This window comes from Dromaius novaehollandiae, chromosome 2 (assembly GCF_036370855.1).
Source record: "Dromaius novaehollandiae isolate bDroNov1 chromosome 2, bDroNov1.hap1, whole genome shotgun sequence".
NCBI lineage: Eukaryota > Metazoa > Chordata > Aves > Casuariiformes > Dromaiidae > Dromaius > Dromaius novaehollandiae.
In genome coordinates this window covers 140,321,464-140,450,955 of record NC_088099.1, presented here as the reverse complement: position 1 = coordinate 140,450,955, position 129,492 = coordinate 140,321,464, and the positions used below count along the sequence as shown (strand labels likewise).

Genomic DNA, 129,492 nt, shown 5'->3' with positions numbered 1-129,492 from the left:
TCTTCAAAACCATCAGCTGCCTTCTTTTTGTTTGTTTTTTTCCTTATGTCTTTCACAAAATGCCTGAAAAATCTTTGCCCCTTTAATTCGTTTTCAAGTCAAAGTCCATTACTTACAACATGTACGCTGGGACAGGTGTCACAAACACCGAAAACAGGTTTCCATTTCAGTTTTCATCTGCTCATAAATTCTTAAATTCCTTCTATTTGAAATGAAACAGCCCATGCTTGATCTCTGCCTTTGACGTTACCTATTGTGAAAACAAAACGGTGTCAAAGAAGTTTAACCTGAATATCGGGAACTTAAAAGAACAAAATCAAACCTTGCTGTTTCCCAAGTTTGCAGTGCTGACTCATACAACGCATACATATTACTGCTCTTTCAATGCAGTATTCATGGGGGGGGGGGGAGAAAGATTATGTACAATTCATCATATTTAGATCTTATCTCTTTAAAAAAAGATGGGACATTCTGATTAGCATTTTAATGATAGCTGTTTTGTTTAAAGGTCACTAATATGTAACTAGAAGCAGCCATCTTGTTCTGCCGGGGTTCTGTGTATGCGCAGTCGCCTGCAATTTTTTAGCACCATCTGGATCCATGTAGCCTATGCTACAAAAAACAGATCAAATCTTGTCAGCAGCGTGTCTTGCGCTTCATCTGTGATGATTGATTTTTCTCCTACTTATTGTCATGTTGTGAGCACTTAGGCTTTGGAGGCAGACTTCACTCATGTGCATGGTGTTTGCTCATTCAGAACAGAGCACTGTAAGTTACATAAAATAACACTGGGACTTCATTTTATTAAGTTTTATTGTTATTAATTTTAACAAACTTTAGCTTATTAACTGTAGTAGGAGTCTCTGCTGCCACTTAGAAGGGCCAGGTTTCATTCTGGTTGCTACTTTCATGTCTTCTTCCCCAGCAAAGATTTATCAGGGTAAGTTGGAGGTAAGAAGAGGAATGGGAAATGAGCGTGTCTCAGCTGGTTATGGAACCATTGCTGCAGGACAGCTATGGGTTTGCCTTGGTCAAGAGAAGAGTGACCATGCTTAAGCTTGAGGGATGAAGTGAAAAAAGAAAAGTCTTTGGGGTAAAAAAATACGATTTTCCTTAAGCGCAAAAGAGCCTTAAAAAAAATTGAAATAAAGATAGCAAATGCCCACTGTAGCTCACTGCACAGCAGGCTAGAGGCCATTTCTCCCGAGCAGCTGCTCCTTTGCAAACATGAACCGCAAGCAATTCCTGCTGCTCAGGAGTCCACCTGTTCGCTCTGCTGTTCATAAACTCTAGGCTCACAGTGAGATTGAGCCCCTCTACTTTTCGCCATTTTAACCCCATCTGCAAGAATGTACCATAGTGCATGTCGCTGATGCACTGGGAGCATCACTCTTCCACCAGCCTTGGGCAATGCAAGCTGCCACCACTTGCACGCCTGCTCCCTCCGACCACAGGCCTCCTCGGAGCCCTCTCCCTTGGGAAGCCTGGGAAACTGGCAGCCGGGACAACAACGCCTGCACTGGCACGAGCACCACTCAAAACATAATGTGTCACTGCAAGCTCAAAGACTGAAGAAAAACCTGGAGCCATGACCCCTTCCCAGGTCCCAGCAGTGGTGGTACCAGCTCCCGCTGCAATGCTGGCTCTACCACCATCCCTAAGATGATCCCCATTTCTGCTTCGGCTGCCACCAAGGACAACAAATAAGATTCTCACTTGCCTTGGCAGATTTGCTGTAGGAACTGGTGGAGCCCAGCAAGCCATTGCAGACCAGATACGAATATTTGTCCTCTCTTGTAGCCTACGGGAGGAAAGTCCTGAGCCCGCAGCCGCTCATCCTTGCCATGAACGGATGAGGCTGTCACAGAAGCTGCCTTCCTGTGTGCCCCAGGGGCCAAGCGGGCAGGTACCCATGCCCAGGCTGGGCTGGCCCCCATGGTGATGCATCACCTGCCCCGGGAGCACCTGCGCAGGTGTTCAGCTGGCAGCAGAGCTTGAGCATGGGTACACCACTGCCTGCAAAAGCCAGCCAGAGCGCTGGGGTATAACCACCTCCCCCCAAGAATGAATGCTGAGCCCTGGAAGAAATTTGAGTTTCTGGGACATATAGCCACAGACACATGCATTTTGAATCCCAGCAACCTCAAAAAGTACGGCTCAACTGAGGTGTGGGGAAGGGAAGGATAGGGATTTACTTACACTTTTTTCCCCCAAGGTCTAGGAGTGACTGGGAAGAGCACAAAAGTGGCACTGAGGAGGCGAATAAGCTGGGATCCAAATGAGTAAGCCACTAGTGCCTTTGCCCACAGGATGTCACATACATGCTTTCATCTGAGTCTTAAGCGTGTCTCAATGCCTAGATTAGGAGGTGCCACTTGTTTTCTTACAAGAAAGCTGTCTTGGCTTCTACTTGCCTTGGTTTATACCTGTGTTGCACAAATCATGTCATAGAAGTGTCACATCATTCCCAGATTGTCTGTGGCTGGATCTCTATATTTGCTTTCTGCCTTGTTTCCCATAGCATCTCAATTACCTGGTGGGACAGGGCTGAGCTAAAATGATTTTTTTCCATTCCAGAAATATCATTGAGGTTTAAAATACTTTCACATTCCTTATTAGGGTAGCACCAAGACCATTTCAAGACTGGCTGACAAAAAACAGCCACACTGTCACAGAGCAGCCAATGCTGTAGTGGTCAGCGCTGGCCTCGTGAAATGGAAGGTGGAGGCCAAAGTCGCAGGAGGAAGCTCTAAGCGCTGGGCTGTCCCAGGTGTCTTGCCTTTCTCCTGCGGAGCAGAAATGCCACCTCAGGCCATGCAAACCTGTCCCTGTGGCAGCTGCATCCAAACTCTTCCCTGGAGAGAGTTTCCATTGGGAAGGATTAGTGTTTCCCATCCAAAACCCAGTTCACTGAGAAACTCTGAGTACCTCCAACCAGAGCCCGGGACCAAAGCAACACTCTCAGCAGATAGCAGATGTCCCGAGGAGGTGCTGGACTGCAGGACTGCAGCTCCCTAAGGAAACACGGCTGGTTTTAAAGACAGGCATTGCCTGCGATGATGCTGGGAGGAGGGCAAGGGCTCCTTCAGTTTTGCGGTCCAAGCTGAGGTCGCCAGGCCCCCAGCTCCCACATGCACACGGCGTACGGGAGCCAGTGGCCCAAGGAGCTGGTGGCAAACTGCCTCGCTGGAGAGTTCAATTAATAAAGCTGCAGCCTAATTAAAGCGCAACGCTTTGGTCTTTCTCACTTGTTGTCTGCATCAGTGAATCACAGGCTGTTTAGAAGATGCTGAATTTGCATTAAAGCCTATTAATAGCACAGGTTGAACGGGAGGGCATTGCCTGCAGCACTCAGCCAGCACAGCGGCGCGCAGGGGCTTGGATACGCGAGCGCTTCCCGCACCCAGGCAAGTCGCGGGGCCGAGCTGAGTGCGGCTGCGGCGCTGTGCAGCAGATGCGTGCGCCAGTGTGCAGCGTGCGGGCGGCATAGCAGAGCCCGTGGCACAACAGGAGGGTTTTAGAGCTCAGGAGACGCAAAGTTGGCTCTCTTTGGAAACGCAAGGCTGAGCACCAGTTTCTTAATCCGCAGTTACAGCTGCTGTCAAATGTGTTGCAGGCGATCCCCTACTGATAGCGGAAACAGTTTAGGGAATATTTTGCAATACAATGATCATTTCTTAAAGGGGAGAGCAGAGCACTTTGCCATGTTTCAGCTGTAGGGTCAAAACCTTTTTCAGACTGGTCTTAGAGCAGTGGAAAAAAAAAATCCAAGTAAACAGTACAGAAATCCTGTCTGTATTTTTACTGTCATGGTATTCAGCACACAGCAGCAGGAAGAAGGCCCAGATCTCTGAGCTGGAAGTTAGGAATAGTCATTAAATATTTGCTGATGATATCAGGGGCTAATTGCTCCAAAAACCTCAAATCTTGGTTTCAAGCTCTGAAAGGAATGAACTTGAATCAGATAAATATTCTCACACTTACAAAGCATTTTTACAATTAATCACCCAAATGCTCCTGGGAAATCATTTTCCTCAATTTATTGGAAAGACAGTAAAATCAGAGCTATTAGGAGGCCAGAATAAAAGCACAGAATAAATCACTGTCAAATCGGATCAAGAATAGACAATTCGCTGGTGCTCTTCATTTGTCTGACTCTTTGCAGCCCTAGTGGTGCCATTTATTCCAGCAGACACTGTGCAAGCATGGACACGGCGCTTCTCAGGAGCAAACCCGGTGCCTCCGGCAGTGCCACAGCAGCCACCAGCGGCCCCAAGGTGCTCCTTCGCCTGACACCCCAAAGCGTGAGAGCCAGCAGGTTCAGCACTGCTAGCAGAGACACCAATTTCACTGCAATTTCTACAGAGAGATCAAAGGACATTTCCAACATAAGCAATTTGCAGTTTGCATTTTCCCATTGTTCACCAGAAGGAGAACTAAGAATCTTAAAACCCTTTGGTTTCACCCTGCTGTTCATAATTGCAGAGGTATTTGGGTCTGTGGCCTTAAAAGATGCAGTTTGCCAGGCAGCTGAAGGGCAGTTACAGCCAGTGTTTATAAGTTACCTAGCTGTGAGCTATAACTTTCATATAAATATCATGAGGTGTCATTTTCAAATGCAATTTAACTCTAGAGCAGGAGAAAAGTGTGAGCAAATTAAACCAACACTTTTCATTATTCCACGTATAGGCGCCATCCATGCTTGATCAGGTATTCAAAAGCACAAGGTAAGGCTACTGAAAGAAGATGAAGCATTACAAAGAGATGTGTTTGAGCCTTAAAGTTCCCTAAGTTCAAGGGCTCTGGTAAGAAACCATCTGCATTTTAGAATTTTAAATTCTTATTCCAGCATTTCCTTCCCAGAATGCTCCTGATTCCTAGCAAATTCGAAAATCTTGCACCAGTCATTAGGAATTAACTTGCCTCCATGGTAGGGTTACACCAAGAGTTTGGGTGTGTAAAAAGTGTTGCCTCAAACTAAAAACAAGAAACAGAGAAGCTGGTGTTTTTGAAGTCGGTAGAGTAAAAAAATATATATATGTGTGTGTGTATATATGTGTACACACATATATATGTACGTATGCATGTACATATCTATAAAAGAACTACAAATGTTTTCTTAAGAAAAAGCTACATCACTACAGTGTTTTACACATCTGACAGCCCCCAGGTGTTATTGCAAGATAGGTATGTTCCAAGAGATTCTCAGAAATCCTGTTTCAATAAATCAGATAGAAATTCTCAAACTATACTTTCCTTATTAGAGTTCCTGCTTCAGAATCCAGAATAATTCTTTTTTTCTCATTTTCTTTAAAATCTCATTCCAAATTTCAAAGAACCATGTCTATGTCCAGCCTAGCTTTCCATTTTATTAAGGGACCAGCTTTTAATTTTATCGAAGGATGAACTTAATAGATAGCCCTTTGGTCCAAAACCCAGCAGATCCCTTAGGAAGTTGCTGAAGTGCCATTATGCAACTGCTTTGAATTTTCATGGCTCCACACACACTATATTTTGCTTTGCAGCAAGGTATTTGCAGCTGCTGTGCAAGCCCTTTCAACATGAAGTCCAGTAACAAATCATGACAACTCCCATCAGTAACGACTTGGTTAAAATGCGAATAGTGCAGTATAGGTGAAGCATTGCTTCAATACTGCCAAAAAGTAAGTTTGCAAGCTGTCCACTTCAAGACAAAATGGACATATTAAAAACAGAAAGACTTGAAAAGTCTTGGGTTGAGAAGAAATGGGTTTCAGGTTAGCTCATTTTTGAAACAAGTTATCAAATATGTGGTTGGATCTCTATAGCGTAGAGCTGAAATGAAGTGTAGAAATGAAGAGCTTAATTTATGCGAGGAAGCTGATACCTCTGCCAAGAGCTTTTCTGTATCAGGTTAGCATTATCAGGTTGATGTAACTTAATTATGAGCACTGAAAACAAAGCATTTAGAAATGAAGTCACAACTGAGCAGCCACTGTGCCTACAAGTGACAGAAGTGGAATAGTTCCATCAACCCGAGAGATATGCTAAAGCCCATTCGTGAAATCAGTGGGTGTTTCGCCTGAATAAGCAATGTAGGATTAGAGACTATTGCACATCATGACTGCACTAGCTAGAAACATAGAACAGATGTCAAGTAAATAGGGAAGTGTGGGACGAAACAGAAATAATTGTAAAAATGTGCCCAAGGATAAAATAAATTGATCCTAAGACACTAACAAACATTCTTGTATAAGACAAAATGAGTCTTTGTACTGGTTTGGCTTTTATTTTCTTGCTAATATTGCATAACAGAATTACACTGGCATGATGAGGAGGGGGGGTTATAAAATAGCTTATCAATGCACTATTAACTCTACATGCTCTTACCTAATAATAAGATATTGATGTCTCCTTTAATGCGTGTCCCATTGTTGAGAACTTTCTCATTACCTCCAAGAAGCATACACAAAATGGCTTTTTTAATATACTCATGGCCCTGAACACTTGGTACTAAAGGCTTGCTTAAATGGTCAAAGATATCCTATTTAAGAAACAGGAAACACTTACATTGCACATTACCAACATTAGAACGGAATCTCATTATCCATTAGCCAGTATTAGTGCAATTTATAACTTACTTTAGTTTGAGCTTTGCAGAATTTCTTGATCTTTGCCACATCATCAGCTGAAAATGTGGGTGCTATTTCTTTGCTCATCAGTTTGATATTATTAGCCAACATTATTGTCCTGGGTATTTTCCTCCAGATGCAGAGAAATGTCACAAGATTAACTATTAAACAGATTAACTATTAAATACATGCTGGACTATTGTCTTCATAACACAAAAAGCTGCTTAGGAAAGAGAAAGTACAAGCAGAATCAAATTCAAAGAAATTATTAGATTTGTCTATTTTATTATGGCTTAGTCAGTGAAACCTGCTCTGAAAGAGGATTTAACGAAGTTTCAACATCAGAATCCAAAAGAGCTAGAAATACATAGCACAGCTTTGGGATTTCATCTCTTCTCTGCCCCCCTATATACTAGTGGACTTGATATCTGTATTCTGTGAAGCAAGAGATACATATTTGGGAGAGAATGTATTTTGGAGTTGGGGCATTTCTAACTTTGGAGGAAAGATAGGCAGGACAACTCATTTTTTGCTTTGTCTTCAAAGGGCTCATCAGACACTTGGGCTTTGTCAGATGCTCGTCTAAACACTCATCAGACAACTGTTGTAAAGCACACACAGCCAGAAGAAGTAATCATCTCAGAAACCAAATTTTTGAAACAGAAAGCAGGGAAACAACACTTTGGCTTCTAGTTTCTAAAACTATTGATCATTCATTAACTTACAGCACCCAGAATTTCAAAGGGAAGTGCTTGTAAGAAAGGTGACTACTGAAAAATGCCATAAGGAAATGCTTTCAGGAGGAGCAAGTACAATCAATATAAATTATCTAGAGAAAAAAATGAATATAATTCAAAGTCTCCACATGAGCAATACTGCCCCCCACCCCCCCCCAAGGCATAGTCCTTTTTCCCAGGTAAGAGAACTTAAAAAGAAAACCAATCAATGCTTCACCACACTGTGCTGAAAGGAAAAGCACAGGAGTCAAGCTTGGAAGGAGCTGGGTCTCTGCGACCAGGCTGAGCTCTCACAGGCAGACCAAGCACATCTTCCATTTCATAAATTAACCAAATTCCAGCTTAAGCCGGCAGAGTTTTGCCTCAAATACTCCTAATGGACCTTCATGTTTTGATGACGTCTGCCTCAGATATAACAACTTCTACACATAAGGCAAACCTCTGCTTTGGGAAGCTCTTCTTGATGCTAAATTTGGCCATGACAGTGTCAGCACTAAGCCATGAATCTGCACCAACCATGCACGAAGAGCCTTTCTGTAGGGGCTAGTTTCATGGAAGCGCAGCAAGACTACTCAATGAAAATTCGGCTTCCATTAGGGAGGATCCAGAGCCAAATAACAAGAGAAAACTTGGCAAAAGAACATGGAAATATTGGGACATTAGGGTGGAAACGGTTAGTCTCAGCTCCACAAAAAGCCCAGCAGACATCCCTGCTGGGCACTGAGAGCGGCAGACATCAGCAACCACAGGTGAGCACTGTTTCTGGCTCCAAAAAAATAGGATCTTCTGGAGTGGATCCTTAAGGAAAAACTGTCCAGACCTCACTGCTCTGATGGTTTGAAATTTCTCCTTACTCCTAGTTAAAGTTCCTCATCGCACCCTTGGGTGCTAAATCTGAAGCTTCCCTGGTGTGAGGGGGCAGCAGGATCTTCCTGAAGCATGCCCTGTGCCACCTCCGGATGTGGTCTCCTCCCAGGAGCCCAGATCTGCGCTCAGCGCCATGGCGCGAGGACACTGCCCAGCTGCTGCTTCGCCAGGCACCTCCGGGATGCTTAAGCCCGGCCACCCCAGCTGCACTGTCAGGCTCCCGTTTGCCTCATCCTGAGCAAGCCAGGTACATTAAAGCAGGTTGCGCCAGGTAAAGGTATCAAACAGCACCCTAATGGCATTCACTAGCAATGCTCTTTAAACCTTGTTGGATATGCAGCACAATTTTTGCACGACCCTTTGAGGGATACAGCTGGAGGAAGTTGTTTCAGAGCATGATAATGAACTTTTGCTTTCATACAATATGGAGGTAACCCTTCATGGATGTTTTTTGTATCAATTACAGAAGAAAATTATAACAGAATTAGTAACACTTGAAACAATATTGACAAGAATTTTTTAACCCATTCACTAACAAACAAACCCTCCTATTTTATATCAAGTTCATTCCAAGCCAGTCCTGACAAAAGTTAAGAAAACTATGTCTGCTGATGTGCCCGTTTGAAATTTCGATTCACACACGGAGGACAGATGGCAGCTCCTACAGTCACCGTCACGGAGTGGGACGACGAGGAAGGGAACAGTGGTGTGCTACAGCATTCATGGAAGTTGCCTATATTATTATTTCAGTGCCTGTGTTACTCTAAGTTCCCATTAATCCACTGATGTGTATGAAGACACCCACTTGTGAACAGCCGTCCTGCCAGAGATCCCCGCTCTCCGTCTAACCTCGGCGGCTGGCACAGCAAGGACGACTCCTGACCGCAGCCACACGCTGGGGATTAGTCGTTCTCCTCAGACAGCTGGGACCCAACATGACAAGCGGCACTGGCAGAGCAGAGGGAAAATGTTATATTAATACTTACCGTTGCAAATTAAAAAATGACAAATAACGCATATTGCTTTTCATACAGCTGAGAGACAAAACATAGTCAGAGTTACAATAAAGCTTAAACCCAAAATAATTACGTTCTGTCACAATTCCTTCCACACAGCCCAAGCTACCAAGGAAACGAGCTGATAGCAGACGAGGAGAGACATGATTTGCTCCAAAGCTTCCTTCAAACCCAACACTAAAATTTCCAAATGTTTGAAATCAGGAGCAACTAAATCTTTTAATGCTCTCTGAAAAGCAATCAGCTCACCAAATGCATCAGTCAACAGCCTCCAATATAAAATAATTAAACTGTGAAAAGCTGCTACCATAATCTTACTTTAAAATCCTAAATTCCTTTACATTTTGAGGATCTGATGGCATTGACTACAGTCAGACACACTCAGACAGGGCAGAAACTGCATGAGCTTTTTGCAGCTCAGCTAAACACACCTCTTCCACTCTTTGAACACAAACAGCTTAACTTTATGAAGATTTGTTGTTGCAGCAAAACTATCCAAGAGATACAGCCAAATCCAAATTCATTTCATTTCTAGCCAAATTATATTTTGATGCAGGTCACTAGAAGCTAATCTTTCATCTCTCTTCTCCATACATGAAAATGAATAAAGAAATTGAGATTAAACAGCATTTATCATACTAAATACAAATTAAATCAAATGGAAATTTGTATAAAGAAACTCAATTAAAACAGTCCAATTAAAAAAACCCTCTACCCGTGTGACTATAGCCTTTGATTTTCTTCGAAGAGATGAAAACCTTATAATTAAGCAAACCTAAAAAGAAGAGTGGATTATCCTTTTTCCATTTCCTTGCACTTGAACTGTCAGTCTGTCTTCATGAACAGGAAATCCTTTCCTGTCTATCAGATAAGTTCACTTCCTTGCTCTCACATGCTCAGAAAACTTATGTTTTCAGTATTGCAGAAGTACTGAAGTTGTCCAGTAAGTAGCAGACGAGTAGCATTTTTTATTCTAGGGAGCACCCCTTTGCTCTCATCTGAAATACCTTACAGTGAGTATGAAAAATGAAATAAAAGGAAAGCCTTCTAGAATATGCCTATTTAAAATGAACTCACAAGTATTTCAGTGTAACTGAAAGAATTATAAACCATTTTTTTGAAAAATTCCAATTCTTCCATTACATCAATTAGAAATGCATTGGTGAACTTGGCTAATGGCAAAATTGAGAGCGATAAACAGAGAATGGCTCTCCAGAAAGAATTTTTCTGATGTATAACCCAGACCTAAGAGGCTCGATAATGACTTCGGTCAAATTCTGCTGATGAATATCATCTTCATTTCTTGGCTGGATTCCCCATCAGCTTCAAGAATTCCTGTTTCATTTCAGAGCAAGTTTTGACAGAGAAATAAATGCAGAAACGCACGTGGTGAGGTTAGTCGCACCAGGAACCAGAGAGACGCCGAGTTTCAGCAGTGCAAGACATGTACTTGGTTTGGTTCCTTGGGATTTGGGCACATTTCCACAGCCAGAGGAAGCAAACTGCATCCTTTGAGAATTGGGGTGTTTCTTACCCAGTCAGAAACAAGCATCCCCTAATTCTAGGTGCTCTACAGATTACTGTAAGAATTTAAAGCTCTATCAGTACCAAGAGAAAGCCGTAACACTCCTGAAAAGCATGAAGGAACAAAAATACTAGAGATAGAGTTACATGTGGTTTTTACAAACACAATATGCTGACATCATTTTAGTGATGATGGCAGGGTCTTCAAATGCATCTGTTATTGGAAGCCTGACTAGCATTTCCCAATAAAATCCCACATAAGCTGCAGGTAAAAACTTACATTTTAGCATGAAACTCATTAGACAAGATTCGTGGAAGAAAACGCAACAACTTTGGGAGCCCCAGAAATGTAAATCATTGGAGACAAGGAGAACAGTCGGAAGAAATATGATGGTGCATCCTATTCCTATTCCCTTTCTGAGGTATCTGCTCTGGGATGCAGCCTTGGGCTCACCCAGTATGGTTCTTCTCACACAGTCTCTTCTCCTGAGTGTCATGTCCTTTGCATTTTGAGATGAAACACATAGTGTGGTGGAGAGGCCTCTCCTCTCTCCTTTAGAAACTGCCTCTTCATCTCTGGTTTTCCATGGTCCGAGTGTAAGACATCCCAAAAGAGCTGCATAGCTGCAGCTTGTACGTGCAAATTTATGGCTCTATGCAGTTTCATGGTCAGCCTTGATATTTCAAGCTTAAGAATAAGAACCTGTGTCCTAAATGCAATTCTCATCACCCATTTTTTGCTCTTCTCTAATTTTTTGCCTAAAACCGTTGATAGGGATAAGATTATGTCAATTTTCATGGATCAACTATTTAGCTTTACTTCAGGTAGATATTTTGATTTTCCTGTAAATACACCTGTTTAAGGAAATAAGAACACAAGCTATCCAGCTAAGCTATAAAAACCAAATTCTAGCTGTTAGCTATCAAATATAAATGAAGTTATAAATGCTTGGGAAGCTGAACTTTAATGGATTCCTTCAGGGGTTTTGGGGTAGGGTAGAGGTGGAAGTAGAGGATGCTGGTCTGTAACTAGAGCTCAGGGGTTGAAGCTCTCAGAACAACAGGAGACAGACAGCAGAAGAGTGGCAGGAAAGAATGGGTTGTTTTGCCTGGAAAGCACCCATGAGCAGGACCCAAACCACATCTGTCCAGACAGCTGGATGCTGGCAGGTCCAATTTCCTCTCAGCACCTGCACAGCAGCACATGCAGGTTGGCCAGGACCTCAGTGCTCTCCTGCCCTCTCGCTCCCTCTGTGTGCCACGGTCTGGGACAGACCCTGCAAGCCCTACCACTGGCAGTGTGCAGCTTCAGGCAGGTAATGACACACCCTCAACACCTCATTGTGAAGGACTAAGATGCTGTGAGGAACAGTGAGGGATCAGTACCTTTGCAGCTCCAAAACATTCCACCAACTGTTTGGACCAAAATTATTTAACAGAGACCAAGACTGAACCTACCGGCTATGGCCAAGCACATCCTGCATGTCGGTGGAAAAAGACTTTGGCTGTTGTCAAGACTTTGTGGATGTTTTGGCTGAGGTAGATATTTTCAAAGAACTTCTGGGATGGTCGTGTTGCAATGAGCCTTTTCAAAGGGCCTGAAGAGGAGAAGAAATTACTAGTGCTTCCCCAAAAAAGTACAGGCATACCTCGTTTTATTGCACTTTGCAGATATTGCAGTCTTTACAGATTGAAGGTCTGTGGCAACCCTGCGTCGAGCAAGTCTATCGGCGCCATTTTTCCAACAGCATGTGCTCACTTTGTGTCTCTGTGTCACATTTTGGTAATTCTCACAATATTTCAAACTTTTTCATTATTATTATATCTGTTATGGTGATCTGTGATCAGTGATCTTTGATGTTACCATTGTAATTGTTTTGGGGGGCCATGAACTGTGCCCATATAAGACAGTGAATTTAATCGATAAATGTCATGTGTGTTCTGACTGCTCCACCAGCCGGCCATTCCCCTGTCTCTCTCCCTCTCCTCAGGCCTCCCTATTCCCTGAGACACAACAATATTGAAATTAGGCCAGTTAATAACCCTACAATGGCCTCTGAGTGTTCAAGTGAAAGCAAGAGCCGCACATCTCTCACTTTAAGGCACAGCGAAAGCCGAGATAGGCCGAAAGCTAGGGCTCTTGCGCCAAACAGCCAAGTCGTGAATACAAAGGAAAGTTCCTGAAGGAAATTAAAAGTGCTATTCCAGTGAGCACTCCACACGAATGATAAGAAGGTGAAACTGCCTTATTGCTGATATGGAGAAAGTTTTCATGGTCCGGATAGAAGATCAAACCAGCCACAACACTTCCTTAAGCCAAAGTTTAATCCAGGGCAAGGCCCTGACTCTCTTCAATTCTATGAAGGCTGAGAGAGGTGAGGAAGCTGCAGAAGAAAAGTTTGAAGCTAGCAGAGGTTGGTTCATGAGGTTTAAGGAAAGAAGCCATCTCCATAACATAAAAGTGCACGGTGAAGCAGCAAGTGCTGATGTAGAAGCTGCAGCAAGTTATCCAGAAGATCTAGCTAACATAATTGATGAAGGTGGCTACACTAAACAGCAGATTTTCAATGCAGATGAAACAAAACCACCTTACATTGGAAGATGATGCCATCTAGGACTTTCATAGCTAGAGAGGAGAAGTCAATGCCTGGCTTCAAAGCTTCACAGGACAGGCTGACTCTCTTGTTGAGGGCTAATGCAGCTGGTGACTTTAAGCTGAAGCCAATGCTCATTTACCATTCGGAAAATCCTAGGGCCCTTAAGAATTATGCTAAATCTACTCTGCCTGTGCTCTATAAATGGAACAGCAAAGCCTGGCTGACAGCACATGTGTTTACAGCGTGGTCTACTGCATATTTTAAGCCCACTGTTGAGACCTATTGCTCTGAAAAAAAGATTCCTTTCAAAATATTACTGCTCATTGACAATGCACCTGGTCACCCAAGAGCTCTGATGGACACGTACAATGAGATTAATGTTGCTTTCATGCCTGCTAACACAACATCCATTCTGCAGCCCATGGATCAAGGAGTAATTTGGACTTTCAAGTCTTATTATTTAAAAAATACATTTCATAAGGCTACAGCTGCCATAGAAAGTGATTCCTCTGATGGATCTGGGCAGAGTAAATTGAAAACCTTCTGGAAAGGATTCACCATTCTAGATGCTGTTAAGAACATTTGTGATTCATGGGAGGAGGTCAAAATATCGACATTAACAGGAGTCTGGAATAAGTTGATTCCAATCCTCACGGATGACTTTAAGGGATTCAAGACTTCAGTGGAGGAAGCAACTGCAGATGGGGTGGAAACAGCAAGAGAACTAGAATTACAAGTGGAGCCTGAAGATGTGACTGAATTGCTGCAATCTCATGATAAAACTTCTTTAATGGATGAGGAGTTACTTCTTACAGATGAGCAAAGAAAGCGGTTTCTTGAGATGGAATCTACTGGTGAAGACGCTGTGAACGTTGTTGAAATGACGAAAAGGATTTAGAATTTTACATAAACCTAGTTGATAAAGCAGCAGCAGGGTTTGAGAGGATTGACTCCAATTCTGAAAGAAGTTCTATTGTGGGTAAAATGCTAACAAATAGCATCGCATGCTACAGAGAAATCCTTTGTGAAAGGAAGAGTCAATCAATGCAGCAAACTTCGTTGGTGTCTTATTTTAAGAAATTGCCACAGCCACCCCAACCTTCAGCAATCACCACCCTGATCAGTCAGAAGCCATCAACAGCAAGGCAAGATTCGCCAGCAGCAAAAAGATTAGGACTTGCTGAAGGCTCAGATGATGGTTAGCATTTTTTAGCAATAACGTATTTTTTAATCAAGGTATGTACATTTTTTTTAGACATAATGCTGTTGCACACTTAATAGACTACAGTATAGTGTAAACATAACTTTCATGTGCACTGGGAAACCAAAAAAATTGTATGACTTGCTTTATTGCGATATTCACTTTATGGTGATGGTCTGGATCTGAACCCGCAATATCTCCAAGGTATGCCTGTATTTGGACATACCAGTAGGTTTCTGTGTAGGACCATAGAAAACCACCCACTATCTGCAACTGCCCCATTGCTACCAAGCGAGGAACAAGCCAACAGCAAAAACTTCATGGTCAGTCTCTGGAGAACAAAGGGTAACAGTGGAAGGCAATAAAATCAAAGGATAGGCTGAGCCAGCCATTTGTGCTTCCTGGGTTAGAAGGGTATCAGCAATCAGTGGAGTACAGCCCAGAGCAGAGCAATATGAAGACTAGGAGGCCTCTTCCTGGAGATTTTCAGAGGAAGAGCAAGCTGAGAACTCTTAAAATAAAAATCACACAAATTAAGGACAAAAAGGAGCCTGATTTTCTAGTTAACATTTGCCATGCATTGCTTAACATTCAGTAATGTGCTAGTTAGCAGACAGCTCTCCACCAAAAGCAACCCTGCTCCAAAACAGATGATAGTGTTGCAACTTAATCATGAAGGGCTCCTGCCTTGCTGAAGAGCATGTGGGCTCCCAGAGCAGCAGCTTGGCCACAGCGAGTCACAGGCACCAAGAGGGGACCAAAATGACAGGATGCTACAGGGGCAAGGCAAGAGTGTCCAATGCTATGAGCAACATTTGCATATGGAGAAAAATATTTTATCAAGCTGGGAAACTATTTCCTCTCTTACTGCTCTTTCAGTTAGCTGACTTTTTATTCTGAGACCATTGCACTCTTGCCGGAGGTTCAGTTTCCAGGTTATAGTTTTTACCACTTTACAAGAAGCTCAGATTGCATCCTGTGAAGCAAGAAATGAACACTGGAGACCCTGTGGACTCACATTTTACTCTTTCAAAATACCAGTTGTAGCAAAGAAGAACCAAGTTCCTCATCCCAGACAGAGGTACCTTTGAGAGAGAAGGAACAATGTGGGTCCTAAGATTTATATATATTTTTTTTAAGGAAGCAAGGGATATTGTAACACTATTGGATGGGTATGAGAAAATTGCTTGACTGCTTGGCCTTTCGTTATGGGAAGTAGAAGAGAAGGAACATTAAAGAAATCAGTAGCAAGGCAAGACCAATCAAGGCGTATGTGGGATAGACATAGCTAGAGGGCCACACTCATCTCTAGGGCAGTTCCATTGCTTTGTTAACAAAGGCAGAAATAATAATCCACTATGATTAATTCAGTCTTTTTGAGGGATAAAAATATTCCTCCTTTTCCAGATGAACTGAGTTCTGGAGGGCTGATTACCAGGATGGCTACTGATTCATTCGCCAGGAGCAGAGGCTATCTAGCCTCTGTGCATTTATGAGTTTCTAGCTGCAACATATTTCCCCTACTTGCAGAACTGTAGCTAAACAGATAAGATTAGCCAAGATATATGCAATTCTTCAGGGGTCTGCCAGACCTTCTGCCAGATCTTACAGTGTCAACCCATTTGTTTCCTTCTGCTTTCTGTTCACACTAATCCCCTGGAAACCCAGCACTAGAGACCTGCCTCACTGACCCCATATTAAGAATAATTGTAGATACCACATAATGGAATAGCAGCAGCACAATTAAAACAGATCCTTACTGGGACAGAGCATTGATGGGATTGGCAAAGGCAGCTGGGTGGTGTCTGGAGCCCTGACGAGATCCCTGGCCCCATCCATCAGCCTCGGCAGTCCCTACCACAGGTTTTCTCTCTCCACAGCAGCGTGCAAGTCTGACACTGTGTGGCACGCACAAGTACTACACAGCCAGCCACCACTTGAAGCAAGGGCACACTTCTCTCTACTTCACCACTCCAGTTCCAGCTCCTTAGACTTGGCACCTTAAATGCATTTTCTCCTTCCTCCCTATTTTTTTTTTTATTCTTCTTCCCCCTGACCCAGACTCCCGCAGGGGAATGGGGAATGGTTTGCCTTTCATCCAAGCATGTTTGGCACCAGATTCCTTTTGTCCCTCCCAGGGGTCAAGAACACTTAGAGTTCTCGTTGAGCAACAAATAAGGATTTGGGTTGTATTTGTATGTTCATGTTGTGGAGTCCCAGCTGCCCAACTTGAACTTTCCACCTAAGGGCTTCATGGCAAGGAAGCGGGGAGGATGCCCCTTTGTCAAAACCTTTCTTCACATCAGCTGTTCATTGTGACAAGTGAGAATGGATAGTAATACTTTATCCTGGGAAAGCACAAACACTGGTTGGAGGCAACTGAATAAAATTATAAATACTGTCAACTTTCAACAAACTGATCTTGACTGGGCATGACAATCACAAACAAGAGAGGAGAAAAAGGAAAAAAACCTACCTACAGAATAAAATTGCATTTCTGAGCAACCACCAGAGTTCCCACTGGAAATCCTGCCATACGGGCAGACAAGGTGATTACTGAGAGATCCCAAGGGAGCAGCCCAGATTTTATGTTCTTTTTGCAATGTCAAATGCCATCATCTGCTCATGGCATGGAAGAAGTGGGGAGAAGGAGAGCTTTGCCCAGGTTTGCAGCTTTTGGTCTCCATGTGCATGGAAGAAACTAGTTGCATATGATGTGATTCTGGTGATATAAAGCATGTTTCTACCTGGGCAGCAGAGCATGGTGTAGAGTGCCCCAGGCTAATGATGACCTGAGCTAGTACAGTCAGCTGCAACTAAGCACTTAACTGATTAGTCACCAGAGTCATAAGACAGGATGTCAGGCTCTTTCAATACCCTGAATACCACAGCAACCCAACTCAAGGACAGGAGCAAGAGGAGAGGGAGAACAGGGTAAATACACATCTAAAAGATCTACAGGAGGTTTAATTAGCAAATGTATCATGCGAAGAGCAATGGCACATGCATGAGCAGTAAGTTCGCTCACCACAAAAAGATGAGAGCTGCATTTTCAGGACCCTCCCCCGCTTGGACTCCTCATTTGTATTTATAGGCAGTCACGGCGACCAGAATCAGAGATTTATGTCAAGCTTGATGATTACTATAATACATGTAAATAGAAATGCCTCTTTTGCAACAGCATTTTCCTGAGAGGGAGATGGTCACCTTTTGTTTTGGGCTATAGCCTTTCCCTTCCCCTTCGTGCCTCAAACGTGTCTGTCAAACCCTTTTGCACAGCCTGGAGCAAGCCAGTTGAAGCATTAAAAAAACTGACTTTTTCCTTTCCCCTCTTTGGAAAGCAGAGTGGGGAGGCGTCCCAGACAGCTCTGCTCTTGGTGAATGAGATTTTTCTCAACTTCCGAAAGCAACTGTGCTTTTCTCTGGGCCCACACATCCTTCCTCCACACATGCTTCGCCCCCATCCCAGATGCTAGGGTTGGAGACAAGTAAACGTCATCTGTCTAAAATCCAACGGCAACTACTGTGGCAGAGTCTGCCCTGCTTTATTTCTCATAAACATATATTAATGTGTCCCTCTGTAAAAACCTCCACAACTACTGTTACAATGCTGCTGGAGAAAACTTTCTTTTGGCCTAGAATCAGCAAATGAAGTTTATGCCGAAGGGGAATTTGGAACAACAGCAACTTATCTGCATGACATGTGAATGGTAGTAGAACTGACATTTTCCCCTACTGCTAATATTGGAAGAAATGTGAACAAGCAACCTAGAACAGAACATTGTTTTGTCTCTAATTTTCTCCCCACCCAGTACATGCTTCAGAGACTTTCTGCAAAACAGAAATATTTGTGCATGGTTTGGCACTTAAAAGCGTTTCCAATTTATAACTGAGTACGTTTCTCTAAAAACAAGATAATAGGCTAAGGGCTCAGGAAAATAATGTCTTAGGTGAATGTCTGCGGGAAACAGGAACGCTGTCTGGGAACAAATTCTTTGGGGAATACCTGGCTCAATACTCCTGCTGAAGGGGATCAAGTGAAATTACAAAACGAGAAAAACTAGGAACATTTCTTGAAAGGTTAAATGTGTAAGCGTGATTGTTCTTCTCAATTATGCTAATCTTACTTTGTGAATTCAGTATCTGAGAAGTGCTTATTTCTGAATTAAATTGAGATAAGCAAGAAGATCGGTCAACAAAACCACTGATTCAAAAATAACCATTGTATATAATACATGCAACCCACCAGACTCTGTTCAAACAAATTCTGTACACATTTGAAGTATCATGAAAATAGTGTCTTTAATATACAGTTTATATACTTACAATACACGGTTTAAAATTGTTCATATACATTACAGGGATATTTATTTGCACCTGGTTTAAATAACCTGCCTTCAGCCTTTTACACAAAAGTCCGAAACAGCACAGAATTCCACAAAACCATGCTTCGTTTTATAACGGAAATGTACTAAGCCAAAGTTTTGGGGCTTTCTCTTTTTCTCCCCCCAAAGTTACTTTTTTGACCTACCCAAAGTGAATCTAAAGCACTAAGAACTAACAAATATTCTTATTTTTAATACAATTCAGAAGATTGTCCAAGTCAAGAGAATCATTCTGCAGATTTTTACTCTGAAAATTTGGTTATTAAGCACACAAATGGTAAAATCTGTACAGCTCCTGGATTACTAGGAATTTAAGACAGAACAAACTAAGAGTCATTTATTGCTAGGCCTCAACAAGGGGTCTGAATTTGCTTACTGCCCTGACGTCCCTAATAGCACAAATAATATGGACAATCCCTCACTCCGATTAAGATTTCATTCGTACCTTACAGTTCGTACATGGGAACACTGCAACTTTCGGAGCATCAAAAAGATGAGCCAGGAGAGCTGGCCTAAGCCCTTGTCCTTTCCCATAGCCGGTGTTTGGCTTTCACACGTTCGCCCAGGTCACTACCAGCATGCAAATAACTGGTGCCGCCACACTTTATAAAGCAGGGTGACAATCAAGGAGTTGATTCAAGAAGAAAACACAGGAGAAAACACTTCAAGTATTTATAGACAGATTTGAAATATGGTGTTTTTGAAACAGTATTGCTACGTACACTGTGTCTCTTGAAGCTGCTGTTGTGGAATAAAGTCAATTAAAGTGGCAAGTAAAACCGTTGTATTGGAAAAAAACTCGTGTAATGTATTTACTTCAATCCCTTGCTTCTAGCTGCAAGGAACGCTTCAAAATACATTTTCCTTCTAATTTTGGATGGACCAAATGTTTTCTGTCTCTAAATTTCTAGCCCTAAGCTATTTTTATAATACAGCAAGAATACGAATGCAAATATGCACTTTGAGTTGATTTCAATACAACTTTGGTTAGCCGGAGAGGCAGCAATACAGAAGAATCTTAATCCTAGGCACAATGAGTGTTTAAAGGAAACCAGCATTACCCCTCAAGTTGTCTCCTCATCCCTCCCCTTGCCAATGCTATTACCACCTCCACAAAAGCCTTTGTGCTAGAATCCCATTTTCAAGCTGGAGGGAACATCAGCATTCGTGCCCTGTGAATGTTGCATAGAAAGTATGTATTTCCTGGTGCAAGATAAAAAGACAACTCCATACATAATAACATTCCAGATGTTCTGCTACCGAAACCCTCAGACAAACAAAAACCCCAACAACACACAACTTCAAACACTGATAACTAAACATCAGAGGCCTTACATTTATTTAACACGAAAAAAAAATCCAAGGTTAGAACTAACCTATTTTAGCAGAGTGTCTCTGAAAAGATTTTAGGCCCACTCTTGCATGATGCACATTCTCTGAACTCGATGGCTACATCTCTATGAGTATATAAAATGGGCCAGAGACTTTTCTCAGGTGCCAAGGACAACCAAGACAGCTCACATCTACATGGTTAAACTCCATTACTTTCCAAAACAAGACTGATTTCATCCAACTTGCTATCGGGGAACAGCTGGGCATTGCTACCCCCCGAACTGCACTTGGGAGCTACCTGGGATCTCCCATTGCATAGGCTGCTTCATTTGCACCAAAACCACGCAAGAGCCCACACTAGCAGTTTGACAGCAATGGACTACCATGAGAGAGCACCCACGTCCTAGTGTTGTTTAGGTTACTAGTATAGGTGTAACCAAGCAGCACAGGTAGTCTCTGAGGCCAATAATAAACTGCTGGATAGTTAGGAAAAGGAGCAAGTACCACTTGCCAATGACAGACTGAAGTCTTTTTACTACAGACTTGCTTGCGCTCAAAAGTGCATCATTCAGACCAAACCCTAAAATGCCACAATCGGCAACCTCTTTAGGTTCAGGAATATTTCAGTAACACACGAGTACACTCAGCTATTAGTAATCTCTCAAATCACAATGAGTGTCACCCTTAAACGCAGATGCAAAATTACAAGGCAGACCTGCTACAAATGACACAAAGTGACACATGCTTTAAATTCACTGAAGGCAAGTCCTATCAAACGCTCAGTGCTGTCTCCTCCTATTGACTCCAGCTGGAAGAAAGTTCGTATCATGGGGATATTCCCCCGAGCTTTCAGACACTTCTAATCACAGCAGGAACATTAAAGTAAATCTCTGGGGGAACATTAAAGCAGCTCTCCCTCTTTAAGTACCATAAGCAGTGTAGCATTTTGTAACCTTTTATAGATTTAAGCCTCTAGGTTTGACACCCCACCTTTCTAAAGAGATCATGCAGTGCTCTGCTAAGGCTGAAAGGACTTCTCTGCTCCTGTCCCATCTCAGAAGTGCCACTATCCCATTAATGCCAGGGACTTTGGGTCAGACTGGCCCATTTAAATCAGTCTGCCGTATTCAGACTGCCTTAGCACCAACGGCGGATCTGACCCCTTACCACCACAGCAGTTGAGCTCAAGAGGAAAATGAATAAATTAGATCCCGTGAGTCCCAGAGCTGCCGAATCCAGGCTCCCTCCCCAGGTGGTGGAGAGGTGTGAGCCACGCTATCAGGCTGGCTGGCTTGCTCATCGCTCTCTTGGTTATACCAGAGCAAACATTCAAGTCCATCCTAGGCATCACAGCAGGTGGCTCAATGCTGCAGTCACATCATTCACACAATACAGAGGTTAGAAACACCTAAACTGCTAGAAAAGACTTGGAAAATTAAGCTGATGAGCTGCTGCTAAGGGCACAGGAAAGGTGAAGCGCTAACATATTATGCATAAAAATAGGTAAGCAGTGCCAAATCAGAGTAAGACAATTGAAAGGACATTAATAGCAAGTTTGCAATTTAGAGGTTTTAGCTGTAGTTTGGTATATACGACCTGCTTCTGAAATCATTACACACTCCTGTACCTTCTTACAGGCCACTTCTATTTTGGTTTTTGCATACACAATCTAAATGCAGCAAGCACATGAATGCAAATTCCACCAGGCTGTTTGCAACAAAAATCATTCCAAGCAGGTAAAGCAGAAAGAACAAGATAGGTATCCATCCACTGTCAAAGAATACTATTTTCTGAGGGATACTAATATCCTAGGGCTCTTGGAAATATTTAATATTAAGATTGCAATCTCCTTTTTTATATATATTATACTTGTTTCCCCAGAATTAATAATCCAAGCAAAACAAAGAGAGATACTTGATGTTTAAAATTTGGCCCTTTCAAAGCTGAATATTCATTTGGGTTAAAAAGCAATGATTTTAAGTTGCATGTGCAACAACCACACACATCTGAATGGTACTTGAATTTGATTTAGTCTTTCTTGCAGTTAAAATATTTTAAGATGCTAAGTAAAAAGCATCTGAAAATAGCTATTGATCTGTTGCTAAAAGTCAATACATTAAGAAAAAGAGGAAGATTATGAATGCTTGGGGTTTCTACTGGGGTACTTTCTGGCTCATTTCTGTTTAGTACCCATATCAATTGGACTTTACTTTCTGCTTGAGAACTGGTGGTATGCATTATTGCAAGACAAGTAACACATCTTCGCTTCAACATGGAGACAGGACATGAAATTTGCCCAGGTTACAGAAAGCTCCATTTGCAGGTGTGCTTTTTTTTTTTTTTTCAATGAGTCAACATCGTTGAGAAAACAGGCAAAATCCCATTTTTGTACCCTGCTCTCCGATTTTTCTTGACACTCCCATCATGTGCCCTACAATGGAGGGAGAGAGATTCTTCACACTGCAAAAATGTAAAAATTGCAGATAAGAGTCTCACCCAGCCAGGGCTCTGCTCAGCAGGTGAAGGGGCCAGAACAGCATGATGCTGCTCCGGCATCCCTGGTGCTGGCTCCCGAGGATCCTCCCAGTGCAGATGCAGACGATGGAGTCTACAGACTGACTTCTGATGACCTCCACAAATTCTTGCGTACTGTACTCAGACATTTCTGAGAGCTCTGCCGGCCACAGGCAAGCAGTAACAGACTATTGAGAGTTATTGTATTTCTAGCTTTCTGACCAGCTAAATTTGAAAGGGCTCTAACGGCAGCCTAACACTCCCTTCCCATCTCTACACTCACTTTTGACTGTTATTTCTGTGCAACATCTATTGCAGTGAGTTTTTGCAACTGGGCAACTGAATTCGAACATCTTAAGCTGCTACAAGTCCCTTCCACTTTGATACCTTAAGTGACAACCCACATCCTCCTGGCCCACTACAAACAAGGCAGGTGAAATTTCAAACTTCTCAAACATTTCCTGGAGGTCAGGCTCAAACTCTCACTTGGCCCATTCTCACCTGCACTGCATGCGCTGCTTCTGTTATTTTCCATCTCCTTAATGTTTGATTTCAAGGGCATCCCACAGGAGTACTATCACCTGCCTACGCAGAATTGACCGCAGGAATAGGATAGGACATCGAGCACATTTTCAGATGCTCGTAACCGCAGCAGAAGAAATACAACGCGTTTCCTTTTGCCAGAGCAGGGCAACTGGAGGTGGCTGAACAAGCTGCTGCCTCTGACATGCTCACGGCTGGGACTGGCAGGATCTGCTGAGGGAAGAGCCTGTGAAGTGAACTGCCTTTCCCATGAGAAAGCCGCACGACCAGAAGTCATGCTACTTACTCAAGCCATCTGACTACAAAAGCAACTTTTGAAATCTACAGGTCATAAACTTTTAATTGGCCAGGGCAGAGTGGCTCAACAGGAAAATCCCCCCTTCTCCCTCCCCTTTGGGCAATGAACTAAACACGACTTTTGTTTTAAAATATTTAACTCTTTTTGCTCAAAGTAACATGGAAAGTGTATCCACATTACAGGTAGTCAGGAAGATACTGTTAATAAAAAATATGCTGCAAGGATAGTGTATTAGTAGCACTTCACAGCAATTCTTAACATTTTCAGATACAGTGTCAAAAAAGATGTTTTTGTGTATCTGAACATGCTTTTTGTTAACAGAAAAGCAACAAAAAAGTCACAGCATGTTGCCAAATATTACTTGAACAGACATAATCCCTTAAGAAATACATTTTTGCAGTTAACACAAAACTGTAAACTGGATTGGTGTGTGTCTTTCAGCATCAAATTATTCGGTAATAAATACGACTAAGTCTTAACAGACTACGGAGTAAAAATTCCCTTAATGTCCAGTTTTTAGCAGCTGTTGAACGTTCAGGGATGCACAAGGCACACCTCTGCAGATTCTCTACCTTTATTATTGACATACAAAAAAAATCTGTTCACCACTCAGAAACTTTTGTCTGCATAGTAAGAATTCTTCTACTACTATTTACAGGAAGGGCTTTTAGTGCAAAAAACAGGAAGTGATGTATTAGCTGAAGTGTATTTAGCACACCCCATACAGTTTCACTAAAAACTAGCCAGCATCACATTTTTGGCCGCCAGCCATTAATGAACTGCAGTATTTTCTTAACCTGCAATTTGCTTAGCTTGAAGTCTTCTGAAAGGATTTCTTCTGTAAGCTGAACCAGTAAATTGCCGTCAATCTTCTCAGTAACAAAAAATGATATGACATCTTCTGATAGACCAATAAACCTCAGCGACTTAGACACTTCCTCTATTGAGAGTCCAGAAAGGTCTGTGGGTGGTTGCCAGGGAGAGCCATCCCCACAAGACCTTGGTGCTAACTGGAGGTGGAGGGGAGATGAGAAAGGATAAGACACAGAGAAAGTGTCCTGCATGCCCTTTTTAACGAGATACTGATCTTCCAAGAGGTCTGGTGAATCAGTTTTGGATTCCTCCTCGGCACCATCTATTTTTAGTGGTAATGGACACGTGTCTAAAGCTGGTTTCTCTTCACCTGATTTGGGTGCACGAGGAGGTAAGGCAGGACACGAATGACTCTGCTTTGCATTGCTGACCACCAGAGTTTTCTCATCAGTGCATTCTAGTGAGTAACTGGCTGACTTTGGACAGCTGGAGATGGTGTTAGTAAACTCTGCTGGCGTCAGTGGAGCGTACCCCGCAGGGAGCTCACACCCATCGAAGTCAAAAGTTAAAGGTGCTGGACAGTTTCTCTTTGGCGTGCCTGGAGTCTTCTGCCTGGGGTAGCTATAGCTCCTGCTCGGATCTAGCAGGAAATCATTCCTATTTAGGCCATCAGCAGTTCCTGAAAAATGGTTTGGCCAAGATAACCTACAAGAAAGAGCTTCAGCTGAGGGGCTTCCAAAAGGCATCGTGCTATCAGGCTCTTTGGATTCGGTTTTCCTCATGTTACAAGGGTAGCAGGAAACAGGTGTGCTCTCGGTAGCATTTGTGTTGTCACTCTCTGTGACGTTGCTTAAGGAACAAAGCAGAAAGGATACAGTTAGTACAAAAAATATGACATTTAAGTAAAACTATAAATCATCTGACAAAACCAGAGGGTGGCTGTCACAAAGAGAGAAACTTACTCCTTGTGGGAGAATGGTTGAGATTTGAATTAACAATATATTTGAATAATGCATTGACAGTTCTGTTACTTTTTCTGCAAGCCTGACAAAAGTTATATATACCCCAAAACCTCATGAGAAAGACTCGTGTCTTGGTTCTTTAAGCTCAAATAAAAAAGTAGATGTCTCAATTCAACCCTGTACTATCTCCCAAATACTCAGATTTTCCACTGTCTAATTCTGGAACAGCCTCACATATATCAGAAGTTTTTCTAATTCTGTGTTTTCTATTTATGTACCACAAATGTGTCACACTACACCAAAGCTCGTAAGAGGGGCAGGTCACCACTGCATCAGACACAAGCTTGAGCAACATAAGAGACAAGCAAAAGCTCTTTTGGGGCCAACATTTTAATTTGCCGTGGAACTTGCATGCATCCAGGGCACAGGATGCTTCCTCAGAGCTCACTGGTGCAAAAATCGTAATTCCACAATAATACTGAATAAGTTAATGCTTATGGCCATAGGAAGATTTTTTACCCAGAAAGGTAAGCAGACCTAGCTGTATGTGTTGAAAGATCATGCTTTAGGCTTACCCCACCGTAACTTATGTTTCCATATTTTAGAAGTTAAGACAGGAAAAACTGCTTTTCAAAGGCACCTAAAGAAAGTTACGCTGACCTACTTCCAAGTGGTAAATTAAGCTCAGCCTGTCCAAGAGAACTGAAGGTTTATATCCAGGTGTCCTTGAGAGAGAGATGCTAACAAAAGCATGCAATCTGTTAAAAAAAAGTGACTGTTTGCTGCTTTTATGTCACTCTCTAGAAGAAAGCCTGAAGGACTGGATTGATCTTTGGAATTCTGGCCAATTAAGCCAGAATACTGGGAAAACAATTAACAGATTTATAAATAACCTAACATAATGGAGGGAAACCAACAGCTGAAAAAATTGTTTTAATTACTCATATCTCTCTCCTAGAAATTAGTACCTCAGGAAAGAAACTAGGTCATCATTCTGTGACAGCTCTGTGAAAACTGCTTGAGGAGGACAACAGCATTCAGAAAAAGAGCAAACTTTTGAATGGATTGATGCAGTAAGTAGATCCCTGTGTGCTTACAGTGGCTCAAGCAGGAAGCCAACCGGGACTTGCCCTGCCCAAACGCAAAGTACAGATGCATAAAAGCAGCTCTAATCTATATCACTGGAAGATTAATTGTAAAACTCCACCCCAACAGATTCAGTTTCCTTCTCTATCCACCTATCCCTAAGTCTCCCCTCCATGTCCTCTCAACCTTTCTTGTTTCTTGTTCGTGTCATGAATACAAGTCTGCCACTTAAAGCAGCTAGAAGTTTAAAACAGTAGAGTTTTTTTGTCAACAAGATACACTTGCAGCTGGTCACTTCTGGCTGTTTAAAAGCCAACTGGTGTAACACACAGAGTGCAAAGCACTTTTTTCACAAATCTAGCCATTGGGCTGTTCAGTTCAGAGAAGACAGTCAATGAGGTGTTCAAAATAACTAACCATACAGAGAAATTAATTGATTGATCCTGTTTCCGTTCTCTAATCCAATATTAGAAATGGGAACATTTAATGATTTAAAAGAATAATGGAATTACTGAAAACCAATAAAGTAACATTTTCTGAGCACTTCCTTATTCATCCCCCAATAAAATTAACCCTCTGGGATTCATTGCCAGAGGACGCAAGAAAAATCTCAAATCTAGCCGAAGTCAGGCATCAGGCATTTTTATATGCAACCAAGGATAAATTACATTGTTTTTGTTTGTTTTTAAAATATCAGCTACAACCTTTCATGATCCAGAGAGTAAGACGACTGATAAAACTGGCAGGACTTGAAGAGCAACTTCACCAGCCATCAGGTTACTGCACAGGTTGCCATTTTTCTAGCAGTCTCTTCTGCAGCACTAGGTCAATGCTATCAAAACTGAGATATCTGGTCTGGATCCAAGCTGCAGATGAATCTCATACAAACTTTGCAAAGTCCCAAACTCATATATCATCTGCAAGCCTGAGAAACTATATTTCTCACTATTTTTCTGTTTTCTTGGGAGACAGATGTATTCTTAGCTATGAAGACAGGAAGATGCACTTGGTGGCCTAAACACTGGGTGGTCTTGTGCTCGATATCCTGTGGAGCAGGCCTTGACAGAACTACCCAACAGGCATTCATAAAAATAAATGAGTAGCCTCAATCTAGAGTGATCATTGCCAGAGACACAACAGTAAGCTCCAAGTGTGCAGTAGGGCTTAGAAAGGCAATTCGAGCATAAGTTATTATATCAATGGCAACTAGACTGAACTAATTTCAATGGCATTTTTTGATTTTCAGATCAATGCATGATACCCCAACAGGTAACATTTTGTCACTTTCTTAGCAACAAAACTGAAGAGATACCAAAATAATGGCAACAAATTCAAATAAAAAATGAAGTAAGACTTTAAAAGGCATACACACTTTCTAAAGACAAAGGAAGAATACTAAACTGCTAAGAAAAGGTATGCAACGAGGTAATTCAAAATCCGCTGTCACCTCTCAACTGACCTGAGTGGATTTTTCAGTTTGTGGATTAGTGTGTGCTGAAGTGGGTTTGATCTGGAATCTGTCTGGCCCCATTCCCCTTCACATGACTTTGCACTCAATGGTGTCTGGTGACCTCTCTTTTCTTAATCACACCCTGCCTGTAGGTTTACATATAGCTGGCACAATATATTTCCGGATTATCACACCCTTTGTGCTTCCCCTCCCCAGTTAACAGAGCTGGTTGTACTGCATGCATGTAGCATTGATATTCCACCTAAAAACTATCTTTGAGATGTCCTCCTTTGAACATTCAAAGCCATCTTCCTCAAAACTTTTGTTTTTCAATCAAGCATTACACAAAACTGTACAGGATTTTCTATTTAGATACCTGTGCCGACTTAGGATGGGATTACCAATAGCAACACGTGCAGGCATTTAATATAAACAACTATGTCCCATATAGTAGAGTTTCTGCTGGAGCTCTGCCTCCTCTTCAATTTTTAAAAATAACTTGATAGGTTAGCCCATTTCAAGAAAAGTCAGCAACTCTGAAATGGCATCACACTTTTATAAACAAGCTCCTTCAAAAAGAACACATCAAACTGGTTTCAAGATGGCTAAATTTAACTTTCTTAAAAAGAAAGGTGCTAGAATGAGGCGCTCACAGCTCAAACACATACATGTTGTGAAGTCCTGAAGAATAGTAAGACAGAGTGGGGCTAGGTGAACGGGTCTGCTGCCGTGTCGGTTTGACTGTGCGAGGAGGAATGGAGGGACTGGTGGAAGAGGACGGCTTTGAACTCCGTGGTGGAACTGGAGGAGCATTCAGGAGCCTGCATTCCTCTCTTACCTGTACAAAAGAAGAATATATAAGTAAACAGCCAGAAAATATGGCCAAACAGCACTCTGAAGCAAATGAAACACATCAGTTCAGGCTTCTTTTGTGAAAGGCAATAATTAAAAAGGGAGGAGAAGAGAATAATACCAAGTGCATACATTTACAACAGTATATGGCTGTCATAAGGATCTCCTAAAGAATGCCTTACTACGAGCTGTTACTAATGATCCTTTTAGGGTGCTTTTTAATAAACAGCTTGATATCCACTCATGTAAAAAGAGGTAGAAACGAAACTATTTAAAAGAACCTTTCAGTAACATACAAAATCGGACCAACTGTTCTAGACATTTTATGATCTGTAAGAAGAAATTCATTAGGCTTAAACTCCATTAATGCTGTTTATTTAGATGTAATAATCCCAGCTTGCAAAATGAAAAGATCTCACAGACTTTGATGGTTCATGACTTATTTCAGCAGTGATACTCAGCCATCCAGTCAGAGGATATTTCCCAGCTCCATCCCTCAGGAACAGTACATGTATCTATCATTTACCAGCTACATCCATAGCATAAATAGCTCCACGAAAGCACTAAAACAGACTGGATTTTGGTTGCCATTTTCACTGTTCGCTGTTGCTTCACCTTTGCTCTTGGTCTACGCGCCCTGACGGAGGGGCCTTTCCGCTGCCTGCCCAGCAGGGGGCATGCTGTCACCAGCCGTCCTCCCCACGCTCCCTAGCCCAGCACTGCGCAGCCAGCACCTTCAGCACAGAAAAAGACAAAATTTTCAAGGCCTATTTCTAATGCCAAAACCGAAGAAGCTTGAGCGGTGGAGTTATTTTTTAATACGTTAAATTATGAAAGCAAAAAAGCAAAACTACCCTACTTCTTTTCCTCCTCTGTGTATACAAGCTAAGAATGGACCAACCCTCAAGCTCAGATTAGGAGACTGAAATGCATACAGATGTGGATGCTGGGATTCAAATCTGGAGCTTCAGTCCTTCTGTAGCTCCCAAAGAGGAATTCCAGGGTCAGGTTAACTGCAAAATGTACAGGTTGAAAGGCATGGGGCAGAAGAGCCTCTTAAAATAATGAACCAACTTACTAGGATAGATTTCAAGCAAAAGAACTTCTTGTCTCTAAGCAGATTTCCAGATCACACAAATCTTGCTTCCAGGATCAGTGCTGAGGGACACAGTTTTAGTAAAGCAAATGACATGAATGGAATTACAAGGAAAGATCTGGGCTTTTGCTAAAAGCTTCTGAGGTAGCCATGCTGCGTAAGGCAAAAACTATTTATGAATTGTACTATGAAAATAGACCAGGTCTTCTTTAGCTTAAGTTTCTTCAAAACTAACTTTAACAAAACCTAGCAACAAAGCCAATAGGTCTACTTATTGCAGCCAGCTAAGTTTTCAGCCTAAAACACATGACCACAGCTCTGCTCATCTGAAAGTGGGTTTGGACCTGTCTAGTCATAAGCAAAATAGCATGATCCATCCCCATAGAAAAAACCATGGAGTTAAGATCTTAATCTTGTCAGCACATACCTGGGAGAGCACCTTCAATTACTAAGGCTAAAGGTGAGTGAGGTTACCAAAAATTAGACTGCCAGACTCACCACCTGCCTCTGGCAGGAAGAGACCTCTATGTTCTGCTTCTATGAAATAGCCTTAGATGCAACAGGAAAGGGAAATTCTCATTCTGTCTGGAAGTCGCAGTTTATTTTCAAGTTTAACAACACTGCAGAACTAAAAGTGAATTTAGCAATTCTGCAACACATAATTAGCAATTAAAGTGATTTAATTTATTTAAAAACAAAATAAATGTGGAACCTTTTGCAATTCACTTCAGTGCTTTCAAAATGCAACAACCCATTTCGTACTTATGTGAAATGGAAAATTGGGGACTGGGACATTGTAGTACATTTTTTCCCTAATTCAGAACAAGTTAGAATTACAGGAAATGCCCAACAGCATAAAACACTGAAATAAATCTTCCTCTAAGGGTTCTTATTTGCTCTCTCGCAAAAAATGGAATCAATTTTATTCATGTTTGTTATTGAATTCAGGCATAAAACTCTTCAACCATTTTAGTGCTGTGCCCCAAGGATGCCTAAGGACTTTTTTTCCCCCCAAGTCAGACTAGGCAAAGTTAATACACCGTGCTATTGAATATATACCATGGGGTTAGAGAGACCATTCAGGGGAGCTCTTGGAGCACAGCAGATGGTCAAGGGGTTAAACAAATTCTTTACTGGAGAGACTACTGGCATTCAAAAGTATTGGCGTAACAAACTATACCCAGCTCCTTTCCTGACCTGGATTGTAGATCAGAATTAGGCTGTAAATAATATCAGTTTGTAGTCTCAGTTGGTCCCTGTCACAAGACCATGACTATTGCTGCCAGACTCAGCTCTCAGGAAACACAGCAGATGAATAACATGGAGAGATTTTGCAGTTATTTTTAATATGTTAAATTATAAAAACCAAAAATCCATAAATGTAAACTAGCAAGAGCAACAGGCAAACTTCACAGGAGATGTACCCTCACTGGTCCAAGAGTACAGAAATGAAGTAAATACAGGAGAAGGGGAGAACCGCCACGGTGTGCTAAAATGATTGCCTGGATGGCTGTTACTAGGAAATATTCTTTCACCCAACAGCACTAGATGACAGGTAGTTGCTAGATGCAAATAAAGTGCATTTGCACAGCAATACTTCTGTATTCAAACACGCCTGCATCCAAACACTCTGGTCTGTGAACCAGTGATGGTGACCCCTTTGTAATGGTGTACGGTGCTAAACGTATTTTAAAAAGCATTATAACCTCACTCACTTTTCTTAGTGCCAGCTGCCGCCATCCTGTCAGCACCCACCTGGACCTTGGGCTGTTACAGCCCAGTGCCTGCGCTACAGGTTGCTCAAAACACCCCGGTAAGAGCTGATTTTGGCCGTGGGGCTCTTCGAGAAGGGGTATCCCTGAGCAGCAGTCTGCAGTGCCCGTCTGCGGGAGCCGCGGTCACGAAACGGGCTCGCGCCTTGCAGCGCTGTGTGAGCACCCGAACTGCAGTGAGGCCCGAGACGCACGCAGGGCTGACCTGATTTACCACTGCTGAGACTGCCTGGATGAAAAAAAACCAGTTGCTGGTATTTCCATGAGTAAAGCAATTTAATGTCCCTCGCTAACAGAAGTTTGAACTTCCGGCATATTCCATCTGGGATGTGCCTTAAATCAATCAGGAAAACAGTCTCTGATTTTGCTCAAATTGCTGTTTGGGGACTGAAGCAACTTCTTAGCTACAGGCCTGAATTCAGAGGCTGTTTTCTTTTACTTCTGCCTTCATGCTATTTTGACTTTCCTCATGGGTATTTAGAAAATGGACATTATCAGGATGTTTTCATCCTGTAGGTGAGAAGAAAAACATAAAAGCTTCTGAAATAGCTGAGCATCCTTCTCTCCTACAAATAGCTCCTGTACACATATTTTAAATTTAGCGCATCCAAAAATACAATTGCCAGCCAAACTCTGCAGAAATGCTATGGAATATCGTTTTAGAGGGAGTGATGACTAAACCTCATGTTCATCAGCAGCCACTGAGATCTACTTATTCTATAAATACCCTACATGGAAACCATATAAACATCTTCTCAACCCCAACCCACTCACGAATTCAGCAGGTCACTGATATGCCTTCCAAAGCTGTTCCAGAAAGCCACAAAACTGAATCTAAATGATTATCCCATCTATGGAGATGCAATTTAGATTTTTTTTTATGAGGTTATGCCTCTGCCCACCTCAAAATGTAATCTAATAACTTTAGCAGAAATTAGTTCTCCTACATGGCCAGAAAGCAATATTAAAATTGCTGTCAGCACTCACCCACATTACCTCTGCCTCAGTAAGTAAAACACACATGACAAAGTCGCATGCGTTTCAAGATCACCTTGAAAGGCAATTGCCATAGCAATGTACACATGTATCCCAAACGCCACCCTAGGGACCCCGAAAAAGGCCCGAATAATGGATTCTCTATTCCGCAGGTTCCTCCCAAGGGCGTGGGGCACACCTCCGCTGCGGGGCAGGAGCTCCCCGCACTCCCAGCGCCCCGCGTCTCTCCCCACGGTGCTGCACGCGACTGGGGCAAGCGGCGACCCCGCCAGGCCCCCGCTGCCAGGGCTGGGGTGCAAGGGGCCCGCAGCCCCTGCCCGAGAGCAGCCGCAACCCCACCGCGACCGCAGCCATGCTCCCCCCACGGCCGCGCGCTCTGGCACTCGTTTGACCCCGCACTGAAGCAGTTCAGCTCACAGAAATCACAGCAGGAAACTAATCATTTTCCAGATCCAGATCTGGCTCCCTGCCCAGGCACAGGAGTGCCAGAGCCAGCACAAAAGAGAAGCCAGGACCATGTGGCTGGGAAAGGAGGAGGAGGAGGACGAGGAGGAGGAGGACGAGGGTGGGACTAGCCCTGGGTTGCATCAGTGCAGGCTGCTGGGGAACCTCGTCCGTGCACAGTGCAGGCTGGCACCTGCCCAAAGCAGTTGGACGAAGCTTAGGTACATACCTGACCTCAAAAGCGAGGGAGTGTGCTTGGGTTCCAGCGCTTAGACATAACATGTAAACACTCTTTGCAAAGAGGACATAATGTCTTTAATTTCCTATCTCTGCTGAGGCTGCCATGGCTGCTTTTTTCGAATTGTTTTGGTGGCACAGTCCAACCACTGCAGTTGTGCACTTGAGGCCTGCAATGGCACTTTTCTCTCCTCTCCTAGCTGCAACTGCCTAGCGGGATAAGCAAGTTAATCCAGCAAAAGTTAACCCAGCACAAATAAAAAAACTTCATTTTTCAACCAGATCAGTTTTTCAACTGGACTGGGTCTGACTCCCAAGGCTATTGCCAACACTGCTGAGACTGTGGGGTGGCAATAGAAAAAGGATGGGATCAGCACAGTGCACTGTAATTTGGTCTTAGATTACCCTCAGTTTCCTGTGAAGCCATGCCCCTGAAAATATTGTGGGGTTTGCAAGTGGGCAGATTTTTTTTAATTTTAAATTGTATCAAAAAACCTGCAAAACTAATTCATTAAATGGGAATATCCATCAGAAATCATGTGACATCAGCATTTATCATTTACATTTTGCTAGTTTTTAGACAGTCTTTTGTGGGAGAACTTCTTCCTTTTTTTCAATTAATGTTTAGAACTACGTCAGGTGATAACAGGTGGAATTTCTACCCAGTTCACATAAGATCCTGAGGATGAACATACCCTACTGGTATGTTCACCCTCTGTGTTCTCCACAGGTTTGGAGAAATGATTTCCCCATGAATTTGTATTCGAAACCCTGGGCCTGGAAACACACGCTGTTTAAAAATGAGACTTTCAGAAGACTCATTTATGAACTCTGCAGAGTTCCTATTTAAACATATTTGCTTTTAACACACAACACAGAGCAGTAAATTCAGCTTCAGCTTGGTAAAGTTTGGTTGAGGACAATGACACTTAAGTATTCTTCAAAATCTGCCACAGACTTGTAACAGAGAAGATAAGCTCTCATTAATACACATTGCAAATCTGTAGAAATTTTAGCCATTCCTACCACCAGGGACTGTTAACTGAAGACGCAGAGCTGATCTGTGGCGATTCCGGGCAGGTGCCTGTCTCATTTACTTCAGCCGCTGAAAATTTGAGGAAAGCATGCAGCATTTGCAGAGAGGCCATGTGGAAAGCAAGGAAAGCAAAGAAATGACCTAAAAATTCTCAGTTCTTGTCTGTGAGAGCAAATAGGCAATAAACATCACCTGGGAGTTTCACGATCAAATGAGTATTTGATGCTTGATCTGAAATACACCTCTTACGATTTTTAGGACACTTGGTAGGAAATCAGTTGAAATTGCACATCTCCTCTCCCCTTTTCCTTGCCCTCCACGTGCCCCCCCCATCAAGATCTTCTCTAAAAAATTCCCAAGCATACTCTTCACCTGCTAAAACAGAAACAAAACAACATGAATTAACCCAGACTTACTGCTTCTGATTTGGGAGGCACTGGAGGTGGAGGTAGGGAAACATCTGAAGACTTTGTCGTTGCTCCGATAGTCCCAGGCACAGGAAGAAGTGCGGTACCACACTTTGATCGGAAAGAGCCTCTGTAATTGTCGCATTTGTTCTTCTCACTTAGTGTGCGAGTAAAAGGCTGGTCCCCAGGCTTTCCAGATCCTTGGTCCAACCACAGCTCTTCATAAGGAAGTTCTGGTTTTGTAGGTAGAAACATTGATTCTTCACTAACTTCAGGAAAAAGATAATCACTGCTACTGTCACCAGAATCCTGGTACTGAAGAGCATCGTGAGAAAACAGGGCCCACGCACTACACAAGTCCCTGCAACCATGAAGATTCACTTCACTGTTCCCATGCAAATTGTTTCCATAGACACACACTGACAGCCGATGGAAGGACTGCGTAAGTTCATCCCTGGCATAGCTCAGGGAATTCGGCACGTGGCTGTGCCCAGTGCATCGACTTTTCTTCGGGCTCTTGCAATCTTCGTTCCAGTCAGTTTTCACATCTCGCACAGCACGGGAATACTCATCTATGTCAAACTGTTCCTGGCATATATTAAACCAGTGCTGGATGAGGGATTCATGCCACAGCTCCCCCTTCACAAGACTGTCAGGTAGGGTAAATTTTGGAAGTGTTAAGTGCAAGGGAAAATGCATTGGAATAATTTTGTTGCCACGAAGCACACAACAAACCACCACAGTCTTGGTTTGAATGTTAACAAACTTATACCTGTGCCCTTCCCGGATAAAATGCAGGTCATAAGGGTTTCTTGGTGTAGGGCTTGGCACAGTTACATTAACAGGCAGCCTAGTTTTTTCTACTATATTGCGAATTGTGTGCTCACCTTCCTGCATCTGCACCTCCAATGGGCTGCGGGTACTAAACCTGCCCTTACACTGGAAAGGGAGACTGATGCTTTCGTTGGTCCTGTGGTTCATGCAGATGAGGCAGGGCATTTTGCCTCTGCCTAGCTTACTAATTGAATTAAGTTTCCCGATTTTCTTGAAGATGGTGTTGAGTCGTGACTTCTCCTTAGAAGATTTTGCATAAAGGATTTCTGCTTGCCCCATTAAAGTGAGCTCATCCCCAGTACTAAGCGTAATGTTGTAAACCTCAGTGTCTTCATTACATTCACCTGAAGCCACCTGCAAAATAGTAATAATAAAGTTTGAAGATAATACTTCAGTTCATACCCAATCTATTGAGACTGTACTTATAAACTGTATTTTGAAAGAAACTAAACTAATTTTAATTGAAAAGTTGAGTAGTCAAATGCAAGGTTTATAGAGTCAAGCTCAACCAAGTAACATTTTTGTTGTGCCACATATTCTCCTATCTTACTCGAGGGGAGACAGTCACCTGAAACTGCCAAAGAAGGTATGAGAACACACATAACCATTTTTTTAAAGAAAGGACAAATCCACACGTCCCAACAATTCAAACAGCTGCTTGTGTCAAACAGCTATGACAGAGCGTATCTGGATTTCCTCGGACATCTTTCCCCCGCCTTGTTTTTGCTGCTTTCTGGTACTTATTTGCCAGGATCTTGAGAGAAGCAAACATCCTTCTACCATCTTCAATTCCCTGAGGAGCAGAAAGGTGATCTCATCATTATGGATGAAGCATATCCCTTGGATATAATCTCTTCCAGGCTACTGGGAATGAGAGATGACATCTATTCCCTGAAGGAGAAGTCAAGAATATTGGTTCTGTCCCATCTGCCAAACTCCCCCCTACTTCCTTGCTCTCCTAGTCATAGACTTCCTTCCTCATTTTTTGATCATAATTGCTATTTAAGAGATTAAACAACATATGTGCAGCCATGTGCATGCTTTTCTACTATGGAAATTGTACTGCAGAGAGAGAGAAAAGGAAAAAAAAGCAAAACAGATGTCCAAGACTCATTTGTTCCCGAATTTATTTCATTAAGACTGGAATAACTCTTTATAGACAAGATCTCTCTGTCCTATTTAGGTGGCTTCACGTGGAAGGTCTTTCTCAGGGACCCAACAGAACCCATCCAGCTCTTCCTCAGCAGCAGCAGCAAACGCCTATTCACAAAAGAATGTGCACCAGATGAACACTAGTGGCCTGCTGTAGACCATTTTATTAAAGGAATACTGAATATATTTAAGAATTTGCAGCTGAAAAAACATGCAAAAATGGTAAATCCTCTCTTCACCTACAAACCCCCTGACGACTTCATTTAGCTGGAATAAGTTCAAATTTCAGGCTTCAAACTCTGGTATCAGCACAGAACAGCCACTGCATGAACTCAAAAGTATAATTCCAATTTGTGACAACTGCTGTAAAATAACTCTTCATCATGTAAGATGTAGCCTGCCATTTATCTGCATTCGTAAAGTCGTGCTTATGTTTGGCAAACCTTTCAGGGCAAATGCAGAGGCAGTTCACTAGACGTGTGCCTCCTCAGCCTTTCAGTTTCAGCCTTTCCTGAGAGGAAGTCATTTCAAGTTCCGAATTATCTAAACAAACACCAATTAGTCTAATCCAGGAAACTGCTAGAACTTTATTGTACATAATAGTCATTCACAGTTTATACCACTGGCCAGACAAGATTTTGAAGCACCACGGCGTGAAAGCAAAGCAGCCAGTCCTTACTGATAACACGGGAATGACGCTCATTGCCATTTTCTCCTCGAAACCACCATGGAGGACTGCATTCAAGTTGCAGTCAGTGATGTAGTTTTGACTTGGGTGAAGCTGATAAGGGTCGAGGACACGCAGCGCTCTGTGCACATACCAGTCAATTCTCCCCCCTTCTCTTTCGGAAAGGGCATATTCTGTAAGAATATTAGTGTCTAGTACCTACAGATATGTGTGCATGGCTTGCTTGGACAATGCAAGCCGCACTCTCCGAAATTTAAACTTGGGAATGTGTCGTTACACATCCCCATGTCCTGAAAGCCACTGCCAGGAGGGAGGGAGGTGTTATAACCCATCGCTGAGGGAGCTGCTGCTTTGACAACACGCAGTTCCCTAGTGATTCACAAACAAACAACCCGCTGTGCAAGGAAACGGACAGTCAGATGTGCGCGCACAGAGGTAACCAACTCACATAGCTTCACAGTGAAGGGCTGGCATTCATTTCAACCAACCAACAGAAATTGATTTTTAGATTAGACAGGCCTGTTCAAATCTTAAAATTTTGAAAATGCTCTTCCTTTTTTTGTTGGAATATAGTCACAGGATAACAACAGGTGAAAAAAGTTGAATTTTACTGTGTTGCAACAAATCATACCACAGTTTTAATTTCGTGTTCTCAATAAAACACTGTTGTGCACACTTCCTTCTGCATGAAAATACATGAGATATCAGTTGCTGCCCAAAACTATCATAAAAAACGAAAAAGTGAAACCAAGTGCCTAAAGACTGCATAACTCTGACTTTATTTCTATTCACAAAACTTTACTACAGTGAAGTTAAGGCTGCTGGCAGACCTCAGCAGGCTAAATATATTTTAAAGTGTAAGTTCTGAAAGTCAGAAAAGCTAACCCCTCTCTTTTTGTGTTAGATTTACGCTTAATTCATTTATTACCACATGCTAGTTAACATCTATAAAGTATACATAGCAGGTAAATATTCGTTCCAGGATATTAGCAACAAATGCATCTCTCATTCATATCATGAATTCAAATCACTCTAAAATCCTCTAAAAACTCATGCGTAGATGTCTCCTTAAGTTTATATTTCTCAAATTACATAGCTAAATAACCTTCATTTTGCCATCATTGCAATGATCTATGAAAATCAAAATTGCTCTGTCTTGTTCACTAAACCATTTCCATGTATCTGTGGCCACAAGACTTGGGAAAACACCAACCATGAGGGCCACGGACTTTAGCGCAGGATATCAGATGACTGACTCATGGAATCATCTAGGTTGGACAGGACACCTGCAGGTCTTCTAGTCTAACCTGCTGCTCAAAGGAGCTCTAATTGGAGCAGGCTGCTCAGGACCTTGTCCAGTTAAATTATTAGTTTTTCTAAGGATTGAGATTCTACATCTTCTCTGGGCAACCTCTCCCAGTGTCTGACCACCCTCATGGCAAACTTTTTTTTCCTTACATCATCAGATCAGAATTTCCACATTCCAACTGGTGCCGGTTGCCGCCTTCTTCCTCCACTGGGCACCTCACAAGAGTCTGTCTCTGTCTTCTTTACACTCTCCCATTAGGTAGGCATGCATGGCAATAAGATCTCCTCTCAGTCTCCTCACGGCTGAACAAACCAACCTCTCTTTGCCTCTCCTCGTATGTCATTTGCTCCAGTGCCTCGACCATCTTGGCGTACTAGACTCACTTGCACGTGTCAATGCCTTTTGTGTATTAGGGAGCCCAAAACTGGAACATCACTCCAGCTGGAGTCCCGCAAGTGCCGAATGGTGGGGAAAAATCACTTCTCTCAACCCGCTGGCTATACTCTTGCTAATACAGCCCAATATGCAGTTGGCTGCCTTTGCCCCAACAACACTGCTGACTGTTCAACTTGTTGCCCACCAGGAGCCCCGGGGCTCTCTCTGCAAAACTGCTTTTTAGCCAGTCACCCCCAGCCTGCTGCATCAATTATTCCGTCCCAGGCGCCGGGCTTTGTGCATGCCCTTGGTGAAGTTCAAGGCTCCTGTCAGCGCCACCAACCAGTCAAGGCTGCTCAGTTGTTAGCAGCTCCTTGGGTCAGATTTGACTGAAGCCATGTAGTACTCTTGAAGAAAACGTGACCTGAGATAGAGTACTTATCAAAAATTATTCCTACAGGCAGAATGGACAACACCGTACTAGATTCAGCTCCCTATGCCCTCTAAACTTCCAGCACTAACACAACAGGATTTATACCTTCAAGCATGCCTACATTCCTTTATAGCACAGCTCAGAGCATGCAATATACTTCCTGTCATGAAACCACTGGTGGGATGCAAGAGCCCCATATTATTTCAGACACTTTGACCTGCTAGCAGCACGTCCCACCCTGTGCACATGATCCAGCATATAATTGGTACATGAAGAGAAGACAAAAGTCTCGGAGTGGCAAAGTTAAGGTAGTTCAGAATACAGACTGATACAGAAATAAGGATATATTTTTCTGGCATCTGGCAGACTGCTGAATCTCTTCAGAATTCTGGAAAAACTGAAACACCCTACAGAAGGTATAAAGCATTCCTGGTCAGAAAATATTTTAACAATTAAGAAGTACCTGGAAAGCCTTCATTTAGCAGCATAACAGCTGATTCCAGTCCTGATGTGACTCTACTCTGACCCATACTTTCAGCTCATTTCCTCTCTACCTTGGAGCAGTACTCTTGCCTCCTTTGTGACTTCTCCAGGTGTGAAGACAAAAACCTTGTAACTGGTAGGAAGCTTAGACCAGTTGACGCAACGGGGAGAAAGTAAGGTAGGACAATACCACAAACATCTCCTTAATGTGGCAGTACCCTCGTTATAATTTTTTGTATAAAACCCTCCTCATATTTTCTGTTTAAAAGAGGAATTCTTCATTGGACAGTTCCCATACAACAACTTGAAGCAATAACTGCCATACCTCCGGCTGCAGCCATTACCCAATAAACAAAAAGCCTTCTCCAATTATTAAACACTTTGCCTTGGGAGTATCTTGAAATAACTCCTTCCACAAATATGTTCACCTCTGTGGCTGCTCTCTCTAAATGCACTGCTTTACACATTCTGACTCCCATAGTTCCCCCCTCTTTGCCCTTCCCAGACAATTCTCACCTCCTGGTAGCAGCCCCATCAACGCGCCTTGCTCTGTGGAAGAGGCACTTGGGCGTTCTAGAGGGCAAAGCCATTTAGAAACCACGTGCAGCTGTTCATATTGAACAACTAATAGACAGAGGACCACAGAACCAGAATCAACTTAAGAATATAATTTCTTTTGCTTAAGAAAAAGTTAACTCAGAATAATAGATTTTGATAACACCTGAGTCAACATGCTGTCTTGAACTCCAATTGTTCTAATTTGCTATAGTTTGAAGTAGAAGTGTTTAATCACTTGGGCATGTATGAACTTCATATAAAAAATGATTTGTGGCTTCATATAGCTTGTTATGACGGCTAGATCCTATTACAGTAGTATAAACATCGTATTCACAGTAAAAATTCACAGCTAGGATTTTCAGTTAGCACTCTAACTTTGAGGCCTCTGATTCATTGTTACTGCATACAATTTTCAGTATGAAAGCCAAAGGACCAATCACAGCATTATTATTATTATTGTTATTATTTTACAGGTTACAAAAAATGCATAAAGATTCTTTTCATATTAAAAAATAGTCTTCAGGAGAATGTCAGCTGAAGAAATAAGCAAGATTTTTAAAGGAAGTTGGCTAAATTCAATGAGAAAGCATCCTTTTTTTTCTTTTATAAATCTGTTTGTCTCACAAGACAAAGAATCAGCAAGTACAACTCCTCCTGTTACTATAGGCATGTTTCCTTCTCAACTGAGACAGACTTTGCTCTGAAGCCAGTTACAGCTGGCTTCCGCCAGGTCTGGATGTCTCAAGTAAACCTCTCAAGTAAATCAAAAGGTTCAAACAGAGCCCTGAAATCTATGACAGGGCTCTAACTTCTAACGTGAAGCATCTCTTCATGTGGCATGTTCAGAAGGGCAGCCCATGAAGCCACATGAGGCACTGAACCTTGCTATCTGGGCTCCTTTCAGAGCAGAAACCCTCTAGAAGGTACATAAAATCTAGGCATGAAGGAGAATATCTACTTCTCTTGCTCTAAAACTATGTATCAGATTCTGGAGAAAAGACTAATCACTATTGCAACATTTTAAAAAAAAAACACTATAGTTTACAGCCTTCTAAATACCTGTGTTTTTGCGAACTTGGGGCAAGATTATCAGACCAACAGAACTGCAACCAAATCAGGAGATCAATCTTGCTTCACTAGATTGTATTAACGTTTGTCCAAAAAAAAAAAAAAGGAAAAAAAAAGGTTTTCATCATACATTTATTTCTGACGAAATGCATACTCTGTATTGATCAACGTAGTTAAACCACTGTGAAAAGAGGATTACTTAAAAAATAAACAAATAAATCAGATATCAAAAGTTCACACCAGCCAAATGATATCTTTGTTAGGAAGGAAAAAAATCATTACAGCTAGTTAACTATTGCGCTTTTCATTCTAGAAATGCTCTTCAAACTGTTCCACAGTGTCTCCAGGGAGACTGAGTGATATCTTCAAGACAAAAATGATTTCAAGATGAAAATGAGATCCCAGAAGGTTTAAAGGGTGTTACTATGTCACTAGGTCAGTGTACTGTCATTTATAGTTCAGGAATTTATGGCTTGTCCAATGTTCACTCTATCAAACAATATTGTTCCTTTTTAAGAGAACTCTTCCTGACTTATGCCCCAACACGATGTGGGGTTTTTGCTCTTTTTTTTCCCAAGTCTTCTCTCCCATTAATAGAAATAGCTTTCTGGGTATTTGTATGGATTGCCATCCCTATGGGGTCAGACTATCTGACTGTGGCAACCTATTTGCTGGTTCAGTAAAAGATAGGGCCCTGTGGTGGCTCAACTTTCCTAATAATGACTTTCTTTCAACCATGAAGAATTAAAAAGTCCTGTCTTTGTGGTGTAGTGCTGCTACAGAAACAAAATTCTCTGCAATAGCGCATTGAGTATTACTACAAAAAAGCTATCAGCTATCCACTCAGGAAAGAAAAGACAGAATGCCTCTAATTTTCCATTTGGTGTAGGCTAAATACATATTTCACTGAGGGGAATTAGCTCATCCCCAGAATACTCTAAATTACTGTGCCTGTACATGCCACTGGCCACCAGCTACCTGAGGTGATCAGCTGAGTATACAAGCACAGTAATTCAGAACATTTTAGGGACAAGTTGATATGTATAGGCATTACAAAAATTGGGTTTCATCAAAATTTTTTGTTTGATAACCTGTGAAAAGTATTTGGGAGTACTCCCTTCAAATATACAGCAGGTCCTAAATGCCCTGCCTTGGGGCATTTCCCAGAACGCCTGCCTAGCTGCCAGGAAGGAAGGAAGGGAGACTCATCTCCCCCAACTCCCCCAGAATAAGGTGGCTCATTTTTCCTTTTTACAACTTACACACAAAGTGAAATAAAATAATCCCCTTGGAGAAGATTCCAACTCACAGCATAATGAAAAGGCAAATCTTAAATTACAGCGCTAGCTATAAAATCATGCCAAACCAGAAAAGGATTTACACAGAAGAGCAAAGTTTGCACCAAGTCAACCATAACAGTGGCATATTGGCATATCCAGGCACAGCTCAACATGCACAGACAAAACCATACAGTAACTGGTGGTATCCTGCAAATCCACAGGCTGTTTCTTCAAAAATTATCTGTGAAAAGCTTAAGTGTTTTAGAACGAGAATTCCCAGACTTAAAAATTCCTCCTCATCTTCACCATAAATGCTTCATTAGGTATTTTAGACAACATTTTTTCTTTCCATCTTGGATTAACTACCTTCTGATACTTTGTTCTGAATTTAAATGGGCACACTGTATTGGACAGAAATCAACTTTAGCTGGTCTTCCTCCCTTCTGATAGGATTTCCGTTAAATTAGAATTCTAGCGTACATCATTCTGTTGTTTGTAAAGAGTTATTAAACATTTCAATTAATCCTGTTAAATTCATTTATTTTTTGGAAGATGACAACCTTGGAATAGACTTCTGTGAAACAATGGAAAATCTCCCAAGAGAAACATTGCCTTGGTAACTGTTTTACTAAGTTAAACCTAGATTATTATAACTGTTATTTACATTAAAGAATACCACTGTAATAGCTTTGAAAATTGGATTTGCTATAAAACAATAAGCTATGCTTAATTCTCAGTTTACTAAATATGACAGGGTTTTAAGAACATTTGTATTAAACTCGAGACATAACATTTTACATTTAAACAAGCCTGCAGATGAATGTTCTTCACCCTATAAAACCCCAGCTGCACATTTTACTGTGCCATTCTCTTGCTTTGGTCATTGATCAGCTGAGAAATACTGACACAGTACTGGGTAAGGCTAGCAGTCCCAAGCTAAGACTGATTTTCCCTGGGTAGGAGCAGAATTTTCTTGTTGCCTTGATTTGGCTGACTACAGCCTAAAGATGCAGAAGTATTCCGACTTTCGAATGTAGCCTTCATTCCTGAAAGGCTCGGTTATATGGGTTCAGGTCAGTCGAGAGCATAAATGAAAACAATCTACTGTCTGGAAAGGCAGGTTTTTGCCTCACTAAATGAATTAAACAATGAGCCCTTGCACTTACAGCAGTCTTCAGCAATCTTGTTTCCCACCTATAAAAATTCTGGACTATTTGATGGCCGCCAGCTCTAGCAGAAGGAGAAAAAGCGATTAAGAGATTGTTAACAAAACCCCGTATCATCTACACACAGAGGACAAGGAGCCTCTGTGCTGTTTTTGCACCAGCAGTATTGACCAACTTCCCCTGTTGAGTATACAAAGTGAGGACAAACCAGGGCATCCTGGCCCCAGCGTGCCTCTCACCCGCTCTTGGGCGGCGTATGAACCGCAGTGAGCCAGACCGGCCCAAAGGCTGCTCGGCGCCGCTGGCAGGGAAGCCCTAGCTTGGATGGTGCCTTACTGGAAATACAGGTAGGAAAAGGAACGCTACGTTCAGTTGTCACTATTTTGTGCCGCTGCACTTGCGGTTTGTTTGGTGAGAGCAAGCCCTCGCACTCAGGGGACTGCTGACCCTCTGATGAGCCCAAGATGTGCGCGTGCGCGCATGCACACACACACACACGCACACAGAACAAGCAGGTCTTTTGTTGCTTTGTTTTATTCACAATACTATTTAGGCGCAGTAATTTTGAGACAAGAAACCCCATCATTTCACCCTGCACGCTCTCCGAGAACGAGGCTTCCTGGACGGGGATTTGAGCAGCTGCTGCTTTGCAGAGAACGAAATCCAGGCGGCTGGAGAGGGAGGGGGAAGGGGGGCAACAAACAACATTTGTTTAAAATCTGGCAGCAGCATCCCAATTAGATGAATTATTGGATGGATCATCAGGATTGCTCCCCAAAGTGCCACAGGATAGGAAAGCCCTTGGAGGACGTGTTGATTTAACGCTGCAAAAATCATCCCGAAGAGCACCATCTCCGAACGCAGAACTAAAGACTCGTTTGTCTGAAAAAAAATCACACTTCCCACACAGCGCCGCTGCTCACTTGCCATGTATATAAAGGTTGTAACAGTTAATCATTTAGACAGGGATAAATATTTATTCAGGGACTACCTTAACGTTGAATGTTATTTCCTCCATGACGTAAACTCGTTCAGGAAATGCTTTAGCCACCTCCTCCACACTGTTAAAATACTGCACTGGCTCCTTAATATCTCGGTCTTGTTCCAGCAGCTTAAACTGCCCTGAAAACAGATGATAAACAGAAGAGTTGTAAGATATTTACATTGGACAACTGTCACTCTGGCAACTGCTGCCTCGACTCCTTCACTATTTTGGTTGGACACTTTTTCTGGCAATTAGCAGTCAAACGACAAACCAAGGCAAAGTGTCTTCTAAACCTGCAGTCCGAGATGCCGAGCTTTACCAGGTCAGAATGAAAAGAATGTGTGGGAGCTGAAGTTAAATTAAAAAAGATCCTTTTGTGACATACTCTCCAGAAATAACTACCAGGGCTTTTGCGTTTGTATACTTAATTCGTTGTAATAGTATCTGCACAGACAGCATTTTCTGGCCCTTAATATTAAGTTTTACAGAATGAAAACACACCCTTTACCATAAAAACACAAAACAATAAACATAGGATTTTCCTTTTCTTATTTTTTTTTAAGAGTCATCAAACAGCTTTTCAAAAATCCTAGGATAAAACCCTTTTCCTTAACAGTGAAGGGAATAACACCCTGCCTTTCTTATTCGTAAATGAAGTCCTTTGAGAAGTTAAACTAACAAGAAGAAATTAACCCACATACACTTAACGTTCTTTTGAAGGTGATCGTCTTCAGAAAGCATTAGGAAGAGGTGTTTCTTGCTGACTTTACCCCTGACAACACAATAACCATTTTGCTATTTTCTAGGCGTTCTAAAAGTCAGAATTAAGCAGAGGCAGCTGACTCGGGCAGGACTGCACCCGTTACTCTGCACAGGTAGGTACTTCAATCACTTCTGTGCATTATGAACACTAGATTGAAAAGCTTTCTTTTGTGAATACGGTCATACTGAATGCTTAGACAGATATTTTTTCTGTTGATATGAATTATATATAAAATCACAAGAGAGACCTTCACAAATTTAGAAATATTAACCAGTACAAACTTAAATGATGATCTCAGCAAGACAACAGCACAGTAAGACTTACTGTGAGAAATAATTCAAGAAACTGAGTGAAAGACTAAGTAAAATCAACACTTTGCATATCTTCTGTAAATCACACTTTAAAATGAGCAATGCATCCAGCCACTGGATTGTTGTTCACAAACGGTACTCAGCTTACTCAAAAGTCATCCAACACAGCAGGAAGTCAGCCACCTACAAAAACACTTTCTCACTCCTTCAGCATTTTGTGACTTTTGTGATATGTTTGGAGGATTCACCCACACTATGCTATCGCAGGCCACCTAGCAGCAGAGGAAGAAATGAATGCAAGTTCAGCACATCCTGAAGCCAAATAAGAAGCATTCATCCCTCCACCCTACCGCGAGTGTGTGCACACGTGTATGCACATGCACAGACCAAGAGAGGTATCGATGTTCCACCCAACCCCAGCACCCGGCTGACAGGGGGACAAGTTTTTCAATGTGCATGTTCAAATACTGTCGATGTAGCCTACATACTAATTTTTAAGACCGAACACTTTCTTTTATTCCTCTCTAAGCATTTTTTCTTTCTAAAGTGACCCTAGTAATTTCAAAGTGTTATCAACAGGGCTTGTGGTGCTGTATAGTACAATAACTAGTACAGTAATTCAGTACAGTACTAAAGATGCTGACACTTCCCATTGTAAGTGTGTTTTGTAACTGTTTAATAAACTTCACTACACTTCAAATATTAGTTGCCCTGTAGTTTTCTTAACTATATGTCTGCTTCAGGACACACTATTATTTGAAGTTCAGCAAAAACAATTCAAATACTTCAAAACCCAACACTAATATAGAATATTCCTGTGGTAGGAATACGCAGACTTCCGTCTGACCTGGTAAAGACATTCCTGCAGTTCACTACAGGAACAGGTTTACCAGGTCAGACTGAAGGCCTACCTTGTGCAGTATTCTGCCTTTGACAAAAGTCAACAGATGCATAAGGAACAATTTAAGAACAACTAGCAATAACCCCCTGGACCCCTCCCACACCTCTAGAGGGGAACCTATGGCTCATGGACTTCCTGAGCAGGGAAGAGGTATCTTTGGGCTTAATAGCTCTGGAGGTTTTCTTTCCTGTAAATTTGTTTAATTGCTTACTGAAGGTATAGGAAACTTTTGACATACATCTACTATCTACCTTGATAAATTGTGGCAACTTCTCCTTCCACAGGTTTTGCAGCACCTCCAAGACAGAGTGCATAAATTTTCGAAGTGCCAAAGCTGTGTCTAGCAGATACTACAGGTAGCCATAGAAATCTGATGAGGTATAAGCACTTGAAGAAATGTTTTGCATGCTCAGCAAAAATTTGCTATCATTTTGAAGTTGAATTCCTCAGTTTGCCCACTCTGAACATCTTTTACTGTAAAGCTACAGAGTGGGCCATGCAAACTACACCTCTGGGTTCAGTTAATCTGAATAATAAGCAGAAGGGCACTCTGCAAATATTCAAAATTACCATTCTTTAATTATATGGTTATACGTTTTCCAATTCCAAGAATCAAAGAATGAAGCTAGCCTTAGAAGTGAAAGCTCTGCTTCATCTGCTACAGAAGTCAGAAACTGTGTTGTGACTGATGCACGAGCTGAGAAAGGGAAACATGAAAATCATGCTTTCAGGATTTTCCTGTCAGCCATAGCCTAAGTGAAGAGGAATTCCCTGGCTCTGCAAGGCCTTTGCCCTCCAGGCACCCAGCTTTCCTATAAAGGAAATTCAGGAGTAGAGGGGAACTCCGTGAAGCCTTTTCCTGATGTGGCATTAGCATGTACCAGGGTATCACCACCAGCAACTATGAGATGCTCCGAGGAGCACCTGATAGCACAGAAAAAAACAGTACTCTGGAGCATTAAGTCAGTGACAGCACTTCACAGAAAGTCACTATGGGCCAGATGACCCTAAATTTTACAGAAGTCCTCATGCTTAGCATTTTCTATGGGTTGACCTCGGGCTGTTTCTCTCTCCTGGGACTTATTTCCGAATTGCTCGTCAGGGAGCACTGCTGTCCTCTTTCACTAATGACAGAGCCACCTGGCTGCAACCCTAATTGATTGCCCAGTTTGGGACCTAGGGGTCTGATTTGCAGGATTCCCAGCTGTAGTAACTATCCAAGGCAAGCTGTGATTACAATTTATAACAGCATTTTATGCTTTAAGTTCCCTGAAGAAAAACAAACAAAAACACTGCAAGTTCTAGACATCTTGGATAGATCTTCTAAAACCAGCAGGATACTTCTAATTTAACACTTCCCCCTTCCATGCAGAATGGAGTTAAATACAATACCACAAGGAAACTACGTCAATTTTAGTTAAATTATCAGATACTGCAAGGATAAAAACTTGGAAATACAGAAAGAAGTTAACTCTCTCCTCAGAGTGGAAATTGAGTTGGGCATAGTAACAAGACATGAAGTCAGATGAAAAACTGCGGAGGAAAATATACTGAATAATTACTTATATCTGAACAATATTCATGCTGCACTTTGAATAAGACAGTGGTCTTTAATTCTAGCTACTCTGTTTGGAACCATAATATTATTATTTCACCAAGACCAATATGTATTTAACAATAAATAGTCTAGCGACAAGAAAAGGCCAGTTTTTCATTACAATTCACACTTCTGCAAAAAAGTCCCGAATTCCTCATCGCACAACAAAAGCTTTCGGCTGTGAGAAACTAGAAGCAGGGTCTGTTATCCATTTTGCATTTACACATGTTTGTGTAAAAAAAAAAAAATCAGCTGGAGTTTTGCTTCAGTACAAAGAGATGCTCAGAACCATCTATGTCACCATCTATGTCATCCCTCCCTTCGTTCAGCTGAGCCACAAAAACACAAAGCTGTCTGTGCCTTCACTGCTAATAAGCACCAGTTCATGAGAAGGTTTATCACAGAGGAGCACATACAGACCTCAGAACATAAGGGCAGCCTTAATCTCCCACTGCTATGAAATCAGGAAGCGTTCTGTGCGTGGAAGCTGTCTGGATTGGATGTTAAAATGCCTCTCCTTTGAAAAAGATGATTTATAACTCAAGATTTTCTATAGCCTGCTTTTTGAAAATTATTTCCTCATTGAAAAAGACAGATTTTTTTTATTGGAAGGAGAGAAAGAAGGGCCTGCAATACATATTTGAGCCAGATGTTAAGCAAATAACTAATGGGGAGGAAGGAGACAATTTCATATTACATTCCTCCCCAGTCTGTACTCAAGCTGCCATACAAAACCATAGCAGCAAATTTCCAAGAGCATTGCTGAAATACAAGTTAAAAACATACATAAGTCTGGCTTGAGTGCAAGTTAAAGCTGAATTTCATTATACTTGACAAGAGGTAAGATTTCATCAGGAGACTTCACAAAATTCACTGCAAGCTTAAACAAATCACAACACAATTTAACTGTATGTTAATTAGGAATTTAACAAAGAAAATACAAAACTAAAACTATACTTTTATAGAAATACACCCCTTTTTCTCTTACTAGCACAAAAAAGAATAATGAAACGTTGCCCTAGTAAATCAATGCAGGATCAGAGAGATCAGATTTGTAAAAACCTACACAGTCCACTGAGCAGGTGTGGTGACTCCTTTGCAGCCAAACGGCATATAAGAGAGTAATGAACTACTACTGCAAGCTTTATATCTCTCTATCTTTCAGTCCAGTGTCTGGCAGGCAAGGTATTGGAACAGTTTCATTCCAGTATATTATCTGTGCAGATTATGAAATCTCATTTCCGTGTGAAGGTACACTTAGCAAAGACAGTAAATCCACCGCTGATGGAAATGAGCATGGAGAGATAAAAAGGTGGGGAAAGACCTAAACCAGGGCTCATCCTCTAGTTTATGGAGGCATTTATTAAAAACCACTTGGAGCAGGAAGATCAGTCCATCTTTCTTATTGCCAGAAGCCGGTTCTGCAATATTTGTGAGCAGGATCTGCTTCGGGTCATTAGCCAGCCCTTTCTGTTCCAGGCTTTTGGTCACTTCTGTCACTTCCAACATTCAGGCTCTTGCAGGCTTAGGTACCTTCACAACTGCAACCAGCTCACACAGATATTTCTGTAATATAAGGTCTTCTGGTTCTAGCAGTGACTTACCCCTCACCCTCAAGTAGCCCATAGACTACAGTCAAATAGACTGTAGAGACAAACCCTGTGCTATCCTATCAGCACGCCTGTCCTCTCACCGTTTGGTTGGAGCAGAGACCCCTTTCCTGCTGGGCCCTGCCTTCACCATCAGAGCAGTGGGCTCTTTGCTCCTGAAATGTGACCCGTTTTCAGAGGCCAGGCTTTGCCCTGGAACCTGACATGCACACAAAGTCTTGAAAGCCACCATTAAAGAAAAGGAATGAAGTTCAGCCTAAATACCCAGCTATCAGCACCTGGGCACAAGAAGCCAACTAATTTTGTTTCTTTAGTGATAATCTTTATTTTCTGTTGTTGCAATACTGCTTTATCAGAGCTCTGGCCTACATAAAGCCTGAATACAGAGGGTTTGGTGGGAGGTTTTTTGCTTTGTTTTTGGTTTTAAACCTTTCAGATTTTCCAAGACAAACATTCTTCTCGTGCTGTGTCCGAAGGGCCTAGACCAGGGGAGTCCTTACCTATGACAAAGGTTCATAGACCGAACAAACAGTCAAGTTCTCAGATATATAAACATACAGAGACATAAACATGAGAGCATATATATGCTTATATATCCAAAAAGAAAATCTGACTATCCTGTTAAAAAAAAAAGGGGGGGGGGCTGCATGTCATCAGTGGAAAAGACGGAAGGTCGCAGAAACATCTGCTCAATTACATTAGCTGTTGAATGTTTCTCTAAGGAGGCAGGAGTTGTATTGTCTTTCAGCAGCTTTGATTATTTAGTAAGTCTTACATGTCTCCATGTGAGACTATCTGCAAAGCCCAATGCTTCTCTAGAACACGCAGACAACACACCAGGGCAGCAGAAGTACTGCAGAAGTTTATGTTTCACATCATTTGTTGACTGCTGACTGCATGTCAGCATTTCAAAGAACAGCAGACTTGACTTGAGGAAAAAAGGCTCTGTACCTGACAGAATACCACCATTTGGGGAAAAGACAATTTTTGTCCACACTTTTCAGCATTCCAGTGCCTCAGGCTGATATGAAGTATCTTTGTATTCTTCCCCAAAAGGATGATCCTTGATGTGACTGAGCAGAGTTGAATAGTATAAATCTACAGAGTAAATAAGATATAAAATAAAGGAGAGCAGGACAGAGAGAGCTGGCTTGCTAGATGCCAGGGAGAACACAGTCATGTGAAGACCTAGATGGGAAAGTGCACTTCAGCACTCTCTCTTCTCAGAGGGACCTGCATAGTCTTCTGCCTACAGTGTGCACATCTGCCCTCAGTGGTGAAACAGGAATAGATCTGTCTTAGTGGGGGATGACAGAAGGAAGTTTCAGTTTATTTCATCACTTTTCACCCCATCAACTAGATCACAAGGTAGAGCTATTTTTCCCTGTCTAATCCCCTAAACAAGGCAGCTACTCAAGAGCAAGAATGGCAAACCAAAGTCGCTAAAATTAGACTAAGATACAATCCTAACCAGCCACATCAGCCTACACATTATTTTTAAAAATCAGCTTTTTATGTAAATTGGCATCTGCCAAAATATATTCCTGTAGAACCTATGTGTTGTGTTTCATTCTGTTCCAGGAAGCATTGGGGTGACTGTGGTTGTAGCTGTCTAGACATGAAAACAGAGAGAACAAAAAAGAATCCATCACAGTCTTGGATACAGCTATTATATCACTAACCGGAACCAAGGTATAAAGTTAATACTGTAGAGCTCTTTCTGGGATGTATCACTAAGTAAATGCGAAAAGGTTTGGCAGACATGCAGAAGTAACAACGAGTGGGAAATAAACGCCTTACTTGGCTTTTCTTATCTTCCAGCTTGTTGAAATCTAACATTTTGCAATTCTCCACAAGAAAAAAAGAGTACTGGTGTTTTCAGGTGTTTTGGAGCAGAAGAGTTCCTGGCCCCTCACTGCAGAGGGCAGAGTACAGGGAGAAAAGACTCGTTAGGGAAAGAAACTATAGGTATAAATGGAATTACAGAACACTGTTCAATGCCTGGAACAAGCCCTAGTCCCCAGATCCATTGGCGCAGACAGGCTCATGACCATGCTGCTCTCAGAGAGGACAGGAGAGCCAATTCCCCTGCTTGGGCACGGGCAGGTTTCCGCATCAGAGGAACTGACGACTTGGCCTCAAACTGGAACCTGTGTGCAAACTAAGACGGAGGCGATGCAACAGTAAGATCAATACCCTCCATCAAAAAAAGGAGCAAATCAACCCAGCAGTACAAATTCATCCTTCTTTGCCATGCTGATAGCATCTGTGAGCTATACACAAAAAAAAGAGGGGGGGGAGACAGACACACACACACACATTTTTCGAAGTTATACATAACTATTCCTCTGTTTTTGCATTGTGGCCTGCTGAAAGGTATACAGAAGGCTATAAAAGGATTGAGAATACAAATATACAAATACAAAAATACAAAACCAGAGTCTTCAGGTACACAGCTTCCAAAGAATAATGACTAGGCCGTGAACTGGAAAAGCTACAATTGATTATTACATTATAACCACCATGAAATAGCTATTAAACAGACTTTGAAATGCTGCCTCTGACTCTGCTTTTATAGAATTGCCTGCCAGTACTTTTTCTTCGGGGAGGGAAGAGGAGGACTTCCTGTGTCCCCATCTGCACCCAATCTTTTGGAAATTTTGGGAATGTATTAAAAAACAGACGAAATATTAACTAGAGACATGTCTAAGTAAACATAATACAATCAGAATCCATAAAGTGTACTGGAGCTAAACTTATGGCACTGTAAAACAGAGGGCAAGGCACAATGGCACATTCAAGTCAGTAGAGCTTGTGTAACATTTCATGCCCTGTGAAGGGGAAGTAGCCCTTCAAAATGAATAGTTTTACTTCTCGGAAGTATTATCAAGATTTTTGGAGCCTTAAATGCCTCTATTTCTCTTTGTGTTATGTCTGCTGTGTAAATACCCATTCAACCAAGACAGAATGAGTCAAGCATCACAACCTAGTGAGACATGTAGGAGCAAAGAATTAGCACACTGACACATCATATGTGCATATATACGATGTTCAAGAGATCAAGAAACGGAATCGAACCAAGTTTCCCACACAGCAACAAAATGCTTGCACTTCTAATCAAAACCTCTAATCCTACACTGGTAAAGAGAAGGAGATGATAGAGGCTACCATGTCTTTTCTGGATCTTACTTTTACGACTGTAAGTAGCATTACAAAAAAAATTTTTTTGATTCTATTGGCAGCATAACAAAGAAAAATCAGCTTCAGTGGTTACTGATCATAGTTTAAAGGAGACCTAACTTGCAGATATTGCATGCAAGTGAATTTTACGTTACAGGTTATGTAAAAAGACTGACAGGGAAAACAAGTCTAACCTCTAAGCTTTGTTTCATAAGCTGGTATCACCACAAATACTAGATTACCACAATAAAATGTTCTGTTTTATGGGGTCACATGTTTGAGCATCTGGACTACAAGAAATGAACTAGATTTATCTTACTAGGTCAACATCGATCAAACTTACAATTAACATCCACTTCATTCCTTTCCCATGTGTTGCCAACAGACACAAAGAATACCCCATAGCCAGCTTTCCATAGGAGCGTTAGTTCACATACTCCAGCAATCATTGAAAGGAGTTTGATGACTACTGCACTGTCTGACTGCCTTAATTATTGCTAATAAAAACTATTGCTAGTTTCCTGTTGAACAGGAAGATTATAAATACGTATGCACATGAAGATGCCGTATCTCCTTGCAGATAGTAAAACTTACCCAGATCACATACAAAAAGGCATCAAGAGAGAGAGAAATCTTACAAAAGCCCAACAAAACCAACCAGAGCTTGCATGAAACAATGTTGAGATGATTATGTATAATAGCAGCTGTCTGATGACAAAAGCATTTCTTATGTGAATATTATCACTATTCTTTTTTGCACTGGAGGGGTTACGACTGGCTGGATGCCCACTTAGACCTCAGTCACGAGAACGGAAAGAGTCACTAAAAGCTTGCAGCTCTGATCTACTATAGTGGCATCCAGGGTCCTGATGAGACTGGTTGCTGGATCTGCCTGCCCCCAGAGAGGAAGATTTTAAAGGGAGGCAAAGCCAACTTACTCCTTACCTAACAGGTGCCTCTACCAATAACTGCTGTCTTCTATACGAAAGGTTGGAAAAGAAAATGACGTAGAATCAAAGGTGAAAAAGTACATGATTATGGATCTTACTGTACTTGGAATTACTTGTCTTACTGAGCAAATATATTAGTTCCATTAGCACTGATTAAGGGCTAATGGTGGATCCTAAGGAGCAGTGACCGAGCTGTCCAGTGGAGACAGGTATGTCAATGTAAGCTGAAGATCAAGCTTTGCATTAGGAAGCAGACAAGTACCTCAACAGAATCTTATTTGGCCCAGGAAATTGAACGTGATTGATACCACAATGAGTGAAAAAAGAATAATGTATGTTGTAGAGATGTTTATTTAAAAATAATTCATGGATTCAAAAATTACCCATAACTTCAGAAACTATTTTTTGCATTATTCTGCTTAAGTTGATTTTCCTATTTTAGTAAAAGGCATTGTGTACTTTTAAAATTAAGTGGCAGCACAGACTTCATCTGTTTTAGACCTATTCATGACTAGCTGATCACCTCCCAAATCATCAGTATACTCTAGTTTCAAGGCATTCTAGTTTCAAGGCATTCATTAAAAGAAAAGAGATGGCTACAATTAGATTAACATTTAACTAAGGCACACAAGAAAGCTGAGATCAAGAGAACAAACTCCTGGTTAATATTTGAAATGAATATTACTAGTTTCCAGCAGACTAAAACAGTCCATGTTAGAATACCTGTTAAAGGCGAGCCCAGCGTGCTGGAGGTTTTATATCACAGCTGCATCAGAAAATCCTGCCTTTACCATGGATTCCCCCCAGCTCACTGACATTCATTTCAGCAGCAGTTATGAATGCGTAAGAACGTCAGATTTGCTCTGTAACACAGAAGGAGCAAGTTCCCATTTTCAATTAAAACTTAGTTTGTAACCAATAGTTTAAAGAAAACACAGCAATATCAATTTGTTTCTTTCGCATTGAGGTCCGCACCAAAAATGATAGTCGTATTTCACAGTCTCTCTGCGATTCCAAGTACTGAGCAAGCACAGAAACCCAACTCTCCCCTTCCCTTCAAGGGGATGTCTTCTCACTGGAAACCAACATGGGGAGAAACCTCCCTTCCCTTTCTTCCTTCCCATTTTGATGATAAATAGTGAAATCCAGCTAACTGTGCAACCAAAGCTTCAACACAAGAAACTGGAGTATTTTCTAAGAGTCACAGGATTTCAAAATCTGAGTTCAGTGTTGCTCCATTTGAATACAATTCTTTTACTGTTTGGGCTCTAAATTTGCTTGGAAGGTGAAGAGAAATTTTGCACTGATAGAGAGTTCAAGATTTTAAATACAGACTGTACTTACAAGTATTAGTCTAATATATCTCCTTATTACCAGTGGTCACAAGTAAACATTTATTTGAGGGTTAAGACACATACCAGGGAGCATTCAAAAAAAGAAATTCTGCCCACCAACGTGAACAACGAAATCTCGTCATGATGCATGAACAAAACTTCACCCTTAGAGGGAGAACTAGGTTTGGGAAGAGGGCTAATTGTTTCGGGGGACCAAAATTTGGTTCCGCTGAAGCACGCCACAACTTCAGCCACATTCTGTTATTTCTTGGCAAGTCGACGCTTCTGCTAAAAGAACAGCAGCAACTGCTAAGCTTAACCATTAACTCTACCTTACTGTGGAACAGCTTTTATTTATTTATTTAACAAAAGTTTCAAAGTTTACACTTAGCATAACTCAAGCTATTAGTGTTTCTGCCACAGTAGGAAGAGACGTTCTTTAGTCACAAAACCACCACCTTTTTGGCTTTTTGCTGACAGCACTTTTTCCTTCTGCTACTCCCACACCAGTGCCTCCATTTCAATGGCACAACTTTAACTTCATTCATCGCTGTCCCGCTACTGAGCATTCTTTTGTGCCTCTCAGGTTTTGACCCCGTTCCATGTTAAACAGGCCATGGTGCAAGTGTAGGACGGTGTATAGTAAAATACTTCATCCGACGAGGACAGTTATGTAAACAGCACTGTTTCTGGCAGGCACTTTTGATGCAATAAACAAAGCTAAAGAAAAACTTCATTCACAGAGCAGAAATTTTGAAAATGTACATAGATCAATTCCGTACAAAAAGTGCTTTTGTTTCATGCTCAGGAACAGGTTTTTTAATTAACTGAATGGGAGGAGTTTTACAAAACAGGAACAATGACTGAGTCAGCAGCTCCAGTTCTTAGTAGCTTACAGGGCTTTATACGAGACAGAATAAACATGTTTCATTCAGAGTTAGACATTTTTATCAATGTGTAGAAAGACTTCAGAGCTTGGGCTGGGCAGCCTGAAAGGATGTCTGTGCGTTATAGAGCAGCTTTTTGTTTCAAACGCCTGTCTCATTTACTCGCTGAATATACATGTGTTTTACAACCTCTCGCAGTCCATTTTCCACTCTCAGTTTAAATCCACAGAAGTATTTTATTCAAATTACTGGAGAAGCTGTGGCTCAGGCAGCTCCCAACTTCTAGAGTATCAGCAACTGGGGGGGGGGGGGGGGGGAAGGGAGGTTGCTGCTCTTCTGTTTGATTAAAAAGACACTTAAACAAAGATCTTAGGGAAGGTATTATCCCTTTGTATTTTCAACGCACAGCATACACTGTAGCTTAGTTTATGTATTTGAAAAGTGTATAAATTAGAAAGGAATGCAATTCATTGTAGCTGTGACCACCAGATCTCATGGGCAAACTCTGAAAAACAAGTTCGCTTCACTTCTGGAACAAATTAGACAACGTAGTTCAAACTGAAATGAAGCCGACTTCCAAAGAAACTCCTTATTTAAGCAATAGGGCTAGTTTATTCAACTAAACTCTCTTGTTAACAAGAGTATTCAATATTAAAACCATTCATGCTACAGCATAAGACTATATTAAAGACAATTAAAACAAGTGTAAAGCCAAAGTATTACACTATCTTGAAATACAGGTAGTAGCTCACGCTCCAAAAATTCTGTCATCCATAACTTTGGAATAACTATCAAGCATTCAGAGTAATTTACAGGAAACAAGCATTTCTAAGTTTTTTGTTGAAGATGAGCAGCCCCATTTACATCATCACTGCAGTTGAGACACAGAAGGTGTTTTGATACCGGCATTCTGCATGAAGTTAGCCATCTTTGCAATCACGCTACATAAACGCAATAGCATTTTTGTCAAAATGGTTTGTCTGGTTTCCAGCAAACACTGAGACATTGATTTGGGGTTGTGCAATTTATCTACAAAGCAGACAAAGCTCTCAGTAACAGCTCAAAGTGAATGAAAGCAGCTTTTAAGAATGACCATTTTGGCGTATGTTCACAGCATGCATTAAAGTGTCGCAAGAAAAAAGAAGAGATGAGCTGAAAAGCTTGGGGAATAGAGATGGTTGAAAAGAGCACACTGCTTCAGCATTGTCACTTCATTTAATTTTCATTTATGCTCAAAAAGGCAACAAAGACAGTAAATCTAAAATTCAGATATAAACAAGATATGCACCTGCCTCAGTTCCTTTGAATGCATTCCCTTACATGCGTTTTGTTTCATTATCTAGTTCAATAAAGTACCTCAAACAAGATAGGTACCACCTAAATCCCTTTCGCAATTCAAGTAATTATACCCGAACCCAAAAGGTATAAAGAAACAGAACGCCCAGCCAATTTTTCCCTCTCATAAGTTATTTGTCAGCTTGTGGAGAACCAAGTGAAACCAGTTAGGAGCGTCAGTTCAGCGTAAAATAGCTTGACAGAAAATAAACTTTACATACTACACACAGGGTAGTTTAATTTTTGAAAGTGTTTTTAGGAAACTACTCAGGTGACGGTTTTCTTCACATAAAAGATAATTCATAATTTAAAGGGATGTACTTTGCCTTGTTAATGCTTTCTGAAATGGTATTGAATATTTTATCCTATCTGTCCTTCTAGTGAAAACTTTTCTCTAATATTGGTTTGAGGCATCTCTTGCTTGAAAGCCTTTTTTGTACCACATCCATTTTGTAGCCTTTTACAGAAAGGGCTGCGAAGCGGTAATTACCAAAGTGACTAGCCCCGTATTTGTCTTTGCATATACATGGACTTCCCCAGCTGCCAGATTATCATGAGATATGTTATTACGTACTAATTTCTAAGTACACAAGCTAACATTAGCAGCTGCAAATGCTCTACAGAAATCATTTCCTTTAAATTACTATGAAAGAACTTCCCTTTTAAAGTAAGGTGATCCTAAATCCAAATCTGGGACTAAGAGAAACACTATTAATATTCTTGGTTAAGAGAAAAAAAGTTATTCCATGAATAATTAAACTAAATCAATGGTAGGCAGTTTGTTAGAACACAGATTTCAGGCGCTGTGAAGAAGTCATGAACAGAAAAAAGAGATGAGGGTTTCAGACACTTAAAATTGCTTATTGTAGATGTCCAGAGAGACTGACAGACTGACCAACCTGATTACACTTGGAGACAAAAAAAGGTACATCCCAAACTAAAAAAACAAACAAACAAAAAAAACCCAAAAAACCCAAACTCCCAAAAGATCAGTCTTTGCTAGTGTTACTGCAAGATACTGAAAAAGTTTTCTCAACAGCTTAATGTTCCTTTCAGGAAAAGGACTATTTCCGTTGAGCTTTCTGAGCATTGGGAGCAGAACTGCAAAGATGCAGTAAGAAACAATGTCTTTCAAATGCCATAAACTGCACTCCTTGAAGCAGTAATTCTATGAAAAATTCTCTTCCTCCCATGTTCAATTACACTGTTGCATACCCAGCAAGAGCAAAACCCAGTACCATAAGTGACCTCCTCCACACCAAGCCTCCACAGACACAGAGCAGCATATCAACTACCATGCCCCAGATGATCACTCAGGAAAGGTCACCAGCTCATAAGGAGCACCCCAACACTTCTCCTACCCTTTCAACCTGCCACCTCCTCCTGCTACATCCTGAGTTGTCTCGAGGGCACCAAGTTTCTGTCTCACCAAAACCCTGCCATTTAAAGTGACAGTCTTTACCAACAGTAAACGGGCAATAGTATTTGATGGGTTCGTATAATGCAGTCGCAAGCATGGCTTACTATGGCTGGATATACAGTACCATGGCTAACGAGCTTATCTACTCATAGTTTTAACATCCATTTAATTAAATTGGTAAAAGAATACGTTTAGTTAAATCACTGGAAGGACTATGACCAGCTAAGCTAAGTCAGATCAAATCAAAACACCGCGTCATCTTTGCTGCAGGAGGTTATCCTCCTCAGGGACATCTGCATAGGTGATTCCAAGCTCCTCACCTTTCTTTCTTGGAATTGCTGTGCTTTCTTTGAGCACAACATGAAAGTTTCCCCCAGCCACTCCTCAGTCTGAATTGCCCAAGTCACTGGGAGCCTAAGCACTCACAAAAGTTACCTAATATCTTACCTAGAGGCTACTCTTCGCCATATCCTAATGTTGTACTCCTGCCTGCTACAGGCTCTTCACGACTCACCCTGCATCTCTGTTCCCAGCTCCAGAAGACTCAGCTGCACAGAGCCAACCCTCAGCAAGCTAACCGCCAGTTCAACCAAGTTTTTCCTTGGAAAGGAGTCAGAATACCACTCCGCACACCTTCCATCTAATTCACATTAATGAGCCTCACCATAGCCAAACACCACAAAGTAACAAATGTCTGCAATGTGGTAATAAGGCAGCTGCTATTTTTCGTTTTTTGCAGTAGAGAAGATGACTGGTATATCTAAATAGGATGAAGGCATACCAGTGTCATATATGCTATCACACACATCTGTATCCTTGAGCTAGCATGCTTAAAAGCAGATAGAGCAGCACTAGTTTTAATCCTTAACAGTGTAGCAGGTCTTCAGGGACTCCAGGCATGTAAACCTCAGTTGCTATCACACGCTGAGCTGCTGTTTCTTCCCTGTTCTTGTTAACCAGGCAAGCCAGTACAGGCTGTGATCCAAAATGTTCACTGGGCTGTGTGGGCAGACCCTAAATGCCTCATTTCTGAGGGTTTACTAGGTGAAAGTCTAAGGCCACGTCAGACAGCTGATTTGTGAAACCTGCACACATCTTTGTGCAGAGCTGAAGGTTTAGTATGGCCCTTCATATTTTACTCATTTCTTCCCTAGCAAGCATCAAATGTGTCAATTCCCCCCCTCCCTCCCCAGAGAATTATTTCCCTCTGAAGACAAGGAAAAGCAAGTAAATGAACATGTTAAAAATATCCTTTGCTAAGTAGTCGTATAGCTAGGAATCAGTACGACCCAAATTTTATACTAAAAGTAATTTACAGTAGTGAAATCTATCTTACTAAAAAAAAAAAAAAAAAAAAGATTTTTATCTCTCTGTTATTAAAAAGACTTTAGGATTAGTATTAATGTTGAAGGAAATAAAGGTTAAAAAGCATTCCCCTCCAATATTAATAGAGCATGAGTTTATCTATGACCATAGAGCACATCACACTTTAATGATCAACAACTAAGAAAAGTTAATTAGTCAATAAATTGAGCCAGATACTAATCCTTCACAACAGAAAAGCTACAAAATTAGCAGCTTATATATACCAGAAATACCCAAACTGAACACTTTAGATCTTCTCGCAAGATTATAGCATGAAACATTAAGGACTAATTCAGGAAGGTCAGACAGTTTAGTTGTACTTTGTACTGAAAAATTAAACTCTATGTATAGCTCATCAGATAAAGCTTTCTAACATATATTTCTGCTTTTGACATCCAACATCTGTCTGAAAATAAGATTTTCATTTCCCTTATGAAATCCGATTCCACCAGCATGACCACAAAAACTTGAACAGTGTTAATGGAAATGGCAAGGGATAAATAGCAAGTGTTGGGTCATATGATCTATCGTTATAGGAGAGTTCAACCTTTAAATCTAGACAAGACAATGTTAGAATATGACAACTCTTTCTGTACAGGAGAAGGAATTATGGCAATGCAGAATAATTAGAATTTCTTTCCCCAAAAAGGTATCCTAAATTTTCTTCAGTTTCTTCTTACAGGTCCATGATTAGTTAGGGGGTTCATTCCACATTAAATTACTCCTTCATCATTGTGGAGCTATCTCACAGGTTTTGGCTGTCTACTTGAGAAAAGATGTGTAGAGAGACTGCTCCATATATGCAATGTAAAGGCAAAGAAAAGACAACACTTCTGCTGAAACAGCGTATCTTTCATTCTCATGACCTGCCTGCTGTCAGTGACCAACACGAAGCACAGTGAGCTTTGGAAACCAATGTATCATGAGGTCCTGGGCAATGGACAGTGCTTCAGCTCATTTCAGCTGAACAACATCTATCCTAAAGAGAACAACATGAGTAGGGAGCTAACCAAAAATGCTTCATATAAGTGTGATCTTTACAAAGTTGTTACACCAAATAAAAACGGTTCTTTTCTGAAGGAAGAATGTAAGCCTGCGTACCCCACCTGTATTCTACCTCTTGCACATTTTATCAGTAGTCTCTCTCCAAAGGATCTTAAACTTTCTATGAAAACTACTTCACAGAGTTCACAAAATAGTTCAGTATTCAGAAGCTCAGTTAAACTTTTCCACCCCTTGTACAAATAGGTTTGAAATTTTAGAGTTTTTTTTTTCTTTTTCATTTCTGCATTAGAGCTATTCTGAGATACCATCTCAGGTTTGCAATACGCACAGAAGGGATGCATGCATGCATGCTCACTCAGCACCCGCAAGTAATCAGCATGCTGGTGCCAGATAACCCCACGCCCTGGTGAGCAACCCAAGTTCATGCTATCCCTCTTTCGTTTCATCCAAACTACTGATTTGAGTCCAGCCTCTCACATCCCAGCCAGACATACTAACCACTAGGCTACAGAATCAATCCTTCTGCTCCAGGAAGAACCATATACACATACAAAGGGAATTGCTCCAAATAATCCTTAGGGCAGAAAAGCTGATTATATAAACTGATGGTCAGGGAACTCACCTTGAATGTGGGAGGCAAAGTTCAAGCCACTGCTGCAAATCCAGCAGAGCAGGAAGTGCATGAGGCCATGTGTCTCATACGTTATGCCAAAAAGCTGTAAATCACCGCTTACTGCACAGTACAATTTTCTTCTCTAGTTCCACTGTGGATCTGAGAAGCCTTTCAATAAAATGAAAAAAATAAAATAAAAAAAACCCTTCAAATTGAACTCAGCATGGTCCTGCAATAGTTTCAGCAGGTCAGCACTCCCAGTGAAAAATGGCATGACTAAAAATTAATTCAGCCAGCTGTAATTTCAAACTGCTATGAAGAGATCATTATGAATGTTCACTCGCAACACTCACTAATAGCCTGTTTTGACTACAAATTTCCTGGTGATGGAAACGCAATACAAAGCAACAGCAAAAAGTCTTGCCCATGTTGCTGTCAATTTAGCAGAAAAAGAATTAACTATCATCCCTCTGGTTAAAGAAAAGTTTCATCAATACAAGTCAGACAGCAGGATCTGGAGCTATGCATGTTCTTTTAATGATTTCCAAGTAATATTTGCTCAATACAGTCATTAAAATAATAGTTCAATCCTTTTGGGGTCAAGAGTTTTTTAAAAATTAAACGGCTTTATTTCAGCTTCATCCATCATCAAAGTAGGAAGTTGTTCTTAACACCAGAAGTGGGTTCCTCCTCACCAGGCAGTCTGCAGGATAATCCCAGCTTTTGCAGCGTTGGGAGAAGGCAGACAGCACAAGCGGGGCATTGTTAGAGCCCCCTGCTTTCCACGGGCACGCTGGCTCCCCTTAGGGCAAGGGTTCAAAGACTTCATACAAAGCAGGGGAAGGGGCAAGCCGCAATTCATCCTCTGCCCTGCTTTCCTCCTTGCCCTGGGTGCCAGAGCTGATGCCTTGGAGACAGGTTTCAAGGATCAGACCTCCTCCATGACTTTCTGCACTCTTGACTCGACGACAAGCTCTTCCAAAGGCTGGTGGTAGACGGAGGATTATGGCTGCGTTTCCTACCCTGTCAGGACTAGTCCTACAGGAGCAGAGACACAGTTAAGCTACTACATAGAAGTGAGCTTTGTTTTTATTTGGCATCGGAATCGATATAGAGAACAAAAAGAGGATCAGCGTCAAAGATTTATTTGTATAACAAGAGGAAATGTAGAAGCCGCAGAAATTGTTTAAAGCAGGTTGAAAGAATAATACAAAAAACAAACATTGCACTGACAGATATCCAGATGGCATTTGTAGGCAAACCTCAATGCCTTTACCCCAGCTGAGTTTCATTAATGCTTGCATATCGTTTCAGAATTTTTTTCTAGTATTTAAAAAGCACCAAATTACAAAGGTGTCAGAAGCACAGGAGGGATCACAATCACCTCTATTTTGACTTTGTGATTGAATTTAACTTCCCTTGCCAGAGCAAAACTGCTCTAGAGCTCAATTTAAAAGCCTCGCTCCTGAAAAGTTTGGCGCTAAAGAGAGGCTGCATCCATGATGCTCTTTTTACTTTGAGGGCTAGCGTTCAGGCAGCGTAACAACTGCAATCACAACTGTGGGGGAAGACACAGCCATTGAGGACCACAGAACATGGAGACTGGTGCCGGAGCAACTGGTAACTGATAGAAAGGGGAACAGAGGAAGAAGTTTAGTGCAGTGCTGGGTCGCTTGTACATCCACAGGGCTTCTCTGCGACTGTTCACAGAGTTCCTACGCCGTTACTCACTCTCAAGAACAGGCTATACAAAATTTTGGAAAAGGCAGAACATACACTGTAGCAGCAGAAGGCCTCGCCATCCATGAGGTCTATCGCCTTTCACAGAAACATTTAATTCCTCCAGCACAAGCTCACCCTGGCAACTTGCATTGTCATTTGAAAGCCTCATGTCTAGGAAGATGATCGCAAACTGCAGCAAGGAATTGTTCCCAAGCAGATGTGAGAGCAAGCCAGAAGCGATGTGTAAAGGAATTTCATTATTCTGTGGAAGCCACTCTCTCCTCAGTGGGATGCAGGGCACAAGTATTCAATTTTTTTATTATTATTTTTATTTATTTATTTATTTAAAGACAGAGAATCTTAAAAGTGGCTATTATCTATCTAGGATTTGCGTGAATTAAGAGTTTACAAGGCAGATCCCCAATTTCCACTACCTCATTTTTGTGATACCAAAATTTCTTTTTTCCTGTACCAGTGCTGTACTGGCTATGCCAAAACCAGGTTTTTCCTACACTGGGTAGGGATAGAGTAGAAAACACTAGAAAACACTTCTCTATCTCATCTTTCCACTCCTTACTTTAAGCCACCTTTTCTGTTGCATTAGCATGAGGTCTATTTCCCAAATCTATTTGCTACTGTCATTCCACATTAAAAAAAAAGGGGGGGGGGGAGAAGGTGAAAGAGGAGACTTTTGAAACTAGTTTTTACAGAGTTCAAACGTCTTTCATGGGGCCTGAAATCTAGCACCGCTGGCAGATTTACATATAAGCATATCAGCATGGATGTTAATGGCAGGTTGAGACTTCAGAGAAAATTGCTGTTAATATTCACATTAGACAGCTCAAACTTCCTCTGCCAAACAGTATGCTGCTGCTTATGAAGCTTTTCAGCCTATCAAACTAAGTAATTGTAAATTGCTGCTGGAGGGAAGAAAGGATGAAAAAGTAGTACTGAGCCTTTTGCTTTCATATAGCAACACAGAAGATAAAAATAGATCTATATAATATTTATAATCCTTAATCTCCCTTGAAATCAAAGTGATTACTAGATTCACTAGTGATTAGAGACCCCAAGAGATTTATTTGTAAATGGCTGGCTCAAACTCCGCTAAATCCTTGTTTTTATTTAGCCAGGTTGCTGACCTGGTAACTATTCAAAGCATAAATTTTAACAAAGAACAATACTGAACCACCTCCAGCACAGTGAACCTCTGTAACAGCCACCATAAAGGGCAAAAATAAGGTGTTGGTTTATCAAACGTTGTGGGGGGGAGGGGGGAGAGCTTTTCAGCAGTGCAGATGAATTCAGTGTTGAGAAAAGGCCTAAATCTTTCATACGGGCAATGAATTCTGCAGCTTCCTGCACAACTAATCTGTTGTTACTTACTCTTTGCATCCAGTATAGATGGACCCTGGAGAACAGACCTTATTTTGTTTGATACAATACAGCCTTCTGAACTCTTACACTGCTACTTGAACTGTCAAATTGTACACAGACTGTAGAAGGACAATTTTAAAAATGAACAAAGCAAATAACTGATTTTAGTCTCATTCGGGTATAATGCCACATCCCTACTAGGGAATGGTAAAAGCTTTCACATAACATTTGCACATGTGGCAGTTGATACAAACACGCACTATACAGGGCACGTCTTTGCTTTCTAGGAAAGAGACAGTTACAATCACACCGAACAGATTTCCAGTCAGATGTTCTGCGCAGGTCGGAGAGGAAGGCATTAAGGGTCTGCTTACACATCAGTAATTAGACAAAGGCAGCTATCCACTAGTCTGCACTGGATGCTAAGTAAAACGTTTCAGGGTTTATGATGGTATTTTAGATTGCAGCCAAGGAGGGCCTGCTGATCTGCCATGACTCACCCAGATTAATATTTCCCATAACAAGTTTAGCCGTACAGGAAGAAGTATAAAAGTGCCCCCAATAACCCCAGAAAAAAAACTTTCCCACCAAAAACGTTTTTTGGTGAATGCTGATGTTTTTATATCACCCAAGAATACAATTCACAGACTGAATGTGTTCCACTCGGATAAAGTGGATTTTTTTCCAATAAAGTCCAAAAAAATGCAAGACCAATTCCCAAATGATGAAGGAATTCTCATTCTCACAGTTAGAAGTGAAAGGAGTGGGCTGAACAGGGAAGTGACTGTAGTTAAAACGGTCAAGGAGTCTCAAAGAATGAATATGCGTTGCCTGAATCTATTCCAGTTTCAAATGCTATGAAAACAAAGTATTTGTTTCCAGCCAAAGAGCCGGGGGCGGGGGGAAAGGGTTTCCTTTCCATGGCTTTCCTGGGTAAAGCTATATCTGAATTTGTTTTTAGATAGCACTTCTAATAAATTGGTTCAGTTAATATTAAATAGTTCAAAGCACTTCTAACTGGTACAAGATAGTGAAGTGGTTAGATTGTTGGCTCACTAAAAGAACACTGCTTTCAAGTATTGTACAACAAACAAAAGAAGAATACTTAATTTCAAGCAAAGAACACCATAGTCAGCATGGGATCTCTGTTCATAGATCATTAAACAGGAAGGAAGTTATTGCCCAGTTAAGTTCTGGATGTTAGATTTTCCCCATTTGCAACAAAGCTGGACTTTGGTGAGAGAAGCAGGTGTGATGCAATGCAGAGTTGTTCAAGCATGCTACAATAAACATGTTCCATGAACTCTCAAGAATGTTAAGATTTCATTTAAGAAGTGTGTCATTTAAAGTGTTATTTGTAACCTTTAGATTTCAGAATCTTAATGTGCCAGGGCAAAGTATCAACACTTTAATGTTTTTCTCAGAGGAGAACATATGATTAACCTTACTCTTTCAAGAACACCTACACCAAGCTATAGGACATGGGTCAGAACTTCAGGATTCACTTTTGTGGGAAATTCCGCACCAAGAGCATTTTGCCAACTTTACCAAGTGTCATTACCAGCACTGTGACAAAGAAATTGTGGAAGATGGAAAGGAAGAAAAGAGTTCTGTAATAATAACAGTTATATCTAGTGAGGAACAAAATTCACACAAAGTAAAACTGTCACTACAAAGCTTAGAAACAATTGTCCTTTAGCTGGGAGAAAAGGAAAGTCTAACCTAGCTAGCTAAGTGACAGCCTATCTATTGTATCCCAAGGAATAGGGGAAAAGAAAGGTATGGATTTGGAGGAAGTGCTTTGGCATCTATCCCAGAAAGCCACTAAGCCTTCTCCTTCCATTCCTGCCCCAAACCCTAATCCAGCAGATCATAAAGAAGGGTTTTCAAGGAAGTAATTGGTATGCTGGTTAAGGAAACTGGAACAGAATATACACTTGAGCCACCTTATTTCCCATTCAGTATCAGAGCTGCTATATCTAAGGGCAGGACAGCTTGACTGTGCAGACATTTTAGGGGGAGATGATGTGGATAAAACAGGCAAAAGGCTGTTTATTCTTTAAAAAGCATAGAACGCAGAACTTGGTTTCTCCTCTTATCTGGTCACCCCTTGAAAAAGTTAAATGGATGTTTGACTAGTCTAAGAGGCAACCTGGGGCTGGGGAACATTTCCTGGAATTAACAAGGAAGTTGAAGGAGGAAGAAAACTGCGTGCATCAGGGCAACTGTACAGAGCAGCACATATTCCAGATTTGGTCACATAAGGATCTAAACTAGCATGATCCAGTTTGTACAAGTTAACAGCCATAAGCGCTGAGACCTTCTTGGAGGAAGGAGGGAAGAGATGGGGGAGGAGAAAAGCAAGTCAGCCAAGGAAGGCCATCTGTTAAGTGAACTTCAGCTATGAACTCAAGACCTGCCCTTTCCAGGCTCAAGCAGTAACTGAAATGTCCAGAAAACACCAACAGCTAAGCAGAAAAATTCCTTTAAATCAACAAAAATGACAAAAATTTGAAGTGTCTAACTTCAAAATAGCTTCACCATATGCTATAGCCAATTAGTCACAAGTTAGATACAAAATAAATCTTACAACAAACTGCAAGAGGAGGACATTCTTAGTATTTTTGAAAGAATATTCTCTTCAACTGGGAGTAAGTGAACAAGTCAAATTTTACACATATGCCAAATTTTCTCCTGGCAGCATTTGTAAAGTTTAGAAAGTTCTATTTTGGAGAGACAGGAGGAAGAAAAGGGAGAGGGGAAAATACCTCCCACACACATCCCCAAATTCTAGCAGAAAGGGAGAAAAAAGTGAATATCAGCTCCAAATCCTCATACTATAATCCAAAAGGTAGGGAAGAAAAGCAGCAAAAGAAACTTGATGGCTGTAACACCTTACTACTATAGTAGCAGGTCTTACTATTGCACCTTGTATTACCTCATAGAACTTCCAGCTCTTCCTTTCCAAGGGGAGGAAAAAAAAAAAAGAAATTAATTCACCAGTGTGTACTGCAAGTGACAAAACTGAGGTCATTCCTTTCTTCACCTTACTGTTCAACTGTAACAGCATCTCATAAAGCAAGATAAGAATTTTATTACAACTATTTATTTTTAAGAAAATAAGGTTTCAGGAGTACAGGTTTAGCTTTTAGTTATAGGCAGCAGAGGAATTCTGTGTTATACAAAAGGAAGGGATTTCAACAGTGCTGATCAAAGTCTGTAAAGCTCTTCAAAAATCATATAATAATTTACTTTGGAAGGGACCTCTGGAGGTCATCTAGCCCAACCTCTTGCGCAGAGCAGGAGTCCAGCAGGGGCAGGACTACAAGGGTGGATCCCAGCACCCTGTCCAAGTGGGGTTTGAACGTTCCCAGGGATGGAGATCCTACAGTGTGTCTGAGCAATCCCTCCCCGGGTTTAACCACTGTCACTGGAACAATTTTTTTTTCCTTATACCCATACGGAATATCCCTTAGTGGACCTTGTGTATGTTGCCTATTGCCTTTTCATTGCGCACCTCTTCTGAGTTCAACTTGTCTTCTCTATAAGCCCCCTTTGGATTGTAGGAGACTCCCTCTCCACCTTTCTCTTCTCCAGCTGAACAAGCTTAATTTCCTCCACCTTTCCTCATACATCATGTGCTACAGCCCCTTAACTATCCCAGTGACCCTGGAGCGCTAGACTCTGCTGATCACTAATTCCAAATACACTACGATCGGTGGAGAGCTCTTCATGGGTAAAGAAGTTTGCCAACAAGTTTGTTATGAAGCCAGCAATCTTCCTTTATTGACATCTTCCGCTTCTGTTTAGGCAATTATTAGTTAAATAATTTAGTAAATTATTACTAAATTTAGGCATTGCCATTTCCCTCAACATGAAACATTTATAGTTTCCTCATTCTAATTCTAACCACACAGGATTAACAGACACTAGAAGCGTAAGGCAAGCCTCCTCCACCCCAAAACAATTCAAAATATACTTAACATGAAAATACCCACACCACCAACTGCTTGGTTCCCCTTTTTCCTCCTCAGATTATGTAGCTTTCAAGATGCATTTGTACAGTATTTTCTATCTCTTCTTTACTAAGAGTGCAAGAAACTTGTGTCAGTAGCCCTGCGACTCCAGAAAGTGTGCTGTTAGGCAACAGAATAAATGCAACAGCCCAAACAATTACTGAAGTTGTTTTTTTAAAAAGGGGGGGGGGAGGGAGGGGAAGCACTGACAATTCCTGTGGTAACTAAACAGTCATCTCCTAGCTTTTTTCTTCTCAGAGCAGGGAGACACTCCTCTGACATCATGATCGATAAAAATACTAATGAACGAAAAGAACAGATAAAAGGACTGAAAAATACTTTCAGAAAGACAGTACAAAATGCCTGTCATGGGAAAACCCTCTTTCCACTCCCATGAGAGCTGCTAATCTCTCATTTAACCCCCACCCTTTGCAAAATAAATTATGAAACCAGAAGGAGCCAATGTAATCATCTAAGTCTAATCTCTCTGATAAAACAAGCCATAGGATTGCAATGAATTATTCTTTGGCTTAATGCTTTTGGGTTATTGCTTTTTCCAAAGGAGTGGAAAAAAATCGCTCTTTCAATTTTGATTTAAATATTCCCAGGGAAGGAAGTTCTACCCTCAAATTCAGATTTTTATGCCCATTATTAACATTTTGTTCACTTTCAGTTCTAGTTCTGCTGTGATTTGCTCAGTTAGGCACTTCCAGCTTTTATATTACATAGCTTAATTTCACATCTTTCATAAGGGAAAGCTCTCGGAGACTACAGCCGAGTAAAGCTTTAACTTCCCTTCCAAACCCCAGAGTTTGCAAGACAGTGCAGTTTTGAACCTTCTATCATGTCTATGCCTCTTCTAGGAACTCTGCTTTTCCCCAGTATCACTCTTCCACTGTGAAGACCAGGCCATAAAGTGTATTCCAGCTGCTGCTGCATCAGTTCCAAAGAGAGAAGGAGATCTGGGTATGTGCCTCCATTTTATATACCCACAGACTACACTAGGCCTATTTAAGATCCTCCTTTTTGTCCTATACCCAGTTGACTGGGTGGCAGAATAAATCCTTTGACAGATTTGAAGCCTCTTCACAACTTTCTCCTTCTCTAGAAGGAGCAATCCAACATCTCCTTCAGAGGTCATTTTTCCTAGGCCTCAATTATTCTTGCTGCTGTGTTCTGGATTTTCTACTGTCTCCATTCTTCTCAAAGTACAGGATCAAAAGTGAATATGCTACTCAACTCTACTCAACTGATGCCTTACCAACAGCAAAGGGAACAAAATTACAGCCCACAGACTTTTTTTTTAATCTCAGACAGTTCACCCCTCCCCTTTCCTTGAGGCAACATCATGACACTGTTGACTCATGTTCAGATTTATAAGCAGAATAAAAGGAGTAAATTATTACTAAATTTGTTTTCCATATTTAAATGCCCAGCTTGAAATAAGGTCTTTGATGCCTGTTGCCAGCAATGTGCTTGAAGCTTGCCTTTTAACCTTTTTTCACTCTCTCCTTCTGAAGTGGATTCCCTTTCAGATGTCAACAATTTTTAAAATGTAACCATTAGTGACTGGGATGGTTGATTTTCAGACATATCAGAAGCCTATTTGTGAAAAAAATGCATAGCAGAGTGGTAGACCCAGACCATAAATACTACATGTTTGAATCCTAGTTCTCTCTATGGATGAAAGGGAAGGCTTTCATTTTGGTTACCCCTGGCCACCACCCAACACACCAAATCAGCATGGACAATGTACTTGACAAGGAAAAAGGAAATCCATCAAAAAAACAAGGAACAGGAAAAAGAGCTACCAATGTAAGATATGCTATTATTTTAAAAATACACTCAACTGTCACATGGAACAGGACAAGAAATGTGTTCTTTATTTACTCTGTTCTTTGAAGTTTCAGCTATGTAGAACATCTTAGAGAACTGGACCATAACCAGGAAAACGAATCACCTGCAGTGATCAGCAAGATAAACAGGCTAAGTGTTCAGCTGCATAGTGATTTCTGTCGTTGTAGCAATACAAAAACAGACTATCAAAAACCCAGTGAGGGAGCACACAGGCTTATAACCCTCTAAAACATTCATGAGTTCTGATGGCTTCTACTCTTTATATATGAGAGCAGCTGTTTTTATCTGAGAGATACTCCTAATGATTTAGAAATACTTATAAACAGTGCGCACTACAAAACTGCAGTGAGTTTAGAACACCCGATAGAGTAGACAAGTTCTCAATGAATACTGCTATCAGTTTTTCAAAGGGGATGCTGATCTGCATTAGCCTTTTTGGACCAGTGAGTTGAGGAAGAGTCAAAGGAAGCATTTTAAATATGTGGAGTAATGGGTAGAAAAGATATACTTATGTAAGTGCAAGCATCATATTTTCCAATAGTTCCTAATGAACAGAGATGAACAAACACTGAGAAGCAGCTGTAGAAGTTTTTCTTAATTTTAATGAAAAGATGCCCAATTTTTCTATTTGCTGTTGGGCAGATGGGCTAGTAGTGAATGAAACAAGCTGTTGCCTGAAGCAATCAAATTTCTATCTTTACTCTTCAGGTCTTAAGATTTGCTTAAAGTTCTGACATGGGCCTTGAATTCCTCAAAGTAAATTAATTTAGAAAACCAAGAAAACAAAGAAGCCTCTGTTGAATATCCTTCTTCCGAAAGGTGTCAAGCAAACATTTTTTTTCCCCTCCCAAGGAAAGGAGTCACAAGAAGCATTAAGAATACGTAAGAGTTTACAGAAATAAACACTGAAGTAATACCAGAAAAGGCATAAATGATCCAGAAAATTAATAACTACAAAATGTGGCATTGCCACACATTGCCTGACGCCTTCAGGTTATGATTAATATTTTCCTTGTCTTAGATATCTATACAAGTTCTGGAAGCTGCTATATGCCATGTTGGAGCCTTCTTTCTGGAAAGAAATAAAATTCATGGATTTCTTTTTTAGAAGCATTAAACCATGAAGCATGAACTAAGAAGTTTAAGTGATCTAATTTCTGTACTTCCTACACTGAGTGCAGAGGCCACCCTTAAAACAGGCTGGGACTTGGAAGCTGCTCTGAAGTGTTAGCAGTTGCAGAGTATTAGTCCTCTTGACTCTAGAAAGGTACATCATTTAAGAAACAGATCTGTCTCGCTGATGTCTGAATGGCTACTTAACGCATGTTTTATTGTATCTCCAAATACGGCACTTTATAACAACAGTCAAATCTGACAGATAATTACAGGCTAGGGAAGTACTTTTAAACTGTAGTAAATACCATTAAAAGCATACTCATTCATAATGAAAGATGCTACTGTCTTACATGAGACCAACAGACATTAATTGCATCTTCTGTCAATGAATACAGTTTTTCCTTTCCTTCGAGTACTCAGAATTTGGACTAATATTTTTTCCCACATTGTACTAAACAGTCTTGATTCTGGTATAAAAAAAAATCCAGTTTACCTTTTGTGCTCCCATTTTCAGCTATAGGATGAAAATCATCGAACATTAACTAAGATTTCAAAGCCCAGTTTTCTGCAGAAGCAATGTTGTCTTTGGTAAGAATTCCAAGAGAAGCACTGTAATAATTTCAACAGCAATCTTGTCTGGTAACAGCATATGAAAGTACTCTGAGAGTTATAAATATTTATAGATGGCCAGCTAATATTCTTTTAAATCAAGTGATTAAAAAAGCCCACTAAATAACCACCATCAACAATCATTTCTAAGAAGCTTTTGGCTTATCTAATTTTCAGAAAGCTACCTAAGCTTAAATATTAGTAAACCTACCATTCCCAATAAAAAGCTAATGAAAGATACCTCACAAGGTCAAATTCTTGCTTTCTCAAATAGATAAAATGGTGTACACTTCATTACATAGACACATGAAGTAAGTAACCATGTACACCTGCAAAGCATCTTTACACACTGATCTTCTATTGCATGTCCAGTATATCATATTTGCATTTATTCCTTCCTGACCAGTGCTTAGAGTGACTAGTTTAGCATCTATATCAGAGGTGAAACAGTGATAGGACATTATTTAGAGAATCAACATTTTCCGATAACAGATTTGCATTCAGATCTCCTAGAAGACACTGACAGGGTCTTTCACATGGTTAAAGTAAGTGCCTAAATTAAATTCTTGCACATGTATCCTCTTTAATCCAGATTAATTACAGATGGTGAATGCATGCAGTACCAGCTCATGCACCTAGCTCACTCCCTGAACCTTTCTTCTGTTGGTAGCTAATAAATGAATGCTTCTGAGAAGGACTTGAGGAACAAGTCCTCTTTAACCCACTCTTGATCAATTGTTCAAGTGTAGAATTACAGATACGATTACAGAATGATCTTCAGTTTCCTAAAGGAGATATGGCTGAGGTTAGGAAGGCACATCCAGTTAGACAGTGACATGTTACAGTACAGAGATCCATTACTCTTATTTTTATATTATTAGAATCCATTAAAAAAAATCTGCAATTATTTCAGCTACATAAACCAACAAACAACAGGTATTTCTAGAAGATCTTCACTGGATTTTTCTACTACCGCCGCCAGGTTTCAGCCCCTACAACCTCCTTCCTCACAGTGAACTTGCTAGATTTTGGACTTCAGGCTCATCTGTTTTCCATGCCTCATTAACTGGGCAGTGAGCACGTTCACCTGCAGAGCAAAAGGTCTAGATTTCCAGACTGCTACAACAGGGACAGAAATGGGGACAGTGACTGATGTGTTCCATAGAGCACCTTTGGCTACTCCGTAAGAATGTCTCTAACGTTTTTTTTCCCTCCCCATATAACAAGAAAGCCTAACCTCCTCACTGGCTCCCCCCTACAAAAGAGAAAAAATTCCTGGGTCTCACAGCATCAAGAATGAGGAAAGTTCTTATCTACATGCACCTCCACAAAAATAAAGTGGTCACCACAAAGTACTAAACTACGCTCATTCTAAACTGCTATCTGCTCGTAAGCAACAATAACTAGCCACACAGAAAATAAACAAAGTCTTACCCTGTAAAGCAAATTATGTTTAAGTATATGAATTAGAGGTAGGTAGCCATGCTTCATTGCCTGTGTAAGCTGGATGCACCCACCACTACCACATGCATTCCTCCACTGATTCCCTCTTTCCTCACTGCACCAGAGGCTACGTGCCGCAAACATTTTCATTTTCTACAGTACTCCAGAAGCTGCGTTTTGCCCTCCTACCTCAATACTTATGGCCTCCATTTCTTCTTCTGCCAAGGACTCCCTGTGTCTCATCCCCTCCCATGCAATGCAAAAATAGCTGTTCTTCCCCAAGGACCATGTGCTCAGAAGTCTGCCCACTTTTTCCAACTGTATCTAATGAAATTCCAGCTGGTCTAATGAAAATATTATGCTTCACTGCGTACTTTGTTTTTGCAGAGAAACAACACACCTACAAACACCACAGCTACTATCCCTCTCCCCTTACTTTTTTCCTTCTTCCTCATTTTTTTCTGCTTAGAAAGCAAGCCATTCCAAGATGTCCAGGTTTTAAAACCATCAGGGCTCAGACAGAGCAATGCTATGCAAAAAGCTGGCAGTTATTTGATTTACAGACAGAAGTGGCTGACACTGTTCAGCGTGCTATGCAAAGACCTTCTGTTTCCAGAGTTCTTCTACTCATCGATACCTAGAGCATTCCCTGACATTTTGGATTCAGCAGTATCCACAGAAACACAGGACTGGAAAGTCACCTGGACCACTAAGCGCAGATTTTTGAGCAACTGCAGGCAGTAGTAAAAAGAACTCTGTAGTCCACAGAGACTTCCAGGATCTCCAGCCCCCACTGGTTTTCTCATTATGTACATAGGCACCACAGCATTGAGTGTAGGCCTGTGACCAGCAAAAAGGAGGACTATCTCTTAGTTAATAGAAAGATCAAAATCATTCTCCTACAAAAGGGTTTAATTAAGTTCATTTAATTGGAAAACATTACCAATCTGTATTTTGCACGGAGACAATCAGAGGACTTAGCTCTCAGATAGCATCAGCAGGAAAGTGGCTCATGTTTATGCACCCAAATTATAACCAAAAAAAAAAAAAAAAAAATCTATGCCCCCATGTTCTCTCAAGCAATCCTTTCGTTTCCCAGACAGCAACGGCAGTCTCTCTGCAGAGCCATTCTGGCTTCACGCCTAGTTTGTGAGCTGCCCTATGCTGACTGCTCATCAACACGCACCCTGTATCACCTTTCAGAAGAGGTGGTCAGCCAGTTTTAGCTCTAAGTAGGGTGTCTAACCCTGCTACCAGACAGGATTTCATTCTAAGATTTTTATACTGACCTCACTCTCCAGCTACAAGTAGGCCGAGTAACAGCAGCTGGTCATCACTGTGAAGACTCAGGATCATCACTGGGAAGTCTCAGTCCTATGCATAGGCTGGAATTTTTGCTGTGATCATGTAAGATCAAAAAACCCCTCTTCCCAGGAGGTACTGGCCTACCATCAAAAGCTAGTTTTCCTGTTAACATGCACTATGGGACATATTCTTCAGTTTGACCCATCTGTACGGGATTGCCAGCCTCAAAACATGAACTGCTGCGTCACATGTAAACCACGAGCTTCTAGTTTCAGCACAGACTAAGGACAATCAGGGAATTTCAGTTTCTTTCGGATGCTCTAGCAAGTCTACTTACATTTATCCATTCATGCAAAGTTGTCAAGCATCTTCCTCACCAGGCCCATTAGCAGCAAGACAGTCATGATTACCTATAAACCTTAGGTAATTATACAGATTTTAATTAAATGTGTTTATAAACGGATTTACAAGATTACAGACAGGCATATCAATCTCCAGGAAAGTCCTTAGTAAGCATTTAGTAAGGTAAGACAATTCACAGACAAAAACACACCTGGAAAAGGCTAGACAGCTAAACGTTTTGGCTGGCCCCCAACAATTCCTTTTACCAGTAGTAATCAGTATCCACCACAGACTCTGTCTTGTCAGCTACTATTTTCAAAGCTACAAGGCCAATGCAGTGGGCCCAAATACCACTTTCAACTAAAATTCCATTCAAATCAAGTTTCCAGAAAACCTAATTCAGAATATGCTTTACTGAACTGTCCAAGTGAGCTAGAAAACATACCCTTCCCCATTCCTGTTCAGTAAAAGGTAACACATATACTACAAAAACTTTATGCTTCAGAGTAATGACAAAATTTAGTACCTCTTAGTTATAGCTGTTCTTGGTTATTCTGGAAGCAATGCAGGAGTATTGTAATTCAGTATAGTGTCATCTCAACCAACTAGGAATAACTCAGTCAATATGCAATTGCGAATACTCATAAACAGAAGTCAAACACTCATAAACAGAAGCCTCATAATCTAAATTGGACTAGCATATTCCTTTTCTTGATGTAAGCACACTTCAATGTGCATAGGAGCTACAGTTTTTAATATACAAAAACAAGATAAAGAAGATTGAAGCAAAAAGCCCATACAGTCCTAAACACACACACATTCGCGCGCGCGCACTAAGGGAGAATAAGACTAGCAGAGTACTTGACAGCAATCAACATCTTCAGTAGCTGAAATCCTGCCCTGTCCTCATGCTTCCTATTCTCACCATCACACGGAAGCCTATACCAGCAGAACAGGGAGGGAATTACATAATCTGTATCTTTTAACTCGCTTGAAGATGGGTTGATAATGATCCTTTTGCTGAAAGAGAAAAATTTGTTTCATGTAAGTTTAAACAGAGAGATGTGATCCTTATTTTTTGCTTTGTATTTGATTTTCTACCAGTTGCTTTATATTTCCCTGCAGGGCTTAGAGAATAACATGCACAGTTTACTACACAAAAGAGTCTGAGAGAACAGAGAGATTTAAAAGTTTGTTTCTTCTGCAGTAATGGGTTTTAATGGTCCATAGACTACATCTAGTGGAACCATAAAAAGCAATTTTTTTTTTTAACCATAAGGTTTACATTGGTCATACAAGTATCAGGATCTCTGCTGAAAAACATTTATATAGGTCCACAAAGACATAAAATTAGAAGGCAGTACCCTGTGGAAGTTTAACGCGACCAAAGTGGTCAGGCTGCTCCCATGAAGTTGTAAAGACTGTCTCCAACTCCACAGGCCTGTCCAACAACACAGCCAGTAAGCTGCACTGAGACTACTTCCTGGGTAGTCCTGATAGCTTTGATGTGAGATGCTCTTCCTTAGCTGGGAAGAGGCCATCCAAGAGGGCATTGCCATTAACAGGAATAAAATTATCTACAAAAAAGGCCAAACAATCATATTGGCTACCTGGGGAAAAAGTGCAAAAATGAGTCTACAAAAGTTAAAAATGGCAACTCCACAGGATAGATCATTGCTTAACAAAGACAGTATCATAGACCAGTTTCCTATTGCTACCATGCAACACATGGCAAATATAGCTTCCACTTAAAAATATATCCTTTTGCTTCATTATTCATAACCTTTAAATGTTAGTTAAAAGTGGGAAACAAGGAGCTGCATGGTGTCACCATCCTGGTTTACGGGGAACTAGCATCTAGTAAGTGGTCCCACAAGCGATAACCTAAAAGCCTTCTGCTTTGCACCCCAATACCTCTAGGAATTAGTTAACTAGGTAAGATTTGTGAAGAGCGTGAATTAACGAAGTCTAAGACCCTCTGCTCCACATAAGCATAACTAATGTATCCAACTATCATGCTTAGGCTGACATTATCTTGGAAAAACTCCAAGGGTCATGGGCATGATACAGGAAAGGAAGCTACAGAAGGAGCTACTGTATTTGCTTAATAAATCTACTGCACAGACTGCTGTCAGTGGATTTTGTTCCAAGAAACTATACAAACAAAACAGTCTTTGCAGACAGAGAGGGAAGGGGGTGGGAGAGAAGCGAGAAGGATTTGATCTTGTGATCTCTAAGAAAGTTGAACAGCTGAAATATTCACAGACAATGTCTGCGGAACGCATGAATTTTCTGAATTATTGTGACAAATTTCAATTTTACAACTTGAGGGAGATGAAGACCACTAAGCTTCTTAAAAAGTGTCACAGGAGACTTTTTTTTGTAAGCTGTTTGCATTCTTTGGTAAATTTTCCATCTTCTTCCAAAACAGGAATCATTCATGCATTTATTCCATTAGAAAAGCATATGTACAGTGTATCAAATTTTACACAGTCAACTTTCCTATAAGATTACCAAGAACCCAAAATATAAACCAGAATTTGATTTTTCACATGATATCCTCAAATCACTTAACTAGCAGGCTTAAACTCTTCGCACAGAAACAAAAATGTTAAGCCTAAACAAGGTGTCTTTATTACAGATTCTCCTCAATTTAAGACTATATAGACTGCAAATATAAGTATTCCTTAGGATTACAAAAAGATAATCTGTCTTCATTCAGCTTCAGGAATGGAAAAAAAAGTGCCACTGGTTAATCAAATCTTTTTATATCCTTCAGCTATGTTGCCTTTCACTTGAGTTTAATTAATATACCCCAAAATGAATTACTTTCACATTGGGCTAGAAAGCTTATATAGTAACCACTGAAACAGAGCATTCACTTTTAAGTAAAATAATTGTATACAAATAAAGTAAGCACTAATGGCTCTACCAAAGTAGCTGTAAGAGGACATTTTAGCCAGAAGTCTCTGAAGAATTAGTAGATGTCAAAATTCACTGTACTGACAATTACTAATTGAGGCTTAGTTTAGAGTATTAAGCTCATATACAAGCGTCTTTTGTACCTCTGACAAACTCCTTACGACTTGGCCCTATCACATGATTCTGGTGGTCACTACCTTCCAAACCGGCTTGATTGCTTTACAGAAGTGGTGTTTTATTTGTTTGCTTGTTTTTTTTGTTTTTTGTTTTTTTTAAAAAAAAAGCTTCACTTGTAACTGTTAAGGAAGCTTGGTATATCTACCCTGCTACTTTACTTTTCTCTGTAACAAGAAATTGGTCGTCAGCTGCAGCATCATACAATTCTGAACTGCTAAGAGGCTTTAGAATATGTACCACTAATTAATAACCATAGTTTCATATACATATATGCACATACACACTTTTATATATATATACACACATACACGTGTGTATATATATGAAAAACACATAAGGAGTATGTTTTTATATATATATATATATATATATTTTTTATATATATATATATATATATATATATATATATATATATATATATATATATATATATATGTTTCATCTCCCCCCAAAACCCAAACAAAGCCAAACCTCCTCACTTCATAAACTTTTAAAAAACTTTCTCCAAACTTCCGCTCTCCTACCCCACCATCATGCCCTTACAGCATCTGTAGATGTTAAAGTGCCAGACCCTTCTCTCCTACAACACATAACCTTGACCCACTTCACTGTGGAAAGCCAGTGAAACAGGCTCCAAATATTTCACTCTGCAGCTGGTCTTTAAGCCCTAATAACCAGGGGAGGTTGAAGTCACTCGCTAATCTCCTAGCGTGCAAGAACCAACAGAGCCCCCCTTTGAGCACCCAGCCTACGCCAGAGCGCAGAACAGATTGTCTCAGATGACAGCTGCTTGCTGGCAGAACACACAGATTCCCCACCAAGAATGGGAGGCAGGAAGCATCCCTCAGTTGGGGAAGAGTTTGCCAGCTTAAAAAAGAAAAAAAAATTAAATCACATACCAACTCACTTATGATCAGTGCACCTCTAAAGAGAGCACTAAAGGTATGCAACCTGACTGCTGCCATCTCCTCTTTACCTCATCTGTCATTTGGCCTCAGTAGGTTGAAAATTTCACACAAGGGCTACTTGCCTAACATATCTGAGCAGCACTTTAGGATACTACGGGTGCTCTAGAAATACATATAATAAATCATTGCCATAAACTCTGTAACTAGTTAAACCAAGTTTGAAATTAAACATGAGGCAGAGTTTCACTTTTCTTGAAAAAGAATTAGAGCATTAAGAAAATGAGCTTAGTCTGCTGACTGATCAGATATCATCCTATGTACATGTATACACACACACATGCAAGCATGTTTCCCATAATCATGCAGGCCGTGTTTGAACTAGATACTACACACTACAGTACAAAGGACCCATACATATAGTAAAAATGGTTTCATATCTCCATTTCAAAAATATTTAAGGGGCTTATTCACCAGTTTTCTCCCCCACTTGTACAAGTATTATTTTAATTTGGAAGTAGCCTCTAAGCACAGCTCAAGATCAGCTGCAGTTTAATTAAAGAGGTTTTTGAAATTATATAACCATTTTTCAGTTATATAACCATTTTTCCTGATATTTTTCATGTTCTGCAGCATAGTGCTAAAATTTTTAAATACTACATTTTTAAAGACTAGTTGCTGGAATGACACTTTTGCATTTTTGGGTGTACTGGCTTCCAAGACAAGGAGAAAAAAAGAAAAAAGAAAAAAAAATCCAACCCAAACACCTTTCTCACTTTCTGTTAGAAAACAGCAACACCCCCCCATACATAAAGTCTTGGCAATGAGCAAGGAACTGATTTTTTGAAATGACCGTTTAGCTATTATGACTACTATACTTGACAATTTTGCATTCTTACACTTCAGCTATATGATTTAAGCCCTCATTAATGAAATTTCACTACTGCTTAAAATCTTTGTTAACATGGTAGACAAACTAGGCTGCAACTAACTGCTCTGTTAAATACACATTTATTTACAAGCAGTCATAGTACAGACCAAAGGCTTCTAATGAAAGGATTGTCACTGGCCAGCTTCAGTAGGCTGGAGAAAGGAATAGGGAAAAGGGTATGGAATGAAGTATTTTTGGAGGAAATGGGCTATGCAGATTGTAGTCGTGAAAGAAGAACGCCACACAAGTTAGATTCAAACCCATTCTCACATTATAAGGTCAGTGGACAATGTTATATTGGAGACTGGAATCCTGCAAGCTCTCGAAAATGGCAAAATGGGTTTCACAGACACACACACACAGACACATACATCAGACGCTAACAGTTCAGTTTGTGGATGAAACAAAAGTTCCAACTGCTAATAATAAACACACCTAGAAACAGATGCTGCAATAGGAATGGTTTTGCAACACAAGATAATACTAATAAAACAGGAAATAGTTACAAAACCCCCTCCTGTAAGTGTCCCAATTACATCATGAGATTAAGATTGTAAATTATTGTCTTTATTACTTCCTCTAGTGATTTACACTCTGCTTACCCGAATAGACTTGCATGCAAAGACTGCGTGGCAGGTGCCGCACTGCGCTCCGAGCCCGTGCTGCCTCGCTCTCCGCGGCCGCGCGCCAGCAGCCAGGCACCTCTGCGAGCGGTTGCCCGTCCCGCAGAAACCTATGGAGTCTAGGCACAGCCGGCAAACGGCGATCACAGCCAGACTCCAGCACCAGCTAGCCAAAAAGCTGCCGCTGCTTTTGAGATGTTAGTGGCTGGACGGACGTTTTCCATTACAACTACGTGATGTTCTCGATTTTGCATCTCTGTCCACAAGGACAGAACGCGGGAACTCGGTGCCGAGTTATGACTGTTCTCACAGATACTTCTCTCTAGACAGATACCTGGTATTTTAAAGATGATGCCCACTCCAGATCAGGCTACTTTAGTGACTGTTCTTAATTCTGGGTCTCTCCAGCATAAGCCCAGGTGCACACTTCAACCCAAAGTCAGAAATCCCTTCCCATCTTCCACCATCTCAGCCTGTACTATCTGCATACAAAAATACACTCTCCCTCTTCTCAGAGAAGAGCTTATCTAGATACAGGCTATGACTCTTCTTCTCAGAGCTTGCCTGCGAAGTTTTCCTTGTTTTCATGGCCTAACGGTGGCAACACATGCTGAACAGAGCACCTTCAATAGGACATTCACAGGCAGCAAACAACAGCCAGGATGCCCCACTGTCTTGCCTTTGCAAAAACAGATCTCTTTTCACCACTAATAAGAGGTTACTCTCCAGACAGTAGTGTTGAAAAAACACATAGAGCTCCTAATCCACCCCAGTGACACCCCTACAGAATTTCTGAATGGTAACAAGATAGAATTGGAAGTGAACTAAGTTCTGTTTTTCCCCTCCTTACAACTTACAGTTACCCATCTAGAGATTATCACAAATGAACACTTCCATAGAAATAAGGCATCTGTGGAGTCCTGCCCAAACTGCTGGACCACAGCCAGCGAACCAAAGGAGACAGGATCCCTCCAGTCACTGCAGCCCTCTGCTTCCAACACCCAAAACAAATTTGTCTCCCCGCAAGGGAGAGGAGTAACCACGAGGAAAAGCATGCCCACTAAAAGCGTGCTTCTCTCACAGAAAGCACAGAACTTCCTGCAGCAACAGCAAATCTCAGGCTCTCAGTGCAAAGCTTTACACAACTAAACAAAGCCTAGAAAACCCAGTGACGTCATTTTGGACCTTAGCAGGTTTTATTCTAACACAAAGCAGCCTTCAAGACCATATACCGGTTACTTTTTAGAAAAGCAGTAGTGACCTTTGCCCAAAAGCAAATTAGCAAAACAATTTGCTAATTACACAGTGAAAAAGGAAATTGTTTAACTTCTTTAAATGGCCTAGAAACCACTCTCATATTCAACAGCTATTCAAAAAGACCATTAAAAATTTCTGCCAGTCAACTATAACATAAAGATGTTTTTAAAACTACTACTTTTTACAGTTCTTTTAAGATTAGAAAGCTTTTACTCAGAACCTAAGCATTAATGTATTGAACTCACAGAATTATTGTGCGTAATGGATCACAGTACAACATACATCTTTGAATGACTGCAAAACAAAGGGAGAGAACAAATCTAAAAGTGACTTCGCTATATTTAGGAATAGAGCAATCAATACAATTACAGACATCATCTTCACAAATTTAACTCCGGTCCAATCACCAATGCCTGAAGCCAATACATCTGCAGAAAAAAAAATCTGATAGATGAAAGGGGAAAAAAATTCTGATAAAAATAAAGATTTGCCAAACACAAAAAATAGTGCCCCCGTTTTTTCCTTTTGGGGAACCTACCGAGTCTCTATACAGCCTAAGCAATCTCCTAGCTGTTCTTCACATGCTCACTTTAGTTCTGTGTTAGCTAGCGTGAGATTGTTGCTCAACAATCGAAAACATTCAGGTGATGCCATTCATGCCCAAAAGGACAGAAAAAAATTAGTGGTTATCTGCCAAACTCCACTGATATAATAACTTTCTGACTTTCTAGCTAAAAGAGAAATGTTGTATTATAATGTGGATGCAATCAAATTTCTGGTGTGTTTGTTAATCAGCTAAAAATAATCTGTCTGGTTGTTTACACTATTTAAAAGAACACTTGTGTTGACACCCAAAGTTTGATTTCCATGTTGGCCTGAACTCTTTTGCACCTGCACTGGTTTGCAGACAACCTTATGTCATGTCTATTCATTGGACATTGTGGAATAGTCAAGTATCATGATTATTAGGTATCCACAAATTAGAAGTGATAACATCCATGTAACATAGTTTGTAAATATAAATTGAGAACATAAAAACCAAAAGCTCCATCAAAAATCCTACCACTAGACTGAAAGACATCTATGGAAGCAGTGCTGTGAGATTTTACATTTACTGTCTTAATGACTTCTGTGCTGTATACATTCTACTCACAATGAAAAATCCTATATATTTACATGGCCACAAACCATTAGATTTGACTCATTTTGCAAAGCAGCAGTTTGGTTTGGTTTTTTTTTTTTTTTTTTTTTTTAAATAAGAAGATATCATACAGAGTTAATCTTTACCAACTAGTTTTAACGTATGCAGTTGCATCTGCTGGAAGGGAGGAGATGAGAAACGACATTCAAGTGCATCTGTTTCTAAATATGTGATTGGATATGGTTCAAACTGTCTGCAACCCAACCTTTAGAAGAAGAGGTGCTCTTATTAAATAAAATAATCCCTTCGTATATTCAGTTGCGCCTGCTCTTTTTAGTGAAAAATACATTTGTACTATTCCTCACTCCTATCACGTTTCTCAGCCACAGCAGCTAAGGGCAAAGAACCTGAATCTGGTGCTCCAAAAAGCAACACCCACAAAGCCATTGCTGTGGGTGGCTAGGAGTGACTAATTCAGTGCATTTAAAATGAATGCTAATACACTTATATGCCCTGAGTTTGTAAGTACACATTTTTATTATTGCTGTTACATCTGAACTGCATTTAGTATGGAATCAGCTAAATAGATCTAAGCATCTTCATATCCATATTAGCTACATCCACCCTTGGGCATTACACTGATCTAACTATAATTTATTCCTAAGCAGATACAGATATTCTTTTATAGCCTCTAGGTTAATTTTATTTTCAAAATTTAAGGTAACAAGCTTATGAACCTTAGTTGCTTCTGAATGAAGCTGAAAACCTTGTCATTTGTAACCTCCACCCTTCCTCATGCAAAGGAGCCCCTAGATCTGAGACAGTGCGTTCAAATAACTACAAGTCATCCAAACTGCTTCCTCATACTGCTCACCTTTTGAATCAAAGCAGCATCAGCATAAAACCAGAGAACACAAGTATTTTCCACATACTTACAAGCAAGCTCTTCTCAAGAGCCTTTTTCAGAAATCTAGCTCTGCTCCCGTTGAAATTAGTGGGATTTTTACTATTCTGTTGAAAAAAAAATCCACTGCTCAACTCAGGAGACATGACACGCTTCTACAAAATTACTTATATTTATTTTATGTATAGAGAGCATTTTTCTGATCTGAAAAGCCAATTAAGACCTTCATCCAATCATTCACTGATACTGTTTGCTTTTCAATTTACTCTGAACATCACCCAAAAGTTTTGACACTGAAGCACATGCCCATAATCAATCATCTCCTATAGTTGAAAAAAGAATTTTCTCCTCTAATAAGGAATTACCAAGACGGAAAAGCAATGATTCTTTTAAATGAAGAATATAATTGATGAAGAATCATCTGATAAGGGTTACTAAGCCCTGGAACTAAAAGACCAATCATTCAAGACAAACTTCTAAGTTATGCTTACATCTGCCCTAAGCAGGCCATGATATGATATGTTCCGTCATGCAATAACATAAAGTTTTGGACCCCAGAAGTGAGAAATTCATACATGAGGTTATTTTTTTAATCAAAGTTTCAGAGAAAAATGTGTGAAGATATTATTTAAGAGTGTGCATTTTACTCCTTTTAGTGATCCTTCACATAACAGGACTTCCCCGCCCCCCCCAAACAGTAGGGTTTTTTTTGTTTGTTTAGTACACAAAAATCCCAGAGGGCAGGCCAACATTTATAGTAATGCTAGTCAAAGTATTGTCTCAAATCCCAAGATAACCCCTCCAACTAAGGAAAACAACAAACAAAAGCCTTATCTGCCAAAAACCATCCAAGTCGTTTCTACTGTTGATTTATTTTGAAGTCAATGATAGTACGGTCTAGGGCAAATATTAACCAACCAGATCCCATATTTTAGTTTTCCGAATAGCTTATACATAAAGATTGAGCTTCACAAACATTTCAATCAGCCTTTGAAAAGAGAGTTTATTTTAAATTGATCCAACTAAATCACAAAGGTGATCAAATGATCAAGTACTGCATTTTGAAAGGCAACACCTGAGTGACATTAGAAATTTCTACGTCAGTTTCTGAAGAGCAAGACTTGCTGTTGTTCAAGGTAAGGCTCCAATCAGCAATTCTTACTTTTTCCTCCACTTCATTCTATAAACGCATCTAAAGATCACTGTGACTGACCAGAAAGCTGAACAATTAAAAACAATCAATGCTGACCATCACCACATACAGCCCCAAATATTACAGACAGGCAAGTAAGACACACATTTGCTTCCTCATATCATGAAAGGTAGCAGACATTTACTGCTGTTAGTTTGGGGATTTGAACAGAGTAATCCTCTTGGGAGCATTCATATTGTGGTTCATTTTTGAAAGCTTGAGGAAAAGAAATTTGGTTTTATTTTATTTTAAACTAAATAACTTAGTTCTATATTCTTGGAAATTTGTGATATTAATGTATTTCAGTATTTCATTTAGCTCCAAGAGTCTGAAGAACTGTAGTTGTATTAAAAACTGCATACCAAAGAGATTTCTTTCAGCTATGTATTGAGTAACCACAGAGGCAGAAAACTTAAGTCTTAGTGTTGCTTTAAATTTATCCTTCTCTTTACCAGACAAATTAAGACAACAGAAACAATCCTCACTAGTTTATTATTCCCTGTTAGGAGAGAATCAGTCACTACTAAAACTTTCCATCATTTGCTGTGGAGTCAGCTGGACCTACCAGCTCCTGATTCATCCTACTTAACTTACCTTGCTATAAAACTGTGTACTCCCTCTATGCTTTACAGTGGAATAACTAGCTTTTTTTAAAAAAATAAAATAAAATAAATGAGAAAGATCCCTACCAGCATCCCAGCAGCAGCAAAGAACACCTTTTAACCACATTTGCAAAATTAAGTAGAAACCTTTGCTGCATTGGTGGGTTCTTTTTTTGGTTGTTTGTTTTAAAGTAAGTCACATTACTTGCCCATTAGAGCATAACTTCCCCCCCCCCCCCCCGCCCCCCAAAAGCCTCCCTCCTTCTGCAAAACTCAGCCCACTGATGCTTAATGATTTTTACTGCTGTATACAAAGAAAAGCTATCGGGGAACGGTCTGCTTTCTGGCATACAGATACACTGGAAATCAAACTAAAGTGAGATTTAGTATTTGTGCATATATAGTGTATATAGTGGTTATTACTTACACCTTATTATGATAAAACAGCTTGGTAAATACCTACAAAGCCAAATGTCTTCCCTTTCTGCCCCTCCATACTGTACTGCTATAACTGGTCATCGGTAATTTGAAATGGAAAAGGTTGTATGTATGCGCTCAGCTGGCATGTGGCCCGGCAAAGTCTGCAGAGGGAGAACTTAGCAATATGCAAAAGCCACTGTTAGACACACAAGGTTAAAAGCAAGTCTGTTAGACTGCAGACGAACAGAAGAAACAGACTATGCTGATCGGCTGAACAGCTCTTCTGCAGAGATTTCAAATCAGTTTGTCAGTCACTAGAGCTGGTACTGGCCAAGACTGTACGCAGCCTCTGTTTCCAAGCTGTTTAAAGAACTGTATTACTAACCTGATGGACTGAGAGAAGTTACATTGCAATAGCTAGTTCCTATCTTATCAAAAGAGCTGAATGTACACAATCTTTGCTGCTATTTGCTTCCTATCCTCTTCTGAAAGAGCAAAAAAGGAATTCTGTTCATGGCACCAAAAGACAGAGGAAACACAGTATCAAGCAAAGCGTTACTTGTGTTCTGCTGCTGCAACAACCCTAAGCAAATCTCAACACCTCCTGTTCTTCTAGCAAGCAATCCCACAAACAAGTTTGAACCATGTCCCTCCTTTTCCTGTAGAAAAACTTAACCAACCTCTTTCTTATAATGACAAAGGATCCAACTAAACCACCACATGGTGACAACGCTCAAAGCGGCAGTCTGCAAAACAAGCACTGGCTTTTTAGCTAAGGGATGAATAGTCCCCAACTGCAAGCAGAGGGTGGCAAAGTACTTTGCACTTTCAAAGCGGTCACTGAGTGGCTGGGAGAACTGTTACCATATTACCATACTACATATTACTAGAAGGACAAGTAACACCACTGGATTTCTGAGGAAGCCGAGCTTCCGAAGAGGTGGGTAGTAGGATGATGGAGACCAAAGTATTCTTGCATTTACTGTAAGCAAACTATTGCAATTTGAGAACAACTGAACATCAACATCAGATCCAATACTAAAAGTCACAGCCATAGCACAAAATATTCTTCACCAGGCAAGGTTAAATGTTGAAGGACAGTTTGACCTTACTACAAGTTCATTTGAAGCCATAAGGTTGAATAAGGAAGCCATGAATAAGTATGTTTTTACTTGCATGACTTCTTACGCAGCTACACCTTGGCAATGCATTTCTCTTCAACAGAAATTTTGCATACCATACTAGCAGCTCATAGGGTTTAGGGCCAACAGTGCTATCAACCCTCCAAATGCCCTACTGGCTACCAAATACAGTATTTTCAGGTAAGTATTTGAGGAAGTAAAATGTAATATGATTCCACAGGCCAGCTGTAAACACTTACTATAGCCTTTTGGACTACTGTGACTTTCAGAAGTAAGGCATTATGTTACTTTATTTATCATTAAAAAAAACCTCACATGCCACAAAAAGGTAGGCATGGTACCTAACCACCACTGAGAAGTGAAGAACTGGATGCTCTCTAGCTCTCTAAACTAGATTCTGGAATATTTTTCTACAGTTTTGGTAATAAATTGTTGAAGAAGCTGATATGCTCTGTCTTTCTTTAACAGCTACACTACGATGTGTGTGTCCCATCCTGTTCCCCCCAGCTCGCCAACCAAAAGGTCGCAGGCTTTTTTTTCCTGGCTCTAAGATGCTACTATAACACTGTGCCACACACAAACTGGATGAGCAGCCAACTGCTGAGTGGGAGGCTCATTAAAAAGGGCCATTTGCTTGCCATATGTCTCTCTCTTCCAGACGAGCCTAATTCTAGTTGTTAGAGTTTTAACCAGAAATATAGACCAGCAAAGCAACTTTTTGTTAAAAGGATAGAGAGTTTCTCAAGCATCATAGTATTTAGAACCACTCAGTTGTTCTGGGAGAGTTACAGGGGAGAAACAAGAGCCATGATCCTGAAACAGGGCTGGCAGAGAGCCTTGTCCTTGCGGACAGGCATTTCCTAACATCCCATAGCGGAGCTTCACCCCCACCACCTCTTCCTGCTCCTGCCCTCCGCTGCCACCCAGGCAGACCGCCACTATTGTCTCTTTTACTTCCCCCCTCCACCAGCATGTCCTTCTGCCTTCGAGCACTGCTGTGACATCCCCGCTGCTTACTCCCACACTCACCATGGGAACTACACGAGTAGGAGCTGACAAGATCAGCTGAGCTCAGCTGCCATCAAGAAGCCTGCGCTCCTGGCTCAGGAAGGTGGTACACGCACATCTGCGCTCTTCCTACAGGTATCTAGAACAGCTTTGGCAGACCTTTGGGTCCATGCTGTGCATCTTTAGTAGTGCATTTAACTTCCGAGGTTAAAAAGAAATAACCAGGATTTCAAGTGCATCTCTGAGCCTCTTTTTTAGAATAAGGAAAAGCAGTTTTTCCATATAGGAACATAAGCACACTAGATCAGTCTTATTGTAAGCATCAGAATCTCTTCTATTTACATACTGTTTTAAGACACTACCAGCTCTGAAGTCAAATTCAAGTTCTCTATAAAGTTTCATTTAATAAGTTTGTCTAAATTCACATATTATGTTTCTATAGCAACTGTCCTCCTGAAGGATCTGAAAGCACTTCACAGGAAAAATCTGATACCATGAGCAGTTATCTAACAACCCAACCATGTCTAGAGAAGATTAGAGCTGATTTACTATCATACCATAACTCCAATTTCTACTCAGAGTCTCTCATCACGCACCATACAATATGCTATAATCCTTCCCCCTCTACTGTCTCTGAGCAACACATCCTTCCTAGAGGCTGGTGCTGGGTTTCCAAGTCACACTCAAAAGGATCTCTCGACACAGCCACATACAAGTCTTAAAAACACAGCATTACTTTGTCTTCTTTTTTGGCCACACCATTTGTGTAGTACATGTACATGTACAAATGTCTAAACCTGTTCCCCCCCGCCCAAACCTTTGAACCCTGCTAATTAAACAGGTTAACAGAGACACAGTAGCCAAACACCTGGATTCAAAACCGATCCTGTATATCATCTCATCATGGTTTTACCTTTCTTGCCAAGCTTCACACAAGTCCCACTTGGCCTACACAGCCTTTATTTTAAGTTGGGGAAGGGCAGAGGCCCATGCAGCATTTTCTCAGAGTTGGTTTGCCCCAACCACTACTTCCTGCTGAACACCCTTTCTTGCCTACAGGTATGTATCTTACACTTGGCTATACTCAAAAGGTTATTAATGTTAACAAAAAAAACAAAAAAAAAAGAAATCTATTCTTCTGTCAGAAGACAAATTCACTTCCCATTATTTTGACCAAAATCTTCAGATGTGGTTGTGCATCTTAATCACCTATTTCTCTTCTTGTTTGTGCATGTGTGCAGGCACTGTGACAAAAACGGGGCCTGATGAGCAGGTCCACACATATGCTGAAAGAGGGATCAGGTGAACACTGTGATTTGAATTGTTCCAGCTGTAAAATGCAGCCAGCCAGCCTTGGCTGGCTATTCCCTGTCTATTGCAATACAGAATTCACACGAGATGAACTGGAAAAGGTTGAACCAATGGCAAGTATTTAAAGAGGGTGACTCTCCCCAAAACATATCAGCAGCAAGATCTAGAACTTCTTTCTTATTCTACATGGGCCAACCACCTTCCAAGATGACAGCAGCATCTGTTAGTGTCTTAGATTTTGTGACAGGTGGCTCACCAGCCAAGTGTTCCTAGGCTGAGGACATCCATGGAAGACTCCATGTGGCATATACGTGTACGCTGTATTTCCTTCTTTGCTGCCGCTCTGCCTGCCTTTGTGATCAAACAGGGCATTCTGGTTCAAAAGAAGAGTTGGATTCTCATCTGCAGTAAAGAGAATGAGTGGAAGCAATAGAGCAGTGTCTGTACATAAAGCTGTGATGAAAATAAAGATACAGGCTTCAGTTTCCCTTTAAAGCTCAGGTCTTTCAGAATGAGAAGTTAAATAACCCCACTTCTCCTATCCAGTTAAAAATACTCACCTTCACTATTAGTGTTAATAGCTCCCCTGCCCCCCACCCTGGCCCCTGACTAACAGTGAAACAAGTTAATCTCTGCCAGCTGAGAACAGCACATCTCTGCACAACAGTTCATGACAGAGAAAAAAGAGCCAGTTTTTCATTCCTAGGAGAGTCAGAGCTCACAGAAGTGTCTTTCCCTGACACAGCAAAATTATTGTCTTGGATCACAGGCTAAATTAAACACACAAATTACGTTCTCCACTTGAACAGAGTTATACATGGCTTAAATAGCATGGTTTTATTTTCCTGTTGGCACTGATAGGTACAGTAGTTCAGTCAAAGCTTAAGACAGCTGTGACGTCAGCTGCTTTAAGAGGTAACGCTGACATGACCAGCTTTCGTTCCCAGACGTGAAGTGCTCTGGTTTCCATGGGGAGAATGCTGACCGAAGAATTCCTACCACACTTCCTATCGGTTGTTCTGAACAGCAAATACCGGCTCCAGGGAAAAAACGTCTGCTCAGGCATCCAAAAATTCACAAGATGACATAATCCCGCAAGACAGATTTCTCTGCAGTTCTCCCCCCCCCCAAACAAACACACACAGCCTATCAAAAATCTTGCAGTAGATTTCTACCAGCTGGGCTGTATGTTTAAAGAAGGAAAAGACACATTCATAATTTTTGCCTTATTTGCCATGTTAGCGCAGTTACAACAGTTCCCTGCCCAATCCTGAGAACCAAAAATGGACACAGTCAGTCTAAAAGAGATTTCCAAGACTAATCATGGGCCGCTAATGGCAATTTCTTCCCTCTCAAACGCCCATGCAGATTTAAACCCTGGAACAGATCAGAATCTCAGCAAAGGAAAAAGAGGGGGTGAACTACAGACAAAGTGAAACTAAAGGCAGAAGAGACAGCCAAATGAAGCAGAAGAGGCAGTGTATGCAATAAACCATACCAAAATCCCCTAAACATTAAGGATTGTATTTTTCTGCAACAATCTGTATCTGCTACTAGCATGCACTACAATTCAGGCAAGAGTATGAGTCACAGGGTAGTCAAAGTGGTGACTGCATTACTCTTTACAAGTTCTGTGTTTTATTTTGTTTTTAAATAAAGGCACACATATTTGCTTTCTTCTGCACCTGATACACTGTTCATCCAAAAACACAAAACTCAGCTTCACGTACCAGAGTTAATTAAAAATTTTTTAAAAAGTATCATTATTGATATGAATTATCAACCTAAAACACACCTGTTTTCCACTAAAACAGATTTTATAAAAATTCTTCCTTAAGTTTTGCATAGGAAGTAAGGTATATATTTTTTGCAAATTAAATAGTGACCATGGTCTTTACAATTGCCTCCTCTTATTCTCCTATCAAGGGTCAGCTTTGAGGACAGATAGATAGGGTTAAATATATGTGTGTGTGTATATATATATACATATATATATATACACACACACACACACACACATATATATATATATACACACACACACACACTTTTATATGTATATTGATATATATTTTAGATATATAAAAATGCATATATAATATAAATAAATGCAAATACATGTATACAAATACATATATAAATACAAACATATACATGTGTCTGTATACACATATATAAATACACCACTTCTACTTTAGGAAAACAGGACTGAAGTTACAGACTTCAAGTTACAGTCCACAGGCTAAAAGACCCTCTCTGAGCTTCTAACTAGCCTTCAAGTTTTTTGCCAGTACAGTTTTCTACCTTTGCAGACATCAACTTCAGGGTAGGACAGTGCACAGCAACTTCATGCTTAGTTTATTCCTAGTTCTCCTGACAATCCATAAAAATACGCAATTCTTCCACCTACCTCACTTCCAGGAACCAGAAAGGGAGCATTTTTGCAGAGAACATTGGCTTGTGCTTCACTGATATATCTCCATTTCTGACTATTGTGCATGGAAACTAAGCAAGCACTGAATCGCTGGTCCTTACCCCAACCTCATTGGCAAGCGCTTAACAACCAGGTGTGCAGTAGTGTTCATGCACATCCTGCTTTTAAATCCTTAAGTTATATCTCATGAAAGAAGAGAACATCTTCCTCTTGGGAAAAGGGGTGCCTCATTCCCATTTATCTTTTAGCTAAGTACTTAGGGCAGTCTCAAGTGGCTGGAAACGTGGGATTGGACCAGAACCTCATGTGAAGCCCTAAATACTGCTCAAATTCCCACAGTGGATTAGCCTTTTCCTTCCTAGTGGTTAAGTTAGGCAGGTTTTAGATCCTTCTCTCAAGCACTTAAGTCTTTCTAGCATCATGCAAATAAGCCTACTGCTTCACAGCGCTACAGTGGAGCACTGTAGCCACCAAGAGCCAGGCAAAGTCATTCAAGCAACATTGAGCAAATCCTTTGTGATTTAGCCCATCTCCCAGTCTTCGGGGAACCAGTTTGCTGGCTGCTTTCCTCAACCACAATCTTTTAAAAAGTCATCCTCCCCAGTTAATTTCTTCCACACAAGCCTCTAGTTCTCTCCTAGCTGATACAACTCCAATCAGCTTCTTGTAAGATTACAGTTGTAAGAATATAGCTGAATTTCAGCAAGTAGCTAGTTTGCAGACCTAGAGTAACAGACAAGAACTGGGTTAGAATGAGAAGAACAGCTGATACTTTGGTTTGTCAGTCATAAAAGCTGCAAGTTTTCTTCTTTCCTCCTACTCCCTTTCCCTCTTCCCAAATAAAAGTGCAGAAAGCCCAGGAAGTGCAATGCTGAAGCAAATCCTGGGCTTCTAAACAAGGGTAACACTACATTCATGCTGAAGTCAAAATAGAGGAGAACAAAATGGCTGTATCTAAAATCATGCACCTCTTTCTCCTCTCTCGAGTACGTTGGTACATCGTTGAGACTGCATTCAAAAATATCAGTATCATCAGAAGTTTTTGTTTGCGTTAAAGCACCATGCAAATCCCAAGAAACAAATCAAATTTCATATTACAACTTGTGTCTACAAACCACAAATGCCTCTTCCAGGCTAGAAAGTGAGATAGAAAAATCAGATACTCTCTCTTTATAAAATTTCTGGAATATAATCAGACTCTTCCACCACAACTGGCAAAAATAATATTCTGTGAACTGACCGTGACACACTGATTACGCCAAAAAGCAGCAACCCTTTGACAGCTGCAAACTCTACAGCAATTTGGGATGTTTGGACTGGGCCAGCCAGCAAGACTGGAAGGCAGATGGGAACTAGCACAGAATTGAATGGAGTTTTAACAGAAGGTTAGATATGAACTTCAATACTTTCAGCCAGCAAACTGAAAGTTAAGAAAATTTTACAAACTCTGTAGATGAGAGACTCCAGAATTCTCTCATAGACATTTCTATACACATATACACATACAAAAAGAGAGAAGCAGTCTCAGTCTGTTGATTTTAATTTATGAGGATGATAACTTTCAGGAAGCTGGACACTGCACAAGAAGTCTGCCCAACTCCAGAGACCTCACATTGAGAGTACTGCAAGACATTCTCAGCAGTGCAACCTTATGCAGAATTGCACACTGATGTCTCACTGGAAGCTAAATTTGAACCGTCTCCCCACACAGAGAAGGTATTTCTAATCCATAGTTTGCATTCTGGGAAGCTGTCAGCACATGATACTAGAAAGCAAATACAGTATATGCTTAGAGCAAACTCTTTCAGCTCAAGACAAACTACTGTTCAACAACAACAAAAAGCAAGCAAGCGACCAAGCAAACAAAAACCAGAAAAACATACATACATGTTCTCAAATAGGTCTAAAACAAAATGCAAAATAAAAGAGAAATGCTTCAATCCTGGGGATCAGACAAAGCGGGAATATTTCATTAATCTCATGTAAAAAGCTGCTACTTCATGGGACTGCGTAATGGTGGGGAAAAAATGAAGGAACTGGAAGAACATGATCCTACAGAAGCAAAAGAAATAAGCAGTTTTTCCTACATCTTCAGTACTTGCATTGTAATGCTGTGACTTAATACTGAACTGTAGGTCAATGGAGAGATATTTGCCAAAGTTTAAATTGGCACAGAAACAAGGAATAACATAAATGCATGGGAACATGGGGAAGACTGGTATCAGCTAAACATGTTAAAGGCAAGCAAACCAACATGTTAAAGGTGTTTGTATAAAAAACAAACAAACCCCACTTCGTTACATGTGTGAAAGAGTAATTCACCCATTACCTCTCAGTGAGAGGTTTGAAAAATCCAAGAATATGAAAACAGCTGCCAGATTACAGTCTTGATTCCCTAGAATAGAAAAATGTAATGTTTAGTGGGGAAAAGAAGGGAGCGGTTAAACAAAAAAACAAGCAGGTAAATATCTTTTAAGACATAATCATTTCCAGACAGAAAATGTATTGAATGATTCTACATGGGGAATTACAAGTGTTTCAGAGATTCCTGGTCTCAGACTTGTTAACAAAAGAGTCAAGCACATCTCACAAATACAAGTGCTCTCTTACTCTACAAATGTTCTTTCTTCTGTTTGCTTCCAGGCAGAAAAAGGTGGCGATTCTCAGGAAACTTCAAACAATCAAGTATTTGGAGTTAGAAAAGTCATATTTCTCTTTCAAATGTTTGAAGATCATATGCTGGTGGCAATGCTTTTATTAGCGGTACCGCGGTACCTGCAAAGAAAAGCTTTTAAACTTGCAATTGCTTTCCAGATTATCAGACATAGCCTTTTGGAGGGGGAAAAAAAAAAAAAAAAAAAAAAAAAAAAAAAAACACACACACACACCATGAGTATCAGGGGGTTAAAATGTGGGTTGTTTTGTGTGGGTTGTTTTGTGTGGGTTGTTTTTTTGAGGACATGCATTCACTAATCATTTAACACACCCCACCACCACCACCGCACACACAACAGCCTGCCTCTTTTAGAAACACCGAATTCAGGCCCTGTTCTCTAGAAGTTATATTCAACTGTACAGGACAAGAGCTCCAGGAGAACTATGCGATAGTTCAGTGCCAGGCTAAGTTCAAAGCAAAACACAAATTAAAGTGCAACACACATCTCCTATCAGGGAGTGGTGTGTCTGTCTGCTGGAAAGGATCACCTAAATAAGCTCCCTACCCCAAAGTAGTGTCCCTCCCTTCTTTCAGATCTCACCCACCTCTTTGAACTTAAAAATTGTTACATCGGAGCTGTACTACTCCACTTACACAAAATAATAGCTTTAGCCCTCCCTGCCTCCATCTTCTATTACTAGTGAGGCAAAGCTGAGTAAAAGGGCATCTGGCCCAACACTACCTACCACAGAGAACAGACATTAACTTGCAGACTTCAGGGAGGGACAAGGCTAAACTGAAGTTAAGGCAAGAGAGTGTCCCTGCCCCCAAACTGATACAAGCTGGCAACAGATACTATAAAATCATCAACTAGAGACTAATCTGATGTTCGCTCCTCTCTCCAAAGCCACAAAGAGAGCCACAGAGCATACCTAGAGAAGACTGAATGTATTAGTAAACAGCTAGCAGTGCCCAGTATCACCAAAGTCAAAATCCAAGCTCTTCCAAACCAAGGATGAAACAGACTCAGGATGGGTACTTGGCAACAGTAGCTGTTGTCAACATCTCAAGACAACTAAGAGATGGCTAACTCGCACCATACTTCAGTAACTCTGCTTTCCTAAGTGTGCAGGCTCTGACAGCCTGCTGGAAGTGCAAAATTGTGTCTTAAGGCAGGCACGTCTCCGGACACAAGAGAAACTTCTGAAGCTGCATGTTGCAAAACCTCCAGAAGCTCTTCAGCTTCACAACTGAAAAGGCAAGTTCACTCCTGAGAAGACCTGCAGACAGTGTCTTCCTCTCTGTTAACAGGATGCAATAAGGAACAGGCCTGTCAGGCACTGCTCCATGATTAACAAATCAAACCAGTAGAAACAGGTTCCAGTAGGATGTTCATTGTACACTGGTTCTAAAATCAGAGAAGGGATATCTGACTCATTCCCACAAGCTGCCCCACCTGGGGAAGGTTCACATCACAAGGTTTTACATTTCTTCATTTAAAAAGACATTAGGAAAGCTATCAGTACACTTAGGTAAGCAACCAGAGACGGTACAAGTGATTATTCTGTGTTAGTAATTGTACACCTTCACTATGTGGCTGGGAGGCATGAGGTCACAGGGAAGAGTATTTCCAGCACCCTGGATATATCACAATGTGGCACGCCCTGGAACACAGTGTTACTTTCTAATTTCTTATAGAAGTATTTTCTTTATTAGCTACCTTGTAGGAATGCACAGATGGAAGCACTGATGCAGGAGGTAATTCCCTCTCAACCTTGGACAAAGCTGATTAGAAGCTTATAAAAAGGGAATTTTGTGTGCATTATTGTTTGTTTGTTTTAACATCACCTCAAGAGAGGAGTTCTTGCTTTCAGAGGGAGAAAAACTCTGTAGCAAATAGAACAGGACAGCAAATGAACCATCAGTTGCAGCAACAGAGATAAAGCCCTAACAAACAATTGTAAAGGTCTTGCTATGATCTGATTGAATACGATAGTGAATATTCTGAGCAAAATAACCCAGCCACCTCCAACTCCTCCCAAGAAAGTTTTTCTTCTGCTGCATACGCTCAACAATATCCACACAGCCTGTCAGAAATAGACTACATTGCGCAGGTGAGAGTGCGCACACACGTGATTCATTCTACAGCCCTCTGCACTGCTTTTCCCATACAGCAAGTTTTAAGCAATCACATCCAATTCTATAAGCTCTCAGAGAAATAATCCACACACATACCTAACTGTGGCCACATAGCACAGATATTTACATTAGTCTGAACCTCAGCTTTTTTGAGTCAGAGCAGGAGACCTCTGTAGCTTAAGCTGATAAAACCTCAAAACCAGTTTTGATAGTTTCGAGCTGCACAGCCTTGGAACGCAACACTTGGGCCAGACAACATCCGAGGACCGCGGCATTCAAGCCTCCATGCAGTGGCTTCAATCACTTTCAGTTTTCAGGAATAGGTTTGAGAAGTGGTCTTGAATAACTGTGTTGCAGATCTTTCCCCACAGCCACCTCTGCACAGAGGAAAGAGGCATTCCTCTTGACAAGCAGCAGCACAGTGAAGTCTAATACAAAATATCAAAATGCCTCCTGTGTTCCAAATTCAGATCATACAACAGTATTTTCCAGAGGTTACTACAGTACACATTTGCCAAGGTAAAGATATACAGCCCTGCCTAAGCCAAAAGTAGTGGTAACATTTGTCATCCGCTGGAGGGTAGGGATGGCACACATTCTTTGTTTAGAGTATAAATCTAGTACTAGGAACATCATCGTACCAGGAACTACATAAAGCTAGCTCATAACAACATCTTCACTGCTTTCTGTTTAAGCATCATTTGAATTATAGGTACCAAAGGAAAGGACACCACAGCAACACCGATAAGTTGTAATGGCATATCTTGGACTTTAATGAAGTCTGGTCTCCTGTACCAAGCCAGGACACTACCAGGGCAGTAATTTTAAGCTACTCTTCATTCTATATGCACGTGAAGACCTCCTCTGTTTTAGGAGCTGGAAACACATTAGCTATTTGGTTTTAATTACATGAAAATTGAACTAGATGCTACATTAACTTTAGCTTTTACTCTAAAAGAGAAGCAGACTGGAAAGAGTATGCAAGAGGGAATGCTCAGACTAACAGCTGTCATATGACTGTTTCTTGACAACAATAGCAAAAAATTGACCATATTGCACAACTCCAAAAGCAAACAACTATAGCACTTTCCCAGTGAGGAAAGTACCATCAGCAGGACAACAGAACATAGAGGTTTCATTAATGAGATTTCACTAAAATGAAATACAGCCTCTTCCTTCTTTAATAAGGCTTATTGATATTTAGGTTTAATAACCACACTAAAACCTGATTTGGCAAGTAGCAAAATAAGATTTACTTTATAATAGTATTTACATGTGAGTGATGACTTTGTGGTACTTATATTCACAATCTCAGGAGAATGAAATTAGTTTCAACTTCCCCTTCTGTTCCATAGCTGCAACCAAAACCATTGGGCAATCTGCCACACTACAATTTTGCTGGGGTGGTGGTGGTGGTGGTAAAGAGTTCTGTTAAAGCAGAAACAAGCTTAGGAAGTCATTTTAAATGAACTCTTACATTCAATGTCTGAGAGTTTTTCTGGTAGGCAGTTTAAATAATGGGTGTTCACCAGCAACTGGGTGTTCATACTACGTGTCTTACTCAACAGAAGCTTGGAGTCGCAGCATGCAAAAATCAGCTGAGTCCTGTAACCCTGAATTTATACAGCAATACAATTTAGAACCATTTTCCTACAAGGACATAAAATCCCTGCTCTAAAACCAAAAACTTAATGGCAGTACCCAGTAAAAGCAATCTGTCAACTGTTCCAATGTGTTTTTTGTAAAAGAAAGTTTTGCATGCAAACAAGGGGCTGCATCAGTGAGCTCACAAGGCAATCACCAGCTGAAGGCCCTATCCATTGGTAAAAAGACTTCCTCCTCGGGAAGACTAATGATCCTGGAGTGCTCCCATGTCCCAGCCTCTTTCCAGCTTATTGCAGAGCAGAGCAGATGCCCAAGCTAGTTCCAGAACTAGAAGTGTAACTGCATCAAGGACAGTACCCAACCTAATAGGTCTTTTTAGACAGCTACATTAAACTTTGCCTCTATACCACAGGGTTCTGGATCACAAAAGCCTAACTCAGCAGCACACCACACAGTGCAGAGCTGAAAGCTCACTTAGTGTTAACTTAGACCTCTCTGTATGGCAGTCAACTGCAGCATAAATTTATCTTTAGGATATGGAAGATGTCTCTAAATACATTAAGATGTTAGCACCCACGCATCAGACTGCAGTGCTCTAATAACTAACCTTCATACGCTTACACACTTCTCTTGTTTCTTTAAGACAAGCCCATATCACAGCAATACCACATGGGTTGATATTGCAAGTTAGCATCGAGCATTTTTGTGAAGCTTCTTTTGCAGTACCCATCACACATTTAGCAAGTGCTCCCACTAAATGACAATTTCTGACCTTTCCTATCTTTTCATCTCAGTAGTGATGGGTTTATGGAAGGGAATCTTCTGGAGGCTGTTTGATCTTAGAGGATCCAACTAGTTTAGATTGTGATTTTGCCACTATCTATGTAAATAAGCCACAAATGAATGAAGAACAAAGAATCAGAAAAGCCTGCTTAGCAGATTTTTTTTTTTTTTTTTTTTTTTAAGTTCTTTACAAACGGGGATCAAAGATTCACTAAACTCTTCAAGAGTCCAATTTTCTTTCACACAAATAACCAGTTTATTTCCTGTTCTCCTCCTTCTGGGAATCACAGTGAGGATTTTGAAGTGCACCATTCAGTTTGTAGGAAGTGAGGTGCTTATATGGCTTCAGCACTGAAGCTTAAGCAGTCAGGAGGTATAAAAAAGAAAAAAAAAGCTGTTACTAAGCATAAGCACTAGAAACTGTTTATACTAAGAAAGTTAAATTCAGATGGTTTTAATGCCATGTGTATTGTGACACTAGGTGCCATGAGTCTGAAGCTTTTAAACATGGCTTTAAACGAACCAACCTTCCAGAAGTCAACTCCAAGGAGAAGTGGTACGTAACAAGGCAACTGATATAAGTCCTATCACTAAAATATGGTTCATCACTGCATTTACAGCACTGATGTGGTTAAACCAAAACATTTCAGGTGGCTCTTATACAACTAAGCACACTCTCATTACACCAACATCTTAAATGAAATAGTAAGAGAGCTGAATAGATTACTCATTTAACAATTGGCTATATCAAAGACAGAGTGAAAGCATGGTACTACGTCCCACTTCTTTCCAGATGATTCCTTCAGTTAACACTTTCCAGCTTTGTAAATTTTTTATCTTATGGCAGTTAGGCAAGTACTCCCCACTTATATTATACACTCTTATCCAACTTGTGAAAAAGGATATTAAGAATACGAAACATCATTAAAAATAACTTCTTAGGAAAATAGAACTAATCTGAAATTGTACAATAAGTATTGATTAGTTGCACTATATCTACATGGAACAACAGTAACACTGCATCATCCAAAAAGGCAGTCAGTGACAAGAAGCTACCGAAGCATTAGCTTCTCGGTAGCTAATATTCAGTTAGCTTCAGTGTTATTATGAATGGTCTGACTTTTAAGATGGAAATATTAAAAAAAAAAAAAAAAAAAAATCCCCTCCAACTCGAGTATGCAGTGAAGTGTAAAATCCATTCCATCTTTGATTGAACACTTCATGACATTTTCAAACTTTCATACTTTTGCTACCAACAGCACAGATGAAAAATATTGGCAACTGGTTATGCTGGAATTAAAACTGATTATTCTGTGTAGCCATGTGTTCTGTCAACATGCTGCCCAGTGAAACACACCTAGCCCTGAGAGTAAGTCAGTGTCTCTCATGCTCCATGACATTATTAAAAAGTTAAATCACAGTCACCAACAGACACTTAGCTTCTTTCTGTCAAATAAAATGATCAATGTAATTGGTAGGCAATTCATTCTCTTTGAGCTTCTATTTCAGGTTATCAATAGCTTTACCTGCATAATGTACAGGGATTTCTATCTTTGGCCCTATGACGTAGTGACCCTCCTCCAGACTGTGAGCTGTAATTGTTGTCCACTGTCGGCATGAATGAATCAGAAGATAATCACTCTCTCGAAGGCCTTCTACAGCTTCTCCTGCAAAACACATGTAGTTTTCTTAAATCACATTTACTGCATGAATAATAAGGGAAACTTCACAATAAAAAATTTATTCCCATTACTGCTCATTTTTCAGACATTTTGATATTTAAAAATCCAATTAAGTAAGTTTTAATGCTAAACAATACTCATTCTGCAATGTAAGCACTTCATATTAAAGGAAAAAAACAAACAAATAAAACAAAGCAACAGTGCTTGAATACAAGTACCACAGAGATGTAATTGTGATTACTTGGCTATGGCTCTGGGGCTCCTTTTTCAGCTTTCTGCACAAGCAGGCTTTCACATTTCCATGTCTACCTATCGCACATAATATGAATCCATCAGAGCTATTTTGATTTTTAAATAGAGGAAAGCTATGAACAAATGAATCGGCTATCAGGTTTTGCAAGGTATCAGAACAAAAGTGCATTTTCGTATGCTAAAAGATCAGCATCACACTAATCTATAGCCATGTGAAGGCAAGTCTTGTTCATTGCTATTAAGTAGCTTGTATCTGAAAGTATGATACCTGAGATTTTAACTCCATCATTCTACCCCTCTCCCACTTACTACTCAGTCAGCCATTCCTATAGCTGTAAGCTTAATCCTGCCACTTAACAAAAACCAATACGCAAAGTCTTTTCTTGTTGACATAAATTCAACTAAAAAACACCAAAACCCAGATCATGCCCAACTCATCCTTGCAATATCTTCTGTTGTACTCTGATGTTTGCCAAAACCACCCCAAACACTGCTCAAGAGCTCTCCTTTTTGCCTCTGCCCATCAAATCCTCAAGTCACCACATTTCCAGCAAGTACCCTTGCCCCTCCTAAGTGCACACTGGCTGCAGTGCCCAGTCAGGACAAAAGTGCTCTGCTTGGCTCTCCAGCAATTGCAACAGCCACTTTAGACGTGCTGTTTTCTGTACAATACACTGTTTGAGAGAAGTGTACTGAACAGGGTTGTAAGGAACTAAGAGCAATCTGGTATGATATGCCTACTGTATCAAACAGTGCATTGTGCTTAAAAGGTATATCTGACACTTTGTGGGTCTTTCTCCAGGTGTCTTTAAAGCAGACAGGTGTACGTCTCACAAATATTGAGGAACACTTAGGCACTAAACACAGGAAGCTTTAGATTTCATTTTCCCTCTTTCCCACCAACCTTCTGTCATTACAGTCAAAAATAAAGCAAGCCATTTACCCCTGGAATCAGGTTTGGACAAAATCCATTCCCTTCAGCTAAGACAACAAATTGCACATTCTCTTCACTGCCCTGCGATAAGAAAATTCTTAAGTTAGGGGAAGAATCAGACTTTCTCAGTCTTAGTAGATATTTTCCTTGTTCAATCTCTGCAAAAGGAGAGATACTTCTCATTGTAATTTTTTTTTTTTTTGTCCACACCACACAATCATTTCCACTGTATGTGGTGGCTACCACACACTCCATTCCTGCCCGATTTCACGCTCTCATTCTACCAAAAAATACCCTCCTACACAATTCAAAATACAACAACTGGTATGTGTGAGAATTCTTAGCTTTTACAATCAGATGAAACCATTAAGACCACCTGCTCTGACATTCACAGGCCATACAATTCTGGATAGTCTCTCCAGTAACTTACGTTTGGCTGGAAAAGGGAGAGACCCATCCCAAAATGCAGATTCCAAGAGATGGACGTTCCTGGTCTGCTGTCCCATGGCCAGTTAAACCTCAAAAAGAGCTCCCGTTTTGCACCTGTCTGGCTTTAATTTATAAACATAGATAATCTCTTGTAACAGGGGGTGGGGGTGGGGGTGGAGAGACCTAAAACAAAGGCAGAAAAAGCTCACCAGTACCAGTTATTCTTTCTCCCATGAAGGTACTATTTTCAGGTTTCCTTCTTATTCATAGCACAGACAGTAGCTTACAAGCAAACGCGACATTTCAAGCACTGGTTTCCAAATGCTACTTGGAACATGTTCCTTGGCATCTCAATAAGGAAGAAAGTCCGTTTCATGTTAGTTCCCGCTCCCTGATAGCAGCACACCTGCACCATAGTATGCTAGGAGCACAGGAGAAGGGGCCTCAGAAAGCCTAGGGAAGAGCAGCAGAATTGCCATACAACACAGAAAAACTCTTCAATCCCCTCCATATCTTCAAAGGAATTAAGTTATTTGGTAAAAGTGTCATGCACCTGCTAAATTTTACCAAAGCCTCTGCCTTGGAGCACCTCCTGTTCTCTCTGCTCACAAGACAACTACTAGTAACGCAAAAAAATTCTCAGCTTGCTACGAACTTCTTTACGATTTCAAGGGAAAACATTGTAAGAACAATACATGGTGTTAACCGAAACTCATGTTTCAGTTCAGAGTGTTACACTCATGCTTTCTATAAACCATGGCAACCAGTAATTATTCCATCCCAAAACAAAACAATGACACCTAAGGGATGAACCAGTATTTTACTAGTTTCACTGAGAATGGTAAACAAATTTTGAAGGAAATACAAAGGATCTCTGATATGCTTTTTTCTATGCCTTACAATTTGAAGTTATAATTTCAAAACATTACCTAAATAAAGGCTGAATTTTATGTCCAGGATTGCAAGGAAATAATTATAGTATGGATCATCCTTGAAGAGTCTGAGAAATTTTCTCCGTAAAATAAAGACACTCATTATGAAAAGATGCTTCCAGTCACAGCTCACATGCCATCATCTGTTTAAGCAGCTACCCTGTTAAAACTGGGTGGGACATGTGAATGTAAAAAGATATCATTAAGGCAGGCCCAAGAGTGACTACATAATTAAGCCTGCAGCTGGAAGTAGCTGTAGCTTTTAAACAGAACTTTGGAAACCACAGTTCTCGTTACACCAATTATTTGCTCAAACTCATTAAATAGGAAATGAATTTCACACTGTGTCATGGAAGTTTGAGCAGAGGAAAGAAGGTGGAGGGGACATAACTTGAATTTTAGAGTCTCTCTGACTCCCTCACAATACACAGGCCTTCAATATGTAGTTCTGATCTTTCCTGCTGTGGATGAACCAAATTCCTGAGGTTGCTTAATAGGAAGATGCTCCTTGTCACTTGACTCTCTCACAGAGAGCGGAATCCTCCGGGCAGGAAACATCTCTGACCCTGGTTATACCACACAGCTCCTGGCCCAAGCACAGCCAATGTTTAGCCCTCTCCACATTTCTCAGCCTACCACACCTTGCAAACAGCCACACACACAGCCAATCTGATTTTCTTCCTGTTTCAGTAACACAAGTTATGCAAACCTTTCATTAATCACATTTTAACTATGTGGGAGAGAAGTCAGCAGGCTTCAAATGCACAAACTATGCAACTCCGTTCTCACCTATTCAACATACTCCTACACTACTGCTTACATAAAGATCAGACGCCATGAGAAAACAGAGAACACAGGCCACTCATCTTTAGTAACAATTTTGTCTGTCATGATCAAATATGGATTAGCTGTATCTTCTTGCCCTCTCCTCCCCACCCCAGATGCCTGAAATATAATTACACCACTACAAAGAATCTACAGGCAAGTACTTGAGCTGTCCCCCCCCCCCCCCCCAAAAGCCAGAGAAGCAACGAATTATCACATGCACTTCCCCACCCCTTCCCAAGTTGACTCATATTTTGGAAAGAAGTAGGCAAGCTTATTCATAATAAAGCCTGAGACTAAGAAACCCATGATCCACTAACAGCATGTAAATCTTAAGTAAATCATCAACACCCAATCACAACTTACAATAAAAGTATCACACCTCTGAACTGAAAAGTTAGCCAGTTTATTCCTTCCCAAGCTGTCATCCTATAAGCACTGTGACAGAGATCAGTAGCTGGGCTACTTCCGTGCATCACTGAAGCAGCACCGTAACGGCTGTTCACATATTCATTCCAAATCAGATGCAAGAAAATGTTAGCAGCCTACCATTTTTTAATTATTTGATTGGCAAAGTTCCATTTCCATATAATTTCTAAAAACTAAAAATATTGCAAAACCCACAGCATTGTTCAGAGGCAGTTGCAGAGGGAATCTTGACCCTGAAAATTCTCCACACATTGATACAGTTAACAAAAGGTAATTGCTTAATTAAGATTCCCAGGCTTATTAAATGCCACCTTCATTAAATGCCAATACTTCTTTAATACTTTTTTCCAGTGCCAAAAATACAATCACTCACACTTGCCAAATCTTGGCTCTGCTGTTATAAAAACTCCAGTCTCAAATTAACAGTTAAAAATCACAGCAAGACTATGAGCAGGCTCTCTCAGTCTATGAGTTCAGAGATGAATTCCTGTTCTCATTTGCAGTTTTCACAACCAGATGAGAAAACAGTGGCAGACTATGTGCAGGGACTGAGTTTATATATGGCAACACTGGAGCACAGAAAGTAGCATGTTTCTTTAGAAGTATGCACTGACCTCCCTCTAAGTAATTGCCACCATTTACTTTCTAGAGATGGGCGCTTTTATATAGTTTGGCATTTCACAATTTCCAAGTGCCTACAGTAAAGCCTCAGAAGTAAAACTTAAGACCATTCCAATTTTGGTAAGTCTGAGCACTCCCATCTCCTTTTTGCCTCCTTCTGGATTAATAATTAAAGCTTGACCTATTAAGTTCCACAAAGCAAAACTCCTGAAAATTCCACATATTCTGGTTTGCCAAAGATAGCAGTGACTTTTCAACACCAACCACTAAAGAAAAATAATGAAATAAAAAAAAAAATCAAGTTTTTCATTCTAGCATTGAGAAACCGACATTCAAGTTACTGCAAAATGCGAAGAACAACATGACTCATTCACTCACACAAACTACACTGCTAAAAATAAGCAGTGATCTACAGGAATATAAACATTTTATAATGCCACACATTTTCTCATCTTGGCTAAGAGTTTGCATCACTGCCTTAGAGCATAAGCTTTCGTCTGGAGACATTTAAATAGTAGGTAAAGAGCGAGTCAAAGGAAAAGAGGAAGGCACATTCAAGGTTCTTGCAACGTAACAGATACCATTTTAACAAGCCAGATGAGCTGGAGACCATCTCCTTGTGCCAGGAAGATGGTTAACGAGACATTTCTCTCATCTCATTCATCACAGAAGACTACAGAGTGAGCTTACAGCTGTCCCTTGTGCATTAGTTCAAGCATGCAGAATTTGCTCTTCCTGGAACAAAAAGCTTTACAAATAAAAAGAGTTAAGAATTCACAAGAAACTGAAGATTGCTTTTGTGAAATAGCTGGTGAAGAAGATGCCTGCTAAACCCCAGGGAAAACTCATCCAGACTTTGTGCCATGTGTTTTCAGTAAGTATGAATGCCCTCTGCATCCAGGTAACAGATGCTGTACCATTAAGTGCATCCCCCAGCCAGCCTTGGCCAGTTAAGTAGGTGGTGGGCTTTAATTATTCCATCTAAGGTTCCACAGCCTCCTAACATGTTGTTATATAGGAAAATCTCAGCAGCATTAAAATTGTCTCAGTGGACAGTCAGCCAGATATCTACAAAAATGCCTTTTCAATGTCCTGTGTATGCTCCAGCACTCTCAACCTTTTCCAATGCCCTCAGAAACAGGTGGCTTTGGGAGCTGAGACGGTACCTAAATAAGATTATTTGGAACACACAGACAAAAATCCTACCAAAAAAAAAAAAAAAAAAAAAAAAAAAAAAAAAAAGCAGCAATTTCTCTTCTCTGTGTCAGATGCTTCCTTTTTTGTAAGCAACAGATCCCAGCTTCAGTAACAATGCTGAAATTGAAAGACAAAAGGGAAAAAGACTAATAGCACAAGCTGGTTCTAGGACATTTGGGGCATGATTGAACAGTAGTTGGCTACATAAGATGACCCATAATTAGTGGACATTAACATGGAGAATAAAAGGAATATATATATATTCTTTTTTTAAACTAACATACACAAATGACTCACTTCAACTTGTTTCCATTCATGCTTGTACTAACATTTGCTAGGACCAGCAAATGAATTTCTGGAACAGCAAAAAGAGGTAGCAGTCTGGTTAGGTAAGCATGTCTGCTGTGGACTAACTATGAAGAACTGGCAACATATGCCTAGCATTATAAGGGAGGACTCGCAACCAAGGTTTATTTTGTAACCGGGAAGGCAAGAGAAAGCAAAATGCTTAGAAACTGGGAAAAAACAAAGAACTGAAATTCTTATTTAACTAATCACGCTAACATAGCACTGAGAAGGCTTTTGCACATGGTATCTGCTGCAATGGACAAAGAGAGGCGATCCTCTCCCTTCCTGAGGGCCAGACGGGCCATGCATTAACACACACCTTAACAGTATCCTATAGGATCATGAAAAATAAAGCACAGCCCCAGCTAGTATGAAATGAAGTTACAGTCCTTTGTTTAAAAGAAAAAAATAGGATCCCATCACAAAGGCTCCCAAGAGAGTAACACGAATTCACTGCTCAGTGCAGAGAGATGTTTCAGGTCAGAGACAGGTCACGATGCTTGCACAAATGAGAACGCCAGCTTCACTTTTCCACTCCAAAAGCAGGAATCTACAGCACTGTACATCAGTCAGCTAATAAAAGCTGGCTCATTTTTGAAAATGCCAACTTGTATTTCTGCAAACATTTGCTAGTTGCACAGGTCCCAAAAGAGGCAACATTTTAAGAGGAATTCAGTTTCTTTTGAACTTACTGGAAGATTCACAGCAGGTAACAGCTGAAGTCAATGCATAAAAGCACAGGGTTCCCCCTTCTAAAAAGAGAAAGTAGAGGGCCTAGCTCTGCCAAGACAGAGCACCTCAAGAGACCGAACACAGGTCAGAAACACTCAACTGTGAGGAGGGAAAACCTACTAACTGCAGACATTATTCACACTAGTTTTAGCCTTCTTGGCAAACAGGGAACAGCAGCAGTCTTTTCAAGTTGGCTTCATGTATCACGAGGTCTTAAAACCAGGCTGGGTACCACAGCATCCTTTTACCTTTAAAGAGAATCCATCATAACTCAGGACCATTCTCATCTGGGAGTCTGTGCTTCCTTTCACCAGCGGGCTCACCCTTTATATACTGTTCAGACAGCTCCCAGTACTTCACTTCTTATCCAGTGTTTGGGTTTCCGATCTCTTGAAAAATAGGCATAACTGTCCACAGAAGATGACAGACCCCAAGTCCTTGTTCCATGCAAAACAAATAAGCAAAATGATCAAGGCCTTGTCTTCGTCAGGCTGGATCACAAAAATTTTTCAGTGTTAACGTCAGCTTAGTCTCATTTGATGTAAACAGCCACAGAAGCATTACTAGCATTAAAAAAAAACAAAACAAACAAAAAAAACCCACGCACTGAGCATAGCTGCTTTTGTGTTAGTAAGAGCATGGATTCTCTGAAAAACGTACACAAACAACCAGCATGGGCAACAGGGTCGAGAACAGAATTCCAGGTAGTCAGTTTTCCAGTATCTTTGAGGCTTAGCATCTAACCTTAGCATTGGAGTGTAAATTTAAAGGACAGTATGAATTCTTTCACTTAGAGGACAAGATTGTGTGTTCCTAAATAACCTTTTCTTTCTTCAAGACATGCAATTGGGGAGAAAAAAAAATGTGAGTATGGAACAACTCAGTAGAAGATGAACCTACTACATAGTACTGGTTAATCAAATATCTCCATTGCTGCCATATGTGACCCTCTGAAAGCACCCGAGTAATTGTTATCAAGGGGAGAAAACAAACAAATGAGCAAATGGCCTTTTTTCTTTAAAAGCATCGACCTCGTCTATATCTACCTAATGATTATGCTGTTGCAGACAAACTGAAGCTGGACTAGTGCATGGGAATTACTGCCGTCCAACTCCTGATCCACCAGGACGCTATCAATACATAATCTTTCATTTCCAGCAGTCATACTGCCATAGCAACATTTCCCTGGCAGAACAGGTCCTTCTCCTATAGATTATTTTATCAATACTTAAACCTTTCTTCTTGTATAATGCTGAGTTTGGAGTTTACATTTTGGGAGAAGAAACACAGACTTCTTCAGTCTGAATATTCAAATTAAGACAATGGAAATTTTTAAAAGTATCTTTCAGATCACACCTGCTCACCGACTTAGTTCTCATGACAAATAACTTCTATCTGAACCTTGAAGGAGGGTGAGGGAAGGAATCACGCTAAATAATCTTCGTGCAGCATCATATTCCAGATTATCCCTTGGGTATCTGCCTACAGAGACATACCTCAGTGAACGTCAAAGAGTAAAAGACACCTAAATTCAACATTGGGGGCGGGGGGGGGGGTTCAAGCTTTGACACTGTAGTTTTGGTTACTGGTTACAATTTGGTTTGGTTACAATGAGTTGTTCGGCCTGCCAGTACTATTTCTTCAGCCAAAGTAAAACTTGCGCTGGTCTATAATGAAGGCCAGAGGTAAAGTTCAATAAGGTGAGAATAATATCTGAATTTTCCAGTTTGAAGCAGTGAGGGAAATTTGAATGGGGTAAGTTTAAAAGTTTCTTAAAGGAGTGAAAAAACCCTCACAACCATTACATGAAGACCACCACCTGTGGCAACATAAGCAAACACTGGGACTAAAAAGAGTGAAAATTTGGGGGGAGGGAGGGGTCTCTGACTGAACAGATGCTTGGAAGAGTTATGGTTGCATAAAACATCTAAGAGAGAAGTAAAAAGGGGTTGCAATTGTGGAGAACACTACTACTGCAGAAGAAAAATCTGCTTTGAAAACCTCTCCATGTTATCAGTCTCGATTTGTCATTCCACACAGACATAAAAAGAGAATGATAAAAGAAATTATCTATTTGATCAGATAAACTTCTTTGTTCAAAGAAAAGCAAAACAACTTGAATGGGAAGTATATCATGCAAAAATCGAAACATGGACTGACAGTGAACTAAAAGAGTAAACACTGGAGTTTCTAGGAGCAAGATAAAAAAAAATCTCTTTAAAATTTAATCATGTCAGGCCTATAAAATGTATTATACTAAATTTTTAATTTAAAAGCAGACCAATTCATTAGGAAAGACTGACAGTGGTCTCATCTGACTTTGCCTGAGCACAGTGGATGAGAGTAAAGAACTCCATCCCCAGCTACACAGCCTTTTGAGATAGCAACACAAGTACCTGGAATTGAAATTCTGGCTATATCTAGGACTGTAAGCAATCAACCTCACCTTTCAGTTTTTCTTCGTCCTTCTCAATGAATTTTCTAAGTAGTTTTAAGTATGTGTTTCCATGAAACTGCTCCATTCCAGGAGCACATTCATTTATTCGGCTGGTTCCTATTATCTGGATCAACTAGTATTTTTATCATAATTCAAATTCCTGCCAAACACCCTTCTCTCCAAACAGATCCAAAATAACTTTAATTTGAAGTTTCATCAACCAAATAGACTCTACAGCTTTCAGAAGGTGAAAGAGGTCCCCTGACAAGGTAAGGATTCCCAGTCATTTCAAGTTTAAGAAGATTCATATTCTCCATTCTTTCATCAAGAAAAAAGTGGCAACTAAAGCAGGGAAGATCAGGTAAAAGTCAGTTGAAAATCTTGGGTGCTGTCTCTCAAACAGCTGAATTTCAGAGTCTTGTTCTAAAAAAAAAAAAAAAGAGAGAGAGAGAGAGAGAGAGAGAGAGAGAGACTGCATTAACTGTGGGAATATCTTCAACCACAAGAGAGCCCAGGCACCTAAAACAGCTCAGGCTGTGTCTCACAAACTCACCAAGAGGTTTTCACTGTCCTTTTCATACTTCATTGCAGAAGTCACATAGGAAACACACCCAGTGGAATCATCCAAGCCCATCCAGCCCAAAATGAGACACGCAACTGATTGAAACTGCTCTTTTGCAGCAAGATCTGTTACCAAAAAATCACACTTTTCTTGGCCTTGGATGGCAGAGGGAGAGAGAACCTGGTTTCACGGGCCAGGTGTGTGAACAAGCCAAGAGCTTAATGTGTTGAAGGAAGAAGTAGTGCCCAGTATCGGAAGTCCCAAATACAGAATACAGATTCAGCAAAGACAACGAAGCTTAAATACTATGTTTGCATAGTATCTCTATGTGGCAGGCCAACTGAAAGAGCAGCAAGTTAACTTACAAGAAGGCAACTTACAGAGCCGAGACAAGTGAAGGGGCTACACAAAGAGGATTGCACTAACTGCTTCATGTAAATCAGTGATGCCAAGACATAGTTCTTCCGGATCAGAGTCAGAGAACTTCAAAGTTTCCCCTGAGAGAGGGTGCCCACGACAGGGCTGAGACTAGATCAAAAACTGAACCCCATTATTTTTGCTAATTTTTGATCAACCTGGCTTCAATAACCACAACACACTGTATCAAGTGAAACAGATACTACAAAGCAATACTCCTCTATAGGAGGGAATAGGCTGCATCTTTTGCAGCTTCAGAAAGAGCCAGGCAAGATGCAGTTACAAGAAATATTTTATCTTAGGTGAAGCCTCTCTGTACACCTTTTCCTGTGGAAGAAACTCAACTGTTGCCAGCTACAGCTGGCCAGGTTGCAACAATTTCACAATGGTTCCTGAACAACAGGGCATCCAGTTTGTTCACTGAACCTACGGGTTCAGCAGGCAAGGAGAGCATTGCCCTCAGACTGCCAAATATCACTACTTGTAGTACCTGATGCATTTTTTTTTAAACTTCCAGCCCCACCATACTGTAATCAAACCTTGCTCAGGATGAGCAGTATTTCAGAATCAAGAGAAAGGAGACAAGGCTTGGCTTCTGCAATCCTCAATCCCTCTGCAAAAGCCAGATATAATCAAATTGCTTCAATCCAACTGATGCTGAACTCAAGCTATCACCTACTAAATTACCTACCAGGAGAGCAGACTCCCATCCCTCTACTCTTCTCATGCCTGCCAGCAAGAAGACAGTTCTATTTCTTCAGGATTAGCATTTTGCTCTTGGTACTACTGGATATATCAGTGCTGTTGCAACAAATCAGCATAAACCATAAGCTTGTTATAAGGCTATGGGACAGATTAAGCCACCGAAAAATCCACTTTGTTCCAATACAAGCTTTTTCCCCAGTTGTGAAAACATAGAGACAGCACCTGAAAGATTCACAAGACCTTTTTGAACTACTGCAGGAAAAAGGAGTACAAATATTTTAAATAAATGCCAGGTGAAGTTCTGGTGCCACTGCCATCAATGCTGACTTTAGCAATCCCAGAATTTAAATCTTGGCATTTTGCTTTCTTTGTGTTCATAAGAAAACTAGTGAGAGGATTGGGGGGGGAGGGGGGAGAGGAAGAACCACCTAGATATAACTGAGCTTTGTCTGTGTTTGTTTCAAGCCTTCAGAACAAACATCCCAGAATGGGAAACCTTTACTTCCTATGAATCGAAGCCAAACAAGTCAAAGCACATCTTTCAACACAGCCTACTCGCCACCCACACACAAGGGGGGGGGGGGGGGGGTGAATCAGTACAATGTCTTAACAGTTGCATTCCAAAACACAGTAAATTTCTGTCACTATCATAATTACTCTGTTTATTAATGCTGATCATCATCAGATGTAACTGAAAACTTGCTCTATCAGCATTACAGATTCAGCTGTATGATTGATCCAATAGGACAATTACCGCAGTTACTTACAAACCACTGTAGAAAATTTCACCAAGTCTTTAAACTACTCTGTTTTAATACTCTGCAACACACTGAGACTACATTTTTTTTCCTTAAAATGTAAGATATTATGATAAATAGTAGGCACCATTCAGAGTCATCCAATTAATTGAAAGCTGAGATTCTTATGGAAGAAAGTTTTCTGTTTTTGAAGTTGCCCAAGATCACATATCTGAAGTGCTCAGAGTAAGAGCAAAGAACCCTAAGTTGAGCTGTACTTAAAATGATCACAGGTTAGAAATACTGAGAACAAGAAAGAAAAATAACTTGGTTTAAAATGGAAAATAAACCAAATATGACAGATCTACATATAAAAACTCTTCTCTCCCTCTCTATGGTAACACTATTTTAGAATGGAAACCATCTTGCATGCAGTGGAAGACTGACATTGCTTATGAAGGTAACTACATTGGATTCTTAAATTCCAGACCTGTTGCCTTGATCACAAAGGACAAATAAATACTTTTAGTCTCTATTTTTTTCCCAACTTTAGCAATCTGATAAGTATAGAAAAACAGAATGACAGAACTACCTGACCAAAAGAAAAGCACAGCAATGAGACTCCTGACCAGCCTGCTGTCATCCAAGTCAGCTCCTTTAAAATATCTCATTAAGAGAGTTGAAATTTTCCTCTATTAGAGACAAGCATTCCTCCCGCTAGAAAGCTCCTGCTCAGAAGCAGCTATAAATAGTGATGTCCACTGGAGGAAACACTTCCAAGTGCCCATTCAACACCAGGTGCCTGGCTGAGGAAGCCTAATACCTAGAGGTGGGAGGTCAGCAGTCAGCATTACACCAAATGCTTTTATTGGCTTCCTATTTATTTCCAAACACAGCTAGACAGTGGTTGTTTTAATCAACAAACCAAATGCGATTCTGCCTCTTAGCTGCTTCAGAAACCATATCTCCCCATGCGCCACAGTTGGAAGTCCCGTCAGGAAAGTCTCACCAGGGCTCTCTAGGTTCAGGACGTCCATAAAGAACCGCTTTAACCACAGGGATTTAAGATCTAGAATTCAATTCTAGATTCCTCCAACAGACAAAAAAAGCAGCCTATTCATTCAAACTTTTCCTAGGCACAGTATGAGAGCTGGGGAGCTGTCTATTGTCAGTTATTTATAATTAGATGGTATTTTAAAATAGTACCCAAGTAAGCATGCTCAGTACTCTCATTATATATCCCAAGTCCTAAAGAGACACTATGCTTCTTTGTGCTGCACAGCAGTGATCCCTGTTTGAACTTAGGGCATCTTGGACAAACTCCCAATTAAAAATAAAGTAGCCAAAGTGCAGGAGCTGCTCAAGCGTAGTTTTCTTTGGCTTTGAAAGAACTCATCATTCCACTTTAACTCGCCTCTGCTTTTTGCAGTCTGGGTCGGGCTGGAATAAAAACAGCTGGAAGCAAGCAAAAGTTCAGCTATGCTCTGAAGTAGGGTTGCCACCTGGCTGCTTTCCAAGCAGCCTGGCCGCTTGCACAATGCCGTCAGAGCCCGTGCACGCACTAATTGATCCTTCACACACAGCACCCGCTTGGTGGCCACAGCGGTGCTATGTCCTTTGTGTCGCAAATGTGCCAATCCTACCCCCTTCGGCTCAACCTGGAAAGACTCAAAAGTCACTAGTAAGAGAGGAACACCTCCTCAAACACAAACTGACCACATACACTCACTGTACCTCAATGTAGCAAAAACAGGCAGGTGCCAAAAGACACTTGAACATCTACAATTTCTGTGTGTGTATCTGAGCAATACAGGAATGGGAGCAAGAGAAATGCAATCCAAGCTGCACAACACTAAGTAGTACATGTAATTCTCTTCTGATCAATGAGAGTCCTAATCCTAAGCACTAATCCTTTTTATTGTTTCCAGAAAAATCTGTAGTTAAACTGTAGGGCATAAAAGAAAGCTTTGTTTATAAGAAAACATAAGGGGTAAGTGAATAATATATTCTTTTGATATTTTTATCACCTTAAGAATGTACAATAAAAAAAAAAAAACACCTCCTGTAAAGGGAAGCTTCCACTTTTGGCAAGCTACATATAAAAATGACAATGGAAAAATCCCCATCATGCCTCACGTTCTCCCTTGAGGGGACATTTATCCTTGCCCACAGGCGATTCAATCTTAAGACAAAAAGGATATTTGACAATACAAAACACAAAACACAACAACAACAACAGATCTTTTCCTCTGGATCGCCCTACATTCAGCTGTAGTGGTGCTTGCAGCTTTGCTATTTGTCTGCAGCCACATCCTGGGTTCAAAGATTGCAATAACATGCATGCGTAACCAGTCACATTTTATATTTTCATATGTAACCCTGCCATCTTTCTGATTCATATATACACAGATGCTTGTTTTATTTTCCTAGCATAAATATAAAGTGGCTTCACATTTAGGGGCCAAAAGAGAAAAAAGTCTGACCATAATAAAGTTACATAAATGCATCTCTGATAGGATCTGAGGTATTATTGAATAAAAGTGTGGTTATAGCCCTCCTCAAAGAGAAAAAGAGGTCATCTTGACCTTTTAATAAATAGATGCCTGAACAGAACTGTTAAGAAAGAAGCAGGAATGATTTCATGTCTTAGAAACTGATTTTCCAACAAGGATATACATTGCTTTACATGTATAAAATTGTATTTTCAACTGCTTATATCATGTAACAAATAGACAAGGTTATTATTCTAACAAATGCACAGTATCTCCATTCACTTTCCATAAGCCAAGTAAGCATCCGGTGCTGGTCAAAAAAAGAAAGCATTACTCGTAAAGCCGACCAATCGATTTTTAAGTCCTGCCAACAAAATGCCTGCATGTGGTTACTGAAGTTAAATCAAACAGCATGTGAACATAGGAAGCAGTGTGTCAGTACTGGACTTGGGAGATGCCATGTTACCTGCACTGATATAAACCAGCACCCAGCAGCAAAGTCCTGAACCCTGCCTGCTCCCAACCGCAGCTCGTTGCAGTTCTAAGTTCTGGTCACCGAGGTTAGAAACCTCCACGACCCCAGAAACATCTGAAACACTTTTCCCTGCCTGCTTTCTCACCCCGGCAGCACATACACAGCTATCACTCCTGGTACACCCGCAGCCAAACATCATGCTGCTGTCTGGTCCAAGAAACAAAGCTGATCTCCCGTTCCTGATTTCTTCTAAGTTGATAGAAAAGAAAAGCATGTGGTGGAAAGAAGAGGCACAGAAAGTTTTTGTGTCTTTTGATATCTGAGAAGGACCTGTGGACTTGTCCTTTCCAAAAGGAAGAAAAGCTAACAGAAAAGCTGGGGCAGCTCCTTACATCCCTCTGTCCTGCTCCTGCTAGGGAGTACTGGATGTTTTAACCTTATGACTGCATACATCTTGCAGCACCTACTGGAAGCCCCCAAGCATTGGACAGTACTGTGGGGGAAGCACTGAATGACATAGGGCAGAGTGCTAAGGGCTCCTTAAAGCCAGCCATGCCCTGAAAGAATCCACTGAAGGAGGCAACAGCAACTCTGGACAAGAAATAAAGATTCGTGCACATGTGCTTTGCTTTTTGTTGTTGTTGCTTGCAGATAAAAAGTTCCCCTTCTCCTCCCCGCCCACCATCTTCTCTCTTTCTTTCCCAAATGGTCAAATGCCAGAAAGTACCAAGAATATTCAGTGCTTGCTTTTAGTGGGAGAGTTGTTTAATTTACTGTGCTTATTATCCAGAGAAGCCAGGCAGTCTCCACCCTGCTACAGATGAGAAAACACTCTTAAATTGCCCTAAAGGATAAGAAGTGTTGTGCAGTGGTTATGGAATGGGTCACTCCTCCTTTGTTAAAAAAAGGAAAACAAAAAACCTTCCCAAGAAAACTGCAGGCAACTTTCTCATCTACTTACTGCCTGGCAGATGACCTTTTAAATATTACATGACTTTCTGCCCAACAGCGATGCATCCTTGAGAGGCACCTATTACACTCGGCTTGAGCAGCAACCTAAATGGAAGGAAAAAAAAGTGTGGGAGAACACATTGTGTGATCTGTTTGGGAGCACCATTCTCAAGGTTGTGCAACCCCAGTGGCAGAGGCAAAGGGAATAGGGAAAGCAGAAGGACCCAGAGGTGCACACACAAATTTGCCAAGACCCTGCCAGGCTGTAACACACAGATCCTATACAGCACTTGTGAGAGAGGCACTTCACATCACAGCACCTGCTATGCTGCCCGAATAACTGTATTGCAGCAGCAAGCTTTGTACGCACATATACTCGAAGTATCACCCCAGGATGACACAGCATGCTGCCCTCTCCACCCAGGGAACAGGGCTGGCATTTCAAAGGTTACCCATGCTTGGAAAGTCTTCCTCATGTTTAACTTAAATCTCACTGTAGCCAAAACCCTTTACTTCTCTGCTCTGTCCTACAAATAGAGAGAATAGTTTATTCTTCTTTACTTGCAGCTGCTTTCTTACCTATCCAAAAGCTATCTAGCATCCTCTCAGTGTTTTTCAGATGAATGAGAATAACATCCAGGAGTACAGAAAAGATTCTGTGAATGAACACCTTAGGCTTGTTACTCTCCAGATAGCCCATATCTTGAAACACTCCAGTAGTCTCCACAGCGTGGAACCACCACAGCGTGGGTCCTGGACCCTACACCTCGGCTTTGAACAACTCAGCTGTCACACAACCCCCTGACACAGGTGATTTGCCTTCACCCAGAGAGCTGCCCTCCTCCCCATGGACCCACAGCCCCCAGGTCCTTCTCTGAGCAACTGCTGCTTACTAAGCTTATCTCCCCACCCACAGCAGGTACAAGTTTTGTCATGAACTCGCACAGACACAAAGCAGAACAGTGCATGACATGCACTGCCCTGACAGAGAGGACTTTTGCTACCTTGCTTAGCTTTTCCTCCCACTCCCCCAGCTTTTGACCGTAAAAAGAAACTCCCCAACTTCCTCACTGCCGCCACTTTGGCAGTAAGGTTTCTCCTGCTTCTTTCACAAATATTATTGCAGCACGTTGTATTTCACATAATGTTTATATTTGAGTCACTAAGATTCAGCCCTGGCATGAGGCAATTCCAATATCAACTTAATCTACCAAGTAAACGTTCAGGCGTTTTCCAGCCTCTGAGACGGTAGTTAAATCTTCATCCTTGCTTCTGCTTAAGAGCTCAGTGCCGTCCTCGCAGGCCAAGGAAACGTGCACAAGACCACATTCTTGGTGATTACAACTGACATCAATTATAACAACGGGAAAGAAAAAGCAAACAAAAAAAAAAAAAAGCATTTCCTGCAGATAGGCACCTCAAGGAACCTCCAAGTGACCCTATGCTAACATCAGAGCAAGTTCCCTAACAGTCTTGCAGGGCCAAAACTACCGCTTTTGATTACATACTCAGAAGCAAGGTTGGGAAGCAGGGGAAGAAAAAGGGGAATGGAAGGAAAACCAGAACAGAAATCAGCACATGCCTTTTCCCACCAGGAGGTCTGGGGTGCTAAGAGCATCAGATCTTTTTTAATATCTTGCCACATTACAATTCTTCACATGAATTTGTATATCACCTTCATCAACTTAAAAGGTTTGCTACTTTTCAGGGTAAGATCACCATCTACTCCTTCACTGAAGGAGCAAGAGCTCTTGTTTGGCTGTGCTTAACCTGGAGCAAGCGTGGCACAGAGATCCACAAACCTTCGGACTTCAGAGCACCAGCAGCTGGTGGTGATCATTTCAGATATGCACCACAGTTTGATCCAGACACTCAGCGGGTGTTTCTCAGCATCTGAAGTATCTCTCGCCACACTTCAGACTTGGTGCATGAATGCCTGTAGGATTTGGCAGTTTTTGTTTGACATCTGCAACCTCCATAACATTTCTAGTCTCATCTCTCCCACTTACAATCAGCCACTGTGGTATCTGCCAGTTTTTATGTCTTGTAAGAGCTATATGCAGGTACCTCCCCTTCCCCTCACCGCCCTGACAGACACTCTGCTCAGCTGTTTCTGAAGGCCCAAGTTTCTGATTAGTCTCTTGCACAGACTGAAAACCAAAGCACACTATGGGATGAAGAGGCTGGACTCCAAACCTTCCCCACCTCCTGGGATAATGCTTCCATGCCTCAGTGCACAGCACAAAGCCCCTCAAGGCAAAGCACCACAGCAACGCAGGAGATATCAAGAGGGTGCAGCTCATTTTGCTGATGCAATGCCTCAGTCAAGCGTGCAGGTGCTCTGGCAAAGGTGTGATATTAGTAGCTTTATGCTGACATGTACACCACCACAAGGACTGCAAAGCAGGCATGGCCCTGATCTTCAAAGACACACTCTACAACCTACTTACACATCTCAAATTTATATTGCCATGCTAGGTCTTTAGTCTAAATTACAGTATCAACTGTTCAGATGAGTAGATCTGGCTTACAGGTAAAGGTGTAACAGCTACACAAGCTTTTCACGCTATAAATGGTATGAAAAATGCAGATCACAAATGCTACATAAAATTTATTCCGAAGGGTAGCACTATTAAAAGCAAAAATTTCAAACTTGAAATATTGGCTCACTGGGTTTTATGAAGGTTGTTTTTGAGTCATATGCAACACGCATTAAGATGATTAATATTTTCCTATAGGGGAGAGACTTAAGCTTCCCTAATCCAACCAACTTGTTGCTCTTAATGCCAAAGGAAATACAGCAACACCCATGCCCTTTACTGCTGACGAACCACCACTGGAATGACTGGAACACAGTGTAGCTCTTCTCACACTGAATCCTGGAGCATCAGACCATGTTGTCCAATATCCTCCAGCATTTACCCCTGGCATATTCCCGTGAGTTGCCTTAACTGGACTGTTACAGGGAGTGCCAATCCATGTAATCGCTGAAGCCAGGAACACCTAGTCCCAGAAAGGCATTCACAGACAAAGCATAAAAAACAAAACCCTTTTTTCCTACGCTAGTCTTGTACCATTCCTTACTACTGTATTTTGCAACAACAGCATATGATCTGTCACATCAGATTATTTTAAGATGAAGGGTTATGCTGTTTAGGACACCTTAGTTCCTTTGATTTTAGGTGTATCTTGTGCCTTATCTGAAAGCCACATGTAATTTAAATTAAACAAAAAAAACCCTAAGGCACTAAGCTTCCTCAAGGGCTTTACCCATGTATTGAAAACTACAGCACTTGAATTTTAGTTAAGAAAACACTAATAGTGTTTTGCTATCCAACCCCTGAACTACAGCACTGTCCAGGGAGAGTTTCTTCAGGTATGTACACAAAGGCTTCCCTCAGTAGAGTAAAAAATGTTGAAATTTAAACCAAGACCTAGAAGTTTCACATCTTGTGGCAGCGAGGAACCTGAACATTTATTAATTATGTAATGAACAAGAGGAAGGCAACTCTTCTGCATCTCAACAGTCCTACAGTGCTACCGAGGGTCCAGTGCACTGCAAATGGCATACCATTTAAGGAATATACAGTATACTATTGTATATGAAATCATTGCCAAACACAAAAACAGCCCAAACAGTGATTTTTAAAAAAAAAAAAAAAAAAAAAAAAAAAAAAAAAAAAAAAAGCTTTTAAGTGGTTATGCTACTGAAATGCTATTTGCCTCATTTGGAAGCCTGGGCTACTCTTGAGAATAGGTTTTGCCAAGTTGCTGGACTCCACCTCCAGGAGGGCCCTATCATCTTCACAGGCACCACTAGGTAGCTGCAGACTTTAAATAAATTAAAAGCTTTTTCACTAAAATGTTTCTGGAGCACAACTCTGCCAGCAAGGGTGGGAGGGGGGAACACACACACAGAACAGGAGCAGTGGTTAGTGGCAACCTGTCAATTGTTTTTTCATTCAATTGCTTTGATGGAATCAATAGACCACAAGGAAAAGGAGGTAAAAAGGCAATGAGAAGACAAGGAGATGATTCTGAGATTATACTTCAATGGCAGAACATACAGTATAAAAAGTTAGAGTTTTAAAGCTGCTTAAGAAAGAAATCAAGCCACAAGAACGTAGCATATCTCAGGGATATTTTTTGCCTTCCAATCAAGAGACTCTTGTCAATCAGCACGGTATGTAAGAGAACTGCCATCTACCAACAGAGTACACAACTGCCATACCTAGATTGCCATACCTAGAGGAGTAATTCAGACCATGGCAGCTGTTCAGAGTCTAAGCATATATGAATTCTTTTTTGGTCTGTTTGAAAGTTTTACCCCTCCCCCACGATTCTTATTTCCTTGTATCAATAACAGATTACTGAGACACTCTGCAATAGCTGCTTGAAAGAAGATCATTCACAACAATTAAAGCCTGGATATCAGCCCTCAGACCTTAGAAGAATAAGATTCTTTGTAGTTTCAAAGCATTGTTCAGCTTCACAGATAACCCACATTTGTAGAGTGACGCAATATGAAATTTTCATTATGTACATGGCCAAGCTGTTCCACTTAGTATAATGTTCTTTGATAAGCTACGAGGGTGTTTGGTTTCAAGACATTTAGAACTAGACTAAGCTCTGCAATAATGTACTGTAAGGAACAACAGTCCACTGAAAGGGAATGGAGTAGACGGACATCACAGTGAAAGGTTTCGAAATGGGAGAGAAAGAGGGCACCTGAATACAGACACACTGACAGACAGACAGAAAGGATGGAAGGAAAGGAGGAAAAAAAAAAAAAAAAAAAAGAGTAGTGCATCTGGTGTGGAATCCCACCAAGGAGAACTGGGAATTACAGTGCAATAAATAAGAAAAATCTCTTCATCCCCAGCAGCAATAGCAGGACAAACTCACTATTCTCCCAGCGCTGTTATTCATAAGAGTTTTGTCAGGGCTAAGAAAAAGAAATCTTTTTTTAAATAGATTTTTCATCTATTTTATGGATATTTTTTTTCCTTCTTTATAGCCACTATTTCTGTCATTGTATCTTAAAGTAACCACACATTTACACCACATGGAGAAGAATTTCCTTCTGAACGTTAGTGGCCAACAAGGATCCACAGACTCCCTTCCAGAAAAAATCAGTATAGTTTTCTTATAGTGCATGGCAGGGAAGCACTTCTCTACAAGTTGAGATCTTCACACAACCAAGTAACTGCCACTGTGTTCAATCGCAAGAGCTTCAGTTTCCATAACACATTTTCTGGAGCATATATAAGCATGATTGTTCCTTGTGAAAAAAAATAAATAAAAGGAAGATCACATCCCCTCTTGATCCCAGAAATTCTAGTCTTCATAGAGAACCTGTGAATTTCTGTGAACTTTTCCAGTTCATGCCCCATCTGTGGGTCAAGGCAACTTACTAGCATAGTCAGCTCTTTAAGTACTTGTGGAAACTAAGCAATAGTGGCACAGTAAAAGGGACTCGCACTGGGTAAAGAATGACGGATTGCCAGAGTCTGAAGAGAGCAGTGAGCTTACACTCAGAAAAGCTAGGCCTGAAGGTCAATGCTACGCAAAGCAGTGTTTTCCAGTTCTTAATCTTGATAGCATTTCTCTTGAGCCCTCTAAAGTTATCCTTAGGAAAATTTCCAGAAATTTAAAACCCTGAGATAACCATGTGCAACATCACTTAAGTGTTACAGATTAGCAACAAAATACAACCATACAACCACTTTTAGCCTCTTCTACTGATTATTTGAATACAGGCAACCCAAACCTCCGTGCCTCTCAAATGTCAGCTGTACTCACCTTTCACTGTATTTGCAACAACCAAACTCAGACAAAAGCTCTTTTTGCTGCTCATTCCCAGTGTGCAATCTTTTTCTCACTGAGCTCACACATAAGTCCCTCAGTTTCACTGGGGTGGCATTCTGCTGTTATGATGCAAACTGGGGTGGGGGGAGAAAACAGAAGACAACACAGGAGAACGCTTGCTCATCTCTCACTCTGTCAATCTTGCTTCTTTTCATCTGAAACAGCTTACTTAATCAAATCCAAAGGATGATATAAAGTTCATTTATTTTCCCTGTAAGGTGTTAGTTGTTTTATATTTGAGTTATCCTTTAGAAATATTTAAGCCATTAAGAGATGTTGGAAAAAACATGGAAAAAGCAGTTCCTTTCCTCTCAAGGGTGATAGCTTTGTGTTTTTGTATACAGTTTGTTCAATTAATATACAAATATTCACCAGCAAAATATTAAAACACAAGAGTAGATTGAAAAAAGCATGCAAGCACTGACCCTCAAAATACAGTACAGAACTTATCACTTAAGAGCATCCAAAAGCATGACCTGGAACCCAGCTAAGTGGTCTTAAATTTTCACATGAAAAAACAAAATAATTAAGGCAGGCATGGTTGCCTAACTACTTCCACATATATCTTGACATAACATAAAACTACTTCCTCCCATTCCTCCTTTATGCCATACCATCAAAAAAAGCCCTCCCTTCCTAGGAGAGGACCAAATTTAGCGCACATAAATATTTCATATCTTCATCCTGTCAAGAAATCAAACTGAATGACTTAAGGGCATTCTTCCAGGAGCTTCACATCCCAACTGGAAATATAAAACTGCATTCATCATACCCATTTCCCACTTCAATCTGGAAGCCCTGAAGGTGAGGCAAAAATGAAAAGACTGAAGACATTATGCGCATATCATCCAAGAACATTACCCACTGAGCACTCAACTCCATTAAGAAATGAAGAAACAACACGGTAAGGCTGTCATCTTTTAAAGAAAATACGTCCTCAGCTTTTCAATTCCCTTCTACATCCTGGTCCTCCAAAGGAAATGAATTCTGGCTTTCGTAAAACCTTATGATCACTGAAACAACCAACTGCTACAGACAGACTAGCTAACTATGAAGTCTAAAGGGGATGTACATAAGAGGTCTAAAGGTGGCTTGATTTCCAACAAAGCACATGCAGCTTCCACTCGTCTCAAGAGGAGTTCAGCACTTAAACAGACAAGGCCACTTCTATGTAAACTAAAACACTGACTTGTTGATGAGTATCTACGAGCCGTATGTTTCAGTGGTGCAGAGAAAAGAACTGTATCCTGATAAAACTGGCACAAGACACTACTTTGTTAATAGAAATAGCCTTAAATGTCATAAGCATCAGATAACATACATTTGGAATGGACTTCATAATTTATTTTCTTCAGTATTTCATCAAAAAATTCTCCAGCAGAGCTCCACTTAGCAAGACAAGGACAGATGCAGACCAGTGACCCTGGAAGAGCAGGTGCCCCAGACATTTACGCAAATATTGCATGTTCCCAACTTTTTCCCATTTAGCAGACTACGTGCTGATTCATGGCTTGCTTTCTCTTACTGCAAGACAACCTCCTTTGGAAACAGAAAAATTCTGCTCTCAGTACCGGAGAGACTATGGCATCTACGTTCTTTATAAAATATTGATTTGTCTGCCATCTGTGATCCCAGAAGTAAAAAAGTATGCCCATATGAGTAGGTAAAAGCAGACTCGAGAGCCCCCGTCCACACTCTGAACTGGCCAGACCTGAACCAGTTCCAGTCCAAAAGCCATACTGTTAAGTTAGCACAGTGCTATGTACAAGCCTGCCTTTTAGCAGGGTTTAGTACAGAGCTGAACCCTCACTCATCCTACAGCCAGACCAACAGCTGCCTTATGTCTGGCCATTTGAGGGCATGGTCAAAAGAGCTCAGGTCTGTCTGCTTCCATTTGTGTGTGCCCACATGCTTCAAGTGTGGCACTCGGAAGAAAAAGCCTTTGCACGAAGTTAGCAACATCTTTGTCTCCCCAGCAATTAAGGGCATTCCTGCCCCCAGTTCTGAAATGAGACCACACTACCCCCTCCTCCCCCAAAAAGTCCACAAAGGGTGGGGGTGGGGGGGATAACTGAGGGGGGAAAAAATTACTTGCCTCATAACTCATCAACTTTCTCTGCACCTGAAGTTCTTTCAGAGCCCTTCCAATGGGTCAAGAGGAATGGGGAGGTTAGGAAGAAGCATAACACACAGACAGTGAAATTAGTAAGTCGTCAATATATTCTATTAAACTCTGAATCACTGCCAGCAATCTCAACTGAACTGACAGCCTTAAGTGCAGTGCCTGGAGGCCATCTCAGCTGTTTCAAGTGACAGAAGGTATTACACAGGAGAAACTCTCTAACATAGCAGCTTTGCCATTATCATCACAGGACAGTGTATAGCTGACAGTATGAAAAATAGTCAGCTGCAGTTAAAAAGGCAAAGAACCTTTTCTTTAATCTGCTCCTGAACACCAGCTCCAAGGAAGCACTACAAGGGATAGCAAATGTACTGCATAATCAAGGGACAAAGTCAAAAAAGCCCTGGCTTGCATCATCACAAGATTATGGGAAGTGCAGCGAAGTAATAAACCAGTCCCGGTCTTGACCTGCACATAGCAGGTTAATAGAAGACCTTGCCTGTGCCCATTTTTAACTGTTCAAATCAATACAAAACTTTATAAGAAAAGTGTTCTATTACATCATATAACTGTGAGGGCAGGTCATAAGCTAATGAATTATAAAGTCTGGAAAATTTTCCTGATTTCTGAGATATCTATGTTCTGCATTCCCTTACGGCTAGGAGAGCCAGACAGCTTTCATGGGGCTACCACACAACATACATACACACCATCATACGGCAGCTGTTTGAGTCTCATTTAAAAAAAAAACAAACAAACAAACAAAAAACACCCAAATGATTATTTCCCCAATTCTCTGTGCTGGCATACTAAGACAAGACTTTCTAAGACAAGTATGTAGGAATAGCAAGATGCTGTTGTCATAGCCACTGAGTCGCACTATTTTTGATTTCCTGTAGTAAACAGAAACATGCAGACTTAGAAACTGTAGGTTAGAATACAAGTGAGCAGTAATAAAAAGTTTTCTGGAGGCTCAAAAGGCTTCTGAAGTTACCCCTCTTTTTTACAGGTCTATTGCTTTTTTTAGTAAGCAGCAAGAGGATATTTTGTGCTTTAGCTCACTTTGTTATTTAATATTCCTTCTTACTTGGCCTTGACGTGGCTACCACAGCATCATTTCATGGCAATATTGCGTCTTTAAGTACCGAAAATGCCCTTCTACGTTTTAACTGGCGACTTTGAGGACCTTTCTCAGGGGCTCGCACCTAGCAGCGCACAGACTTCCCCGAGTTTCCCGTGACATACACGGTAACGGCAGAAGGGAGGGTGTTCTCCGGCTATCTCGATGCGAAGCAATGCAGAAAGACTCCAACAAAAGTCCCGGCTTCCCACCGACCCCACGTAAGGGCGGGCTGCGGCGCGGCGCCCGCACAGGGCAGCGCTCCGGGAAGGTGCAGCGCTCTCCGGCTCCCTCCAGCCGGGGCTGGAAGGGCGCATCTCGCCCCGCGGTCCCCCAGCCCGCCCCACGGGTGGCTCCGCGGCTAACCGCTAGCTCGGGGCCGGGGCGCTGCCGCCCGCCGAGGGCCCCGGCCCGGCCGGGCACCGCGCCCCGCGCCGCGCCCCCGCCAGCGAGGAGCCGCCTCACCTCCCCCCGCGGCCGCCCGGGGCCCCGCGGCGGCGGGGAGCTGCCCCCGGTCCCCCCACCCCGCCGCCGCCGCCCCACGCACCACTGTCCAGCCGGGCGATCTGGGGGAGCCGGTAGGTGCTGACGAGCAGGTCCAGGGGCACGGCCACGGCGCTCCACTTCACCTCCTTGAGGCTGCAGCCCGGCGGCGGGCCGGGGTCCATCTTCCCGTCCTCCGCCCGGCCTGGGCAGCGGGGAGCCAGACACGCAGCGCCGGCGGGGGGCTGCTCCCGCCGGCGGCAGGCAGGGAGGGAGGGAGAGAGCGAGAGGCAGCGAAGGAGGGAGGGTGCTCGCTCGCCCGCCCGCCCGCCCGCCCGCCGCGCTCAGCGCCGGCCGCCGCGGGACAAGCCGGGCCGGGCTACGCAGAAAGGGACGCCCGCCGGGCGGCTGCCGCCACCGCCGCCCCCCGGGACCGGCTGGAGCCGCTCGGCGCTCTGCCCGCCGCCGTGCCTGGCCCAGGAAGCGCCATCCCAGCACTGACTAATCAACAGGGTGCGAGAAACGCCTGCGCAGCTGCCGCTCCTCCCCGCTCCAAAAAGGAAAGTGCCGGGCTGCCCGCCCGGCGGGGGAGCGCTGCCGCCGGAGCCCGCCGCCAAGCCTGTCCCTCTCACTCCACCCTCCGACCGCTCGCCCGACCTGCAGGAGCGGCGGCGGCTGGTGCCGCGCAGGGCCCCTCCGCGCCGCGGGGCGCCCCGAGGCTCGGGGCGGCCGTTGCGGGGCCGTTGCGGGGGTGGCAGGTAGGCCCCGGGCGGGCACCTGGGAAGATAAAGGTGCTGCTCTGACAGGGGATGTGACCTTTAAAAATGCTCACTCCCCTTGGAGTGAATTCCCAGAACTGGGCTCGGGAAAGGGAGGCTGCGGGGAGACTGTGACACTGCACAGAGCGAGACAAGATGCATAATTTAATAGCCTTTAACGTGCTCGGTGTGCATTTCAGAGGTTCTGGCGTCTTTTCAAGCGCATGGATTTACATGCTACTTCAAGCAGAAGGAAGCAAAAGGACAGGGAAATCCATCTGTATACAAATTTAAATTTACAGTAACTAGATAAAATGTTTCATTTCATTTATCAAAGCGGTTTTGAGCAAGTATTTTGCATTAAGTCTTCTCACTATTTACCATACGTAATTTGCCTGTGAAATTCATTCTACATTAAGAAAAATTAATTAAATTACAACTTTGATTATGTATCTCTTATTTTAGTTTTCACCTGGGAGCCACAAATAAATATTTAAAGTATGAAGAGTAATGCAGAGAAGTTAGAGCAAGATCTTTGACTTATTGCACATGCAAGTATTAAATACATTGGGTGGGTATTTGGTGATCTTCAGGCCACAGGAAAATTTTAAATCAACCACTAGTTCTGCTTTCAAAACAGTTTATGTAATGAAGTCTTACATGGTCTTCATATACTTTATTTTAATCTTGTGGGACTTTTTTCTGTGGTAGGTGTAACAGCTCCAGATTGCTAGACTAGAAACAGGGGGAGCTTAAACAGGGAAAACTAACAGTATACCCAGATGGTATGCTGTACTGTGCTGAGTTTACTTTAATTCACTTTTGTGTCAAAACTGTTAATTTTATTACTCTGCAAAGCTTAAGGCTGTATGATTGACTAGGAACATTATAAAAGTACTTTCCAATGATTTATAAAATGACTGAAAACATCCACAACTAAGCTGTCTTTCCAGGATCTATCTTCCATGGTGTCTGTCTTTGAGACTGTTGGCGATTGCTGGGCTAGAGCTCGCAAGAAGCGCAGTGCAAATAGCTCTCCTGCCCGTCATGCTTCCTCACGTGCCTTCTAAAGGAGCCAGCCCTGCTGAGCGTCTTTGTTAACTGCTGGTGCCAACAGCACCACAGGCACACGGAGGGCCAAGACAGATACGCTCTTGTTCTGCTCCGTGGCAAAGAGAAGCTGGTGCTTTACGCATGCTCTCCGCCGCAACACAAAGACTGTGGAAGCCAGGCTGCACACACAGTTACAGGAGGCCCAAGTCAGCTTGCTTTGGATGAATCTGGGTTGGTGTGAACTCCAACCTGACATGTGTCTGTACTTCGGCTACACAGGGATTTCCCAGCACTAATTATGAAAAACCGTAATTCTCTCAATTCAGTTACAGTGCTGTTAGATCCTACTTATCATAACAGTTACTATTAAAAATATTCATACAGATCGTGCATTTTTTTCAAAGTTGCATCCCTTTTTAAAAGTTTGCATAATGCTTTGAACAACTTCAGTAAATGGAGCTATTGAAGTGCAAAGTGATATAATAGCTAAAAGCATCATTACGTGAAATATGCAAAGTCAAAGACTGGTTTTAACTTTTTCAGGTTTGACAAGGTTAGTGGATGCAGTGTATAAGGTAGAGCAGATCAGGTCAGACTGGGATTCACCCCACTTG

The 129,492-nt window shown here is 41.1% G+C and overlaps 1 protein-coding gene, 1 long non-coding RNA gene and 1 pseudogene across 5 annotated transcripts; 2 read left to right on the top strand and 1 right to left on the bottom strand.

Annotated features, from left to right (window-relative positions):
- Positions 1-12,804: 12,804 nt before the first annotated feature.
- On the top strand, positions 12,805-14,555 carry LOC135327380 (tigger transposable element-derived protein 1-like; annotated as a pseudogene).
- Positions 14,556-18,836: 4,281 nt separating this feature from the next.
- GAREM1 (GRB2 associated regulator of MAPK1 subtype 1) lies at positions 18,837-127,650 on the bottom strand. Of its 4 annotated transcripts, none has more exons than XM_064507604.1 (6): positions 127,132-127,649; positions 101,844-101,984; positions 45,114-45,244; positions 34,786-35,964; positions 28,605-28,774; positions 18,837-25,287 (listed from the first exon to the last, which is right to left on the bottom strand). In XM_064507604.1, exons 1-6 carry the CDS (start codon positions 127,250-127,252, stop codon positions 24,375-24,377), a joined length of 2,655 nt encoding a protein of 884 aa, XP_064363674.1. In that variant the 5' UTR covers positions 127,253-127,649; the 3' UTR covers positions 18,837-24,374. The 4 variants fall into 4 exon arrangements, with proteins under 4 accessions (XP_064363674.1, XP_064363676.1, XP_064363675.1 ...); XM_064507606.1 differs by lacking the exon at positions 127,132-127,649 and adding an exon at positions 90,957-91,102 and having other exon boundaries at positions 101,844-101,911; XM_064507605.1 differs by lacking the exon at positions 101,844-101,984 and having other exon boundaries at positions 127,132-127,650.
- LOC112994958 (uncharacterized) lies at positions 45,241-46,886 on the top strand. The gene is made up of 3 exons (XR_003262058.2): positions 45,241-45,429; positions 45,914-45,982; positions 46,449-46,886. It is a non-coding gene; the product is annotated as an uncharacterized LOC112994958 (long non-coding RNA).
- Positions 127,651-129,492: the final 1,842 nt, after the last annotated feature.

What these genes read in the sequence shown, in the direction of transcription:
- GAREM1 (XM_064507604.1), bottom strand. Translation starts at nt 127,252, where the DNA reads ATGGACCCCGGCCCGCCGCCGGGCTGCAGCCTCAAGGAGGTGAAGTGG. An exon ending in AAATAACATTCAACGTTAAG is followed by an intron (nt 35,965 to 45,113) that starts GTAGTCCCTGAA and finishes ACTATTTTGCAG; the next exon opens with GTGGCTTCAGGTGAATGTAA. An exon ending in TGCCTCCCAAATCAGAAGCA is followed by an intron (nt 28,775 to 34,785) that starts GTAAGTCTGGGT and finishes TCTTTTGTACAG; the next exon opens with GTAAGAGAGGAATGCAGGCT.